Here is a 144,179-nt window from a genome sequence, read left to right as displayed (position 1 = left end):
AGCGTAAGCAACGTAAGCTGAAAACAAATGCCTTCATAATACAACTCGTCCGAGTGCTATTATTACTTACTGAGGTCTACCGATCTATACGATCTGGAAAGCATCACCAATGACGCATCACGAAGAAATGAACGGTCAATTGAAATGAATGCAAACATGCTCCACTTACTAGAAAACGTAATACAAGAAGCTCGGCATACTGTTTAAATTCCAATTTTTTAGAAAAAGCTTCCGAATTTAAATGCCCAGAGTATATATTACATTTCATGGAGAACTTATATAGAATATGCAACTAGGAAAGCATACTTGGTATTGAATATCTTGGCGAAAATTTCACACAGCCTGAGATGTAAAATATCTGCTGTACATCACGCATATTACATTGATTCTTAAATATGTCAGCGCCGTGTGGGATTCACGTATGGCTACATTATCAGATATCTCAGAACGCGTAAACCGTGCAACCCGCTTTTTTCGACAATATTCAGTAAAGCTTTTCAGGAGTGTGGCTGGGTGTTTCTTAGTAATGCTAGTAGCAGCTTACACAACTTAATCAATCCCAATTGTATCAATACAGAGCAGAGCCGCCTACTAATAGCAGTACTATAAAATTCCCAACCAAAAAATTCCATCACTGCTGAAACGTTGCGTTGAAAATTGTAGCCATTAACAAGAAAGCTTCTCAGGGTTCTGTGTGCGTTCTGAGAGTCTGATAATGTAACCATACGTGGATCCTACACTGTGCTGACATAATTAAGAATTGGTCTAATAAGTGGAAGGTACAGCAGCTCTTTTAGATCTCAGACTGTGTAAAATTTTCGCCGAGAAATTCAATATCCTGTATGCTTTGCTAGTTAAATATTCGACATGAGTTCTTCATGAAATATCCTATTTTGGTATGCACGCTCACTAATTTAGATTCGGAAGCTTTTTTCCAAAGGATTTGAATTTCAACCGTATGCCGAGCTTCTTGATATACATATTTTAGTCAATTGAGTATATTTGCATTTATTTCAATTGAGCGTCTATTTCCACATGACGCGTCAATTGGTAAAAGCTGTCTAGATAGTATACTGTAAGGCGCAAACGTTGTATTCGTTGAGTGTCGGGCTGCACATTATGCGGTTTTCTGCGTACAAGCAGATTTTGAGCGAAACTTTATGAACAAGAGTGTTGCTATGTATAAATAACAATAAAGATGCCAGAAAAGACCCCTGATGTACACTGTATGTTGCATCTTTTAAGGCGTAATGAGATTTACTAGACCGGTAGAGCTCACTGAGTAATAACAGCACTCTGACGAGCTGTATTATGGAGGTATTTGCGCTCAGATTACGTTGCTTACGCTTGAAAATGGCTGGTTTTTCGCCGTGGTAATTGTCAGGAAAGACAGCCTTGAAACATTACGCGCGATAACCATCGTATAAGGGAGTCTCGCAGGGCAGGCTGTAACGAATAATGAACTTAATGGAAGAAAGCTTCCCGCTGAAGCGGTCCCTGGGCGCCACACCGAAAAATCCACGTAGACAGCCAACATCCACTTGGCGGCCAAAAATAGGCCGGCAGTCCTCAGTTTGCCTTTCCTGTGCCTGCCGAGCTCACAGCACCGCACTAGAAAGCTTTACTTTTTCCTTTTTCACTATTTTTTTTTTCCGTTTGGTTCTCGGAAAGCAGCATGGGCATCCGCCACTTTGCGACTACATGAATCCCGTTGGTCAAGAACAAGACCCCTTTAGATTGGGAATGCACCGGCCTGATGGCAACGATGAGCGAGCACGCAGGTGTAAGGGCTTTTTACCCACACCGCGAGAGTTGAGGGTGGAGAGCAAGCTCAAGACACACATTCAGAATTCACCACCCACGTACGCTCTCAATCAAGCGGAATAGGATCTCATGCTCCACTTCGTAAATTCTTTTTGTGGTAACAAGCACCGCAATGGTCGTTAAAGACAGCACAACACTCACTGCACTAGATGCAGCAATAAGCTTTGCCGCCTTGCCTATATTCCCGTTCTCGATGACACCCACTTGACATTACTTCGACTAACGTTCAGAAAACACTGCGCAATCATCACTTCAAGCTGTACAACGTTGCCAATATAATGATAACATGACAGGAATTACTCAAAATAGGACCCTGCGTATCGAAACCGAGAACAAAGCATTCCAACTCTTACTTGCAAAGCCGAATTCAAGCTTGTAAGCTGTCGGACTCGCGCAAAACCAGAAGCTCATGAAAGGTGACCAACGTAAAGCTCAAGAAAAGTTGGTCGGGGCTACGATATGTATCTGACGGAATCGCTCTTGGCCACGCAGTACAGCTATTGCACCAACCTCGTCCAGAGCGCAATACATACCCCGGAGCACGTGCGCAAACCCTCAGGCAAACAGGCACTGAGACCAGTGACAGCCAACGCAAACAATATTCAAACAAGATTCTAAATATTGAAAATAGAAGTCAATTCACCGTCCACTGTGAACCCGTTGAAATGTGGGACTTCACTTTACAAAAAAGGACAAAAGTAAAACTACGAAAACACTAACCATCATCCCAGCAGGCTTACGCTGAACAGTTAGGATCCGCGAGAAAACAAACTAGCACTTGCCAGCGAGCGTGCATTCCGAAACGCTGCTCGCAGGTTTTAGTCTATTTTTTTTTCTGTTCGCCCCCTTTTTTGGATACTTCTCGCACTCAAGGCCGGAACATCTGTAGACTGACTAGGCAGTGATGAGGCGCTCATAAACACAGAGAAGGGGAAGAAAGACAGCGCGCTCGGAAGGAAAGACATTTGTACTCCCACTGCCGGTCTCGAGGGAGAGAGCGCTTCTCTTCTCTTACGGCCTCTCCAATGGGGTCTGTCTCGTTCAGGCCTTCGAGGTGTGCGGATGTGTCACTGCTCGCCTCCCGCGATATCGTCGCGCCTCGCTCCGTCGCGCCAGCTTCGCTGCTGCCGAGCACCTTCGCCTGCGCCCGCTACCATCCGTAGCGGCAGGCGTACGTCCTCGCTCGTCGCGCGCTCCCCAGCGCCGGCGAGTTCCTTCTACTAGGAGGTCTTCCCAGCAGTCGGCCGCGTCAGCGGCCACCCGCTACCTCTCCTAGAGGCCTAGCTCGGCGGGCCGCTTCGGCGGCCGCGGCGCACTACTCCTCGAAAAAGAATTTCCTCGGGGCCGCCGTCGTTTGCTGCGGCGCCGGCGGCCCCCCTCTACTTCATGGACAGCAGCCTGCAGAACCGCCCGCGGCTTCCTGCAGCTCCTCGGACCTGGGACACACCCTGGCCAACTCTCGCTGCACCGTGGTGACGCGAGAACCCTGCCTCCCCCATCGCCACGGACCACGTGTTGCTGTGGATCCTGGCGAGCTACCCGCCGCGCTGCTGCTGCTGCTGCTGCTGCTGCTGCTGCTGCTGCTGCTGCTGCTGCTGCTGCTGCTGCTGCTGCTGCTGCTGCTGCTGCTGCTGCTGCTGCTGCTGCTGCTGCTGCAGCAGTTCCCGGCGGCCACCCCGGTTGCCGCCCGACCTCGTCGTCGCGGTGACTCTCTGCTGACATCTTTGCGATGCCGCAGTCCTCGCTGAGCTCGTGCTTCTTGCCAAGTCAGCACGCTTGCACGTGCAAGCCACCCGCCGTCCTCGCAGCACCAGTGGTGTGCACCGAGGCGGCTCCACCTCGCCGCCATGGACCACGTGTTTCCGTGAATCGTTGCGCCTCCTCCTGCTGCTACCCGGATACTCCGATACAGCTCCCCGTGGGCTCCTTGCTCGCGGGCCTTGGCGAGCTGTCTACGGACGGTCTCCTCAGCGCCACCTGCCGCGCTGCTGCCTTGACAGCAGTCTATCGCGCTCCCCTCCTGCTGCGGCGGTTGCCCCAATCGCCGTGGCGTCCTGCTGTCACCAGCAGTCCTTCCTGTGCCTCGCAGAGGCGCAGTACCAGGCTTCGCCTGGCACACCCGTAAGCGCTGCCGCACGGGAGGCTGCGCACCGGACTACCGACCTACCGACGTTCACCGGGCTGTTTGCTTGATGCGGGCCAAGACGATCTCTCCCCCCCCCCTCCCCACGTCCCACTTCCCCATCCCCCGAACACCAAGAGTGCCGCCGCGACGTTAGGCCGGCATAACCCGTGTCCGCCCCCCCCCCCCCCCCGTGAATATCCCAAAGATACCTACTACCTACCGGCCGCGCCTCAGTGGGGTCGCCACCGCTCCACTGCTGCTCCTCCGCTACAGCCGTTCACGCGCAAGGGAAACGCACGCTCGCTTTTAGCTTCGCCCGCGTCAGTTGCAACCGGCAGGTCCTGACATTTCGCCCCTTATGGTTTATACAAAGTCCGTAATCAACATCGTACATTTATCGTGTACGAGAAATAAAATACAGTCAACAATCCGCTCATGCGCGTGCTCCTTCGTCAGTGCGGCCGTGCATGGTCGAATGAAGCTTCGGGTACACTTCAACATTTTTTACCCCTAAGTTTTGTACAAAACTAAATTACCAGGCTCTGCAATGTGCCTTTGAATGTTTTAAGGAGATGTAGCGCGACCTGACGTGAGTGCATGGTGAACTGTTGGGTGGAGATTCTGTTAACCGTTACCGTTTTTGTTAAGATCAGAAGAGGCACCGGCAAAAATTCATGGCGCGTCTCAGATTCAGAGTAAAGAACAAAAATTTACTCATATAGTAAATATTTCACTTGTCTAGCGGATTGGACTGTTCTAGCTTCGTTCAAAACATATCAGTCGGTTGAAAGACCGAAGATGTATATGTACTCTCGCGACTACATTAATCAAGGAAATGGGCATAAACAGTTAAGCAGAATCGAAAAGAGCGGCAAAAAATAAAAAAATTGTCCTTCAAAGTTACACATTGCACTACATATTCATCAATTCATCAAAATGCGACCTGCGCCTAGACAATTCAGTCTCAAAATCTTCCTGCACGGCTTGTGCACATAAAGAGTTGGCCTCTCGGTTTTCTCTGTCACTTTCCTGGTATAATTAGTCGAAAAGAAGAATTCTGAGAAATTTTTCAAATATCAAGGAAGCGGACCTAATAATATAGCTGTTATCAATTCCTTCCGGGCAACTCCGTGTTGAATTCTGAAATGCTGACTGAATCAGGATCTTAAGTACTTCGAGAACATTTGTGTGTAGTAGGTGCACGGCTGCGTTTTCGAAAAAAAAACCTTGTTCAATAGGGCAACAAGCTTTGGTTTCAGATAATGCAGTCCACTAGAATATCCTCCTCGTAGAAGAGCGTACTACATGGGGCTGCTTCTTGCGCTAGTTGATTAACTAAACTATATATCCAACTATATATAGTTGATTAACTAAACTATATATCCAACTATATATAGTTGATTAACTAAACTATATATCCAGCGACGTAAGGTAAACCGGAATATGTGACAGTAGGTAATGGGACGGCAGGAAATGCCTTCACTTCCTTCAGTCCTTCGGGTACTAATTTCGGCACAGCAGAAATGATTTTTTTTTTGCCATCGACGCCAGGTGCCTTGATTTTGCTCTCAGATGGAACGTCCGTCTATGAAGTTTTAGAATAGGGGAACCCAATGCTTGGGGTCCCGAAGAAAATGGTAGGAGATGCCATCACTTCCTTCAGTGCCTTGATTTTGCTCTCAGATGAAACGTGCGTCTTGACAATGTAGTCTTGTGCCGCTAGCTGTTACGGGCCTCACATCTAGCATATGTCATTCCCTTCCGCACATTAACCTTACTTTCCCGAAGAGAGCCTCAATGGGTCGCTATATAAGGTTTGAAATGTGTCTTCAGTGAGAGTGTCCTTCCTTAACGCTATAGAAGTTTCTTGCATACGTTCAATATAGCAGGTGAAGTCATGTAAGCCACTGCATCGCGTATCACCTGCGTGATTTATTGGCCTCTTTTTGCCACTTCCAACACAAGTGGTGTCATGAATATAAACCATTTTTGGTTGTTTTCATAACAAGCTTAATATCATATAAAAATGTATTTAAAACAACATTTATTTGCAAAATTAAAGTAATGTTTCTAATACTAGACATTTGCTAATATATTCATTATATTAGCCTTTAAAATTCAATCTTACAACGTTTACTTTGACTGTTACACTAATACTTTATATCACACAAGTATTATGCAATTTATATTACATATTTTTTGTGAAATTATTTTCCTCTTCGGTGCTACATGGATGGTTTCGCATCTAGCGCTGAAAGACGGTTTTTGCTGTTGCAGCCGAGTTGCTGTCATGTTAGCCTTGAGGAAGCTTCGATGAGATCACTGCTCATACAGTTTTTTTTTTTTAATTCCTATTCTTATACAGGCTTGGGAAAAATTCTTATTAAAATGGTCAAAAGTAGCTACCATACCGCAATGTATCTCATATGCTTGTTGCACGTTTGCTGAAAGACAATGCTTTTTATATAAAGACCCCGTTTACGTGTGTAGTACGCTTACGACATGCCGCTGCAGCATCTACCTTCTGTGATCTCTAATTTTGGTGCTGCACTCACCAGGAAACCCACGAGCGACAGCGCGAAACCAGGCAAAAGCCACCCGCCGCCACTGAAGCAGACGCGGAGCGAACAGTGAGCAGGTCGCGCCCCTTGCGGCGGCGGAGAGCGCAACTCAAGGAGAAACGTTCCCATTGTTCCCGCGGCGATTGAGAAGGCCGTAAGAAAGAGCGCGCGCTCTCCCTCGAGACCGGCCGTGGTACTACAACCTCAGTAGCTTCCCTACTTTTCCCTCAACCGAGGGAGCCGCGGACGACACTAGGCGACATAGTGCAAAAATTACTTCTAGCACCACGCACCATTGCGGTTAACTTCAGAAAAACTTTGTATTGTAAAATTAAGACTACACACCACTGGAGTTATGAAAAGTGCAGCTTATATTTTAAACACACGACATGTTTTGTTTCAGCGGAACAGAGTAACGACGTAATGTCTGTCATACGGGAATACTTAATTAAGTTTACATGCTTATGCTGTCGTTGGAGCAGTTAAATTAAAATTGAACAATCGAACTCAAGCAATGGTACATGCATCTGTTTGACAACTATGTAAAAGAACCAAGAAATAGTCCTACTGGTGCTCTTAGCAGCTTTTTGCGAGAGCAGTGGTGGTGGTGTCTATGGGGGATTATCCTTACTCTGGTCTGTCGGCAATTCCGCGACCTAAGTAATTAAATTTAAAGATCGTGTTTCGACCACAGAGGGTTCTTTTTTCACTGCTGGCCGCTCATTTCATGAATGCTCAGCGCGCACAAGACGAGAGACGTTGTCTAACAAAACGTTGTTTCCTCAGCTTGTACCGAAGTGTCTCACCCCCGTCACAAAATTCGTCAAGACCGCAGCTATCCGTGATGGTTGGTTCATACCAGATAAGTTAAGTTCCGGACACGGAACTCGTACTAGCGTTACGTCGATAAAACTGCTAGGTCACTCAGCCGCAGCAAAGGCAGGCGAAAGCAATTATAGAATCTTAGCGGCAACCTGCAGCTCCCCCGAATGATTTTTTAGACTGGTCCGTTAGACGCCCTCATTGCAGATGCTTCTTCAAATACCCGGTATCCCTGCTTTCAGCATCATTGACTGCGTAAATATTTGTATAAACTTTAATTTGGCTTCTGATCACGGGTGTAAAATCTAAGTTCACAAAGGTGGCGCTTAGGGCTAGTTCGTATTACACAGCGACCTCCGTATTCACAAACCGGCCTAACCTTTACCTTCCTGCAACTTCAAAGGCGACCTTCATAAAGGTAACGGAAAGGGGATGGTAACGCAAAGGCCAAGCCGCGTTTCAAAGACCCACCTTAGGGCAGCCTTCCGGAAGGGGCGCCTGAGCGCGGTTGTAAGCGATATGGTAGCGAGGCTAAACAAATAATAATGTTTCAATCAGCAGCATATGTTCGCGTAGCTTGTTTTTGTCCTAGAAATTGCAGTTAAATATATACAAGAGCTGCCATGTGCTTCGTGCTGCATTGTGTGAGCGTTCCTTTTTTTTGTTTTTTTTTTTGTGGTGTTTCAAAATGGGAACCAAAAAAAAAAAGATGCTCATTTACGGAGAATGAGCGTGGTGTTCTAGTAGACATTGTCAACAGTACTACAAGACAGTGTGCGCGTCGTCTGCTAGCCGGAAAACGTAGTACAAGTGGAATCGTTGTTATCATTGCGCGAACGCCATATCCTTTCTTTTTTAAAGAAGAGTTTAAGATAAAGCTCCGCGAGTATCGTTTTTATTTTATTGTCTGCATATTCCCTTGAGAATAAGTCGACAGGGGCATTCAGACGGCAAACCACGCAGCGAGATCACTGGTACGCAGATGGTACGGCATACAGCGCGGGATCACCTGTCGCAACTTGAAATGTCCCTGCACTATAGAAGCACAGGGCGATCAGCAGTCACAGTAGCGGACGGGCAGGGTTAACCGCGGTTACGCGAAACCATGCTACGGCGGACCAAACCGTGGTTCCGCGGTTATCGCAAACCGAGCTTGGCGACCTCGGTTTGCGTCGTTAACTGCGAGGCGTCTGTCGGGAGACTACTCGATCGTCGGCGCCCGAGTGCGCGAAGCGTACGAGCGTGTCTGCTTCACAATGTTATTCATTTTCCATTTCCAACTTCATCACGTTTAAAGATCGATGCATAAAACAGGCGGTGTCTACTCTACCGCCCGACGTCTTCGGTTACGGCCGACAGCGCAGCGACTGCGTACTGAAGCCTCGTCCTGCCTGCAGTATCATTTGAACGGCTTGTTGTTGAACGGAACGTAAAAAAATGTGCGGCCTTAGCTCTATCATGAAAGTACACGAGTTTGCAACGCTTTCAGCACGGGATGCAGCGAGCAGGCTGAGCTACGTTACACTTACCGAGAGCGCGGCGCACGACGGCGCCGTGCGTGACCGTCCCTAGTCATCGCTAGGCCTAAATTATTTCGCTTCGAACCCGCGGTGGTCGGCGCTTTGGAACTGATCAATGCTATCTTAAATCATCTACTTATGAAACTGCCTTATTTTTAACCTGTTCTGCCATAGTAAAAGAATGATAGGATTATGTCTGGCGACGCATTAATCGCAGAGCTAGTACAAGCAAGTCGAATGAACCGCAATGCACCGGCGGCAGCTGGCTTGAGCAGAAACTTGCTTGTATCGCGGCTATCGCTCATACCAGCAATTTGCTGCTGATCAACGATCCTCACGAGTGCTTCATATATTCGGCTCAGTATTCCAGACGCCAACAAATTTATCACGCTTTATTTCAGACATCGGCGCCAGCGATCCGCCGTGTCGTTCGCGCACGGTTTGCGGGAGGAGGGGCTACCACGGCGGTGTTTACGGCGGTCGAGCAGGTGCTGCCATCGTGGGGTGTTTGACAGCGCTGTTGTTGCCTCGTCGCACGGCACTCCGGTACTCCTGAAACCACGTTATAAATTATGATATTTGTAAATGCAGCTTCGTTCCACCGATCACCGAAGCGGTACCGTGGTATAATGGAGCTGCTGAAGGTAGGTCAGACGCTACCTTAGCGAACGCTCCCTTTCCGAGGCCGAAAGGCCGGCTAAAGGTGTAGTTTAAAGGGAAGGCTGGTTTCTGAAACGCGATAAGGAGCCGCCAAGGCGAGAACTTCGAAAGGGATGGTAAAGGTTGGTTCGTGAATACTGGGGCGAGACTATACGGCCCTGCGTGGAAAGACATGGTACCCTGTGTGTCACTGCGCCCTTCTTTCCCGGGATGCATTACTTCTCAACCTCCTGGAGACTCTTTTTGCAAATCTTACAACCACAGTTAAAACCCTTTTATAAGGTACGCGCCCTGGGGAGCAGTTTTTTATTTCCAATATGAGAGGTCCCTTATAAGCAGGGTATGCAATCCCATTTTCTAACCATACCTTACATCGACCTATGCATTCTGCGGGTAAAATTCGCAGAAAGGAAATGTATATCCTTTAGCATAAGCGTTATTATCGCTTTCATTTACATACTGCATTTCCTTGATGAACCACCACACACTGAACACACTTCTCAACTTTCTTATATTTGCGAACTGCGTTTGCACGATTGCATAAGGGCCATCGGGATGTGACATGGCACCGCAACTAGCGATTCCCAACTCCGGAAAAAGTAACACTAAACGAACTCAAGTAAAACAAAAAGCGCCACGACTTCGTGAATGTAGCCAGCTTAGTACCAAGTTGCTAGAAGTGCCAGAACTATAAAACATCACCAGCAGAAATATCACTCGGAAATTTTTGCTTGTTTGTCAAAGGGTGGCATCGGTTGTAACAAACTTGTCAATGTCGCTACTGAGACGAAAAATAAATAAAAAGCCAACAGGGCATTTCTTAGTGGAATTGAAATCATGGTTGAATAGCAACCAGAGCAGTTTGTCTTGACTAGAGCAGAACCACTTCTGTTATGTTGTTTGTTTTGGTCTTGGCTTGGATATGTCTTGCTTTCTACAGTCGCAATGGTTTGTATACGTCAGCAGCACCAGCTGATCGCTTTCTTCGTATTTTCCGGATAGATTGTTCATGTTGGAAAGGTACAGCGCAAAAAACACAAGAACTGTCGCAACTGTGTAAAAGATGAAAAGAAAAAAAAAAACTGCCGCCCTTTTTGTTGCGAACACTAAAATTTTGTTTCGACATTGGGATAAAACAACAACAGAGCTGATGGAGGCCTACTTGATCTGAAAAAGACAGTCGCAATGTCTAAGCCAGCCTTCGTTATATTAGTAGATAAGGAGCTGTCGTTTCTGGATAATTCATATATTCTTGTCCTTAGTTTTCACGGGAGATGGGAGGAAAACATCCCCCGAAAGCATATCATCCGGTGATTGTGACTTATGATATGTTTTGACCCCTTGCAATGTGCTTCGCGCAAGTGCTATAGGGTTCTTATTATCGCTTGAAAGACTTGTTTAAGAATGCGTTTCTTTCCAATAAAATTTAGCTGCAAGTCAGCGCTAGTCTATCCGTCCTTTTCTTTTCGCCTTGTGTCTTTTTGCGCTGTACCTTTCCAATAGGAACCAATACCAACTTGCCCAATTGCCTATTCTTCTTCAGATAGATTGTTGATTATACTGAAATTCAAAGTAATGGACAATTCGCAGTGTATTCTTCTAACTATCGGACACAACATCTGCGGTTTATCCCGGATTGCAAGCTCCAATCATTGGAGAACCCAACGCGCACTTCCGGTAGGCTCGCGCAGATGCTTGCATGTGCAGTCGCGCTTGTGATCCTCGCGGCAAGCCTGAGGAGCTTATCTATGTTGCATTCCCACTGCAGGTGCTTCTTTTAGTCATCTGATAGGTGACTGACTTGCTTTTGGTTTACTGAAGTTATAATTAATCATGATGACGCACGCGTGTCTCTCTCTCTCTCTCTCTCTCTCTGTCTTTTTCACTATAGCTGTAATTGAACCAGGCAATCGATGCTGCCGCACCTAATGCTAAAATGTCTGTTACAAGCTAGACTGAGTATACCAAAATTCAAGGCTAACTTGTCCTTTATAGCCGACTGTCTTCTAGATACAATGTCTGTTAAAAAAAGGTCCAATTAATAAATTTCATATGATGGCCATCCATTTGGGTGAACGGTGTTTCTTATATCCGACTGCCTGTTACATCCATGCCTTTTATAACGGGGTTCAACTTTATATATTAACATTATGTGAACGATGACGTCAACAATTATCTGCCTCTCCCATAATCGACAGTAGATGTAGCATGAAATGGTTAGGGGCTCCGGATGGGCTTTTTGCCTTCTTAAGACTATCAGTTTGGGCTTGCTGGTAATGTAAGTACATGACATAGAATTATAATCGCACATCCGGGAAGGACAGGATACACAAGAGCGCTAACTCGCAAAAATTTGTTTCGAGTCACGCAGGCATATAGCATACCGACATATTGTGGAAAACAGTCTGTAGAGCAAATTGGAAGGTGTCTTAATGATCGCCTCCCTGAACACCGCAGGAATGTGTGTGATGTGTGGGGAGGGTTCGTTGATGCGCAATGTAGAAAATTTAAAGCAAAAACTTGTCAAAATGTGGAACGTAGAGTCATTTCAAGTGCTAACCTAAGTTCTAAATCGTTCAGCTATATGCCATGCACGAGTGAACCATCGTCGCGAAAAGCAGGTCCAAAAGGATACGCGAAATCATTATGATAGATTAGCTGGTTCCTTTGTTTAGAAGCCATCAATTTTCCTCTATGCAAAATAACTGAAATATTTTTGTGGTCCCTGAACCTTTTGTCTTGTTCGCCTGTTCGAATTCACGCGAGTCCTTGCCTTTATTAGCTGCTTACTGACACGAAGTAAATAGCAAGTTAGCGCGTGTGTCGTGTCCTTCGTCTTCGCCTCGATGTGCGCTCATACTTCGATGTCACCTAAGTGAGAGGCCGCATGACCATGACGTTAAGACGCTTCCTCCTTCTCCTTGTTCCCACGTGCAAGAATGCGTAAGATGTCGAATTTTGGTGGTTGCCCATCTAAATTTGGAAGACACCATTGAGTTGGCCACAATCAGGTTAGGTTCCACACTAGTTTTGGCCCAATTTGGACGATGTCTAAATTTGGTTTCCAGAGCCATTCGCGGCGGATATCTCTAGGCGCGCCCTTCGTGTGTTGATGGCCGCCCAAACGGAATTTCGTTTTTTCCGCGCGCACTACGCGTGCGTGGCGTCCGCTTCTCTTTCTTTCTTAATTGTTTGTTTGTTTTTCATTCGTTTGTTTACGTTCTCTACCCCCCCTACACACACACACACACACACACACACACACACACACACACACACACACACACACACACACACACACACACACACACACACACACACACACACACACACACACACACACACACACACACACACACACACACACACACACACACACACACACACACACACACACACACACACACACACACACACACACACACACACACACACACACACACACACACACACACACACACACACACACACACACACACACACACACACACACACACACACACACACACTCCCTTTTCGCCTTGCGGTTATCTTCGCGGGGCGTACTGACAAGGGCTTGTTCTGCTTACGCGACTCAACTTGTTTCTTTTGTTTGTTGGTTCGCTTGGTTGTGCTCCAAGCAGCCGACCTATGTGCGCGGCCTGGTCCGCAGCACTCTAGGCTTATGGCTGAAAGTTGGCAAAAAAAGTAATAAAGTAGTGCGCAGCGCTCAGATACCAGCGGTACATGATAAAGGGCCGGAAAATTTAACGAGAACCCACTGCTCATATGGTATCCCAACAAAAAGTGGCGGGGCATACCAAGATACTTTGTTGGGCGAGTTGGTACTTATTCATTATTAATATAAACAGCGCGAACACGAAGACAAAGGACAAGATAAAAGAACGCCACAGTACAAGCGCTGACTTGTACTGTGGCTTTTTTTTTCATGTTTGTTTTTTCTGGGCTTTGGACTAAAGGGCTTAGACTTAGTTGTGAGTCAGCGCTTGTACTGTGGCTTTCTTTTATCTTGTCCTTTGTCTTCGTGTTCGTGCTGTTTATATTAATAATGAGTGGCGGGGCAGTTCAGTGTGGAGCTCCAGGCATAGCGCCGGTTTGTGTGTATGCAATGGTGCGCCGATGAAAATTAAAGCACAATGAGGGACTCACAATGAGATACCTACAAGGGGAGCCAACAGCCACTACCGACACAAATGAAAACAAGGTGTGTGTGTGTGTGTGTGTGTGTGTGTGTGTGTGTGTGTGTGTGTGTGTGTGTGTGTGTGTGTGTGTGTGTGTGTGTGTGTGTGTGTGTGTGTGTGTGTGTGTGCGTGCGTGCGTGTGTGTGCGTGCGTGCGTGTGCGTGCGTGCGTGCGTGCGTGCGTGCTTGGCGGGGGAGGGGGGTGAGCTCATCAATGCGAAATAAATAATGATGGAGCGTCATTGGTGAACTTATTGTAAAGTAGATTAAAAAAACGCATGCAAGCTGTGGAATGCGAAACAGTGAGCTCTGAATTTCACGCTAGAAGTAGAAATTAGACGAATTCTTCGGACATCAAGCGGCATTATTGAATTGGCATTACATTTTATTATTGCGGCGCAGTATGGATTCGGCGGGTTGTTGCCGTTACGGAAAATATCCTATTGCAGTTTTCCACACCTCACGCACGTCTTACGAGCATCTATTGTGCCTTCTTTAAATAAAGTCGTAATAAATGCGATCTGGAGACTGGTTGCTGTTTCGTTCACTTAGTTTTTGCTTTGTTTTTTAATGTATGATAACTGGAAAGTAATTTGAGACTGAATGGATTACATACCGGAAGTAATCGCAATTTAATGTGAATAAATTTTGGAGCCGTAATTGGCATTGTTTTTTTAATTCCTTTTGAAACGCAATTTTTTCGTGTATGCGTCAGCGGCATGTACTAATATATGCAATTAGGTACCTTTTAATATTCGCTAGGTTACGCGTGGCGAGAGTTTGTCACCGAGGCATTCTCCGTATTATTATGGCTGGGACTGGACATACAGCGCTCCAGTGCAGCGCTGACGCGATCGTCGCTGCGCCAGCCTTGCCGACTCGACTTCGTCGCTGCTCCGCTTGGACAGTGGAGACTGCTGCCGCGATGAACCGCGCTACGAAGCTAGTGGCGAGAAAGCGAGGGACTGGTGCCCGCGCGTGAGCTTTGTCTCCCTGCGCCCCATGCCCACCCCCTGTGGTGGTCGGTGGTCGAGCTTCCAAAAAGGCGGCGCAAAAAAAAAAAATATATATATATATATATATATATATATATAGAATAGGAGACTCTGCACCGCGAACCTGTATATATATATATATATATATATATATATATATATATATATATATATATATATATATGTAGGTGCGCGGTGCAGAGTCTCCTATTCTCCCCACCCTCCAGTCTGCAAAGCAGCATAAAAAAAAAAAGCCTCACCCCTGAACCCGACAGCTCTGGCCAGTGCTCGTGCCCTCCCTTAGGCGAGAGAGGGAAAAGGGCAGAATAAAAGGGAAAGGAGGAACTCACGGTGATACGCCGCGTGGTGCCAGTTTGCCGAACTAAACGCCCGTGTCCCGGAAAGCTGGACATATAACATGCATGGGAGGAATAGGACGTATACCCTGTCCCCTGGTGATGGTCAGTGGTTTCAATGTAACTTGATTGAAATAAATTCCCAAAAAACTCAACTAGTGTGCTTTCGCAATGCACACAAACCAATCCCGAAAAACGCAGCGGTTGTTTTGCACAGCTCCAGGTGCACTGCATGTTCTTGCTGCCCCATTACATGTGTTCCGACCGTGAAATATCTTGGCATTTACATGGACAGCGATTTATCCTGGAACACACATATGGCGCACCTCAGTAGGAAGCTTAGAGGCGTTGCATGCTTGCTCTATGCTCTAAGGGCCTACCTGCCGTTTGCCATAAGACGTTTAATTGCACAGTCCTTGGGATATTCTTTGCTGAGATATGGCATGTGCTGTTTCTTTAACTGTTCTGAAACATGGAAAAATAGGATAAACCGTATTCTCAAGAATATGGCTAAGAGTGTAATCTATTCAACACCCCATAAACTGCAAAGTGTATTCCTTTCTTCAGGTCTGCCATCCTTTGACACTGTTTTCAAACAAATCACTGTACTTAGATATTTCTGGAACACCGAATTTAGGTTGCCTAATGTTAAACCTATTCCACTACGGAACATTCCTAGATATTTCGTGCCTACAGTGCGAACTCATTTTGGTATGTCTGTGAGGTCATTTTATATCCCATGTATATTCAATGAGCTGCCTGATGACGTTTTCAACTTGAACACTCGCAGGCAGTTACGGTGTGCTATTGCCGAGCTTGAGCAACTCTAGTTCATGCTGTTTTCGTCCACAAAAAAAAATAATAATAATTCTGTGATTTGGTAACAGAGGTTGTTGCTGCTGCCGGACGGCGCTCTACAAGCCCAATTGCGGCTTTGGCGCGTCCGCGTCCTGTATTGTTTGATTGAAGTGAATAAAGTATTGTTATTACTATTAAAAAAAAACAGAAGTTTCAGTCTCGTCAGTAAGCTGAAAACTTCTCTTTACAATGTTTCCCTACCTGCAAACAGTCTAGAAAGCAATCAATGTGAAAAAGCGTTTCCGACAATGCTTAGTCACACACAAGTAGCGTTTTCTTCACCAAACAAATGGTTGGGGCTAAAGCGTTACTGTTTCAGAAAGCAAGAGTGCCGTGGCAGTAGAAAGACCTGCATTCTAAAATCGTTCGGCCACAAACTGCTGTAGTCCTAATCCTTTCGCTTTTCACGATAACACTAGCTCCGGCGCAGGAGCGAGGGCCAGTCAACTCACTCTCTGTGTGGGATGAAGATCAAGTTGAAAGCAGAAAGAAGTATCGATTACATTGTGTAAAGAAAAATCTTCAAAATGCATTTCAGTTTCAACGATGCAACCAATTATACTAATTCCTGTTTGATGTAGTGCTTATTCTGGACGCTCACGGAATCTTGTTAATATTACCGACGGGTTTTGCTTTCTTTTTTAGTTAAGGTGTTATGGTGCGCCTATCTATGCTGCTTCTTTGTTCCAATAGCTCAGTTAGCGTCACTTTTTAAGGCGAAAGCCTTTAATGCCTTATAATGTCGTCCACAAATGTGTCCATGTTTCGGGTGCATGTCTTATATGAGCATATGCCAATCCCCATTGAATCTACACTTAATCAATAGCAATCCGATGATATCGAAACATGATTTAGGGCATTTTCAAGATAATATCATAATTTACGACTAATAATAAAATAGCTAAGCTTATAGTTTAGGAGAGTTTAACTAACACTAACCATACATTAACTAGTACTAAGAAAGTGCAAGTCATGGTTAGTTATCACTAACCAATAGTAATGGTTAGACGTTTCGAGACGTCCATAGCCACCACATGGAGACGTCATCGGCCGTGACGTCATGACCGGATGTCATGCATTATTGGAAGTGGTAATGACGTCACATCCGGCCACGACGCCATCACTGATGATGACGTCACCAACCAGGAGATTTACGCATATAATGAGCTGACCCCACCGGGAGTTCCATCTCGGCGTCCGTGCGGCACTTTCATTTGGCGCTTCCTCGAACGCCGCACCACCGAGCATATATAAAAATAGCGCAGCAGACATCAGCGCTGTTTAAAATTGGTTCACAACAAAGTAAAGGTGCATTATCTGTCACAATTCTAGTCAATCACAGAGGGTCTCGCAGTCAATGCCTAAGCAGCGCCTTCAAGCACTTTAGTGAGCCAAAGTGCCCCTGAATTTTTTTTTCTTTACTTGTGTGACAGAGGGTGGCCAGTGAGACTGTCGGACACCAAAGTTAATTTCTTCACGTATTCGTCGCAGCAAGAAAAATAGATGACCAGCGTAGCTGGTAAGATCACATAGTCGATTTATTTATTGATACTGCAATCCGAGTGTTGGGATTTTAGCACGGTGGGAATACAAACTAAGCAGTTAACAAAACAGGCAAAAATAAACAGTAATTACAGTGCAAGTTGAAGCTCTTCTGCACAATGAGGAATAAAATCAAACATATACAATACAGCATCACTTAAATAGGCCAATCGTGTGCACATCTCACAACGACAACGCGCGCCTCTCTTGCATGATTCGGGAATATGCAGCGCTCGCCTGATGAAATTTGCTGCTGTCTTTGGATTCCTCGCCTTGTAGCAGCAGACAACGGGTGTAATTGCACGAATGTGTGGCAGCGAAGGTATAGTGCTCTAGAATATTGCGAAGGGTTGCGCTGCGCTGCCGCCATTTTTCGCTGCTTTTGAGGAATCAGGCCGCACAATTCTTGACGTTCCGTTCAGCAACATGCCGCGCAAACAATGCTACATAGGCTGGACGGGGCTCAGGAACGGGGCTGCAGTTCGCAGTTGCTGCGCCGTCGGTCGTAATCAAAGACGCCGGGCGGCACAGTAGACGCTGCCTACATTATGTGTCGGTCTTGAAACGTCATATAGTGGGCAAATGAGTACACTGTTCAAACAACCAAATAATACGCTTCGCGCACGGACGAGCACCTTCCGTCAATTCGGTCATTGAAGCAATCCGAGGTCGCCAAGCTCGGTTCGCGATAACCGCGTTTAGTGGTGTAACCATCGTATGGTCCGCCGTGTATGGACACTCTGATCCCTTAATCCGCCCCTCTGGTATCCCTCGACGAAGTCCGATAACACTTGGCATTTCCAGGCTGCAGTAAATTTATTTTCTCGACTGCAAGTGCGGCCTTTCAGCTCGACATCAGATTTGAGCCTCCTGCGTCATTGTCCCCGCATCCACCGTGCCCCCTCTGACTCTTCTACCTCTTACAGAGTCCTCCCCTCCGCGTCATTGGCTGTTTTGCGTAGCTCTTCCCAATCACTGTGCGATTAGACCGGTTCCTGGAAACCAGCAACTGTTGCAGCCATACACCGCCGCACCCAGAGGCATATCTCGATGAAAGCTGACAAGACTTGGTAATTCCAGGTTCATCATCATCATCATCATCATCATCAGCCTGATTATACCCACTGCAGGGTGAAGGCCTCTCCCATATTTCTCCACTTAACCCAGTTCTGTGCTAGCTGCATCCACTTGACCCCTGCGAACTTCTTAATCTCATCCGCCCACCTAACTTTCTGCCGCCCCCTACGCTTTCCTTCCCTTGGAATCCAGTTTGTTACCATCAGCGACCATCGGTTATCCTCTCTTCGCACTACATGTCCTGCCCATGTCCATTTCTTCTTAATTTCTTCTAGAATGTCGGTAACTTGAGTTATTTCTCTGACCCACTCTGCACGCTTTCTATCTCTTAATGTTACCCCTACTATTTTTCGTTCCATAACCCTCTGGGTTGTCCTCAACTTAAGTAGAACTCTCTTGGTTAGCCTCCACGTTTCAGCCCCATAGGTGAGTACAGGCAAGATGCAACTGTTGTATACTTTCCTCTTGAGCGATACCGGTAAGCTGCTAGTCATAACCTGCGAGTGCTTGCCAAATGCACTCCATCCCAATCGTATTCTTCTTGTTATTTTCTTTTCATGGTCCGGATCTGCGGTTACTACCTGTCCTAAGTAGACATATTTGCCTACTACTTCCAGAATTTCGCTACCTAATGTAAACTGCTTTTCCTTCCCGAGGCTCTTGAGCATTACCTTAGTCTTCTGCATATTGATTTTCAAGCCTACCTTTCTACTTTTCTTGTCTAGGTCATCAATCATTATTTGCAGTTCATTCTCCGAGTTGCTTAGCAAGGCAATGTCATCAGCAAATCGCAGATTACTAAGGTATTCTCCATCTACCCTTATCCCTAACAGCTCCTATTCCAAGTCTCTGAATACTTCCTCTAAACAAGCTGTGGATAGTACTGGGGAGATTGTGTCTCCTTGCCTAACACCTTTCTTTATGGGAATTTTGTTACTTTCTTTATGCAGAACTATGGTTGCTGTGCAGCCCCTATATATATCTTCCAGCACTTTCACGTACGGCTCGTCTACCCCCTGATTTCGCAATGCCTGCATCACAGCCGAGGTTTCAACTGAGTCCAATGTTTTTTTCGTAATCAATGAATGCTATGTATAAGGGCTGGTTATATTCCGAGCATTTTTCTATCACCTGATTAATGGTATGGATATGATCGATAGTAGAGTACCGTTTCCGAAACCCTGCTTAATCCTTTGCTTGATTGCAGTCTAACGTTGTCCTGATTCTATTAGCGATTACCTTAGTAAATACCTTATACGTAACAGACAGTAAGCTGATTGCTCTGTAATTTTTAAGGTCCTTAGAGTCCCCTTTCTTGTTAATGAGGATAATGTTTGCATTCTTCCATGGTTCCGGTACCGTCGATGACACTAGGCACTGCGTATACAGGGTGGCCAGTTTTTCTAGCACGATTTTCCCCCCGTCCTTCAGCAAATCTGTAGTTATCTAATCCTCTCCAGCTGATTTCCCCTTTATCATAGTTTCTAGTGCTTTCTTGACCTCGTCCTTCGTCACTGGTGGAACGTCTGACTCTTTTTCCCTACCGCCAATCTCATTACGGTCCTGACTACTTTGGCTACTGTAGAGATCTGTATAGAACTCCTCGGCTACTTTGACTATCTTTTCCATATTAGTGATAACGTTGCCCGCCTTGCCCCTTATCGCATACATCTGGTTTTTGCGTATGCCCAATTTCTTCTTTACCGCTTTAAGGCTTCCCCCGTTCTTTACAGCATGCTCAAATTTCTCCATGTTATACTTCCTTATATCGGCCACCTTGCGCTTATTAGCTTTGATAACTCGGCCAATTCGATCTGGTCTGTTGGATTGGAAACTATCATACTCTGGCGTTTCTTAATCAAATATTTCGTCTCCTTAGACAGCTTACCGGTATCCTCTCTAACTATCCTACCGCCTACTTCTACCGCACACTCAGTAATGATATCTCTGAAATTATTGTTCCTTGCCTCTAGGGTAATGTCGCCATCCTCAGTTAGAGCTGAAAACCTATTCTGTAGCTAGATCCTGAATTCTTCTGCCCTCCCCTCACCGCTAATTCGTTGATGGGTTTCTTTCTTACTAATCTGTTGCGTTCCTTCTTCAGATTTAGGCTAATTCGGGACCTCATCATCCTGTGGTCACTGCATTGCACTTTCCCGATTACCTCTACATCTTGCATAGTGGCGGGAGTTGAACATATTATGAAGTCGATTTCATTTTTAGTCTCTCCGTTAGGACTTTTCCATGTCCATATCCGGTTCTTCCGTTTGCTGAAGAAAGTATTCAAGGTTACAGTAAATTTATTTTGCCGATTGCGCGCACTTCACCTCACTGAGAGTGCGGCCTTTCTGCTCGAGCTGAGCCTCCTACGTCGTTGCCTCCGCATCTACCGTGCCCCCTCTGATCCTTCTCTCCCTTCGAGAGTCCTCCCAGACGCGGACCGCGGCCAGTTCTGATAAGAAGGGCAGCGCGACCCGCGTGAGCCAATATTTCTCTCCTTGCCTAGTCCCTATCGCCGCTTCGCTCGTTCTGTGGCTGTCTTTCGTCCGTCAACGCTTGGCGCGACTCACAGCACACACACAAAAAGGCGCCCGTTCGTTCTGCCGGTACTCGGTGCAAAACGCAGCGCGCACGGTTTCGTAATTGCGGTCTCCCAAACAGGCGACGCAGTTGGGAAATTTGCACAGGGAGGTTGCTGTATAAGTTTGTGTTGATAAAACAGAGTTGTGGTTAAAAGTAGTTTTAGTAAAGTGTGGAACTAAATTTACTGTTCAGTTTCTGGTTGTTACAACAGCGTAAGAGAGCCGGAAAGCTACCAAAGAACACGGTTTTTCGATTCCTGTGGCAATCATTCAGCACGAAACGACGGAGCTGGTGTGGACCCAGAGCTGTGCGGCGTACAAAGAGAACAGGACCACGCTTCATGCATACGGTTTGATTACCATTTTTACAGAGTGTGTAATTAACGGGGAAAGGAAGCAGCGCAAAGAGCGGAAAAAAAAAAAGAAAAGCAACATATGCTAGATCTAACTAGCCCGAATCACCGCTCTGAACCAGTTCGCGCTCATGTTCACATCTGATGATCTGCTTCAGTATATGGCAAGCAAGCGTGGAATGCCTATATGAAACTCCGGAAACTGAATTACACACACTGAACAGAAGAGCAGCAAAAGAATGAAACTCGCCTTCAGCCTGATGTACGCAACACTCTTCGCCTGACTACGGATTTCCCGAAGATATTACAGAGCGTTGCTGCATTGAAGTCATTAGCGCACATTGCACACGGGCTTGACGCACAGCTCGAGACTACGAGACAAACTGTCGTTCTCAAAATACTCGTCAACATTTTCAGTGGTTAAGAAACAACCTAACAGCACGCGCTGAAGATTGCGACCACTCGGTTGGCCGAGGGAGCGGAAAAGAAAACGGCAGTGGTGCTTCACAGACGGATCAGTGGGGTCGCTTGCAACCATGCCTGGCGAGGCGAAAGACGAAAGACATCGAGGCACCCACGCGCCCTCTGCTCAAAATGCGAGGGCTGGCAGCCGCGCGGAAGAGGCTCTTTTTTTTTTTCAAAGCCATTCACACACTCCAGGACTATCCAGAATTGAGGGGAAGTGGGGTGGGGAAGTCGTCGGTGCATTGCCACTAGAAGCAAAGCTCCCATGCTTGTTCGCTTGATGTTTTCTTTTTTTTTTTTACCCTCTTCCTTCAAAGCAGCATATGTTCGTGCCCTGAGCAAAGCACTTGAAACGAAGCACTCGCGTGTGCAGAGCGATGCGGCCCTCGATGGGCGGAAAGTCCTCCCGGCTTTCTTTGATTTCTTTTCAGCTTGTCTTGCAGAACCCACATGGTGCGTGTGTGTGTGCGGTGAAGTACACGAACGTAGCGGAAGGAAGGTCCAGTGACAAAGTTGGAAAGCAGACCTGTCACGGCTTCTTCCTGAAGTGAACAATCGTCGCGTGTGAGTTGCACCCGTTGCGAAATTTCTTGGACGAGCTGATGCGCTAGCGTCATTACCAGTGATTCCCATATGGCCAGGTATCCGCCGAAGGGTGTCGAACGGCATCATCTAGGGCCGCGTGGAGACGAACGAAAGAGTTCTACGGCGGGAAGCTCTGAGGACTTACCAGAAGTGTAGAGTAGACTACGCAGCAACAAGCTGGAGGAAGGGAAGGTAAAGACTGGATAACATGGAGGAGTTCTAGCGAAAGCACATCAGGGTGTTCTGAGTGCGGGTACTAGTAAAGCTTCGAAGCCGGTGTAATCATGAGTCGTAGACGACGCCTGCCTCAAATCCACCGCCGATCGCATGAAAAAGTATCAGTGTAGGTTACAGCGAAGACGGAAGCATGCTAGCTGATAATGTTAGGCTTCTGTCTTGGTTTAAAGCGGGCGAATCGTTTTGTTTTTTCTTTTTATTAATGCATGGCTGAAAATTCGCGAATTTCTTACATTTTCGTTTTATAATGAAAAAAAAAAGCGGTTGCAACCGACCTCAAACTAATCAGTGACTTTCAATCCACTGATGATCCGCGAGCACTGAAAGGCAAACAAAAAAGCGCAGCTTTTACGAGCGAGATGCTCCGTACAGAAGTTGCACTGTGTAGGCATCATTTAGCCTTGAGCACCTGAGACTGTCAAACTTTCGAGGCGAGTGTGGCTCTGGCCGAAAAAGGGGATTGGTCTTAACGTCGCAGATATCACGGCAGGGGGGACCCAAGGCTTGGGGCCCCCAAGGAAATAGCGTGCGGCGGCGCAACATGCTAGCCGAGCCGCAGTGTTATAGCAGTGTTCAACTCGTTGTGATCCGCGGGGTGCGCCTTTCTCGTCGTGAAGGAATTTCTGCGTACGCTAGCGAAAACCATGCGAGCGAGTGGATACACCCGTGGACTTCGTGGAACAAGAAAAACGGCGGTCTCGATAAAATGTTCGACTATGTGAAAACATCGGCTCGTACGACCGCGGTAACTTCGTCGAGGTGTGCCGCGTACTACAAGACCACTGCTTCGCGTTAAATTCCCCGACATCGGTGCGCGCCTTGTGAAGTGCGGTCTTAAGTTTTGCGACAGGAGAAGAAATTAAAACATATTATTACCTGAAAGCGTCTCAATGTTTTGGCAAGCGAGCCAGACCAAGAGCCACACGTGCGTGAAGGTGTCGATGACCGGCGCGCCGTTTTTAGAGGTGAGCGAATTGCGTCGTGTCTGTTCGCTTAGCTAGCGCTCTGTGACTTCCTGCGACTTACAAGTTACGCATTACAAATGTATCAAGCGTTATCGCTGCACATCGCGTTGTTGCAATCCCAGGTTGTACGGGTTTTTGCATTTCAAGCAGAGCTACGTTGCCGACACTAAATTTGCAAAACATGCTCTCTGGTTGTGCCGTTTAAGCTGCGAGCGCGTGGCAGTATTATTTTTTGCTCGACTTTCTTTCACCCAAATTAAGCAACTGCACTGATTCGCTTTAGTGTTGGAACAGCGCTTGTGCAAGCTTCCATCGGCAGCTTACCGACTACCGCCACTAGAAGTTTCGCGGCCATGCCATCTTTGGAACTGGGCAATTAAAGCGCTCGCTGTCTCCTCAAAATGTGTTCTGCATCAGTGGCAGCTAACGACGAATTTAATGAGCTGCAAATCGTGGTGCGCGCAATGGGCAGTTGGCCACTTTCGCTGTCGAGCTGTTGCACGGGTGAATGCCTGGTTACAACACCGAACAGGCAATGTTATGTCCCGGAGAACGAAAATACCACTGCAGATTCCATGCGCATAAAGAGCTACACAACGAAAAGTGGCAGTATTTAACAACTTGATAAAATTTTACGGATCACTTCCAATATACGGCGGGCACGCGCCGGTGCCACCGGCGACCTCCGACATGGCGAACGAGGCAGGACGATGCTCGCGCCATCTGGTAGTACGACCTCACTGAATACCTCCTATAGACAAGCGTCATGTTTGTAAGCGAAGGTGGCGCTGCTATCGGCAGCGACATGAGGTGTAGGCAAAAACGCAGCGTGCCTACACAGTGCCAAGCGACGCTGCCTTCGACACCAGTTAGCGCGGGCGACTATTCTTAAGCGTAAGCTTCGCTTGTGCGTAGAAATAGTTTTGTTTATGCCTGGAGAGTAGTTCAGCACTTTATCAGCCGATTACTTCTGGAATTACTTGGCGAACAGCGCTGAATTGGCTTCTCCGTGGCCTCAGCAGCGCGCGGCTACGGTGGGCGACTGTTGTGACTGAGTTAAATGTAAACAAGAAAGTGCAATTTATATCAAAAACTAACAGCCAACATTGTTCAACTCTCGTGACTACTGCTAGTGCATGCGAGGACGACGACAAATAAATAACTGGAAGTGTGTTTTTCATATGACAACTCTTAATGGGCTTTCTGATACTCCAAGCACCCCACACAAAAAAACAATATATTGCCGACAACTATCGTGAACTAGAAATCATATTTCTAGCTCAGTGTACCGGCAACTTAAGTCAGAATTTCAGTGAATAAGAACTCAATCTTTTAATTCTTTGTAGCATATTCGCCTATAGTGTGTGCTGCCAATATGTTTTATCCCGCTCGATAAAAAGACGTTTGACGTCTGTTTCATCGTACAGACGTAGTCAAGGTCATTCACAGGTTAATATATACATGAAGGCCCGTAAGAATGTTCTCATTTCGATTTTTTTTTTGTCTTTAGGAAAGGTGCACGAACGGAAAAGCAACATTCTCCACGATAGCTTGCAGCAAAATTTTTCACGATCTGTTAAGCTTTTTTTTAATATACTCTGAAACTGTTTATTCAACAGTTCGTCATCTTATCTGCTTATTTTGTACCCCTCATAGCCGATTACACTTTGAGGCATTAAATTCCATGTACCATATATAGCATACCTAAATATATCCTGCTTAATCAGAGCTACGCTGTACGCGGATATTTAATTCGTTCATTCAAAATCTTGATGACCTTCAAAAAGAAAGCGTTGAGAAATGATGCTGCGTGAATTTGCCCGGATCCTAACAATATTTACTTGCTTTCTATAGGGCCGGTGATGAAGAGTCACTCGCGAACTCGCGAAAGTGATATTAGAGAAAACTACTCCACAAGATTTTCCGCAATATCGCGCTGGAGTGAGCGCTCAAACTAGCAGCAATTACCTTCCCAGCAACTTTTTTGACCTTTTCTGTACGAACATATGCACGAGCACAGTGCGGCTTCTTAACTTGATATATTATATACAACAAAACGTGCACGAGCTGCAGGCATTTGTTATTGCGCTATTCATCGTGAGACTAAAAGCAGTCACGACATTTAAGAGTTGCAAACAAACTGATCAAATTTCAGTGCAGACGTGCAGCACATGTTAGCCGCGAAGGCAGTCCGTCGCCGAGAGGTCTACTTGTTTCGCTCAACGCTACTTCCCACCGCTCTCACACTTGTTCGACCGCAAGAAAAGTGCGAAAACAGGTGCTATTTTCCTTTTGTACCTCGTAGTGCAACCAACCACACCGCAGCATGCAGGAATATTGGGAATTATGCCCGAAAACGCAGCAAGCGCCGCACATCCAATGCAGACGACCCGAGCTTTTGCCTACACCACGAAAGTTACTGCTGTCGCCAGCACCGCCGCATCTGTACTGACGTCACGGGCTGACGCTTGTCTATATGTAAAAAAAAAATGCCGAATTTGTGCGCGCTCGGTGGCTCATCCCTATGTCCCTTTTTGCTTAACCCTCTGACCTTTTGTGATGACTCATTTTTCAATTCTTTAATCATTCATCTTTTCTGAGTGTAAATATATATATTTTATTATTATTTCGCTGGACTAATTGGTTAATCATGCTTACAAAGGTGGACCAGTGAAGACAGACTAAAATGTAGGATCAGAATTTTTCTTGGGGCCAATTGTTCCAGACTATAGCATAAGGAGATCATCAACCCCTGCTCCATGGTCCAGTTTCCCTATGCCGCATTGATTATAAACCCAGTTCCGATGTTATGTGCTCCTGTACAATGTGGCATTTGTTCAGCTTACGTACAATTTAGCCACTTATTGTTACCCCAACTTTAAAAATCCCTGCGTATCAATGGCCTGTTGGATATATGTATATGATCATCTCCATTTGATGCAAGTGGCTGGATAAGCATTTCAATACTTCATTTCCAGAAGTACTGTGGCCTGAAATTCATAGCTTGACTCGCAGTCGCGCAGTACTATTAGGAGCTCAGCTTTTGACAAATTTGTGAATCACTGTCGTGATGCACGTCACCTGGAGCTCCAAACCTATTCAGGTCACAACTCAGTGACCCATAATTTTGATCCAGTGGCGCCTCCATCACCAGCACGGTCATCGCTACTATCGCCTTAGCTGCAATGCAGTCGCTGATGGCCAACCTATCACTTGTACATAATTGGCACCCTCACCACCAAGTGTTACGACCTGGCTCGTTTCATTGAGTGAAAAACTAGGTGTACTTCAAGCTTACATCTCTGTGAATACAAAACAGTGCGTCCTCCATGTCAGCCTTGTGTGTCCTGCGTTTCTAGTAATGTGAGGGCTTGCTTCTGTACTAAGGCGCATCTTGTAACTGTTTGAAATGTGGCCATGATTAGATTAATTGGCTCGTAATGATCTTAATTTGTAGCCAGCATGACATTTTGGCAAAGGTAGCAACATGTTTAAACAGTTAATGCAGCTGCAAAGAGCTGCTAATGTTCAGCCTGCAGGGGATTATGGCCTGTTTCTTAAGCTTTTCTTGTCACTTACATTTTGCCAGCATTGCAACATTAAAAACAGCTCTACTTACGCTACGACCATCATCACAGCAATTCCCACTCTGAAGCCTACTATTATGTCACAGATTGTAATGTCCTTCCACATTCCCCTATATCCTTTACCTGCTGCTCCCTGCAATCTTGCCAGGCTGTGGCTGTGATAACAAAGTTAAACACAAGACCATTTGCACTGCGAACAATAATATTTCTTTATTTATATGCACCTTACAAGCTTTCAAGGGTGTTGACTGCGGCATTTTTAGGTATACAAAAATAGGAGTTGTAACGCGAGATTCACACTGAACACTGCAGTATTCTAAATGAGTACCGCGAAAACCGACGGAGACAAGAGAAGACAATTGTAGTAAACTTATCATGCATAGAATTTTTGTCAGGATGGCACCAGCGACCAGATTTTGAATTCATTGAACATAGCCTTTACAAGTATTGAATTGCTAGAAATTCATATCCACACGTTATATTTTGCTATCACTTTGCTTACTACCTTTAAACCTCCAAATCGAAGTATCAGAAAGACTGTAGATGACTAGCATCTGCTTGCCTTCCCATCTGGTTCCATATGTGATAGGCAACTGATGTGCTGGAGAAAGAACATCATCACATTGTAGCTGTATACTTGAATGTGCTTCCTGACATTCGAATAGAAGCCACTATCAACGCTCCACCACATGTCGACATTTTGGGCCTATAATTTGTGCATGCATGCCTAGATCATGTCAATGTTTGTACCAAGAACGACCAGATATCTCTGTTCATGTATTATGGTGCAGTGCTAAGCAACTCGGGGGATGAACTGCAAATAATGATTGATGACCTAGACAGGAAAAGTGGAAAGGTACGCTTGAAAATCAATATGCAGAAGACTAAGGTAATGTTCAACAGCCTCGGGAAGGAACAGCAGTTTACATTAAGTAGCGAAATACTGGAAGTAGTAGGCGAATATGTCTACTTAGGACAGGTAGTAACCGCAGACCCGGACCACGAAAAGGAAATAACAAGAAAAATACGATTGAGATGGAGCGCATTTGGCAAGCACTCGCAGATTATGACTAGCAGCTTACCGGTATCGCTCAAGAGGAAAGTATACAACAGTTGCATCTTACCTGTACTCACCTATGGGGCTGAAACGTGGAGGCTAACCAAGAGAGTTCTACTTAAGTTGAGGACAACCCAGAGGGCTATGGAACGAAAAATGGTAGGGGTAACATTAAGAGACAGAAAGCGTGCAGAGTGGGTCAGAGAAATAACTCAAGTTACCGACATTCTAGTAGAAATTAAGAAGAAGAAATGGACATGGGCAGGACATGTAGTGCGAAGAGAGGATAACCGATGGACGCTGAGGGTAACAAACTGGATTCCAAGGGAAGGAAAGCGTAGCAGGGGGCGGCAGAAAGTTAGGTGGGCGGATGAGATTAAGAAGTTCGCAGGGGTCAAGTGGATGCAGCTAGCACAGAACCGGGTTAAGTGGAGAAATATGGGAGAGGCCTTCGCCCTGCAGTGGGTATAATCAGGCTGATGATGATGATGATGATAAGTCAGCGGATAAATATTTATCCGGGAAACTGTTGCTAGTCTTGTAGCCATATGTTCAATTATTTACCTGTTTTGCCAATTAATATAATTTCTCCCACATGTGAAAGGTGTAGCCTTTGTCAAATATTTAGAGTTCAGAGGGTTTGCTTTTAAGCCATATATTATGAGTTGGAGAGGGTAGGACGCAAAATCTTTTTGCCTTCAGTAAGTTTGAAAATCTGGGAATGCATTACAAGCCACATAGTATGGCTCAAAAGCAGACCCCATGGGCTGTAAACTTTTAACAAAGGGTGTGCATTATGTGCAACACCTGTACATGAAAAAAAAGGTACCGCATGCTTAACCTGGCATCTCCTGCTGCTTATGCTTGGTAAATTTTGATCTTTAAATTTTTGTCGATGTTTTCAAAAATGCTACCCAATTTGATGGGCGCGGAGGGAACCACTACCAGGTCATACCCATCTCCTACATATTTTAGGCGATGCGACAGCCCATCAGTGTATGTCACGACGGTAACAAGATCCTTAAAAAAGTAAAGAGGGGCGAAAAACCAGAGATGCTGGGGGCTCCCCAAAAACAGAAAAAGAAATTTCCGTTCAATCCTGAGCAAATCTTATCTGATCACTCTATTGTTCAGTGTAGCTTTTTGTTGCCCCAGTATACTGCTATCAACAAACCAGGAAGTAGATGTTGAATTGTTGAAAGAAAGCTTGACTTGTTACAGCCTTACAATTGGCTACCTTTCTTGAAAGCTTGAAAGCGGTGGCGATCACACTCACAGAAGATTATGTAGTGAGCCTCTGGGACGACATATAGACGAAATGTAGTGAGTCTCACCAAACTCGTCAGGAAACGGTACTTTGTCACCGAGGACATAGCCAGGGATGTCGGAGTAGATGATGGCAGTAAGATGCAGAATCTCTGACCTTCACTGCCAATGAAATTAAGCAGGATAGCCTTCCGTAGGTGTGCGGCTAGTGTAGAACCACTCGACACCACAATGCAGTTCCAGAATGTCCGCTTCAATTCCGCCTACTAACAGCAGGTGGACCAGAAGACGACGTGGGCAGTGGCGGCAGCTACTAGAGATTTTCTATGCTAATGATGGATGTAATAAAGCCACGTCAAGGTTCTTTAAACAGGCACCTGTGTCCTCGAAATGTTATCTCTAAATTTAGGAAGCAACATGTACACGTAATGCAGCAACAGGTGTTCTATATTTCTCTTTCACGCGTGCGTATGTGTGCATGCATCGCCTGTACTACTCCTTCATCTTCATAACAATGATGTATTACTTCGTACACTTCACAGCTTTCCTTGAGAACTGTTTGCACACCAAAATAGTAGTAATTGGAAAAGCAAGCTCAGGCAACTGGTCATTAGAATTTCTCAGAGATAGATTTTAGCAACCTTTTACTCAACTTAACGATCTCAGTCATCATTCTTCACAATGAGGTTTTCAAGTATGAGATGATGTGCTTTCGGTATCCCATGACATTAATTATAATCAAGATGTGGCTGGATTGCAAATTGGCCGGGCAATTGTTGTTTGTGAGTTGGCAGTGAAACCTAATTTCTACCAATCAAAATAAAACTGCATTAGTATAATTCCATGATCCACTGAAACTTATCCCCGTCACTAGTCTGTTTCTTCATTCTCTGCAGTGTAATAATTTCATTACATTTATTAACCTTAAAGGCCTCTCTCGGGGTATTACATAAGGGGTGGGGTAGATAAACATCGAATATTACACTTTTCACAGATTTTCACATGATATACACATTTCAATGTCGGCTTTGAAGGATGATGGGCAGGTGATGGCAGCGACGGAATGGGATAGGTCGTTGCAGTCTGACGCGGCTCGCGGAAAAAAGGGAGAGGAAAAGGTCACGGTCCGGGCACGTGGACGAGAGATTTGGAGTGGGTGGCTGGTGCGATGGGATAGTGCCTACGTTTTTGGTTTCATACCTTTCAAGCAGTCATCTGGCTAATGTTTGTGATGGGTTGCCCGAATAGCTTGTTTGCTATATCCTATTAATGCGTTCTACCTAATGAATGCAGGAAAACCAATAGTACATGCATTGGTGTACAGCGTGTTCAATATGAAATTTGTTTTTACTTGTGCTCGTGCAACAAGGTTTATCATTTACTAAAACCTATAATTTGTGCTCTGCTGTAGATATGCCAATTACCAACAATTACTGCATTTTTTTGTGCTCTCGTATAACTCGTTTACACTACTACATGAGAGTGTTATTCTTAAGTATCGGTAAAATACGGAATTCTGCCTGCCTTTATGTCCGTGCTCAAACAATCACAACCCCATGACTGTTTTATTTTGTCCACAGTGTGGACAAAATATGGCGAACCTGTACATGCTTTCTATGTGCCAAGGGTTTTGAATGATTTGCCAACAAATGTTTTCTCTTGAAGCAGCCAGAAGAATGTGATGCCTGTTCTAAACTTGCGTGCTTTTTTTTCTTATGTTTCTTCCTATTCCCTAGTTTCACTTTGCTTTTAAATTGAGTTCGGCATATGCTCAGACTTCTCATGCTGCTGACCACTTCCACAAACCATTTATGGAGGCCTGTACATGCACCATAGCATTTCATAAACACATATTTCAGTAATTAAAAAAAAATTACGTCATATTATGAGCATTATGCGTGATCAGTGCATTATGAGTTACTGTAACTACTCTCTATACAGATGTTTTTGTTTTGTGCAAAAGCTATATAGTTACATGACTGTGAACTCATTTTTGACCCTTTAAAAGTCAGCTAATGTCGCGCAGTAATTTACTAAGTATTCTTCATTTTGATGGTGCTTCAATCTTTCAGGCAACCAGTCACACAATAAAAACAGAGAGTGCGAAAACGTTACCGTATCAACTGTCCATTACTAGTGCTCAAAGCAGAGCAGAATACCGCGACGTGAGTGAATTTTTAATGTAAAGGATGCCACTTAAGTTGGAAAGTTCATAAGGTATGTAACAGAAACCGCTCATGTAAGTTCAAGCGCTCTTCGTTTCAGTACGCTGCATATGTTGTGAACCTTCACCACTGCGATTTGCGACCACCAAAAACCGTTTGACGGCGGCTTTCCTTACGCGAGTATTTCATATCTCAAGAAGTTCGAGTTTAGTGCCTCCTTCATATTGCGTTTAATCATGCACATGCCCACTCACGAAAGCTGCCTACCGTTACTTTAGTGTGATATCCTAATCTTCAGAATTCATGCACGGCACAATTCTGTTTGCCCGCCGAGGTGGCGTAGTGGTAAGACGCCCGACTACTGTGCCGGAGTTCCCGGGTTTGAACCCGACCTCGGCGGCTGGCGTCCGTGTGCTGTGCGATGTCAGCGCACGTTAAAGATCCCCAGGTGGTCGAAATTACTTCGTAGCCCTCTACTACGGCTCCCCTTTCTCTCTTTCCACTTTCACTCCCACCTTCCTCCCTTCCCTTACGGCGCGGTTCAGGTGTCCACAGAGCAAGTGTCACAGATACTGCGCCTTTTCCTTCCTGTGAACCAACCAACCAACCAACCGACCACAATTCTGTTTATTTCTGACTCACAGACTGCATTGGCGCTTCCCTTAACCCATATTCCCTTTGCCCATAATATATAATGTGAATGGGGCATCTTGGTGTACTACTGCTTCAAGCAGAACCTACGTTTCCTTCACTGTTATACGCATCGATGCATCGCAACTACCTTGACGCGTTGCACGCATATTCGTTACCCTGCAATATGAGATGACAACAGGTTCAGACCGTTCAGGCTGCCACTACTCAGGAACAATGCCCTATAGGCTCCAGGCTCTAGGAAATGCCAGCTACGAAATCGTATGCACAGCCCACAGATTGGTGTGCATGCCCCTTTTCATGCAGAAGCCACTGCTAACAGCTGCTGGATGGCAGCACATCGCAAGAACTCATATGATTGATTATTTACATCACTTTGCTTGGCTTGCTCGGCCGTCGCTTCGGCCGCAATAGCTAACCTTCAATTCCAAATAGTAAATATATTTAACAAATATAGGCACTAAAAAACCTAAAATTATAAACAAAAAGAAATAAATGAAGATAAACACGCCTAAGCTTAAAATGATTGCAGTAATTCGTTGTTTTATGACGTCAGCTGACGTCAAGCTCCGCTCATCGACTAACTACGTAAAAAAACGGGTCCCCATTTGAACGGGATGATATTTTTGCCAATCGTGAGCGCGCAATCACGTGACACAAAGGTGACGTAGTGCTACGTCAATTCTGCGTGCCCTGTCGACGTTTTTTTCTTTTTTTGATTCTACTGGGGCACTGAGAAAAGCGCTTGGCCGTCGGAGCGCGGCTTCCAGCTGGCGGAGGGAGAGCATCTAGCCGTCCATGCTGTCCGCACTCAACAGCACGCACGCTTTCAATTCTGTATTTGTTTTTCCTATTAGTGGGGAGAGGTGAAAGGAGGGGCGGGTAAAGCTCGTCAATAAAGGGGCTTTAGGGGCGGGCAGGCTAGCCAACGTAGACAGCGTGGTTTCAAAAGAGTGACGGCTTGGAGCTGCCCTCGGTAAAGCAGTATGCACGCTTGTTTCCTTTCTTCTTTTTCCCTAGCTGTGATGTATGGGCTGGGTTGGATTGAGAGGCAGCGGAGGGAGTGCTGAAGATTTGCTGTGCCGTTTACCTGGCTCAATCAGCCGCTTTTACACCTTTTTACGCCTCAATTCTGTGCATATATATATAGAGGGGGAAATGAGGGTTCTCGTTATAATACATGAAGGAAAGAAGCCAACAGTCGGCGAGGCCAAGGAAAGCATTGGGGATTATGTTTTGTCTTTTTTTTATTTTTTACTTGGATAATCAAAGAAATGAGTAATGCAATCTGCATAGGGGAAAATAATTAAACACAAAGTAGAAGGAAAAGCAACGTGCCGATGGTGGGGACCGAACCCACGACCTCCAAATATCGCATCCGGTGCTCTTCCAACTGAGCTACATCGGCCGCTGTCCCCCCTGCTACTTTCTCGGGTATTAATGTTGTCTGTATACGAACCTTGAGAGTGTTCACCAGCGCCGCCCTCAACCATAGCGGCTGACGTGGAACGTCCTGTGTTACCGCCAGCGTCACGTAGAACGTGATCAAGAGCGAGGGCGAAAGCTGTGCTAGAACCCTTTTGCGCTACCTATGGCTTCAAGACTGCCAGACCCGAGACCCCCGTAAGCTACAAGCAGATAAATGAAGGGGAAATGAGGGTTCTCGTTATAATACATGAAGGAAAGAAGCCAACAGTCGGCGAGGCCAAGGAAAGCATTGGGGATTATGTTTTGTCTTTTTTTTTTAATTTTTACTTGGATAATCAAAGAAATGAGTAATGCATTCTGCTTAGGGGAAAGATAATTAAACACAAAGAAGAAGGAAAAGCAACGTGCCGATGTTGGGGACCGAACCCACGACCTCCGAATATCGCGTCCGGTGCTCTTCCAACTGAGCTACATCGGCCGCTGTCCCCCCTGCTACTTTCTCGGGTATTAATGTTGTCTGTATACGAACCTTGAGAGTGTTCACCAGCGCCGCCCTCAACCATAGCGGCGGACGTGGAACGTCCTGTGTTACCGCCAGCGTCACGTAGAACGTGATCAAGAGCGAGGGCGAAAGCTGTGCTAGAACCCTCTTGCGCTACCTATGGCTTCAAGACTGCCAGACCCGAGACCCCCGTAAGCTACAAGCAGATAAATGAAGGGGAAATGAGGGTTCTCGTTATAATACATGAAGGAAAGAAGCCAACAGTCGGCGAGGGCAAGGAAAGCATTGGGGTTGGGTTTTGTCTTTTTTTTAATTTTTACTTGGATAATCAAAGAAATGAGTAATGCAATCTGCTTAGGGGAAAGATAATTAAACACAAAGTAGAAGGAAAAGCAACGTGCCGATGGTGGGGACCGAACCCACGACCTCCGAATATCGCGTCCGGTGCTCTTCCAACTGAGCTACATCGGCCGCTGTCCCCCCTGCTACTTTCTCGGGTATTAATGTTGTCTCTATACGAACCTTGAGAGTGTTCACCAGCGCCGCCCTCAACCATAGCGGCGGACGTGGAACGTCCTATGTTACCTCCAGCGTCACGTAGAACGTGATCAAGAGCGAGGGCGAAAGCTGTACTAGAACCCTCTTGCGCTACCTATGGCTTCAAGACTGCCAGACCCGAGACCCCCGTAAGCTACAAGGAGATAAATGAAGGGGAAATGAGGGTTCTCGTTATAATACATGAAGGAAAGAAGCCAATAGTCGGCGAGGCCAAGGAAAGCATTGGGGATTATGTTTTGTCCTTTTTTTAATTTTTAGTTGGATAATCAAAGAAATGAGTAATGCAATCTGCTTAGGGGAAAGATAATTAAACACAAAGTAGAAGGAAAAGCAACGTGCCGATGGTGGGGACCGAACCCACGACCTCCGAATATCGCGTCCGGTGCTCTTCCAACCGAGCTACATCGGCCGCTGTCCCCCCTGCTACTTTCTCGGGTATTAATGTTGTCTGTATACGAACCTTGAGAGTGTTCACCAGCGCCGCCCTCAACCATAGCGGCGGACGTGGAACGTCCTGTGTTACCGCCAGCATCACGTAGAATGTGATCAAGAGCGAGGGCGAAAGCTGTGCTAGAACCCTCTTGCGCTACCTATGGCTTCAAGACTGCCAGACCCGAGACCCCCGTAAGCTACAAGCAGATAAATGAAGGGGAAATGAGGGTTCTCGTTATAATACATGAAGGAAAGAAGCCAACAGTCGGCGAGGCCAAGGAAAGCATTGGGGATTATGTTTTGTCTTTTTTTTATTTTTACTTGGATAATCAAAGAAATGAGTACTGCAATCTGCTTAGGGGAAAGATAATTAAACACAAAGTAGAAGGAAAAGCAACGTGCCGATGGTGGGGACCGAACCCACGCCCTCCGAATATCGCGTCCGGTGCTCTTCCAACTGAGCTACATCGGCCACTGTCCCCCCTGCTACTTTCTCGGGTATTAATGTTGTCAGTATACGAACCTTGAGAGTGTTCACCAGCGCCGCCCTCAACCATAGCGGCGGACGTGGAACGTCCTGTGTTACCGCCAGCGTCACGTAGAACGTGATCAAGAGCGAGGGCGAAAGCGGTGCTAGAACCCTCTTGCGCTACCTATGGCTTCAAGACTGCCAGACCCGAGACGCCCGTAAGCTACAAGCAGATAAATGAAGGGGAAATGAGGGTTCTCGTTATAATACATGAAGGAAAGAAGCCAACAGTCGGCGAGGCCAAGGAAAGCATTGGGGATTATGTTTTGTCCTTTTTTTAATTTTTACTTGGATAATCAAAGAAATGAGTAATGCAATCTGCTTAGGGGAAAGATAATTAAACACAAAGTAGAAGGAAAAGCAACGTGCCGATGGTGGGGACCGAACCCACGACCTCCGAATATCGCGTCCGGTGCTCTTCCAACTGAGCTACATCGGCCGCTGTCCCCCCTGCTACTTTCTCGGGTATTAATGTTGTCTGTATACGAACCTTGAGAGTGTTCACCAGCGCCGCCCTCAACCATAGCGGCGGACGTGGAACGTCCTGTGTTACCGCCAGCATCACGTAGAACGTGATCAAGAGCGAGGGCGAAATCTGTGCTAGAACCCTCTTGCGCTACCTATGGCTTCAAGACTGCCAGACCCGAGACCCCCGTAAGCTACAAGCAGATAAATGAAGGGGAAATGAGGGTTCTCGTTATAATACATGAAGGAAAGAAGCCAACAGTCGGCGAGGCCAAGGAAAGCATTGGGGATTATGTTTTGTCTTTTTTTAATTTTTACTTGGATAATCAAAGAAATGAGTAATGCATTCTGCTTAGGGGAAAGATAATTAAACACAAAGTAGGAGGAAAAGCAACGTGCCGATTTTGGGGACCGAACCCACGACCTCCGAATATCTCGTCCGGTGCTCTTCCAACTGAGCTACATCGGCCGCTGTCCCCCCTGCTACTTTCTCGGGTATTAATGTTGTCTGTATACGAACCTTGAGAGTGTTCACCAGCGCCGCCCTCAACCATAGCGGCGGACGTGGAACGTCCTGTGTTACCGCCAGCGTCACGTAGAACGTGATCAAGAGCGAGGGCGAAAGCTGTGCTAGAACCCTCTTGCGCTACCTATGGCTTCAAGACTGCCAGACCCGAGACCCCCGTAAGCTACAAGCAGATAAATGAAGGGGAAATGAGGGTTCTCGTTATAATACATGAAGGAAAGAAGCCAACAGTCGGCGAGGCCAAGGAAAGCATTGGGGATTATGTTTTGTCTTTTTTTTTAATTTTTACTTGGATAATCAAAGAAATGAGTAATGCATTCTGCTTAGGGGAAAGATAATTAAACACAAAGAAGAAGGAAAAGCAACGTGCCGATGTTGGGGACCGAACCCACGACCTCCGAATATCGCGTCCGGTGCTCTTCCAACTGAGCTACATCGGCCGCTGTCCCCCCTGCTACTTTCTCGGGTATTAATGTTGTCTGTATACGAACCTTGAGAGTGTTCACCAGCGCCGCCCTCAACCATAGCGGCGGACGTGGAACGTCCTGTGTTACCGCCAGCGTCACGTAGAACGTGATCAAGAGCGAGGGCGAAAGCTGTGCTAGAACCCTCTTGCGCTACCTATGGCTTCAAGACTGCCAGACCCGAGACCCCCGTAAGCTACAAGCAGATAAATGAAGGGGAAATGAGGGTTCTCGTTATAATACATGAAGGAAAGAAGCCAACAGTCGGCGAGGGCAAGGAAAGCATTGGGGTTGGGTTTTGTCTTTTTTTTAATTTTTACTTGGATAATCAAAGAAATGAGTAATGCAATCTGCTTAGGGGAAAGATAATTAAACACAAAGTAGAAGGAAAAGCAACGTGCCGATGGTGGGGACCGAACCCACGACCTCCGAATATCGCGTCCGGTGCTCTTCCAACTGAGCTACATCGGCCGCTGTCCCCCCTGCTACTTTCTCGGGTATTAATGTTGTCTCTATACGAACCTTGAGAGTGTTCACCAGCGCCGCCCTCAACCATAGCGGCGGACGTGGAACGTCCTATGTTACCTCCAGCGTCACGTAGAACGTGATCAAGAGCGAGGGCGAAAGCTGTACTAGAACCCTCTTGCGCTACCTATGGCTTCAAGACTGCCAGACCCGAGACCCCCGTAAGCTACAAGGAGATAAATGAAGGGGAAATGAGGGTTCTCGTTATAATACATGAAGGAAAGAAGCCAATAGTCGGCGAGGCCAAGGAAAGCATTGGGGATTATGTTTTGTCCTTTTTTTAATTTTTAGTTGGATAATCAAAGAAATGAGTAATGCAATCTGCTTAGGGGAAAGATAATTAAACACAAAGTAGAAGGAAAAGCAACGTGCCGATGGTGGGGACCGAACCCACGACCTCCGAATATCGCGTCCGGTGCTCTTCCAACCGAGCTACATCGGCCGCTTTCCCCCCTGCTACTTTCTCGGGTATTAATGTTGTCTGTATACGAACCTTGAGAGTGTTCACCAGCGCCGCCCTCAACCATAGCGGCGGACGTGGAACGTCCTGTGTTACCGCCAGCATCACGTAGAATGTGATCAAGAGCGAGGGCGAAAGCTGTGCTAGAACCCTCTTGCGCTACCTATGGCTTCAAGACTGCCAGACCCGAGACCCCCGTAAGCTACAAGCAGATAAATGAAGGGGAAATGAGGGTTCTCGTTATAATACATGAAGGAAAGAAGCCAACAGTCGGCGAGGCCAAGGAAAGCATTGGGGATTATGTTTTGTCTTTTTTTTATTTTTACTTGGATAATCAAAGAAATGAGTACTGCAATCTGCTTAGGGGAAAGATAATTAAACACAAAGTAGAAGGAAAAGCAACGTGCCGATGGTGGGGACCGAACCCACGCCCTCCGAATATCGCGTCCGGTGCTCTTCCAACTGAGCTACATCGGCCACTGTCCCCCCTGCTACTTTCTCGGGTATTAATGTTGTCAGTATACGAACCTTGAGAGTGTTCACCAGCGCCGCCCTCAACCATAGCGGCGGACGTGGAACGTCCTGTGTTACCGCCAGCGCCACGTAGAACGTGATCAAGAGCGAGGGCGAAAGCGGTGCTAGAACCCTCTTGCGCTACCTATGGCTTCAAGACTGCCAGACCCGAGACGCCCGTAAGCTACAAGCAGATAAATGAAGGGGAAATGAGGGTTCTCGTTATAATACATGAAGGAAAGAAGCCAACAGTCGGCGAGGCCAAGGAAAGCATTGGGGATTATGTTTTGTCCTTTTTTTAATTTTTACTTGGATAATCAAAGAAATGAGTAATGCAATCTGCTTAGGGGAAAGATAATTAAACACAAAGTAGAAGGAAAAGCAACGTGCCGATGGTGGGGACCGAACCCACGACCTCCGAATATCGCGTCCGGTGCTCTTCCAACTGAGCTACATCGGCCGCTGTCCCCCCTGCTACTTTCTCGGGTATTAATGTTGTCTGTATACGAACCTTGAGAGTGTTCACCAGCGCCGCCCTCAACCATAGCGGCGGACGTGGAACGTCCTGTGTTACCGCCAGCATCACGTAGAACGTGATCAAGAGCGAGGGCGAAATCTGTGCTAGAACCCTCTTGCGCTACCTATGGCTTCAAGACTGCCAGACCCGAGACCCCCGTAAGCTACAAGCAGATAAATGAAGGGGAAATGAGGGTTCTCGTTATAATACATGAAGGAAAGAAGCCAACAGTCGGCGAGGCCAAGGAAAGCATTGGGGATTATGTTTTGTCTTTTTTTTTATTTTTACTTGGATAATCAAAGAAATGAGTACTGCAATCTGCTTAGGGGAAAGATAATTAAACACAAAGTAGAAGGAAAAGCAACGTGCCGATGGTGGGGACCGAACCCACGCCCTCCGAATATCGCGTCCGGTGCTCTTCCAACTGAGCTACATCGGCCGCTGTCGTCCCTGCTACTTTCTCGGGTATCAATGTTGTCTGTATACGAACCTTGAGAGTGTTCACCAGCGCCGCCCTCAACCATAGCGGCGGACGTGGAACATCCTGTGTTACCGCCAGCATCACGTAGAATGTGATCAAGAGCGAGGGCGAAAGCTGTGCTAGAACCCTCTTGCGCTACCTATGGCTTCAAGACTGCCAGACCCGAGACCCCCGTAAGCTACAAGCAGATAAATGAAGGGGAAATGAGGGTTCTCGTTATAATACATGAAGGAAAGAAGCCAATAGCCGGCGAGGCCAAGGAAAGCATTGGGGATTATGTTTTGTCCTTTTTTTAATTTTTAGTTGGATAATCAAAGAAATGAGTAATGCAAATAACACGATCTGTCGGGCTAGTTGGTAACGATCCATATGTATCAGCAGCGCGAACACAATCAGAGGAAAAGAAGAATAAGATAGGACAGAGCGCTGAACTTGCAACTTTATTAGAGGAAACTGAAACCCGCACTTATATGCACACCGAGAAAAACCCACCAGGGGGAATTGTCACGGCGACGTGACCGTCAGGGCGCACGAGTGAACTGATAAAAACACACGTGTCCGGGACATCAAAAGATTACACGAGGAGCATCATGAAAAACACGCAGACAAACCTTTTCGTGAAATGACGCACTACGGGCATGTGTAAACAAGAAAGGAAAAACAGGGTTGGGGGCGGGCAATGACGGAAGGAAACATTGGAAAAAACAGAGAAGAGGGGCGCGTTTTATTAAAAACATGGGAAGGCGAAAAGCGGTGACAAAGGTTAGCAATACGAAGGAAGAGCGCCAACAATTAACACGGCAAAAGGAAAAAAAGTGAGGGGTGTGCTTCTAAAATCTAGGTGAGATCAAATGCCGCCAGAGAGAAAGGTGAATTCTTTTTCAGATAGTGAGATAGATGGGGTGCTTACGCAGCCTTCCTTAAGACCTGAGATGTAGGCGGCTTCAACAATTTCGCGCGTCAGTTGATTCTTATGTTTCTTCAGGATGGTTGTCTTCTTGAAACTGGGGGTGCATTTCTTTTTGCTGTCACATCCCCGACAGTGGGCGGGTAAGTTTTTTAAAAGGGCCCCGGATAAATCGTTCTTATGCTCCATTAATCTCTCATTTAAACATCTCCCTGTTTGGCCTATGTAAGCCTTACCGCATGTTAAAGGAATTGAATAAACGACGCCCTCCTCGCAGGCCGCGAGAGGGTCGCGATGCCTGGTTGTACAGCCACTAATCTTTTTCTTATTATTGACTTTGTTACACAGGCTTGAGAGGCGCAGAGGGGCTGAAAAGACTACTTCGACGCCTGATTTTTTACCAATTTTTTTCAGATTGTGTGATATTTGATGCAGGTACGGCACAACAGCAACCCTTTTGCTCCGCGGTCGGGCCTCGTTTGGAACGTCACATTCGTGCTTCATACCTTTCAGGATTATTTCTGCTACAGATGCAAGGAGAGATTGCGGGTAACCTGATTGCGTCAGCCTCAACACTTGGTTGGAAAAACTAGCCTGCAGCTTGTGTTCACAGGATTTTGTGAGTGCGTTTTTAAAGGTTGACTTTACTATGTTTCTTTTGACCAGTTTTGAATGTGCTGAGTCGTAGGGCAGAATGGGTTTTTTGGCTCTTGGTTCAAATGACCAGCACACGTGGTTCTGTCCGAAAAAAACTTTTAACTCCAAAAACCTGATGGCGTTGTGTTCTGGGAATTCATGCGTAACTTCAAGAGGGGACATAGTCCTCGAAACAACTTGGAGAACTTCATCTGCTTTTGTTTGAAATGCTTCAGGGATGCAATCTAAGAGAACCAGGAAGTCGTCAACATAGCGGAAAATTTTGAGAACGCTTGAAGACTCGAGCTGGTCCTTCAAGGATCTGTCGTGCATGGCCAAGAAAAGGTCACTCAAAATGGGGGCTATGCATGAACCTATACATATGCCTTGTTTCTGAATAAATCTGCAGCCGTCCCACTCAGTAACTGTCGATTTTAGGTAAGTGCACAATACTTCAATGAAGCCGTCCACAATTCCCCCTGGTGGGTTTTTCTCGGTGTGCATATAAGTGCGGGTTTCAGTTTCCTCTAATAAAGTTGCAAGTTCAGCGCTCTGTCCTATCTTATTCTTCTTTTCCTCTGATTGTGTTCGCGCTGCTGATACATATGAGTAATGCAATCTGCTTAGGGGAAATATAATTAAACACAAAGTAGAAGGAAAAGCAACGTGCCGATGGTGGGGACCGAACCCACGACCTCCGAATATCGCGTCCGGTGCTCTTCCAACTGAGCTACATCGGCCGCTGTCCCCACTGCTACTTTCTCGGGTATTAATGTTGTCTGTATACGAACCTTGAGAGTGTTCACCAGCGCCGCCCTCAACCATAGCGGCGGACGTGGAACGTCCTGTGTTACCGCCAGCATCACGTAGAATGTGATCAAGAGCGAGGGCGAAAGCTGTGCTAGAACCCTCTTGCGCTACCTATGGCTTCAAGACTGCCAGACCCGAGACCCCCGTAAGCTACAAGCAGATAAATGAAGGGGAAATGAGGGTTCTCGTTATAATACATGAAGGAAAGAAGCCAACAGTCGGCGAGGCCAAGGAAAGCATTGGGGATTATGTTTTGTCTTTTTTTTATTTTTAATTGGATAATCAAAGAAATGAGTACTGCGATCTGCTTAGGGGAAAGATAATTAAACACAAAGTAGTAGGAAAAGCAACGTGCCGATGGTGGGGACCGAACCCACGCCCTCCGAATATCGCGTCCGGTGCTCTTCCAACTGAGCTACATCGGCCACTGTCCCCCCTGCTACTTTCTCGGGTATTAATGTTGTCAGTATACGAACCTTGAGAGTGTTCACCAGCGCCGCCCTCAACCATAGCTTCGGACGTGGAACGTCCTGTGTTACCGCCAGCGTCACGTAGAACGTGATCAAGAGCGAGGGCGAAAGCGGTGCTAGAACCCTCTTGCGCTACCTATGGCTTCAAGACTGCCAGACCCGAGACGCTCGTAAGCTACAAGCAGATAAATGAAGGGGAAATGAGGGTTCTCGTTATAATACATGAAGGAAAGAAGCCAACAGTCGGCGAGGCCAAGGAAAGCATTGGGGATTATGTTTTGTCTTTTTTTAATTTTTACTTGGATAATCAAAGAAATGAGTAATGCATTCTGCTTAGGGGAAAGATAATTAAACACAAAGTAGGAGGAAAAGCAACGTGCCGATTTTGGGGACCGAACCCACGACCTCCGAATATCTCGTCCGGTGCTCTTCCAACTGAGCTACATCGGCCGCTGTCCCCCCTGCTACTTTCTCGGGTATTAATGTTGTCTGTATACGAACCTTGAGAGTGTTCACCAACGCCGCCCTCAACCATAGCGGCGGACGTGGAACGTCCTGTGTTACCGCCAGCGTCACGTAGAACGTGATCAAGAGCGAGGGCGAAAGCTGTGCTAGAACCCTCTTGCGCTACCTATGGCTTCAAGACTGCCAGACCCGAGACCCCCGTAAGCTACAAGCAGATAAATGAAGGGGAAATGAGGGTTCTCGTTATAATACATGAAGGAAAGAAGCCAACAGTCGGCGAGGGCAAGGAAAGCATTGGGGATTGGGTTTTGTCTTTTTTTTAATTTTTACTTGGATAATCAAAGAAATGAGTAATGCAATCTGCTTAGGGGAAAGATAATTAAACAGAAAGTAGAAGGAAAAGCAACGTGCCGATGGTGGGGACCGAACCCACGACCTCCGAATATCGCGTCCGGTGCTCTTCCAACTGAGCTACATCGGCCGCTGTCCCCCCTGCTACTTTCTCGGGTATTAATGTTGTCTGTATACGAACCTTGAGAGTGTTCACCAGCGCCGCCCTCAACCATAGCGGCGGACGTGGAACGTCCTGTGTTACCGCCAGCATCACGTAGAACGTGATCAAGAGCGAGGGCGAAAGCTGTGCTAGAACCCTATTGCGCTACCTATGGCTTCAAGACTGCCAGACCCGAGACCCCCGTAAGCTACAAGCAGATAAATGAAGGGGAAATGAGGGTTCTCGTTATAATACATGAAGGAAAGAAGCCAACAGTCGGCGAGGCCAAGGAAAGCATTGGGGATTATGTTTTGTCTTTTTTTTTATTTTTACTTGGATAATCAAAGAAATGAGTACTGCAATCTGCTTAGGGGAAAGATAATTAAAACAAAGTAGAAGGAAAAGCAACGTGCCGATGGTGGGGACCGAACCCACGCCCTCCGAATATCGCGTCCGGTGCTCTTCCAACTGAGCTACATCGGCCACTGTCCCCCCTGCTACTTTCTCGGGTATTAATGTTGTCTGTATACGAACCTTGAGAGTGTTCACCAGCGCCGCCCTCAACCATAGCGGCGGACGTGGAACGTCCTGTGTTACCGCCAGCGTCACGTAGAACGTGATCAAGAGCGAGGGCGAAAGCGGTGCTAGATCCCTCTTGCGCTACCTATGGCTTCAAGACTGCCAGACCCGAGACGCCCGTAAGCTACAAGCAGATAAATGAAGGGGAAATGAGGGTTCTCGTTATAATACATGAAGGAAAGAAGCCAACAGTCGGCGAGGCCAAGGAAAGCATTGGGGATTATGTTTTGTCTTTTTTTAATTTTTACTTGGATAATCAAAGAAATGAGTAATGCATTCTGCTTAGGGGAAAAATAATTAAACACAAAGTAGAAGGAAAAGCAACGTGCCGATGTTGGGGACCGAACCCACGACCTCCGAATATCTCGTCCGGTGCTCTTCCAACTGAGCTACATCGGCCGCTGTCCCCCCTGCTACTTTCTCGGGTATTAATGTTGTCTGTATACGAACCTTGAGAGTGTTCACCAGCGCCGCCCTCAACCATAGCGGCGGACGTGGAACGTCCTGTGTTACCGCCAGCGTCACGTAGAACGTGATCAAGAGCGAGGGCGAAAGCTGTGCTAGAACCCTCTTGCGCTACCTATGGCTTCAAGACTGCCAGACCCGAGACCCCCGTAAGCTACAAGCAGATAAATGAAGGGGAAATGAGGGTTCTCGTTATAATACATGAAGGAAAGAAGCCAACAGTCGGCGAGGGCAAGGAAAGCATTGGGGATTGGGTTTTGTCTTTTTTTTTAATTTTTACTTGGATAATCAAAGAAATGAGTAATGCAATCTGCTTAGGGGAAAGATAATTAAACACAAAGTAGAAGGAAAAGCAACGTGCCGATGGTGGGGACCGAACCCACGACCTCCGAATATCGCGTCCGGTGCTCTTCCAACTGAGCTACATCGGCCGCTGTCGTCCCTGCTACTTTCTCGAGTATTAATGTTGTCTGTATACGAACCTTGAGAGTGTTCACCAGCGCCGCCCTCAACCATAGCGGCGGACGTGGAACATCCTGTGTTACCGCAAGCGTCACGTAGAACGTGATCAAGAGCGAGGGCGAAAGCTGTGCTAGAACCCTCTTGCGCTACCTATTGCTTCAAGACTGCCAGACCCGAGACCCCCGTAAGCTACAAGCAGATAAATGAAGGGGAAATGAGGGTTCTCGTTATAATACATGAAGGAAAGAAGCCAACAGTCGGCGAGGCCAAGGAAAGCATTGGGGATTATGTTTTGTCTTTTTTTTTAATTTTTACTTGGATAATCAAAGAAATGAGTAATGCAATCTGCTTAGGGGAAAGATAATTAAACACAAAGTAGAAAGAAAAGCAACGTGCCGATGGTGGGGACCGAACCCACGATCTCCGAATATCGCGTCCGGTGCTCTTCCAACTGAGCTACATCGGCCGCTGTCCCCCCTGCTACTTTCTCGGGTATTAATGTTGTCTGTATACGAACCTTGAGAGTGTTCACCAGCGCCGCCCTCAACCATCGCGGCGGACGTGGAACGTCCTGTGTTACCGCCAGCGTCACGTAGAACGTGATCAAGAGCGAGGGCGAAAGCTGTGCTAGAATCCTCTTGCGCTACCTATGGCTTCACGACTGCCAGACCCGAGACCCCCGTAAGCTACAAGCAGATAAATGAAGGGGAAATGAGGGTTCTCGTTATAATACATGAAGGAAAGAAGCCAACAGTCGGCGAGGCCAAGGAAAGCATTGGGGATTATGTTTTGTCTTTTATTTTTAATTTTTACTTGGATAATCAAAGAAATGAGTAATGCAATCTGCTTAGGGGAAAGATAATTAAACACAAAGTAGAAGGAAAAGCAACGTGCCGATGGTGGGGACCGAACCCACGACCTCCGAATATCGCGTCCGGTGCTCTTCCAACTGAGCTACATCGGCCGCTGTCCCCCATGCTACTTTCTCGGGTATTAATGTTGTCTGTATACGAACCTTGAGAGTGTTCACCAGCGCCGCCATCAACCATAGCGGCGGACGTGGAACGTCTTGTGTTACCGCCAGCGTCACGTAGAACGTGATCAAGAGCGAGGGCGAAAGCTGTGCTAGAACCCTCTTGCACTACCTATGGCTTCAAGACTGCCAGACCAGAGACCCCCGTAAGCTACAAGCAGATAAATGAAGGGGAAATAAGGGTTCTCGTTATAATACATGAAGGAAAGAAGCCAACAGTCGGCGAGGCCAAGGAAAGCATTGGGGATTATGTTTTGTCTTTTTTTTTAATTTTTACTTGGATAATCAAAGAAATGAGTAATGCAATCTGCTTAGGGGAAAGATAATTAAACACAAAGTAGAAGGAAAAGCAACGTGCCGATGGTGGGGACCGAACCCACGACCTCCGAATATCGCGTCCGGTGCTCTTCCAACTGAGATACATCGGCCGCTGTCCCCCCTGCTACTTTCTCGGGTATTAATGTTGTCTGTATACGAACCTTGAGAGTGTTCACCAGCGCCGCCCTCAACCATAGCGGCGGACGTGGAACGTCCTGTGTTAACGCCAGCGTCACGTAGAACGTGATCAAGAGCGAGGGCGAAAGCTGTGCTAGAACCCTCTTGCGCTATCTATGGCTTCAAGACTGCCAGACCCGAGACCCCCGTAAGCTACAAGCAGATAAATGAAGGGGAAATGAGGGTTCTCGTTATAATACATGAAGGAAAGAAGCCAACAGTCGGCGAGGCCAAGGAAAACATTGGGGATTATGTTTTGTCTTTTTTTAATTTTTACTTGGATAATAAAAGAAATGAGTAATGCAATCTGCTTAGGGGAAAGATAATTAAACACAAAGTAGAAGGAAAAGCAACGTGCCGATGATGGGGACCGAACCCACGACCTCTGAATATCGCGTCCGGTGCTCTTCCAACTGAGCTACATCGGCCGCTGTCCCCCCTGCTACTTTCTCGGGTATTAATGTTGTCTGTATACGAACCTTGAGAGTGTTCACCAGCGCCGCCCTCAACCATAGTGGTGGACGTGGAACGTCCTGTGTTACCGCCAGCGTCACGTAGAACGTGATCAAGAGCGAGGGCGAAAGCTGTGCTAGAACCCTCTTGCGCTATCTATGGCTTCAAGACTGTCAGACCCGAGACCCCCGTAAGCTACAAGCAGATAAATGATGGGGAAATGAGGGTTCTCGTTATAATACATGAAGAAAAGAAGCCAACAGTCGGTGAGGCCAAGGAAAGCATTGGGGATTATGTTTTGTCTTTTATTTTTAATTTTTACTTGGATAATCAAAGCAATGAGTAATGCAATCTGCTTAGGGGAAAGATAATTAAACACAAAGTAGAAGGAAAAGCAACGTGCCGATGGTGGGGACCGAACCCACGACCTCAGAATATCGCGTCCGGTGCTCTTCCAACTGAGATACATCGGCCGCTGTCCCCCCTGCTACTTTCTCGGGTATTAATGTTGTCTGTATACGAACCTTGAGAGTGTTCACCAGCGCCGCCCTCAACCATAGCGGCGGACGTGGAACGTCTTGTGTTACCGCCAGCGTCACGTAGAACGTGATCAAGAGCGAGGGCGAAAGCTGTGCTAGAACCCTCTTGCACTAGCTGTGGCTTCAAGACTGCCAGACCAGAGACCCCCATAAGCTACAAGCAGATAAATGAAGGGGAAATGAGGGTTCTCGTTATAATACATGTAGGAAAGAAGCCAACAGTCGGCGAGGCCAAGGAAAGCATTGGGGATTATGTTTTGTCTTTTTTTTTAATTTTTACTTGGATAATCAAAGAAATGAGGAATGCAATCTGCTTAGGGGAAAGATAATTAAACACAAAGTAGAAGGAAAAGCAACGTGCCGATGGTGGGGACCGAACCCACGACCTCCGAATATCGCGTCCGGTGCTCTTCCAACTGAGATACATCGGCCGCTGTCCCCCCTGCTACTTTCTCGGGTATTAATGTTGTCTGTATACGAACCTTGAGAGTGTTCACCAGCGCCGCCCTCAACCATAGCGGCGGACGTGGAACGTCCTGTGCTACCGCCAGCGTCACGTAGAACGTGATCAAGAGCGAGGGCGAAAGCTGTGCTAGAACCCTCTTGCGCTACCTATGGCTTCAAGACTGCCAGACCCGAGACCCCCGTAAGCTACAAGCAGATAAATGAAGGGGAAATGAGGGTTCTCGTTATAATACATGAAGGAAAGAAGCCAACAGTCGGCGAGGCCAAGGAAAGCATTGGGGATTATGTTTTGTCTTTTTTTTTAATTTTTACTTGGATAATCAAAGAAACGAGTAATGCATTCTGCTTAGGGGAAAGATAATTAAACACAAAGTAGAAGGAAAAGCAACGTGCCGAAGTTGGGGACCGAACCCACGACCTCCGAATATCGCGTCCGGTGCTCTTCCAACTGAGCTACATCGGCCGCTGTCCCCCCTGCTACTTTCTCGGGTATTAGTGTTGTCTGTATACGAACCTTGAGAGTGTTCACCAGCGCCGCCCTCAACCATAGCGGCGGACGTGGAACGTCCTGTGTTACCGCCAGCGTCACGTAGAACGTGATCAAGAGCGAGGGCGAAAGCTGTGCTAGAACCCTCTTGCGCCACCTATGGCTTCAAGACTGCCAGACCCGAGACCCCCGTAAGCTACAAGCAGATAAATGAAGGGGAAATGAGGGTTCTCGTTATAATACATGAAGGAAAGAAGCCAACAGTCGGCGAGGCCAAGGAAAGCATTGGGGATTATGTTTTGTCTTTTTTTTTAATTTTTACTTGGATAATCAAAGAAACGAGTAATGCATTCTGCTTAGGGGAAAGATAATAAACACAAAGTAGAAGGAAAAGCAACGTGCCGATGTTGGGGACCGAACCCACGACCTCCGAATATCGCGTCCGGTGCTCTTCCAACTGAGCTACATCGGCCGCTGTCCCCCCTGCTACTTTCTCGGGTATTAGTGTTGTCTGTATACGAACCTTGAGAGTGTTCACCAGCGCCGCCCTCAACCATCGCGGCGGACGTGGAACGTCCTGTGTTACCGCCAGCGTCACGTAGAACGTGATCAAGAGCGAGGGCGAAAGCTGTGCTAGAACCCTCTTGCGCTACCTATTGCTTCAAGACTGCCAGACCCGAGACCCCCGTAAGCTACAAGCAGATAAATGAAGGGGAAATGAGGGTTCTCGTTATAATACATGAAGGAAAGAAGCTAACAGTCGGCGAGGCCAAGGAAAGCATTGGGGATTATGTTTTGTCTTTTTTTTTAATTTTTACTTGGATAATCAAAGAAATGAGTAATGCAATCTGCTTAGGGGAAAGATAATTAAACACAAAGTAGAAAGAAAAGCAACGTGCCGATGGTGGGGACCGAACCCACGATCTCCGAATATCGCGTCCGGTGCTCTTCCAACTGAGCTACATCGGCCGCTGTCCCCCCTGCTACTTTCTCGGGTATTAATGTTGTCTGTATACGAACCTTGAGAGTGTTCACCAGCGCCGCCCTCAACCATAGCGGCGGACGTGGAACGTCCTGTGTTACCGCCAGCGTCACGTAGAACGTGATCAAGAGCGAGGGCGAAAGCTGTGCTAGAATCCTCTTGCGCTACCTATGGTTTCAAGACTGCCAGACCCGAAACCCCCGTAAGCTACAAGCAGATAAATGAAGGGGAAATGAGGGTTCTCGTTATAATACATGAAGGAAAGAAGACAACAGTCGGCGAGGCCAAGGAAAGCATTGGGGATTATGTTTTGTCTTTTATTTTTAATTTTTACTTGGATAATCAAAGAAATGAGTAATGCAATCTGCTTAGGGGAAAGATAATTAAACACAAAGTAGAAGGAAAAGCAGCGTGCCGATGGTGGGGACCGAACCCACGACCTCCGAATATCGCGTCCGGTGCTCTTCCAACTGAGCTACATCGGCCGCGGTCCCCCCTGCTACTTTCTCGGGTATTAATGTTGTCTGTATACGAACCTTGAGAGTGTTCACCAGCGCCGCCCTCAACCATAGCGGCGGACGTGGAACGTCTTGTGTTACCGCCAGCGTCACGTAGAACGTGATCAAGAGCGAGGGCGAAAGCTGTGCTAGAACCCTCTTGCGCTACCTATGGCTTCAAGACTGCCAGACCAGAGACCCCCGTAAGCTACAAGCAGATAAATGAAGGGGAAATGAGGGTTCTCGTTATAATACATGAAGGAAAGAAGCCAACAGTCGGCGAGGCCAAGGAAAGCATTGGGGATTATGTTTTGCCTTTTTTTTAAATTTTTACTTGGATAATCAAAGAAATGAGTAATGCAATCTGCTTAGGGGAAAGATAATTAAACACAAAGTAGAAGGAAAAGCAACGTGCCGATGGTGGGGACCGAACCCACGACCTCAAAATATCGCGTCCGGTGCTCTTCCAACTGAGATACATCGGCCGCTGTCCCCCCTGCTATTTTCTCGGGTATTAATGTTGTCTGTATACGAACCTTGAGAGTGTTCACCAGCGCCGCCCTCTACCATAGCGGCGGACGTGGAACGTCCTGTGTTAACGCCAGCGTCACGTAGAACGTGATCAAGAGCGAGGGCGAAAGCTGTGCTAGAACCCTCTTCCGCTATCTCTGGCTTCAAGACTGCCAGACCCGAGACCCCCGTAAGCTACAAGCAGATAAATGAAGGGAAAGGAGGGTTCTCGTTATAATACATGAAGGAAAGAAGCCAACAGTCGGCGAGGCCAAGGAAAACATTGGGGATTATGTTTTGTCTTTTTTTAATTTTTACTTGGATAATAAAAGAAATGAGTAATGCAATCTGCTTAGGGGAAAGATAATTAAACACAAAGTAGAAGGAAAAGCAACGTGCCGTTGGTGGGGACCGAACCCACGACCTCTGAATATCGTGTCTGGTGGTCTTCCAACTTAGCTACATCGGCCGCTGCCCCCCCTGCTACTTTCTCGGGTATTAATGTTGTCTGTATACGAACCTTGAGAGTGTTCACCAGCGCCGCCCTCAACCATAGTGGCGGACGTGGAACGTCCTGTGTTACCGCCAGCGTCACGTAGAACGTGATCAAGAGCGAGGGCGAAAGCTGTGCTAGAACCCTCTTGCGCTACCTATGGCTTCAAGACTGTCAGACCCGAGACCCCCGTAAGCTACAAGCAGATAAATGATGGGGAAATGAGGGTTCTCGTTATAATACATGAAGGAAAGAAGCCATCAGTCGGCGAGGCCAAGGAAAGCATTGGGGATTATGTTTTGTCTTTTATTTTTAATTTTTACTTGGATAATCAAAGAAATGAGTTATGCAATCTGCTTAGGGGAAAGATAATTAAACACAAAGTAGAAGGAAAAGCAACGTGCCGATGGTGGGGACCGAACCCACGACCTCCGAATATCGCGTCCGGTGCTCTTCCAACTGAGCTACATCGGCCGCTGTCCCCCCTGCTACTTTCTCGGGTATTAATGTTGTCTGTATACGAACCTTGAGAGTGTTCACCAGCGCCGCCCTCAACCATAGCGGCGGACGTGGAACGTCTTGTGTTACCGCCAGCGTCACGTAGAACGTGATCAAGAGCGAGGGCGAAAGCTGTGCTAGAACCCTCTTGCGCTACCTATGGCTTCAAGACTGCCAGACCCGAGACCCCCGTAAGCTACAAGCAGATAAATGAAGGGGAAATGAGGGTTCTCGTTATAATACATGAAGGAAAGAAGCCAACAGTCGGCGAGGCCAAGGAAAGCATTGTGGATTATGTTTTGTCCTTTTTTTAATTTTTACTTGGATAATCAAAGAAATGAGTAATGCAATCTGCTTAGGGGAAAGATAATTAAACACAAAGTAGAAGGAAAAGCAACGTGCCGATGGTGGGGACCGAACCCACGACCTCTGAATATCGCGTCCGGTGCTCTTCCAACTGAGCTACATCGGCCGCTGTTCCCCCTGCTACTTTCTCGGGTATTAATGTTGTCTGTATACGAACCTTGAGAGTGTTCACCAGCGCCGCCCTCAACCATAGTGGCGGACGTGGAACGTCCTGTGTGACCGCCAGCGTCACGTAGAACGTGATCAAGAGCGAGGGCGAAAGCTGTGCTAGAACCCTCTTGCGCTACCTATGGCTTCAAGGCTGTCAGACCCGAGACCCCCGTAAGCTACAAGCAGATAAATGATGGGGAAATGAGGGTTCTCGTTATAATACATGAAGGAAAGAAGCCAACAGTCGGCGAGGCCAAGGAAAGCATTGGGGATTATGTTTTGTCTTTTTTTTTTAATTTTTACTTGGATAATCAAAGAAATGAGTAATGCAATCTGCTTAGGGGAAAGATAATTAAACACAAAGTAGAAGGAAAAGCAACGTGCCGATGGTGGGGACCGAACCCACGACCTCCGAATATCGCGTCCGGTGCTCTTCCAACTGATCTACATTGGCCGCTGTCCCCCCTGCTACTTTCTCGGGTATTAATGTTGTCTGTATACGAACCTTGAGAGTGTTCACCAGCGCCGCCCTCAACCATAGCGGCTTACGTGGAACGTCCTGTGTTACCGCCAGCGTCACGTAGAACGTGATCAAGAGCGAGGGCGAAAGCTGTGCTAGAACCCTTCATGTATTATAACGAGAACCCTCATTTCCCCTTCATTTATCTGCTTGTAGCTTACGGGGGTCTCGGGTCTGGCAGTCTTGAAGCCATAGGTAGCGCAAGAGGGTTCTAGCACAGCTTTCGCCCTCGCTCTTGATCACGTTCTACGTGACGCTGGCGGTAACACAGGACGTTCCACGTCCGCCGCTATGGTTGAGGGCGGCGCTGGTGAACACTCTCAAGGTTCGTATACAGACAACATTAATACCCGAGAAAGTAGCAGGGGGGACAGCGGCCGATGTAGCTCAGTTGGAAGAGCACCGGATGCGATATTTGGAGGTCGTGGGTTCGGTCCCCACCATCGGCACGTTGCTTTTCCTTCTACTTTGTGTTTAATTATTTTTCCCCTAAGGAGATTGCATTACTCATTTCTTTGATTATCCAAGTAAAAATTAAAACAAAGACAAAACATAATCCCCAATGCTTTCCTTGGCCTCGCCGACTGTTGGCTTCTTTCCTTCATGTATTATAACGAGAACCCTCATTTCCCCTTCATTTATCTGCTTCTAGCTTACGGGGGTCTGGGGTCTGGCAGTCTTGAAGCTTTAAGTACCGCAAGAGGGTTCTAGCACAGCTTTCGCCCTCGCTCTTGATCACGTTCTACGTGACGCTGGCGGTAACACAGGACATTCCACGTCCGCCGCTATGGTTGAGGGCGGCGCTGGTGAACACTCTCAAGGTTCGTATACAGACCACATTAATACCCGAGAAAGTAGCAGGGGGGACAGCGGCCGATGTAGCTCAGTTGGAAGAGCACCGGACGCGATATTCGGAGGTCGTGGGTTCGGTCCCCACCATCGGCACGTTGCTTTTTCTTCTACTTTGTGTTTAATTATCTTTCCCCTAAGCAGATTGCATTACTCATTTCTTTGATTATCCAAGTAAAAATTAAAAAAAAAGACAAAACATAATCCCCAATGCTTTCCTTGGCCTCGCCGACTGTTGGCTTCTTTCCTTCATGTATTATAACGAGAACCCTCATTTCCCCTTCATTTATCTGCTTGTAGCTTACGGGGGTCTCGGGTCTGGCAGTCTTGAAGCCATAGGTAGCGCAAGAGGGTTCTAGCACAGCTTTCGCCCTCGCTCTTGATCACGTTCTACGTGACGCTGGCGGTAACACAGGACCTTCCACGTCCGCCGCTATGGTTGAGGGCGGCGCTGGGGAACACTCTCAAGGTTCGTATACAGACAACATTAATACTCGAGAAAGTAGCAGGGGGGACAGCGGCCGATGTAGCTCAGTTGGAAGAGCACCGGACGCGATATTCGGAGATCGTGCGTTCGGTCCCCACCATCGGCACGCTGCTTTTCCTTCTACTTTGTGTTTAATTATCATTCCCCTAAGCAGATTACATTAGTCATTTCTTTGATTATCCAAGTAAAAATAAAAAAAAAGACAAAACATAATCCCAATGCTTTCCTTGGCCTCGCCGACTGTTGGTTTCTTTCCTTCATGTATTATAAAGAGAACCCTCATTTCCCCTTCATTTATCTGCTTGTAGCTTACGGGGGTCTCGGGTCTGGCAGTCTTGAAGCCATAGGTAGCGCACGAGGGTTCTAGAACAGGTTTCGCCCTCGCTCTTGATCACGTTCTACGTGACGCTGGCGGTAACACAGGACCTTCCACGTCCGCCGCTATGGTTGAGGGCGGCGCTGGTGAACACTCTCAAGGTTCGTATACAGACAACATTAATACCCGAGAAAGTAGCAGGGGGGACAGCGGCCGATGTAGCTCAGTTGGAAGAGCACCGGACGCGATATTCGGAGGTCGTGGGTTTGGTCCCCAACATCGGCACGTTGCTTTTCCTTCTACTTTGTGTTTAATTATCTTTCTCCTAAGCAGATTGCATTACTCATTTCTTTGATTATCCAAGTAAAAATTAAAAAAAAAGACAAAACATAATCCCCAATGCTTTCCTTGGCCTCGCCGACTGTTGGCTTCTTTCCTTCATGTATTATAACGAGAACCCTCATTTCCCTTTCTTTTATCTGCTTGTAGCTTACTGGGGTCTCGAGTCTGGCAGTCTTGAAGCCATAGGTTAGCGCAAGAGGGTTCTAGCACAGCTTTCGCCCTCGCTCTTGATCACGTTCTACGTGACGCTGGCGGTAACACAGGACGTTCCACGTCCGCCGCTATGGTGGAGGGCGGCGCTGGTGAACACTCTCAAGGTTCGTATACAGACAACATTAATACCCGAGAAAGTAGCAGGGGGGACAGCGGCCGATGTAGCTCAGTTGGAAGAGCACCGGACGCGATATTTGGAGGTCGTGGGTTCGGTCCCCACCATCGGCACGTTGCTTTTCCTTCTACTTTGTGTTTAATTATATTTCCCCTAAGCAGATTGCATTACTCATTTCTTTGATTATCCAAGTAAAAAATTAAAAAAAGACATAACATAATCCCCAATGCTTTCCTTGGCCTCGCCGACTGTTGGCTTCTTTCCTTCATGTATTATAATGAGAACCCTCATTTCCCCTTCATTTATCTGCTTGTAGCTTACGGGGGTCTCGGGTCTGGCAGTCTTGAAGCCATAGGTAGCGCAAGAGGGTTCTAGCACAGCTTTCGCCCTCGCTCTTGATCACGTTCTACGTGACGCTGGCGGTAACACAGGACGTTCCACGTCCGCCGCTATGGTTGAGGGCGGCGCTGGTGAACACTCTCAAGGTTCGATAACAGACAACATTAATACCCGAGAAAGTAGCAGGGGGGACAGCGGCCGATGTAGCTCAGTTGGAAGAGCACCGGACGCCATATTCGGAGGTCGTGGGTTCGGTCCCCACCATCGGCACGTTGCTTTTCCTTCTACTTTGTGTTTAATTATCTTTCCCCTAAGCAGATTGCATTACTCATTTCTTTGATTATCCAAGTAAAAATTTAAAAAAAAAAGACAAAACATAATCCCCAATGCTTTCCTTGGCCTCGCCGACTGTTGGCTTCTTTCCTTCATGTATTATAACGAGAACCCTCATTTACCCTTCATTTATCTGCTTTTAGCTTACGGGGGTCTCGGGTCTGGCAGTCTTGAAGCCATAGGTAGCGCAAGAGGGTTCTAGCACAGCTTTCGCCCTCGCTCTTGATCACGTTCTACGTGACGCTGGGGGTAACACAGGACGTTCCACGTCCGCCGCTATGGTTGAGGGCGGCGCTGGTGAACACTCTCAAGGTTCGTATACAGACAACATTAATACCCGAGAAAGTAGCAGGGGGGACAGCGGCCGATGTAGCTCAGTTGGAAGAGCACCGGACGCGATATTCGGAGGTCGTGGGTTCGGTCCCCACCATCGGCACGTTGCTTTTCCTTCTACTTTGTGTTTAATTATCTTTCCCCTAAGCAGATTGCATTACTCATTTCTTTGATTATCCAAGTAAAAATTAAAAAAAAAGACAAAACATAATCCCCAATGCTTTCCTTGGCCTCGCCGACTGTTGGCTTCTTTCCTTCATGTATTATAACGAGAACCCTCATTTACCCTTCATTTATCTGCTTTTAGCTTACGGGGGTCTCGGGTCTGGCAGTCTTGAAGCCATAGGTAGCGCAAGAGGGTTCTAGCACAGCTTTCGCCCTCGCTCTTGATCACGTTCTACTTGACGCTGGCGGTAACAAAGGACGTTCCACGTCCGCCGCTATGGTTGAGGGCGGCGCTGGTGAACACTCTCAAGGTTCGTATACAGACAACATTAATACCCGAGAAAGTAGCAGGGGGGACAGCGGCCGATCTAGCTCTGTTGGAAGAGCACCGGACGCGATATTCGGAGGTCGTGGGTTCGGTCCCCACCATCGGCACGTTGCTTTTCTTTCTACTTTGTGTTTAATTATATTTCCCCTAAGCAGATTGCATTACTCATTTCTTTGATTATCCAAGTAAAAATTAAAAAAAAAAGACAAAACATAATCCCCAATGCTTTTCTTGGTCTCTCCGACTGTTGGCTTCTTTCCCTCATGTATTATAACGAGAACCCTCATTTCCCCTTCATTTATCTGCTTGTAGCTTACGGGGGTCTCGGGTCTGGCAGTCTTGAAGCCATAGGTAGCGCAAGAGGGTTCTAGCACAGCTTTCGCCTTCGCTCTTGATCACGTTCTACGTGACGCTGGCGGTAACACAGGACCTTCCACGTCCGCCGCTATGGTTGAGGGCGGCGCTGGTGAACACTCTCAAGGTTCGTATACAGACCACATTAATACCCGAGAAAGTAGCAGGGGGGACAGCGGCCGATGTAGCTCAGTTGGAAGAGCACCGGACGCGATATTCGGAGGTCGTCGGTTCGGTCCCCACCATCGGCACGTTGCTTTTCTTTCTACTTTGTGTTTAATTATATTTCCCCTAAGCAGATTGCATTACTCATTTCTTTGATTATCCAAGTAAAAATTAAAAAAAAAGACAAAACATAATCCCCAATGCTTTCCTTGGCCTCGCCGACTGTTGGCTTCTTTCCTTCATGTATTATAACGAGAACCCTCATTTCCCCTTCATTTATCTGCTTGTAGCTTACGGGGGTCTCGGGTCTGGCAGTCTTGAAGCCATAGGTAGCGCACGAGGGTTCTAGCACAGCTTTCGCCCTCGCTCTTGATCACGTTCTACGTGACGCTGGCGGTAACACAGGACCTTCCACGTCCGCCGCTATGGTTGAGGGCGGCGCTGGTGAACACTCTCAAGGTTCGTATACAGACAACATTAATACCCGAGAAAGTAGCAGGGGGGACAGCGGCCGATGTAGCTCAGTTGGAAGAGCACCGGACGCGATATTCGGAGGTCGTGGGTTTGGTCCCCAACATCGGCACGTTGCTTTTCCTTCTACTTTGTGTTTAATTATCTTTCTCCTAAGCAGATTGCATTACTCATTTCTTTGATTATCCAAGTAAAAATTAAAAAAAAAGACAAAACGTAATCCCCAATGCTTTCCTTGGCCTCGCCGACTGTTGGCTTCTTTCCTTCATGTATTATAACGAGAACCCTCATTTCCCCTTCATTTATCTGCTTGTAGCTTACGGGGGTCTCGGGTCTGGCAGTCTTGAAGCCATAGGTAGCGCAAGAGGGTTCTAGCACAGCTTTCGCCCTCGCTCTTGATCACGTTCTACGTGACGCTGGCGGTAACACAGGACGTTCCACGTCCGCCGCTATGGTGGAGGGCGGCGCTGGTGAACACTCTCAGGGTTCGTATACAGACAACATTAATACCCGAGAAAGTAGCAGGGGGGACAGCGGCCGATGTAGCTCAGTTGGAAGAGCACCGGACGCGATATTCGGAGGTCGTGGGTTCGGTCCCCACCATCGGCACGTTGCTTTTCCTTCTACTTTGTGTTTAATTATATTTCCCCTAAGCAGATTGCATTACTCATTTCTTTGATTATCCAAGTAAAAAATTAAAAAAAGACAAAACATAATCCCCAATGCTTTCCTTGGCCTCGCCGACTGTTGGCTTCTTTCCTTCATGTATTATAATGAGAACCCTCATTTCCCCTTCATTTATCTGCTTGTAGCTTACGGGGGTCTCGGGTCTGGCAGTCTTGAAGCCATAGGTAGCGCAAGAGGGTTCTAGCACAGCTTTCGCCCTCGCTCTTGATCACGTTCTACGTGACGCTGGCGGTAACACAGGACGTTCCACGTCCGCCGCTATGGTTGAGGGCGGCGCTGGTGAACACTCTCAAGGTTCGTATACAGACAACATTAATACCCGAGAAAGTAGCAGGGGGGACAGCGGCCGATGTAGCTCAGTTGGAAGAGCACCGGACGCCATATTCGGAGGTCGTGGGTTCGGTCCCCACCATCGGCACGTTGCTTTTCCTTCTACTTTTTGTTTAATTATCTTTCCCCTAAGCAGATTGCATTACTCATTTCTTTGATTATGCAAGTAAAAATTAAAAAAAAAAGACAAAACATAATCCCCAATGCTTTCCTTGGCCTCGCCGACTGTTGGCTTCTTTCTTTCATGTATTATAACGAGAACCCTCATTTCCCCTTCATTTATCTGCTTGTAGCTTACGGGGGTCTCGGGTCTGGCAGTCTTGAAGCCATAGGTAGCGCAAGAGGGTTCTAGCACAGCTTTCGCCCTCGCTCTTGATCACGTTCTACGTGACGCTGGGGGTAACACAGGACGTTCCACGTCCGCCGCTATGGTTGAGGGCGGCGCTGGTGAACACTCTCAAGGTTCGTATACAGACCACATTAATACCCGAGAAAGTAGCAGGGGGGACAGCGGCCGATGTAGCTCAGTTGGAAGAGCACCGGACGCGATATTCGGAGGTCGTGGGTTCGGTCCCCACCATCGGCACGTTGCTTTTCTTTCTACTTTGTGTTTAATTATATTTCCCCTAAGCAGATTGCATTACTCATTTCTTTGATTATCCAAGTAAAAATTAAAAAAAAAGACAAAACATAATCCCCAATGCTTTCCTTGGCCTCGCCGACTGTTGGCTTCTTTCCTTCATGTATTATAACAAAAACCCTCATTTCCCCTTCATTTATCTGCTTGTAGCTTACGGGGGTCTCGGTTCTGGCAGTCTTGAAGCCATAGGTAGCGCAAGAGGGTTCTAGCAAAGCTTTCGCCCTCGCTCTTGATCACGTTCTACGTGACGCTGGCGGTAACACAGGACGTTCCACGTCCGCCGCTATGGTTGAGGGCGGCGCTGGTGAACACTCTCAAGGTTCGTATACAGGCAACATTAATACCCGAGAAAGTAGCAGGGGGGACAGCGGCCGATGTAGCTCAGTTGGAAGAGCACCGGACGCGATATTCGGAGGTCGTGGGTTCGGTCCCCACCATCGGCACGTTGCTTTTCTTTCTACTTTGTGTTTAATTATATTTCCCCTAAGCAGATTGCATTACTCATTTCTTTGATTATCCAAGTAAAAATTAAAAAAAAAGACAAAACATAATCCCCAATGCTTTCCTTGGCCTCGCCGACTGTTGGCTTCTTTCCTTCATGTATTATAACGAGAACCCTCATTTCCCCTTCATTTATCTGCTTGTAGCTTACGGGGTTCTCGGGTCTGGCAGTCTTGAAGCCATAGGTAGCGCAAGAGGGTTCTAGCACAGCTTTCGCCCTCGCTCTTGATCACGTTCTACGTGACGCTGGCGGTAACACAGGACGTTCCACGTCCGCCGCTATGGTTGAGGGCGGCGCTGGTGAACACTCTCAAGGTTCGTATACAGACAACATTAATACCCGAGAAAGTAGCAGGGGGGACAGCGGCCGATGTAGCTCAGTTGGAAGAGCACCGGACGCCATATTCGGAGGTCGTGGGTTCGGTCCCCACCATCGGCACGTTGCTTTTCCTTCTACTTTGTGTTTAATTATCTTTCCCCTAAGCAGATTGCATTACTCATTTCTTTGATTATGCAAGTAAAAATTAAAAAAAAAAAGACAAAACATAATCCCCAATGCTTTCCTTGGCCTCGCCGACTGTTGGCTTCTTTCTTTCATGTATTATAACGAGAACCCTCATTTCCCCTTCATTTATCTGCTTGTAGCTTACGGGGGTCTCGGGTCTGGCAGTCTTGAAGCCATAGGTAGCGCAAGAGGGTTCTAGCACAGCTTTCGCCCTCGCTCTTGATCACGTTCTACGTGACGCTGGGGGTAACACAGGACGTTCCACGTCCGCCGCTATGGTTGAGGGCGGCGCTGGTGAACACTCTCAAGGTTCGTATACAGACCACATTAATACCCGAGAAAGTAGCAGGGGGGACAGCGGCCGATGTAGCTCAGTTGGAAGAGCACCGGACGCGATATTCGGAGGTCGTGGGTTCGGTCCCCACCATCGGCACGTTGCTTTTCTTTCTACTTTGTGTTTAATTATATTTCCCCTAAGCAGATTGCATTACTCATTTCTTTGATTATCCAAGTAAAAATTAAAAAAAAAAGACAAAACATAATCCCCAATGCTTTCCTTGGCCTCGCCGACTGTTGGCTTCTTTCCTTCATGTATTATAACAAAAACCCTCATTTCCCCTTCATTTATCTGCTTGTAGCTTACGGGGGTCTCGGTTCTGGCAGTCTTGAAGCCATAGGTAGCGCAAGAGGGTTCTAGCACAGCTTTCGCCCTCGCTCTTGATCACGTTCTACGTGACGCTGGCGGTAACACAGGACGTTCCACGTCCGCCGCTATGGTTGAGGGCGGCGCTGGTGAACACTCTCAAGGTTCGTATACAGGCAACATTAATACCCGAGAAAGTAGCAGGGGGGACAGCGGCCGATGTAGCTCAGTTGGAAGAGCACCGGACGCGATATTCGGAGGTCGTGGGTTCTGTCCCCACCATCGGCACGTTGCTTTTCTTTCTACTTTGTGTTTAATTCTATTTCCCCTAAGCAGATTGCATTACTCATTTCTTTGATTATCCAAGTAAAAATTAAAAAAAAAGACAAAACATAATCCCCAATGCTTTCCTTGGCCTCGCCGACTGTTGGCTTCTTTCCTTCATGTATTATAACGAGAACCCTCATTTCCCCTTCATTTATCTGCTTGTAGCTTACGGGGGTCTCGGTTCTGGCAGTCTTGAAGCCTTAGGTAGCGCAAGAGGGTTCTAGCACAGCTTTCGCCCTCGCTCTTGATCACGTTCTACGTGACGCTGGCGGTAACACAGGACGTTCCACGTCCGCCGCTATGGTTGAGGGCGGCGCTGGTGAACACTCTCAAGGTTCGTATACAGGCAACATTAATACCCGAGAAAGTAGCAGGGGGGACAGCGGCCGATGTAGCTCAGTTGGAAGAGCACCGGACGCCATATTCGGAGGTCGTGGGTTCGGTCCCCACCATCGGCACGTTGCTTTTCCTTCTACTTTGTGTTTAATTATCTTTCCCCTAAGCAGATTGCATTACTCATTTCTTTGATTATGCAAGTAAAAATTAAAAAAAAAAAGACAAAACATAATCCCCAATGCTTTCCTTGGCCTCGCCGACTGTTGGCTTCTTTCCTTCATGTATTATAACGAGAACCCTCATTTCCCCTTCATTTATCTGCTTGTAGCTTACGGGGGTCTCGGGTCTGGCAGTCTTGAAGCCATAGGTAGCGCAAGAGGGTTCTAGCACAGCTTTCGCCCTCGCTCTTGATCACGTTCTACGTGACGCTGGCGGTAACACAGGACGTTCCACGTCCGCCGCTATGGTTGAGGGCGGCGCTGGTGAACACTCTCAAGGTTCGTATACAGACAACATTAATACCCGAGAAAGTAGCAGGGGGGACAGCGGCCGATGTAGCTCAGTTGGAAGAGCACCGGACGCCATATTCGGAGGTCGTGGGTTCGGTCCCCACCATCGGCACGTTGCTTTTCCTTCTACTTTGTGTTTAATTATCTTTCCCCTAAGCAGATTGCATTACTCATTTCTTTGATTATGCAAGTAAAAATTAAAAAAAAAGACAAAACATAATCCCCAATGCTTTCCTTGGCCTCGCCGACTGTTGGCTTCTTTCCTTCATGTATTATAACGAGAACCCTCATTTACCCTTCATTTATCTGCTTCTAGCTTACGGGGGTCTCGGGTCTGGCAGTCTTGAAGCCATAGGTAGCGCAAGAGGGTTCCAGCACAGCTTTCGCCCTCGCTCTTGATCACGTTCTACGTGACGCTGGCGGTAACACAGGACGTTCCACGTCCGCCGCTATGGTTGAGGGCGGCGCTAGTGAACACTCTCAAGGTTCGTATACAGACAACATTAATACCCGAGAAAGTAGCAGGGGGGACAGCGGCCGATGTAGCTCAGTTGGAAGAGCACCGGACGCGATATTCGGAGGTCGTGGGTTCGGTCCCCACCATCGGCACGTTGCTTTTCCTTCTACTTTGTGTTTAATTATATTTCCCCTAAGCAGATTGCATTACTCATTTCTTTGATTATCCAAGTAAAAATTAAAAAAAAGACAAAACATAATCCCAATGCTTTCCTTGGTCTCGCCGACTGTTGGCTTCTTTCCCTCATGTATTATAACGAGAACCCTCATTTCCCCTTCATTTATCTGCTTGTAGCTTACGGGGGTCTCGGGTCTGGCAGTCTTGAAGCCATAGGTAGCGCAAGAGGGTTCTAGCACAGCTTTCGCCCTCGCTCTTGATCACGTTCTACGTGACGCTGGCGGTAACACAGGACGTTCCACGTCCGCCGCTATGGTTGAGGGCGGCGCTGGTGAACACTCTCAAGGTTCGTATACAGACAACATTATTACCCGAGAAAGTAGCAGGGGGGACAGCGGCTGATGTAGCTCAGTTGGAAGAGCACCGGACGTGATATTCGGAGGTCGTGGGTTCGGTCCCCACCATCGGCACGTTGCTTTTCCTTCTACTTTGTGTTTAATTATATTTCCCCTAAGCAGATTGCATTACTCATTTCTTTGATTATCCAAGTAAAAATTAAAAAAATAAAGACAAAACATAATCCCCAATGCTTTCCTTGGTCTCGCCGACTGTTGGCTTCTTTCCTTCATGTATTATAACGAGAACCCTCATTTCCCCTTCATTTATCTGCTTGTAGCTTACGGGGGTCTTGGGTCTGGCAGTCTTGAAGCCATAGGTAGCGCAAAAGGGTTCTAGCACAGCTTTCGCCCTCGCTCTTGATCACGTTCTACTTGACGCTGGCGGTAACACAGGACGTTCCACGTCCGCCGCTATGGTTGAGGGCGGCGCTGGTGAACACTCTCAAGGTTCGTATACAGACAACAAAATTATACCCGAGAAAGTAGCAGGGGGGACAGCGGCCGATGTATTTCAGTTGGAAGAGCACCGGACGCGATATTCGGAGGTCGTGGGTTCGGTCCCCACCATCGGCACGTTGCTTTTCCTTCTACTTTGTGTTTAATTATATTTCCCCTAAGCAGATTGCATTACTCATTTCTTTTATTATCCAAGTAAAAATAAAAAAAAAGACAAAACATAATCCCCAATGCTTTCCTTGGCCTCGCCGACTGTTGGCTTCTTTCCTTCATGTATTATAACGAGAACCCTCATTTCCCCTTAATTTATCTGCTTGTAGCTTACGGGGGTCTCGGGTCTGGCAGTCTTGAAACCATAGGTAGCGCAAGAGGGTTCTAGCACAGCTTTCGCCCTCGCTCTTGATCACGTTCTACGTGACGCTGGCGGTAACACAGGACGTTCCACGTCCGCCGCTATGGTTGAGGGCGGCGCTGGTGAACACTCTCAAGGTTCGTATACAGACAACATTAATACCCGAGAAAGTAGCAGGGGGGACAGCGGCCGATGTAGCTCAGTTGGAAGAGCACCGGACGCGATATTCGGAGGTCGTGGGTTCGGTCCCCACCATCGGCACGTTGCTTTTCCTTCTACTTTGTGTTTAATTATCTTTCCCCTAAGCAGATTGCATTACTCATTTCTTTGATTATCCAAGTAAAAATTTAAAAAAAAAGGCAAAACAATCCCCAATGCTTTCCTTGGCCTCGCCGACTGTTGGCTTCTTTCCTTCATGTATTATAACGAGAACCCTCATTTACCCTTCATTTATCTGCTTCTAGCTTACGGGGGTCTCGGGTCTGGCAGTCTTGAAGCCATAGGTAGCGCAAGAGGGTTCTAGCACAGCTTTCGCCCTCGCTCTTGATCACGTTCTACGTGACGCTGGCGGTAACACAGGACGTTCCACGTCCGCCGCTATGGTTGAGGGCGGCGCTAGTGAACACTCTCAAGGTTCGTATACAGACAACATTAATACCCGAGAAAGTAGCAGGGGGGACAGCGGCTGATGTAGCTCAGTTGGAAGAGCACCGGACGCGATATTCGGAGGTCGTGGGTTCGGTCCCCACCATCGGCACGTTGCTTTTCCTTCTACTTTGTGTTTAATTATATTTCCCCTAAGCAGATTGCATTACTCATTTCTTTGATTATCCTTGTAAAAATTAAAAAAAAAGACAAAACATAATCCCCAATGCTTTCCTTGGTCTCGCCGACTGTTGGCTTCTTTCCCTCATGTATTATAACGAGAACCCTCATTTCCCCTTCATTTATCTGCTTGTAGCTTACGGGGGTCTCGGGTCTGGCAGTCTTGAAGCCATAGGTAGCGCAAGAGGGTTCTAGCACAGCTTTCGCCCTCGCTCTTGATCACGTTCTACGTGACGCTGGCGGTAACACAGGACGTTCCACGTCCGCCGCTATGGTTGAGGGCGGCGCTGGTGAACACTCTCAAGGTTCGTATACAGACAACATTATTACCCGAGAAAGTAGCAGGGGGGACAGCGGGTGATGTAGCTCAGTTGGAAGAGCACCGGACGTGATATTCGGAGGTCGTGGGTTCGGTCCCCACCATCGGCACGTTGCTTTTCCTTCTGCTTTGTGTTTAATTATATTTCCCCTAAGCAGATTGCATTACTCATTTCTTTGATTATCCAAGTAAAAATTAAAAAAATAAAGACAAAACATAATCCCCAATGCTTTCCTTGGTCTCGCCGACTGTTGGCTTCTTTCCTTCATGTATTATAACGAGAACCCTCATTTCCCCTTCATTTATCTGCTTGTAGCTTACGGGGGTCTTGGGTCTGGCAGTCTTGAAGCCATAGGTAGCGCAAAAGGGTTCTAGCACAGCTTTCGCCCTCGCTCTTGATCACGTTCTACTTGACGCTGGCGGTAACACAGGACGTTCCACGTCCGCCGCTATGGTTGAGGGTGGCGCTGGTGAACACTCTCAAGGTTCGTATACAGACAACATTAATACCCGAGAAAGTAGCAGGGGGGACAGCGGCTGATGTATTTCAGTTGGAAGAGCACCGGACGCGATATTCGGAGGTCGTGGGTTCGGTCCCCACCATCGGCACGTTGCTTTTCCTTCTACTTTGTGTTTAATTATATTTCCCCTAAGCAGATTGCATTACTCATTTCTTTTATTATCCAAGTAAAAATTAAAAAAAAGACAAAACATAATCCCCAATGCTTTCCTTGGCCTCGCCGACTGTTGGCTTCTTTCCTTCATGTATTATAACGAGAACCCTCATTTCCCCTTAATTTATCTGCTTGTAGCTTACGGGGGTCTCGGGTCTGGCAGTCTTGAAACCATAGGTAGCGCAAGAGGGTTCTAGCACAGCTTTCGCCCTCGCTCTTGATCACGTTCTACGTGACGCTGGCGGTAACACAGGACGTTCCACGTCCGCCGCTATGGTTGAGGGCGGCGCTGGTGAACACTCTCAAGGTTCGTATACAGACAACATTAATACCCGAGAAAGTAGCAGGGGGGACAGCGGCCGATGTAGCTCAGTTGGAAGAGCACCGGACGCGATATTCGGAGGTCGTGGGTTCGGTCCCCACCATCGGCACGTTGCTTTTCCTTCTACTTTGTGTTTAATTATCTTTCCCCTAAGCAGATTGCATTACTCATTTCTTTGATTATCCAAGTAAAAATTTAAAAAAAAAGGCAAAACAATCCCCAATGCTTTCCTTGGCCTCGCCGACTGTTGGCTTCTTTCCTTCATGTATTATAACGAGAACCCTCATTTACCCTTCATTTATCTGCTTCTAGCTTACGGGGTCTCGGGTCTGGCAGTCTTGAAGCCATAGGTAGCGCAAGAGGGTTCTAGCACAGCTTTCGCCCTCGCTCTTGATCACGTTCTACGTGACGCTGGCGGTAACACAGGACGTTCCACGTCCGCCGCTATGGTTGAGGGCGGCGCTAGTGAACACTCTCAAGGTTCGTATACAGACAACATTAATACCCGAGAAAGTAGCAGGGGGGACAGCGGCTGATGTAGCTCAGTTGGAAGAGCACCGGACGCGATATTCGGAGGTCGTGGGTTCGGTCCCCACCATCGGACGTTGCTTTTCCTTCTACTTTGTGTTTAATTATATTTCCCCTAAGCAGATTGCATTACTCATTTCTTTGATTATCCTTGTAAAAATTAAAAAAAAAAGACAAAACATAATCCCCAATGCTTTCCTTGGTCTCGCCGACTGTTGGCTTCTTTCCCTCATGTATTATAACGAGAACCCTCATTTCCCCTTCATTTATCTGCTTGTAGCTTACGGGGGTCTCGGGTCTGGCAGTCTTGAAGCCATAGGTAGCGCAAGAGGGTTCTAGCACAGCTTTCTCCCTCGCTCTTGATCACGTTCTACGTGACGCTGGCGGTAACACAGGACGTTCCACGTCCGCCGCTATGGTTGAGGGCGGCGCTGGTGAACACTCTCAAGGTTCGTATACAGACAACATTATTACCCGAGAAAGTAGCAGGGGGGACAGCGGGTGATGTAGCTCAGTTGGAAGAGCACCGGACGCGATATTCGGAGGTCGTGGGTTCGGTCCCCACCATCGGCACGTTGCTTTTCCGTCTACTTTGTGTTTAATTATATTTCCCCTAAGCAGATTGCATTACTCATTTCTTTGATTATCCAAGTAAAAATTAAAAAAATAAAGACAAAACATAATCCCCAATGCTTTCCTTGGCCTCGCCGACTGTTGGCTTCTTTCCTTCATATATATATATATATATATATATATATATATATATATATATATATATTGTGACGTATCCGTAAGCTAAGTAACATCGTGTATAATTTCACGGCTTAAAATCATCAACGTTTGCGCGCAAGCTGCTCTCATGCAGTTAAAGGTATTCGCTTTTTGCCACTACAAAACTGCATGTTTGTGGGCGCGCGCGTGTGCAAATAACTCATGCGCAGGTACTCAATATATTTGCGGCCCCGCATAAAGTCGGTACTCTTGCACGTTTCCATTGTAGTGAGGAAGCAAACTCACGATCCCTGCGGCACGCTGCGAAGAAGCAGACTCACGACTCGAAGTCCCTGCGTCGTTTCGAATACTAGTTCTAACCCCGCCAGACCACCGGAAGAAAAAGAACGAAAGCAAAAGACTGCGAACGCACAAAATCTGCGCGCATTCATTCCCCCTGGGGAGGAATATTCTGTTTTTCTGCTGCGCATAGTCATGTCAGCACTGCTTGGAGCCATGGGGGAGGGGAGAAGACTGTGTTGAAGGAGGAGCCATGGCGTGGACAAAACGGCTCTGACAAAACGGACAAAACGAACAGCCGCGAGCGCTTCCTCTTACAAGGAAAAAAAAACGCGAGATACGCGAACGTTACGTGTAGGCTACGTCACCCATATGTCACGTGATTGCGCATCGACGATCTGCAAAAACTTTCTCCCCATTTGAACCTTCCGCGCCTTGCGCCGCCTGGTCCCCATGGCAACCATAGGAGGCAACTCGCTAAGCCTAGCAGCTCGGTAAATCTGGAAGCAGCAAGAAAATATAGTTCGTTCTTTCGCTAAAAGTTGGTGGTGCGGGCATCATGAGACATAGCATAAGCTTCGTTGACCTTTCGTTTTCCATGAACGCGTGACAGCATGGAGCGGGGACGACGAATGTGTGCCGAGGCGAGCGGCCGCCACTTGGCCGAACGCCGCCATGTTTGCCATAATCCAAGCGACCCAACGGCGGCTTGGGGCGAACGCTATTTTCAAAAAATAGGGGCCGCCCCTGGCGTTAACCCGAGACCCCAAGCGCGCCTTACGTTCTGCGCATGCGCATTTCGACGCCCCAAGCTCTTTGGGGGAAGCTTGGGGACTCCTATTCTAAACTTCTTGTCTTTAATGTCCTTAAGCGTTACTGCGCTGCTCCAGACCAGCGCGCGTACAATCGGAAGCACGCCACCCACGTCCCTCTTGGCACGGCAGAAGTCTCTTTCAGCGCTCGGCGATATCAAAAATCCGGTTCAGCGCGCGGCACGCCTCTCTTCGTGCGTGTGTGTCGTTGCACGAAGGCAGAGAAGGCTCAGACAGTCTGGACAGAAGAAGGGCTGAGAGGCCGAGTGGCACACACCGAGAGATTGGTGGAACAGAACAAAAAAGAAAAGAAACGCAAACACTGGAAGAAATTAACAGAAGATCAGCGCCACACTGAGGTCGTTTCTTTTTCCGCGCGGCCTGCGCATTGCGCCAAGGGTGGAGGTCGGTGTTTCTCGAGACCGCAAGCACTGCTCGGTGCATCTTCGCTGACCACGTACGATGTAGCCGTCGCTCTTTTCTGTTCGTTCGCTCAGCTGAAAGGAGAACCGCGTCTTGCGAGGGACGTCCCTTCCTCTTCTCGAAGAATAGCGCGGTCCCCCGTTTTGTTCTTGCCTCTTTCACTGTACGCCCTGTGTGTGAGTGCACGCGCGACGCGAGCGTCGCTTCCAACCGATCGCTGCTCAAGGTAAGGGCCCACTTAGGTTACCTTTGTTTTTGTCTCTGTTTAATAAAGTTTATTCACTCACTCACTCACTCACTGCCCAAGGTTTGATCTCTCGGTTGGACCACGATCGCCGCGTCCTTCGCGCCTGCTGCCAGCAAAAGACGGCGCGCATCTCGAAGCAGTGTGGAATTTGGAGGCTAATGCGGTTCTTGCTCTGCGGCAAGCCGCCGCCAGCAGCGATGGCTGCGCCTGTATTCCAAAACAGCTCTTCCAGTGGACCACGACATTGGCATCAGAGCTATTCATGTTTCGCTTCCGGTTTTGCCTACATTTGATTCAGGAAGGTTGGGGGGAAGCCTAAAAGTCTTTCTTTTTCTTATTTTTTTTTTACTATGGTGGGGGTCACCGCGTAAGCACCACTCTACTGCACACGGTCGTTCTTATCCTTTTTATACTTGCACGTATAACGAAATCACAGGTATAAGGAACCCAAGCTGGAGGTTGTTCCGCGACGCCAGCGCTCGGTTTCTAGCGGAACGAAGAGGAACTAGAAAACCAACCGCATCCCCTCGCGCTGCGCACGGCTGTCTGTGGAATCTGCGTACCACGGGCAGCCGCACGTGCTTGCGGAACGGGAGAAGGAGAGTGAGCACGAGAGGGGGGGGGGGATGGTCGCGCGTCTTCGCGCGCAAAGCCGGCGCGCTTTGCCAGTAGAGTTTCTTATTTTTGCTTTTTTCTGTGCCCCCATAGGGGAGAAAACCTGGGCCAGGGGGCGCTGCGCCACTCTGTGCGTCAGCGCCCTCCATGGAGACCCCGTCAAAACCTCCGCGCAGTGCGGCCGCGTCGTCTGCTCCCCGCCGCATAGAAAACCATGCTGTCGTCTGCTCCGTGCTGCCTTCCAGCACGTGTTTGCGCGCGCGCGCTCGGTTGTTTCTCTCCTCCTCCGACCGCATTCTGGCCGCCGTCGCGCTCCAACAAAGGGGGAAGAAAAAAAAAAACTGGAATGAAAAAGTGACGGCGCGCTTTTTCGCAAAACTCGTGAAAGTGTTTTTCTCTCTTTTCTCTTTCGTGTTGAAACGATGGTTGTCGGTTATTTTTCTAGGTATCTCGTACCGCTCGTATCTCGCACCTCTGTTTGTAACTGGCGGTGCCGCAGCAGCCATCGCGGAACCAAGTCGGCCTCAAGAAACAGATATATGTCATTAATGCCATCACTCGGCGCTCATAAAGGGAAAACACATACGTTAATCGTTCTATCCTCATAAGCGATCCTGCTTCGGAAGCTCAAAACTGCGCATTCGCTCGAGGAGATAGGTGAACTAGGGATTGTGCAGCGTAGCTGTGGAATTAAGATGACAAAGGTTTGGAGAGATCTCCCCGCCTGCATGAAAAGTCGTCAGGTATTTCCTCGCTCTTCGACTCGCGGAGGGAGGAAACTGCCGAAAAAATGACATGCCTCGGCTTCTCGTCCGTGATCCAGGTCGTTAAGAAAGCTCTAATCGTTAAAGGTAGCTAAGTCATTGATTTCGGATGGCAGCGCCACAGCAGCGAACTCCCCCTGACCGCTGTCAGCAGGAACCAAAGCGTAAGGCGGCATGCTTTGTGCCTTTGTAGGGAACGCGTCCTAAACGTGCCGAAAGCAGGCACCACGGCGCCGGCAGCATCGCCTAAAACGTCTGTTCCCAAAGAGTTGAATAGGCGCCTTTCAAGTGAGCAGTCACAAATGGGAAGGAAGCTCCCCAACCAGCGCCCGGAGCACTCGTCGCTGTGTACACGCTTATCAATTCTCAACGAGAAGGCTGGACCCTTCATTCTCTGAACAACATGGAAGAGACATTTAGAGGTACCGCCTTCCTTCAAAATACCTGTCGCTTGCCTCTGCCTTCGAGTACCGAATTCGCGTTCATGTTTTTTGTTTGTCTGAGCCTGCCAATAAGTGCTCTTTGAAAACAATGTCCGCGGTGATCGATTAATCATAATTTCTCACTTTAGAAAGCACCGATAAAAAGCCTGCCTCCAGCCAGCCTCTATGTCAGCCGGGGCACAGAAAAAAGCAAAAATAAGAAACACCACTGGCAAAGAGCGCCGGCTTTGCCCGCACAGACGCACGACCATCCCCCCTCGTCCTCACGCTCCTTCTCCCGCTCTACGTGCACGTGCGGCTGCCTGTAGCACGCGCTACCGAGCGAGCGGGCTGCGCAGACTCCGCGCGCAGCGCGGGCGCGGTACGCGTAGGTTTTGTAGTTCCTCTCCACTCCGCTGGAAACCGAGCGCTGGCGTCGCGGAGCAAACTCCAGCTTTGGTTCCCTATAGCAGGAGGCATGTTTTTTTATCGGTGCTTTCGAAAACGAGAAATTATGATTAGTTGATCGCCGCAGACATTGTTTATAAAGAGCGCTTGTTGGCAGGCTCAGACATAAAAAAAAAGAACATGAAAGCGAATTCGCAACTCGAAGGCGTGAGGCAAGCGACATGTATTTTGAAGGACTTGAGGCGGCACCGCTTGATGTCTCTGTCCATGTTGTTCAGAGAATGAAGGGTCCAGCCTTCTCGTTGAGGATAACCGATACGCTTCCCTACTGAAAAAATTGTATGTGAGCTGTACAAGAAAGTGTGAGAGGGAATGAGAATGTATAAGAATATGTGAGTTCTTGGTAGATTAAACGTGGATTTATGAGAGCACGTAGAGCCACTGTGCAGGAACGCATGAGATTGTACAAGTTCTTGTGAGTTTGAATGAGCCCATGAGCGAGCTCACAGAAGCACGCACAGCCACTGTGCAAGATTGAATGAGAATGAGCTGGTCACGTATTAGTGCGAGCTTGTAGAAGCACATGGAGCCAGTGCGTGAACAGATGCTCTAAGAGAGCATGCAAACTACGTGGCCATGTACATGCTTGCATGCTAAAAAATTAGTCGTTGAGACTGTGTAGGTCCTTCCAATATGAAAGAGGTCAAAGTTAGAGCTTTCATATAATGATTACTTCATGATTATTTGCGACAGGTACACTTTTTCATATTTCACAATTTTGGTCTTGGCTTGCAGCACATTTTCAACATTAGTAGAAAAGTGCTTGCTTCCATTCATTATGCAGAAATCTTTATATGACAACATGCACGCTGAGCAACAACTACTCGACATATCAAGCTTACTGTAAAACAATGACAAAAGCGAGATACTTCAACTAGATCTAATAGCATCATTTGCTTCTCTTTCAACCATTCGTTTCTGAAAGTTGGACGCAGCCATAGATGCACGACAAAGGCTGTGTGCACAACATTGATGTGTTGCCTGCCAAGCAGATGACGGTCAAACTGGCGATCAAAATCTCCCTTACATTGTGTTTTGCATATGAATGGAGACAACTCACTATAACTGCACACTATTACCACCATTAGGCATCACAAGTTTGTATGAAGAACTGGCTTGTAGTTTCATCTGTAGAAGGAAAAGTAAATGTGATAGCAGAAATGTGAAAGCCAACTCCAGTACTAAACTTCACGAGCTCATATTCACTTGTAAAGACCACAGAAAGACAATTCTCAAACGACTGAACAGCACTAACAGATGGGATGGGAGAGAAGATGTCAACAATTCTGCTTCTTTATCTCCCTTACTATCTTAGAGCACTGTTCACTCAATCGACTCATTATAACCAACCAGCCTGACTCTCTTTTTCAGCACAAGGATAGGCTGAGCAAAACAGCTCCTACAGCCTTTTGAGTTTTGACTTGCACATCTACACCTATATACACCATTTTTAAGTTTCCTGAGACTATAGCAAAAATTTGCTGAACTGCACTACTCTGAATTGAAGCATTCTGCTGCGTAATGACACTTGCAAATGTTGTCCGTCTCAATGTCAAATGAAAAGAAAAAAAAGAAAGGATTGAATCGGTGATCTTAGACTAATGAAGAGATACACAAATACTAGTACTTTATGAGAGGCGATACCAACAGTATGTGTTGCATCTTGAAGCTATGCACACTATACACATATATGCTCAATCATCATATTGCAAGGAAATGTATTTTATTTGGCATATTTTTCAGTGTAACTGTAGGCTGCGTCACGCGAGAGGCATTGAGGAAAGCTGCACATGCAACTCCACGAATATATGTTGTGCAGTTTCCACCAGCAGTGCATAATCATTATGCTGCATGGAAAGAGCAGCTTGATTGCTTTAGCTTCTTTACTGTATGCTGTAGGCCACAGAGATAAGTTGAAATATTTGTATGGTCAGTTTCTTAATTGAAGTAAAGAGCGTGCAAACACCCCACACTGCCTTCACTTGAAGCTTGACCGGTAAGCTATTTTTGCATATCGCATATCTTTCCTGATTGAGAGTTCAGGCTTTCACCCCACTGTCCTTGCTTTTGCTATAAGCTACAGGCATTCAAAAATTTCGTCACCATTTACGAGTTAAACACTGAAGTAGTGAGGCACATATCACACAAGAAATTATCGCTCTCAGGTGACCAGTTCGAGCTGACAGCCATAGATGTGGCGCCCATAAAGGAACAGCGGGCGAGCCGAATTGGGCTCGCCCACTGTTTTTTATGAGCGAGCACAATTAATTCAGCATCTTCTGTTTCCAAACAAATCACTTGATCTGTAAAACGCCGTATAGTCTTTCAATATTAACAAACAAACAATTGCCACTGTAACTGTTTATGAACAGGAGTTTTCGCAAGGAACTTGGCAATGAATTTGGGCCAAAGCTCCGATTCGCCGAACCACAGACCGCGGTCAACCTAACGTCCATGACAAGCAAAGCACGCAGTTTGTCCAGCATCGCGAGAAAAGAAGCGAAACTCACGGTGGTCTTTCGCTAGCACTGCTAATTTTTGAATGTACAAACTACAGGCGCGTATACACGACAAACATGCAGCGTTAGCGCGTAGACGCCCGACATCGTGCTTGCCACTGTTCGGCGAGCAGCAGACTTCCGAAACCGAAACAAGTCGAAACCAGACGAGGCAGCCGAAGCGGATCGAAGTGCTAGCCGTAGCCATTATGAGTTGGTGGCGTCGCGCCTTTTTCTCTTGTGTGTTGTTGGGGGCCTTGCTGCTGGCGGCTCTTTATTTCGAGATATACGAGGCACAGAGCGCAACAAAATAGCTCGTGCGATGTGCAGAAGCGTGGTAAGGTTGTGTGCATACCTGTGCAAAAAGTGTGCTCGCGTGCCCGACAGGTAGTGCGTTTCCTTTGTGCGCTCTCACTGCAAACACTACGCTGACGAAGGGACTATTGGAGGGCGGCCACCACTCGGCATACATTTGACATCTCGGAGGTAAGTTAATTTCCATCTTCCCTGTACATTCTCCTAAAAACTTTGCGCAGAACTGATGATGCATGCCAACACAGCGCTAGTTCGTAAACATCAAGAGGCGCATGTCATAACATACGGTAGTTTGCTTTTGACGAGGGAAGGGTGAATGCGTTTGCAGTGTCTAGGAAAAGAGACAGTTAGTGCCAGGGGCTGCGCGCTCAGAATAGAATATGCCGTACAAATCATCACTCGTAAGACCATTGCGGGGTGCACGATGCTGACGCCTACTGCAATTCAGCCTTCGGCAAGAATTTAGAATGGGCCAGTTCCAAGTGCCTCGACCCGGGCCTTATGTTGCGCTGCAGTTGAAGATCCGGCGCTTGTGCAGTTGCAACTACACGGATTGAATAAGTGGTAAAACCTACCTGCGTTACAACAGGGCTAGATCATTATTCTTATGTTCCATAAATATTGCGGATGACGAGATATGGAGCCGGCGAACATGCGACGGCAGTATGATTCAGCAGCAACCGTACTTAAACTCCATTGTCGAGCCTTGGGTAGCAGAAGGGGAAAAAAAAAAGTTTTGAGCTATTTTGAATTTTTTCGCCTGTATTGGGCTTGATATTTTCTTTTTCATACTTTGGTCGTGACTGAAGTAGTCCCCAAAAACTACTAAGCGCATATAAATGACAGACACCAAACTCAGACCTTCAGTCCAGAAATGTCAGTAAGGTGTAAAGGTAATTATGCATTCAACAGTACCAATAGTATTGATTTTCTTGTTTAATTATTTACAAATGAAGCGAAAAAAAATCTTAGTGCTGAGATGCCCCATTTTCATCTTCTCTAATATGAAATGTGAATCAAAATGTGCAGTTTTTTCGTACTCAGTATACCACTGATTCATCACAGATGTGAGAATATGAAATTCATGCAAGTTTCAAAATGAAGAGTGCATGCAGAATTCCAAGCAAAGCAAGCCTTTGCTTAAAGTATCATTCAGTTGTGGTGTTTTTGTTTAAATTTATGCATGTTTTGTAGAAGCAACGGTAGATGTTGATATGGAATTAGTGTTGTGTCTGGATCTAGATTATGAATGGCTGCCACATTTATGCATTGCTTGGTTGCCACATGCACTTCCAGACATAGTTTGAACAGTCACATCACATTCTGCATTTGGCTTCTTTTTACTTTTTTGCGTGGAACTGTTTCCACTTTAGAGTGTGTAGCCTTTCACAATTCATAATTGATCGGGTGAGCATGTTTTGGCATGATAAAAGGTTTGGAAGTTCGAGAGCATTGGCCCTTCATGATGCACAAGGGGCAGACTGCTTACTGCACAGGTACCACTATCTTCCTAGATTCCTAGATATCATTCATATTTCTATACAGAATACATGTTTTCAGAAATCCATATTTCTTGTCTGACTCTGCACATTTTTCAGTTGACATAATGGGAGCTAGGGACGAACTTTTTCCTTTCTTGGTGCACTGCTCCTATTTCATTTAAAGAGCCGCCACATTTTCTGTAACCTGATTTGGGGTTCAAACACTGCATGTTCATAGGGTGGTCAGGGAGCAAACTTGGTGGCCCTGTGAAGGCCATGAACAATATGCTGATGAGAGGCTGCCTTTAGACTGACTGGCTTGCATTTCTCGGTGTGTTTTGTATGTGCGAGGGTTCCATAAGCTGCCACATATATTGCTTTGATTTGATGTTGAGGTGACTGGCATGATTAAAAAGTAAATGTGATGATCGAAGTCTTCAGATCATTCAGAACATGCTGGGATTGTACTCCTGGCTTAAGTTGCAGACATTGTTTGCTGGTTATACCTTTGAGAGGAAATCTAGTAGATAAAGCTATGGGCAGAGTGCTTGCTTAGTATTCCAACCTAACCACCCAAACGTCACTGTTTACTGGAAACAGATTGTTCAAGCTTCCAGCCTTCCACTTGTTTACTCGTACATTGCAGTGAAGTGCATTTACGCCTTGGCACATGGCAGGCTCAGGGGCTCGTTCATCGCCACTGTACTAGGTTAGACCTCCAGTTGACTCGAAATGCCTTTTGCCATTGCCATGAAATAGTGTTTAAAAGAAGGTTCGATGACAGAAATACTGTTTGCTCTCTTAGTAGGTAAAGAAGAGTTAGCATAACATTTCTTTCGAGTTACATTACCTGGCATCTCTAGATGCGCGTTGTGCCTGCTATGGGCACTGAATTCTTGGTGTGAGATCAGAGGTTCCTGCAGAATCGCAGACTTTTATAATGCTACTTAAATTATGAGCAGATCGAGGTGATAGATGACAAGACTTTACTAATGGTCAATTCCAATCACAGGGTTTAGTGACTTACAGAACATTATTTTCTGCTCTTTTTGGAGTAACTGTATTCCAAATGCAGATCCGGAACACAGGTCCCATCTTCCCAATGCAGATGGGGAGCGATTGCTGAGCCAAGATCGGTCCCTGGAGCAGTGGATTGCTCTTCCGAAATCAACAGAACCGGCTAGAAGTTTGCTTGAGTATTTGTTCAGCTGCACCTTCTATTTCCAGTAGCATGCTCTGCTGTGCTGACTGTGCCCTCTGTGCTCCATAATAGATGATTATTACTTGCCACTGCTATGAATGCAAATTGCTGTCATGAACTAGTACTTACTCTTGAGGACAGCAAGTCTAAGAGTAGCAGTATTATGCAATAATCTTTTTTAAAGACCTCAGCTTGGAGTGTGACTAGAAGATTTTGTGCGGAAATCATCTTTATGTGCTATTCATGATCTTAAAGCCATTCCTGAACTCTGAAACAGTGAAAATGGTGAACTGCGACTTCCTTTTATTTGAGAATAGTGCCAAAGAAATTTTACCCTGCTTGCCCGCACTCGGCTATACGAAAGAATGGCATAAACTGTTGATGTCAATGCCGTCCCAAGAAGCAGCGGGAAAAATGCAGACCTATTACAGGTTTAAAAACAGCTGCCACGTGTAGACGAAGCACGGGCTAGCACACAGAATAACAGGCAATTCTTCTGTCAGTTCATGGGCACCACCTACTTGCGCTGGCATGAGTTCCAAACGCAATGGGGACACAATCTGTACTGGATGCAGGTGCTCTTTTGCGGAGCAGGCAGACCACTTCACTTCTGGGATTGTAATTCACTGTATATGCAGAGGAAAAGCAGGTGAACGTGTCTCTGCTGGCATATGTCGCATTGCCTGCTGTCATCCTTTTTACTTTCAATATGTGCTAATGACAGGAATGCTCATAGCACAAGTAGAGTGAAGACACTGATCTGTGCCATTATGGAAATGCCGAGATGTTAGCATGGGCAAACATCTCTTTGCATCACCGCGAAGCTTGCTAAGGCTCAGTTCAATGTACGAGCAAGCTAATACAATGCGAGCATATGTCAGAGAGCTCTTTAGCTATGGGCCTACACAACTGCTGCCATACCTTTAATGAGAACTCTTGACTAAAAAGGCAACATTTTACAAAGAGCAAAGTAAATGATAATGACTTTTTTTTTTCATTTAACAAAGCTGGTGGTCACAGTGAAGAACTCATGCCACGATTGTTAATATGCCTCTACTGCCCCATTTGTAAAGCAAGCATATTGAAATTCTCGAATGAGCATGGTTACAGTCGTGAGCAGCTCTGTTAGATGTATGTCCATAAGGGTGGCATATTGTTTCATTCTTCAAAAGAATTCTAAACAATAGGTGGTTTGGAACTTAAAGGAGAAAGAACAGAGAAGCTGGCTGTAGAGGCAGAAATACTGCAAATGGTGGGTGGTGGACAGGTGCCAAGCTGTCGGGATCTTCACTTTGCAAGGAGCCTCATGCTACTCATTAGCCGCAGCTTGGCCCTACCCAGCTTATATAAGCTTGGCTTGTACAAAACATGCCTGCAAATGTAACCCTCTTCAAGGCTGCCTGCACCCTACTGTGGTGGTTTCAGTGTTTAGGGCATTTGACTAGTGAGCTGGGTGACGCGGGCTCGGTCTGAGCCGGGGTGGTTACATTTCGGTGGTAGCAAAACGCTAAGTCCCCATGTGCTGTACAGTGTCAGTGCACATTGAAGAAGTGCAGATAGTCAAAATTATCCAGAGCTACCTACTATTGCTGACCCTCATTGTCTAAGTTTCTTTGGCATGTTGAACCCTGTCATCAAATCAAGGTTGCCTACTGTTAGCGTTAGTAGATGACCTTCGTAATGCCACAAAGTCTGCCCCTCACCACTCTCCGAAATTTTGTTGTTTGCAACTCAACTCAGGTTACTTACAGTTTGATGACCCCTTTTTCTGAAACACTAGCAGTTGACGAATTCACTCCCATGCAGTGAACTCTGAGAAAAGTGCTGATTTAGTCATAAACATTTTTTTTTCATGAGAATTTGGTCAGTCATATGACCATTGAAAAGTCATCTGTTGATATGTTCATGTAACAAGCTAGGTAGCTTTATAGATGGCTTGGATATGATATCAGAAGTGCTATGATGGTGAGCTATGCTTAGTGTCTGCAATACCTTCATGATGAATGTGGTGAATGCAGATGACATTTTGCTCCACTTTTATTTCACCAGTGGGTGCCTGGTGAGTTGTCAGTGCAAGCTATTGAGCTTCACTTTCTTCATGCAGTTTACAGAGCTGTGGAATCCTGATAATAGCAGAAGTATTATATTTATGGTTCACTAACTACTGTTTTTTTTTTAATATAAAATAAGTAAATGCGCAGTCAGCAACCCTGGAGTGCAGCGTGCTATTCACCTGGACACCATAGATATTTTAATCATGCCATACCCCTTTGTTACTTTCAGTTTTCAGTTCTACAAGTCTTGATCACGGTAGCACATCACTATACTCGGGGATAACTGTGGCTATGCAGCTGAAGTTAGGCAGAAAGGTAGAGGCAACATACCTCTTTCCCCTTGCCATGTAGAGTGGGTTACTTCAGCCCTAGTGACCTTGCATTAACTCTCTAACTTCCTCCCTTCACTTCAGCCCAGTACACTCCTAGCCCAAATAGTGAGCAAACCACTCTTCACGGCAAGGGGACAGAAACTTTTCTCCTTTTCTTTCGTACCTAGACTCGGCTGCATAGCCCCAAAACATTGCCTCCATGTACAGCAAGATTCAATGCCACATTTCTTCTCAGTGTCAGAGCACCCTCTGCTTGCTCTGTACCGCCCTTGCAGCAGCCCAGTGTTTTGTTTACCACAGAAAATCATGTCTGTGCAAGCTGTGTTGGCATGGAGAGCTGCATATCTGAGCCAACTTTCATGCTTTATGATGAGGCTCTCATTGATTGGCTTTAAGTTCCATGAAACGTGGTCATGTGTGTTGATTAGTGTCACATGAAGTAAAATTTCACTGACTAAAATACAATCATAAGGATGTAATTTGGGTGAGTTGGTAAGGTGTCATCTTGAAAGTAGCAGCACGAAAAAACAAGGACGTGAAAAGAAGCAAGCAGATGCTAACTCGCAACTAATGTTTATTGATGCAAATAAGAAATATATAATACCAAGCAACACTGCAAACCGCTCAGTCACCAATAAGCAGACAGCAAAACATGAATCACTAAAACTTCCGAACGGTTCCATTTGAGTAGATATAGGTAGAGGTCAACTTGGCTGTGCATTGTAAGAATGCACTGGTTGCTTTCAGTTTCTTTCTGCTGTGCACATTCTGGCTGTCATCCATTGCAAATCAGCTGAGAAATCATTGAAGCTAGACATATTTTACAACTAGGTAATGAATGTGTTAGTGAGCCATCCATCATGTTACCATGCAGTGAGTTGGGTTATCTAGATAGGGAACTGTTCTTAAATTTTAGTGATTCATGTCTTGCTTTTTGCTTATCAGTGATTGAGTGGTTTGCGTTGTTGCTCGTCTTCTCTATATATTTCATGTGTGCTTCAATAAACATTAGTTGTAAGCTAGTGCCCGTATTGTCTCCTTTCATACCCTTGTTTTTTCTTGCTGCTTCTTTCAAGATAAAATGCAATCTTTGCTACTTCGGTCATAAAATGAATTTTAATGAAGTTCCACATCTCTTAGAAAAGTAGTTTTGTAGTTGCAAGCATGTATTAGGCCCTGCAGTACCAATTAAGGTGGTCGCTCGATGTAAAGCATAAAGAAAGGGAGGGCTTGTCTAATCTCGAACCTAGTGGGAACTGGTGGATTATGGATAGGCTGTTAAAATGCACTTGCAGTTAAGGTCAAGTAAATGCTTTTTTATTTGTAACTAGGAGCACTGTGATGCCTGACTTGCTTTTTTGCCAGGCTGGCGACGAGATGGAGTGAAAGGAGTTATTTAATTTCACTGTTGGTATGTCTCGGGTGATGTCAACATTGTTTCTTCTCTGGCATTGTAGGCAATCGCCCTTCAACTAATTGAATCCCAAAGTGAAATTTTGAATTAAAAAAATAATAATTTAAGATTATTTAGGAGGCAGAGGCAAATTTTATGCAGTGACCTGCACCAGCATGTCGTGCATCATTTCAAGAAAAAAAAAACAGTATTGTGGTGTTCCTACTCTGTGCCTTTATTTCTTGCTCACAAAGCCTCTGCATGTACGTGTTGCACCATATTACGTTTTCACTAATTTCTTGGGTCATGGTACTTTTCACCTTGCAGCAAGTTCCATGTGGCTTCGTAAGCAATGGCTCCTTCAAGCTCTATACCCTTTGCCGGAATTGTGCTGTGCTGTGGTGGGCAAGAAGCAGGACATTGATGTAAGTACTGAAGACTTCTTTCAGTATGTGTAGTTTTTTATTTGCCTAACCCACTACTGCATTTGTGACCCCTCATGTTTATTTTGACATTTAGGTTTATTCAGTGTTTTCTTTGCTTGCTGCCATTGCTTATTGGCTATGACATTTGGCTGTTGAGTTTGAGAATGCGGAGTGGAATGGTGCCTGTGGACTGTTGATATAGGCAAAATGCAAATTTGCCTGCCCACATTTGGTGCCACTTGAAGAACTTTTGTGGAAGAGGGCTTTGGAAATTAACCCAGAGCCCTCCTTCTTGATGTCTCTCATAGCTCATGTTCAGCTTTAGAGTAATAAAAGGACATTGAGGACAAGCTGAAGCTGTCTTTTATTATAAATTACTGCATTCTATCCACTAAAGTGCTACTTACTGAAAATGCGAGCTTACTTTAAGATAGGAAAAGCCAGAAGTTTTGAAACAGATGTCATTACCAGCTGATTTCATAAGTTCTACATGATGCATCCATACTTTATTGGGCACAGGCCCCAGAGGCTGGGCTGGTAAGCCATTCCCTTCAATATGATGATCATGGTGTGTGGTTTACACAGGCCTTTGATATCATTGAGTATGCTTGGTTTTCAGGAACTATTTCAAGGAGCTTTGGAACTCCTGAAATTATTTGCTGCTTAAAATTCTCAAAAGAATTGCATGGTTTTTCTCTAAAAGCAAGCCTACATGAAAACTAAAAGTGCACTTCAGAGGGAACAATCGAAGAGAGCATGAGCCTATATAATATAAACCCAAAGTGACAGCCTGGCATGCGTCCAGACCATGGTTACAGGTGGCTCTCTTTTTCGCAGTTGCCACCTCTCTTGTCCCTATTTAATTTTTCTTTTTTTCAGCATGTTTGTCTTTGTTTTCCTAAATTTCACACATTTATGCAAAACTACTGTGAATAAATTTTTCTCAAATTGGAACTCCTTGAAGACCTTTCTGGAGGGTTATTTTTCTGGTCTTCCTGTCTTCGACTAGACCTGTTGATGGCTGCTTTCTTATAAATCAGCTCTGACAAATTTCCTCTCTAAAAGGCCCCCCTGCACTTTTTTGGTAGCTAAACTGAGTGCGAATATAATTTGTATGTAAAGTGAAAAGAGAAAACAGGGGAGTGTTATTGATAATACTATGCCATATGTAATCATAGACCATGAATGAAGTATGGGGTTTTTCTGGCAGAATATTTCTGCAATGCTTCTCTGCTCAGCGCAAACCCCTTCACTGTGGCGGCCAAACCTGTTTTGGGGGCAGAAATAGGTGGCTGTCAGGAGACATTTCTTGTGACAATGACCACATCCATTACTTGCTCCACTCAGTAACAAAATTCATAACCCCCCCCCCCCCGCCCACTTCCGCCCTTCTGGTTTTAAATAGTGAAGGCATGCTTCTCGTCAGATTCGTGCGTTACATGAGGTTTGATACAGAAATATTCAGCATTGCACCCAACTTCTGCCCCAAAGGGAATTGGGAGGATATTTTTGCATGTCTTCAGTGCACAATCATGTGATACATCAGTGACATAGCCTATGTGTTACGTACACATATCTTGTGGAGTTTGTATTCTTTTTTTCCTTGAGAGAGAAGCGCTGCTCAGTCAAAAAGCATGATGCAAGGGAATTTAGAGTGAGTGCCGATTCTGTGCATTTGCTATCTTTTGCTTAGCTTTCATTCTTTTTCTTCCGGTGGTTTAGTGGCGTTGGTGGTATTCGAGCAATGCAAGGACGCGGAGTCAAGAGTCTGCTTCTTCACAGTGCGCTGCAGGGATTGTGCATTTGTTTTCCTCATTGTAATGAAAACATGCAAGGCTAGTGCATGAGTTACTTGCACACATGCACGCCACACACATGCTGTTTTGCAGTGGCAGAAAAGAAATAACTGTCAAGACTGAGAGCATCTTGTAAGGGCACATAAACGTTGGTGTTTGAAGTTAAGTAGTAAATTCATAAAAGATGTGGCTTAGCTTATGAACCAACAATTTTCCGGCACTATCGTTTCACGCAACGGGTTTAACTTAAGGTACAAGGGTGGCCGATCGAGCCCTGTGCTCTAACGTGCTGCGCACAGAAGCAATCAAATCTTGAGCGCTCCCTATACTGCTGCTCAGGTCAAAGCAACCCAAACCTCATTGAAACAAAAGTGACGTGGCTATGTCACTCCTGCATGTCCTGCATGGGCTTTTTTTTTCATTCTACTGGGAGAGAGTGAGAAAAGGGTTGCCTGGTCTGTGCGGGAAGGACGCAAGGGTGCTGGGATGTTGGTCCTTTAAAATGAGTGGCGGGTGGGAAGGGGGAGTGGAGGTAATGGGAGGGGAGTCTAGCTGTCCTGCGAGCTAAACGCACAGCAGTATGCATGCTTTCTTTTTTTTATTTAGCAGTGCGGAAAAAATGAATGAATCGATGGGGGGGGGGGGGGGGGAGGGCAGGCTGGCCAACGCAGGCAGCACGGTTTCAAGTGAGTGATGGCTTGGAGCTGCCTCGGCAAAGCACAGAGCAGTGTGCATGCTTGCTTTTTTTTTTGTAGCACCGAAGGTTTGACTGCTTCTGTGTCCGCACATGGGCTGGTTTTGTACCTTGAGGCCCCCCATGTGATACAAGCCTGAGTCGCTTTGGGGCGTTAAACCCCATAAAGCAAACCTTATGTGAAACATCTTGTATAATTCTATTGCTTAATCCAAACGTCAAAGTTTACGTGCCCTTTAGAAGATGCTCTGTCTTGACAGAATTACTTTTTTTTGCGCCACTACAAAACTGCATGTGTATGGGCACGTATGGGCATGCGTGTGTGCAAATAACTCTCACTCTGGTACTCAATATATATGCAGCCCCGCACACGGCAAGTACTCTTGCACATTTTTTTTAGACTGCAGAAAGCAAACGCACCATCCCGGTGACATGCTGCGAAAAAACAGACTCACGACTCCAGAATCCCGCATCGCATTGCATACCAGCCGTTCCGCCAAACTATCGGAAGAAACAGAACGAAAACAAAAAATTTCAAACGCACAGAATCGGTGCGCACTACACTCCCGCGCATCGCGTCTTTTGACTAAGCAGCATGCCTCTGTAAAAAAAAAAATCTAGGAGATATGTGTATGTGACATATAGGCTACATCACCCATGTATCACGTGACTGCGCACCCAAGATCTGCAAAAATATTCTCCCACAAGGATTTTGCTATATAATATAGGTGACGCATTGAGTTTTGCAAAGGGTCCAAGTAGGTCATTGTGCTCCTACTTTCTCCCTGGCCAATTCAAGGGGTGAGAGGCACCTAAGAGCACAATTACCTACTATAATCTATATGATCTCGAATGGGCCAGGTGCAGCAGACAGCTTGTGAGATTGAGTATAGTGACAGGAAATCTTGACTTCATAAGAATATATTGACTTCAACTCCACGTAGCCCTGAATGCCTGCTTTTCATTTATTAGCAGTTATGTGACCTTGAGGGCTCATAGACTGGCACTCAACTTGTAAACACTTGACATCTTATCATTTGTTCTCTCTGTGGGCTTTGTTCTGCGTGTTTACAAGCTTTTTACTGAAGTGGATACAGTGAGTATGCACAGATCTGTTCTCTGAAGCATTGGCTGAGTGACAGCCCAGGTCAAACCTGGTTAACTTAGAACTTCTAGCACATTATTTTTTCTGGGTATGGCTTTAGTATTCCTCCTGACATCCCAGCTTCTGACACCAAGTAGGCATAATCATGGTCTATCACTAACTCCAGTGCTGTAGTTGATCATCACATACTTCTGTGGTGCTGCACATTTTAAGTTGTCGCTGTATATGAGCAGTGTTTCAGAACCTACTAAGTGCTGAGCTACAGTACAAATTTGAGGACTAATAGCAAGTTTGCTCTGCTTGGTGGCTTCCACAGACAAGGACACACTTGTGGGGAAGGCATGTTGCGTACATACCTGCAGGCAACCCTTCCGACTTTTTAGAAGACTTCAGATGTTTGACCAAACTTTCTGATTGCACGATCACTGCCCTAAATCTTCCGATAAGGGGCTTCTGCCTGCAAAGAATGGCTTTTTGTGGAACCAGCACCGAGGAATCAGCAGCCGCATTATAATTTCGAGCATCTCCATCAGAGGCCACACTAGCACCATCGGCATCATTGGCTAAGCAGGAAATCAATCAAAACAGACTTTAGCCGAGCAAGAGTAGGTGTCGCTGGCTGCGAAAACAGTTGGTGTACTGCGCTTCTTGTAGGCAGTGGTGCACAGCTAATGCAGCCACAGTAGATATAGATGCTGTGCTGGCTTTGCTTTCGATCTCAGCTAAGGGCAGCCACTCAGTGTACTTGAGGTTAAAGGCTTTGCCCAAATGTCATGTTATCTGATCCTTCTTATTGAGCTCAGCCTCATGCCTTATATTACTAAGCTGCTCTATGCTCAGCAATGGCGTGATTGCTCTTTTTTCGGAACCAACGCAGCCAACGACGGTCACGGATAAAATTACGTGTAAATGGGCTAGTTATGGTTTTGCATTAAAAAATTTAAACAGCGCTCCGATGGTACCGAGAGAAAACTGGTGGTGGGCATGCAGATCAGTTTTGCGTTGGCTATAGAGACGTAGTGAGAATATTTGGTGGCGGCCTGCAGATATCTCGACGGACGCACACCTTTAGACATGCATTGCATGCTTGCTACTGCATGTTTTTATGCTTAGGATGTTTAGATTAGGACGCATCAGACACTGCCTGAAAGTAGCAGCCGCCTCCCCCTTTTGTACACAAATGCTGCCTCCTCCCCCCCCCCACCCCCATTTTTGCAGTCTTCCCATTTTTGGTCTTAGCAAGTACGTGTTGAAAATCAGTATGCAGAAGACTAAGGTAATGTTCAACAGCCTCGGGAAGGAACAGCAGTTTACATTAGGTAGCGAAATACTGGAAGTAGTAGGCAAATATGTCTACTTAGGACAGGTAGTAACCGCAGATCCGGACCACGAAAAGGAAATAACAAGAAGAATAAGATTGGGATGGAGCGCATTTGGCAAGCACTCGCAGATTATGACTAGCAGCTTACCGGTATCGCTCAAGAGGAAAGTATACAACAGTTGCATCTTGCCTGTACTCACCTATGGGGCTGAAATGTGGAGGCTAACCAAGAGAGTTCTACTTAAGTTGAGGACAACCCAGAGGACTATGGAACGAAAAATGGTAGGGGTAACATTAAGAGATAGAAAGCGTGCAGAGTGGGTCAGAGAAATAACTCAAGTTACCGACATTCTAGTAGAAATCAAGAAGAAATGGACATGGGCAGGACATGTAGTGCGAAGAGAGGATAACCGATGGTCGCTGAGGGTAACAAACTGGATTCCAAGGGAAGGAAAGCGTAGCAGGGGGCGGCAGAAAGTTAAGTGGGCGGATGAGATTAAGAAGTTCGCAGGGGTCAAGTGGATGCAGCTAGCACAGAACTGGGTTAAGTGGAGAAATATGGGAGAGGCCTTCGCCCTGCAGTGGATATAATCAGGCTGATGATGATGATGATGAAGAAGTACGTGTAAAGGAAGCTGGGGCCACTAGTAGCGCGATTGAGCCTTGTGAATGTCAACATCTGTGCTACAGGCATCAATGGCTTGCTTGTCACATCAGGGTACTATGTACTCTACGGACACACGGTGCTGTCAAAGCGGTTGGTTCACTTGTTCTGTGGAGACATATTCACGGTAGGCAGAAGGCATGGCTTTTCAAGTGCAGTGACCATTGTGGCTCCAAGCTTTGTTTGGAAACTGAAATCAGTGAGTTGAATTTGTTGGTTTGGGTGTATATGTAGCGAAGAAGCACGCATATTTTCTTCCCTCTCCCCTGAGCCCTGCAAGCTTAAAGATCAAGTGTAGCAGCAACTTCAAATCAAATCTTAATAAACAAATTTGGTCACTAAATTTCACAGCATTTCTCAATGCATATGTCATGTTCTACATGAACAATATCACAGCAGCAGCAACATTTTGCCTAACATTAAGCGTTTTCAGCTGTTTTTCACAGCTGCCTTTTCATGCAGCCCGGGAAACGTTCTGTTAGCCTGTGAATATTGAGTTTGCTTCTGAATGTTCAGAGGACTTGACATTAGGACATGAGTGTTTTGCGTGTGGAATAGTTAATTCAAATTTTACCCTTGTGGCCAAATTCAAAAACATGTCTCCACTCGACGCTACCTCAGCTCTATAAAGTGCAGAAAACAGTCTTTTCTCTACTTAAGGTTCAGTTCAGATTCTTGAATGCTTTTGAGCATTTCTTCCGACTTACCCTTCAGAAATATTTCTCCACTCCAGACAGCACAAGTGGCATACGGGGCAAGACTAATGGCGAATTCGAGCGGGAGAGCAGGCGCCCTCGAGAGCACTTCGAAAGTGCTCTCAGACAAATGGGTGCCCTCCAGTGGTAGAGCAGGAGTAGAATCACTGGCTTCCAATGGTAGAGGAGGTCTTTTCCTTTGCTGAGAGCACCTGAATGCACTCCCGGCTGCTCCCTCATTTAAAGCGAGTGTAGAGGAAGTCACATGACATAAAGCGGTGTATCCGCACCATCTTTTTTCTTTTCTCAAGTCGGTGACGCTCTAAATGGTGGCTGCAAAGCATTGCTCAGGTTTGAGAGTCACTGCTGGCATCGAAAGGGCCAAAGGAGGCAGATCGCCGCGCTGTGAGAACAAAGGCATGCAAAGCAGTTCTACATGGAGTGTTTGCTTCTCCTCGGGTTGCAACTGCTGCTACTGCGGGTAGGCGGAGAATGCTGGGGAGGGAAGTGCGGTTACAATGGTCGTGGCGTACTGCTCTCGACACGCAGAGAGCGTTCCCGTGGGAGGAAAATTACACCCTCGCTCGGCGTGCTCCAGTACTTCTCTGTACTGCTCGGCACCTCTGCTCTCGTCCCCCCAACCGAATGGGCAATAAGGCCAAAATTTGGCCCGGAAAGTGCATGCCACTACGTGTAACATGCTCATTTTCTAATGCCAAGTCCTTGTGAACAGCATCCACAAGCTGCCTCAAGAGTCACAGGCTAGTAGGCTGTGGCGGCCGCTTTTCGATGGAGACTAAAAGCAAGGCGCCCATGTGCGGTGCGACATCAGTGCACGTTAAAGAACTCCAGGTGGTTGAAATTTCTGCAGTCCTCCACTACAGCATTTCTCATAGCCTGAGTCGCTTTTGGACGTTAAAAAAAAAGTCACAGCCTAGTAAAATATGTTTTGCAGACTGCATGAACAAGGCAGCTGTGAAAAATGGCTGAAAACAATTCACATCTATCAACATTCACTGCCAGTGACATATAGCTGATGTAGAACAGGATTTAGGCATTGAGAACTGCTCGAACTGCTGTGAACTCTAGTGACCTAGTTGCATATTTGCCCTCTGAGTGCTCAGCGGCGAGCGTTGAGCACATGTGAGGTTCAAAGAAGCATGTTATAGCGCATGCACCCAAGCCAACAAATTTATCTTTCCAGAAGCAAATGCCGCTTCTGTTTCCAAGCAAGCTAGGAGCTTTAATTTTAAGCGCACTTGAAAAGCCATGCCTTCCACCAACTGCAAATATCTCTCCACAGCTAAAAAGACAGAATTGACCCCCCCCCCCCCTTCAGCACTGCATCTAGACATACAAGTATATTTGAGGCAGTCAGAAAGCCATTGATGTGTGCAGCACAGGTGTTCCATGGCACAACTGCACCTCCGGTACCTCGCTGTCTTCCTATTTACAATATGACATTCCCCACGATTGCACCACTGTCCGCAGTGGTTCACAGAAACCACTGCACATGTTTCATTTGCTGTTAGCCATCAAATGCTTTCTGCAACTTGGCACTCGGCGTGCTCTGAAATGTTGCTAAGGTATCTGGTGATGACTTGAAATGTGTTTACACCACAGTAGCGTAATGCGATGATCAACTACAGCATTGAAATCTGCAACTGACGATAGTTATCCATGCTAAACGTCAGCCGCAGAAACTTAGGAGGCTTTTCTTGGTCGTACTTGAAACGATGTTTCAGTATTTTCGCGTCAGATTGAGGTTCTCGGAGCCAATGCTTCAGAGAGTGGGTCTGTGAATCCTTATTGTATCCACTTTCATGAAAGGCTTGGTATGCAGTAGAACGAAGTCTGCACAGTGTGTGAAAGCTGCGATGCCCCATGTTTGCAAGTGGAATTCTAGGTGTCCCCGTAGTAGTGTCATTGCCACTTATAGATGCTCTGTTTTCTCATGCACTCGAGGAGCAATTCAAGTGGAGCTTCATTTCAAAAAAAAAAAAAAAAGGGCCTCGAGGACCGCTTGGAGTAAAGGTGTTAGTCAAGGCATGTTTGTGAATATCAGTTAACCTGATCCCTATGCACTGTTTCCACTGCCTCGGGTGGTTAGGGTATTTCTCGACCTTATTGGAAGGAAGGCTGAGGGGCTGTCATGAATCCTAACCAAGCTTTTAGTAAACTTGGGGAGAGTTGTGCCACTTCTACATGGCATTCTCGATTACCATTGAAAGATTCCATCATCTCACTAAGCTCTTGTACCCCGCTATTGCCATTGATAATTCGCTGCTGGGCTCAAGTAATACTCGTGCACTTTTGAAGATGTGTTATCAACTGTTTTTGTACAAGTTGCAATGATGATATACTTTCCGTACTGTTCTGTGTGCAATTTTGTTTTTCTTCTATGACCATATATGTAGAATTGCATAATCTTTCATTTCAGGTTTGGTTTTATTCCTAGCTCTGTGTGCTAAGCCATATCTAGAATGCACACTTCTATTTCTCAAAGTCCAGTCTCCAGTTCTGGACTGCTCTGTTCACTCTAGTTATTGTAGCTTTCCATGAAGCAGTGCTCAGATGTCTTTGATTGATAGGATATGGTTCAAAGACCCTTGAAATATCTGTTCGACTAAGGTATTAGATTTTGTGATGGACTGATGCTGAACGCCTGTATTCTTGTGTCAGTTCGTCATATTTCTGTAGTTCAGAATCGAAACTTTTGAATTCTTATCAATTAAAAATAGAGCACCTAATTACTCCTTTCTCAGAATGTTTTGTAAAGACAGCTGAATTTTCGGATTTTGGAATATAGTCCTGCTTTTTTTTTTGCATTTTGCAGATGTCGCACAGCGAAAACCTGTATCCAAGCTCGAATCCAACAGGCCAAGAGCAGCTGAAGGAGGAAACCTGCATCCAAGCTCGAACCTGGTGGACCGAAAGCAGATGTTTTGTGACCACAGTGTATCAGCCAATAAAGCCAATCCAGGTGACCACATGTATCTTTTGGAAGCTTGCATTCTTTGCACTTGAGACTCATCTCATGGAGAGCATCATTTCTGCAAAACATTTTGTGTCATAACTGTAGCAGAAACTGATTGAGGCCTTGCACAAGGCATAAAGCTGGCATATTAGTATTATGCACAACACAAACATGAGGTGTGATGTAGGAGCCTTGCAACCATGCAGATTATCACCATAGGATGGTAGCATTCCCATGCTGAATGTCTCATCATCTGAGATCTGACTAATGTCTTGTACCTTCAGAGTGCACTCATTCCTTGCACTAAAGGCCCCAATATAGTCCGACGTTTTCGACGCGACTGGCTAAGTCTACGACGTTAGCCACGGCGCGTCGGCTACGACAGGCGCGTCAAAAAACTGCCGCTTCTACAGTCTGGCGCGGCTGGCGTGCCCGATGCCGCGGCGCGCATGCGCACAAGACACCCTCGAGGGCTGGTACGTTTTCGGGGTTCATTTTCGAGCAGACGACAGGGCACCTACAGGGACCTGGCTGCAGCCTATCAAGGCACTAATTACTGTTGTGATCAAGGCAATGACGCGATGTGTTTACTGCGAATGTTCAAATGGCACAAGGCATTTACAGCCAGCCGTGGAGACGTCCAGCCCAGCAACGGCCTGAGCCCGCGCCGCCGCCGGCTACAGACGGAACGATGATTGTATACGTGTGTGTTTTACTGAAAACTAATCAAAATTTAAGTATATGTACGATTACAGAGGAGTTAGAGATTACACAGTAATGAGGATCACTTTCTCGGCTGGCCGCAGTTCCTGTAGAATTCCATAAATTTCGCGAATTCCCTGGTTGTTGAACCACTGACGTTCCGTGAGGCCAAATCGAGTACGGCCTTCGAATCCGGCATGTACCGGTCACAACTCTATGCGAAGCCGCTTCCGCAGTTTTTGGTATTCTTCCTATGAATGTACTGCAGATAAGTGAAACAACACCATCGTTACACCACCTAGAGCAATGCATTAAAACGAGCATGGCACACGCACCGCAGCGAAGAACTCACAGCTGTGCCTAGCCGCACTACTGACAGTTTGCATCGCAGGCATTTTTCTTTGCTCTGAACGTCTCTATAGTCAATCCGCTTGGTATCATAGATGCAGGGCCGCCCTCGAATTCCTTCTAGCAGCTTTTCCGCAACGGTGTCTGAAATGCGCACGTGGTTATAGCACGGTCTCTGTCTACATGCAAGCCGCCATCTTCACTGCGCGTGAGAAATGCTGGAATGTGTGGCCGACGCGGCTGACGCGGTCGGCGAGAAATAGGCGAGATTCTATTTGCGCGTCGGCGACGTTGGGCCGCGTCTGCTCACGCTCGCTACGTCCATCACGCCGTGCCGTTGGACTATAGACCTCGGTTTTTCGCTGACGTAATGTCGCGGATGCCGACGTGCGCGCGCGCGTGTTACGTCGGACTATATTGGGGCCTTGAGTGCCCACATCCATGCACTCTGAAGGTTGATAGCTATGCACAAATTTTGCCGCTCACACACGGGTACAAAAGTCGTCACAATGTGCACGCCTTCGCGCCGTGAGCACGTTGCACGTTCTCCCACCGTGCACACATTGCGCGTCTTCTCATTGCACATCCTCGTTCGTACATCCTCGTTCGTACATCCTCGTTCGCACATTCTCGCGCTGTGCGGGTCGATAACCACGCACAGATAACCACGCAGAGCCTCGCACAATACTTTCAGTAGGGTTGTACACAGGGACGAGTGCCCCGGGCGCTGGTTGGGGAGCTTCCTCCTATTCCACTCTTTGGGGACAGACGTTTTAGGCGATGCTACCGCCGCCGTGGTGTTTGTTTTCGGCACGTTTGGGATCCGTTCCCTGCGAAGTCACAAAGCATGCCGCCTTACTCTTTGGTTCCTGCCGACAGCGGCCAGGGGAAGTTCGCTGCTGCGGCGCTGCCATCCGAAATCAATGACCTATCTACCTTTAACGATAAGGGGTTTCTTGAGGACCTGGGTCACTGACGAGAAGCCGAGGCATGCCATTTTTGCGGCAGTTTCCACTCTCTACGAGACGAACAGCGCGGAAATGCCTGACGACTTTCTATGCAGGCGGGGACATCTCTCCACGAAAACATCTGTCTTCTTAATTCCACAGCTAACCTGTGCAATTCCTAGTTCAGTTACCTCCTCTAGCGATTTCGCAGTTTCGAGCTCCCGAAGCAGGATCGCGTATGAGGATAGAACGATTGACGCGTGTGTTTTTTCTTTATAGGCGCCAAGTTTCAAGTTTATTTCATACATACATACAAAAAAGTCGATACAGTAGAAGTTGTACAGAAGAAGGTCCTGTAGTACAAGCCTGTCGGGGGGACCTCCCAGAACAAAGCAAGTGAGGTAGAATTGTAAAAAAAAACAAAAACTGGAAGCAGTGTAACAAGTAATTAGTATAAACGTACAACCATCAAAACAACGCTTAGAATTACATCAATGAGAATAAAGACGATAAATATACAGATCATTAACTTCAGTGCATAGAACAGACAAAATAGCACATTCGAAAAGTGAACTATATAATGGTTGAAGAAAATTAACTATGTAGCATGTTTATTAAATATTGTTTCATGCGGAAATGGAATTAGTGAACAGTATGCGATGCTTTAATTTCTGGAGGTAAAGAATTCCAGTAGGATATAACGGCAAACAAGGTAGTAAATTTTCCGTAAATAGTCCCGACTTGTGGCAAAAGATTATTGCCATGTTTAAACCTGGTAGGATTAGTATTTAAAAGCTGGTTGGTAATGTACTCAATATGAGCATGAGGATTTATTAGTTTATACATAATCATGGACAATTTTAGGCTCAATAATTGTTGAAGTGGAAGTATGTTCAAACTGTGGTACAGTGGCAGAGTGTGATTGGAATGAACTGAATGACATGAGCCTGATGGCTTGATTCATGAGGTGTTCAAGTCTTTCAATAAGCGTGTAATATGTATTTCCCTAGCAAGAGAAACAGTAGTTAAGGAGACTATGGATGTAGGCATAATATAACGAACGTATTATGTGAGGTTGAAAATATTCCCGGGTTTTTATTATGATGTGAATGCCGAACGAACCTTTATGCATGAGCGATTGAACATGGTGATGGAACTTTAAGTGCTTGTCAAGAATTACGCCCAGAATCTTAGAAGTTTCTGAGATAGGCAGCGCATGGTTATCAATCGTTATTCTAGGAAGAACATTTATGAAAGCGAAAGGAGAGTGAAATAGCACGAAAGTTATTTTGGGGGGGATTTATTTGTAACTTGCTATTTTTGCACCACGCGGTAATGTTATTAAGATCTGTGTTAAGCATATGCTGAAATGTGGCGGTGGATCTGTGAGAAGCATAAATGGTTGTATCGTCCGCATATAACATGCAATTTGTATGATTTAGTGCAACGGGCAGATTATTAATGACCATTAAAAAGAGTAAAAGGTCAAGTATCGATCCTTGCGGAAAACCTTTGTTTACAGCCTGAATGGTAGAAAAACTATTATTTACAAGAACTACGTGAGATCGATTGCTTAAATAACTGCGGATAAAATCGAGGGGTGGGCCGGAGATTCCAAATTATTCTAGTTTATGATCAAGAATGTGATGGTAAATTGAGTCGAAAGCTTTTAAGAGATCAATAAAAATGGCTCCAATAATTAAACCATTGTCAATGGCTCGCTTCACACTTTCAATAATATTTATGAGTGCTAATTGGGTAGAATAGCCTGGTCGGAATCCAAATTGTTAAGGAGCTAAATCTTTAAATGTACTTAGGTAATTCATTAGCCGTGTGTAAAAAAGCTTCTCGATGACATTGCTGAAAAAAGGAAGGGTGCAAATGGGATGGTAATTGTTGATACAAGTTCGATCGCCTTTTTTGAAGATGGGATTATTTTACCAACCTTAAGGCAGTCTGGAAAAGCACCTTGCTTTAAATATCTTGTTTATTAAAATTGCCAGAATTGCGCATATATCTTCAGAGATAAGCTTAACTCTAGAGGGATGAATATAGTCTAACCCTGCACCGGTTGACTGAGTGATTTAATGACTTAGTGGATTTCTTCTGCAGATGTAGGACGCAAGTAAAACGTGTGGGAGCAACGTGACAAGGAGGGTAAAGTGGTTACGGTCTGTGAATTCTGGGAAAAGCTGAAGTGCTGCTTGAAAGCATTGGCAATTTTGCTGGGATTGTTATAGGTGGTGTTTTCTTATGTTATTTTTGTTATGCATGCTTCGCGATTTTTATTGTTGAGAAATTTGTTTATTAAGTTGCCAGTTGCGCCTACAGTCGTTTCCGTTTTTTAAAATGCAATCTTGATAGTAGTTACGCTTTGCAAGTTTCAGCACTGAGGAAAGTACTTTAGAATATTCTCCACAGTCTAAATCTCAAAGCAGTATTAAAAGGCTGTGTTTTCAGCTTTCTACGCAGATTATTGTTCTTGTTAATAGAGCGGACCAGGGCAATGGTAATCCATGGATTTCGTGGTGTTCGAAACCACCGCACGGTAAGGATATGCTTGATGCATTGATCAATGCAGGTGGCAATTTTTGTCGAAAACTGCTCAAACGCCTTATTTGGGCATTCCTCCTCAATCTGAGAGCTCCAATCTATTTTACGAATTAAACCGGTAAATTCTTCGTAGGTAAATGATGCTTTAGTATGGTTATTTACGGCCTTCTTTTTCAACTCTAGAGATAAAAAAATGTGGTTGTGATCTGTAATTGTATACTCTATTACTCCTGCTGTGCAATCAGCATCCGTATTAGTCAATATGTGATCAATTAGTGTATTCGAACTAATAAAATCAGAACGAGTAGGAGAAAGAATTAGAGGAAAATCGCCAAAATTCAGCATACATTGCACATATTAAGAACAGCATGAACTGCTAGAGTCTAGAATATTAGTGACCGCATTAGTGACGAATATCTGTTTCTTGAGGCCGACTCGGTTTCGCAATGGCTGCTGCAGCACCGCCAGTTACAAACAGAGGTGAGAGATACGAGTGGTACGAGTTCTCCCCCCCCCCCCCAAAAAAAAAATAATAAAGCCCACAACCATCCTGTCACCCTTTCCACACCAGCTTAACGAAAAAAAAACGCACCGTCATTCTTTTCATTGTAGATCTTTTTCTTTTTTTTTCTGCCCTCTTTGTTGGAGCGCGACGGCGGCCAGAATGCGCCCGGAGGAGGAGAGAAACAACCGAGCGCGCGCGCAAACAAGTGCTGGAAAGCAGCTCGGAGCAGACGACAACATGCGTTTCCATGCGGCGGAGAGCAGATGTAGTCTAGGTGGCTTTGGGCAGATGACGCGGCCGCGCTGCGCGGAGGTTTTGACGGAGTCTCCATGGAGAGCGCTGACGATGGATGGATGGATGGATGGATGGAATATAGGAGCGTCCCCTTTGAAACGGGGGGGGGGGGGGGGTAGCAGTGGCTATCATGGTCATTTTTCTCCCTATATCTTAATTATTGTTTTGGATTTGTTAACTATACCACCATTCTATTTATTAATTTTTGGTTCTACATTATTAACATTATGTCACTTCTCTCCTTTTAAGCCACCAATCTTCCAGTCGTTTTTTGCTAGCTTTCACCGCCGGTTTATTCACCCGACCACTGGTATCTCTAAACCCCAGAGCTTCAGGAACAGTGATTGCGCCTGCATCAACTTCCGGATGGATACCATTACATTCGAGTAAAATATGGTCAATTGTTTCCCTGGAGTTACCACATATAGCACATGGGTCATCTTCATTGTTAAATTTCTTTTTGCAGCTGCGTGTTCTAAGGCACCCTGATTTAGCTTCAAAAAGTAGGGCATGCACTGCCTCTTGAGTTATCAAAGAAATCTTCCTTCCTGATCTGCATTTTCCACTTTCGGTATAATTCCACACTCTGTTTCTTTTCCATCGAATTTATCCAATTTTTACCTCATGGGTTTTTCACCTGTTGCTTAACGCTCTTTATTTCTCTATCCTTGTGACTAGCATACTTACTAGTTAGTTTCCTAGTTCTTTTCCTCCATTGTGAGTCAACGCTTTTTAGGTATAGGTATTTAAATGCTTAGGTGCCCGTCTGTTACTGTCCTATTTTCCTCAGGCGTTCCTCATATAATATTGCCACCTAGCGTTGCCAGGTGGCAACGACAATATTTTACTCTGAGCTTCCCGCACTTCGAAAGATGCCCAGCCCATATCTCCCTGTAACATCGCATTTGTGATTTTGCCGTGGGCACCTAGTGCTAATCTTCCGACGGCTCTCTGATTTATTTCTAATGTCGACTGTACCTCTGATTTTAAGCACAAAATCGCATTTCCGAAAGTAAGTCCGGGCACCATAATTCCTTTCCAAGTACCCCTCAAAACCTCATACCTGTTGTATCCCCACTTTGCCTTATGCTTCATTATCCCGGCATTCCTTCGCCCTTTGGCCTTAAGTGATTGCTCATGCTTTCTAATGTATACCAATCCTTCGTTTACCCATACCACGAGATACAGTAAAATACCGCTTCAACGAACGTCACTTCAACGAACTATTCAGTTGTACGAACTTTTTTCAAATCCCCCTCCAAATCGCCATTGAACCCAATGCAAACGCCCTTCAGTTTAACGAAATTCAGTGCAGTGCGCATTTCAGTTTTACGAACGTATTCCGCGGCGCCACGTACGTCTCAAAGGTCACACTGATCACTTCAACGAGTATAACACGCCCCTTTTTGCTGCATATTTTTATTCCGAGAACGGCGCGGCCATGCTTTAACAAAATAGGCTACCTAGATAGGCTCGTAGCCAGCACAAGCCATAGCTGGCTTGAACATTTTGTTGGCTCCACAGCTATTAGCAGCCAAAGCCATAGCCGCAGATACAGCCTCAGCTCTACTAGCCCTACTGTGAATAGGCTGCGCGTGCTTCGTACTAACAATGAGTGCCAAAAGAAAACGCTTGTCTCTTGACGAAAAACAAGAAGTTTTACGTCGACTGGACTCCGGGAAGCGTCAAGTCGACGTTGCGAAAGCTTTTGAAATTCCAGCGTCATCGCTGTCTACCATCAAGAGCCAGCGCCAAGCGATCGCGGCCGCATCGGAAAGTGCGCAGCTCGGTCCCGCGCGCAAACGACTGTGCGCTGGGTATTTTAGCAAAGTCGATGACGCTGTCGCCACATGGCTCAAGCATTTAAGATCCAGGAACATTCCAGTTTCTGGACCCATGATACAAGAGAAGGCCGTGGAATTCGCGGCGCTTTTCAGTGTTACCGGCTTTGAAGCAAGCAGTGGATGGCTGCATCGCTTTCGGGCGCGCTACGGAATCGGTTAGAAGCAAGTCTCCGGTGAAGCAAGGAGCGCCGACACCGCTGCTGCAAGCACGCGGCGTGAAGAAAAATTGCGCGACGTCATCAGCGCCTACAGCCCGGACGACGTATACAACGCCGACGAGACTGGTGTATTTTACCAGCTGCTTCCGGACAAAACCATGTGCTTCAAAGACGACGCGTGCAAAGATGGCAAACACTCAAAAGTGAGAATTACAGCATTGTTTTGCTGCAACGCATCGGGCACCCACAAGATGAAGCCCTTAATCATCGATCGATACGCCCGCCCAAGGTGCTTTAAAGGGCTTGCATCGCTTCCTTGTGATTACGCCCATAATTCAAAGGCCTGGATGTCGCGCGACCTGTTTACGAAGTGGATAGTGGGCGTGAACAATGAAATGGCCAAAACGAATCGCATGATTTTGTTAATTTTGGATAATTGCTCGGCCCACTTAGTCGACACTCGTCTCAGCAACATCCGAGTTGAGTTTCTCCCGCCCAACTGCACATCAATCTTGGAGCCTCTTGATCTTGGCATTATCAAAAATGTGAAGGTGCACTACAGGCGTCGGCTTGTGCAGCGCATTCTGATAAATCTCAGAATGCAGAAGCCTGAGCCAATTAATGTGCGACAAACAGCTGAAATGCTCACAGGTGCTTGGTGGACTGTGAAGCCAACAACGATTGTGAACTGCTGGCAGAAAGCAGGTTTAAACGCTGCAAACTGGGCTGCTGTTGATGCCAGTCCTGAAGAGTAAGAAAATGACAGCGATGAAGGGAGCACTGAACCTGGTGGCTGGAAGGAATTGTCAGAAAGACTGGGTACTGACAGCCTTTTGCCTTTTGAGGACTATGCCTGCTGTGACTCCCAGGTTGAGACATGTGCCACGCTGACTACGGAAGACGTCGTAGGAAGCGCACTACCTCAGGAACAAGAGGAGGAGGAGTAAGAAGAATCTACCGAAAGAGCACCAACTGAAGAAAAAATTTCAGCTAAATAAGCATTGGTGTGCTTGGAGAAACTGAAGACCTTTGCTGCCCAGCAGACTGTTGTGCCGGAGAAAGTTCACGAGGGCTTGGACATAGTGGCCCAGTTCACAACCGCTGCAGTCTTAAGTGGACAAGTGCAGAAAAAGATTACTGCATTCTTCACAAGGACCTAAGTAGTGAATATCAACTTGCAAATAAATGGGTTGATATCATTTGAACACCCTGTTCTTCCTTTAGCGCAAGATAACAAGCTCCGACATACTTATTTCAGTTTAGTGAACTTTCACTTCAACAAAGTTTTTCCCGGGGACCCTCGAAGTTTGTTCAACTGAAGTTTCACTGTATTTATATTTTGCTACTCTAGGTATTTCAAGGCCTTGTATTTTAAGACCCTGATCAGTTGAGCCGCTGAAAATCATCAGACCCGACTGAACGGCGCTGAAACTGAAGCCTAGAGCGTCCCCTTCGTCTCCGCAATACTTAACCAGAGTTTGCAATTCTTGCAGGCTCTCAGCTAGCAGTACAATATCATCTGCATACATCAAACCGGGGAGGCGCTGCTCTACCGCCTTTCCACCTAATCTAGTATATGACAGGTTAAAACCTAAATTACTTTCTTGTATCCTCCGTTCCAGGTTTATCATATAAAACATGAACAGCAGCAGTGATAGAGGACAGCCTTGTCTTAATCCTTTGAATACTCTGACATCTTCCGTACTTATTATCCCTTAATTCCCATGTAATTTCTACTTCGTTATCCCGGTATATTTCCTGTAGGAACTCCGTTATCTCAAAACCGATACCTTCTTCTTTTAATATGTTCCACAGGAGTTCCCTGTTAACGTTGTCGTACGCCCCCTTTATGTGCAGGAAGGCCAAATACAAAAGTCAATTTTCCCCTCTATCGATATTTCGATGCACTGGGTAAGCACGAACAGGCTATCATCTAAGAGGCTACCATTTCTAAAGCCGTTCTGAAGTTCTCCGAGTATCGTGTTACTTTCTACTCATGCTTCCACCTTTAATTTCACCGCCTGCATGGCCAACCTGTACATAACAGATGTTATGGTAATCGGCCTGTAGGATTTTATGTGCATCCTTTCTCTTTTCCCTTTATAAATCAAATTCATTTTACTCAGCCGCCAGCTATCCGGAATTCGCTTATTCGTTATGATTGCTCCAAAACATTTAACAACGTTTCCTTACTTCTTGGACCAAGTTCATTAATCAGCTTGATTGAAATTGCATCTATTCCTGTAAATGTGTTTTTAGGAATATTTATTTTGCCTTTTTCCAGTTTAGATTGGTCAGTTCTAATCTGCTTTGTATTCTGCTATCTTGTGTTGCTTCCTGATTTGCGGAGATTACCCTATCGTCGCTCTTAAATGACTCGGCTATAACTGATGTAGATCACTGCGTTGTCTCCATTTAAACAATTTCCCTCGTTATCTTGAATCCCAACCAGCTTTTTTTTATTCTTTTTACCTAGCCAGCTTATATGGTTCCATAATTTTCTTGCTCCGCCTCTAGAGGCATCGTGTACGTCAGCCATCCAGCGTTCGGTGGACTGCTTTATTTTACTTTGGACGAGGGCCTGTACATCAAGTTTCTTTTGCCGAAATGATTCCAATTTTTGGTCGATTTTCTCCTGAGATACTTGTGCTTTCTTTGGCTTTCGGTGTTTCCTTCAAGCAGCCCGTCGTTCTTCAATGGCTTCCCTGATTTCCATATTCCACCAGTTTCGTGGCTTTCTCTTTCCATTCCACCGGTTTGCTACTTTAACCTCCTGAATTTTCCTCCTTATGAGTAGTTCTACCTGTTCATAATACCAGACTTCCATGGAGCTTTTCTCTATTGCTTCCTCTATGTCTGCTGCTATCTGAGCTATTTGATCGTCGTTTGATTTTGCGTTTACGTTTTGTGTAAGTTCCATTTCTCTTTTCATCAAGGGCCCCATCTGCAGACTAATACGTTTATGATCACCCCGACTGCACTCCTTTTCTTTTCTTCGTCTATTTCCATTTTTGTGACCTCGCTGTAAATTCCCTGCAACATTAGACAGTAGTCAATGGTCGTCTGCCTGTTGCGGAATTCCCACGTGATTAGGCCTTCATATTTTGTTTCTCTATTTACTATAACTAGATCGTGTCGCTCACAGAAATCTAGCATTAGCTTCCCGTTACAATCCGTGTATCCATCCAGATCGTCGGTGTGGCCGTTCATGTCCCCCAGCAGAATAATATCGGCCCCGTCTCCAAACTGGCTTATATCGTCACTGAGACATTCGACAAGATTCTTGTATTCTTGCCTGCATTGGTGTCCTGTTCCTAAATAAACTACCCCTAGCCAAGTTCTTATGCCGGCAATTGTTCCTGATACCCATATGTTCTTTACAAGATGATTTTATTTTTTGCCAATTTGTTCCCTGGAATATCAACATACCTACTCCTCCACCCTTTTTTTTCGTTCTCGTTCTATTGCACCCTTCCCAGACGTAGCTTTCTATAAACAGCGGATCTTCTAGATCCCTGAGATGAGTTTCGCGTAGAGCGTACACACCAATTTTGTCATTCTTCAACTGCTATTCTATCTCTAGCCATTTCGCTCTTTTTCTGCCTCCTTGCATGTTGATGCAGCTGATCCTAGTGTTAAATTTTTTTACTTTTTTTTCTCGACCTTCTCCCTGCTATTTTGGGGGGCTCAGCCTAAGTTATTACGGTTTCTTCTGCTTCACTTCTAACTACCTCTGTGCATGGAGTACTCACGGACCTCCTAATATATATATATATATATATATATATATATATATATATATATATATATATATATATATGTATAAGATGAGGTAGGGGCGCACAAACGAAAACAAAGGTTTATTTCCGACGTTTCGGCCGGGGCCCGGCCTTCGTCAAGGAATGCGCAGAGCAGCCTATGCTTTCCGCTTAAATACATGCGCTATCGAAGGACATGTGACAAGTAGTGACACTGTAATGACAATAGAATAAAATGCGCGTAAAACCACAATTAATACATTGTCAAAGAGGCTATATCATTTCATAATGGCGCGTGTGGCGCTCATGCAGTACATTTTCGGCGTGGCATGCAGATACATAACAATTCGACACACATTGTCCGCTCACATGCGCACAAGGTAATGATTAATGCGTATTGCATCTTTTAAGATATTACCAGGAATCATACATAAGATATGTAATCATCTTTTGCACACAAAATAAATGCAAAATCCAACACACGAGGAGCAGTCGCTAGTGAAACATACAGAGAAAGATATTTTATATGCTGACATGTAGAAAGTTCAATTAAAGTTTACTGGAGCACTCTTTTGTATCAAAAGCAAATACATGTAAAAACGTAAACATAGCATGTCATGCACCTTCACTTCAATACTAATCACGCGTCTTGGGAAAAAAAGATATTTTCCCTAGGTTTTCATTGAGACCAGAAGTAACTGCATTGAATTTGTAGATTAAAAAGGATTCTCGGACCTCTCTTTAATGATGAGATATAAATCCAGATTCCAGTATTGTGGCTGTAATGTTGTCAAAAGAATGGCCCGAAATCGCGACATGTTTGGAAAGCGGAAGGTTAGGCAAGCTTTTAGCATGTGATCTGTGGTTGTTGAATCGTAACCGGAACGGCAGTTCCGTCTGTCCAATGTATTGGAGTCCGCACACAGAACACTGGAGCAGATAAATGACATTGCTACTGTCGCAAGTGAAATTACCCTTTATTTTACAGTAAAAGTCTGATGCTGTGCTTTTTACTACTGTAGTAGTGGTCATGTGATCGCACACCTTACAACGTGGCTTTTGGCAAGGGCGGCAGCCAGTTGAAAGAGGGTTAGTCATTTTAGATGAAGTTAGCAAGTCGTGCAAATTTCGCGACCTTCGGTATGCGACACGAGGTGGTTGTGGGAAGATTTGGGTCAGGCGAGTGCTCTGCATAAGAATATTGTGATGTTTTCGGAGAATGCCGTTAACATTTGGTGCTGACGCGCAATGGGTTAGCACTAAAGTGGGGTTCGGTGATTGTCGAGTACGTTCATGTGAGCTAAGAAGATCTTTGCGGTCCATTACATCGGCGCGTTTTATTGCGTCGTCAATAATTTGCGTTGGATACCTTTGTCTTGTTAGGGCCTCACGCAGTTTCCCGCAGTTGTCAACGAAGTCGGAATCTTTTGAACAAATTTTTTTAAAACGAAGTGCTTGGCTGTATGGTATACTTGTCTTACAGTGCCTTGCATGGCTGCTCTGGAAATGGAGGTATTGATGCCTGTCAGTCGGTTTCCTATAAAGTTTAGTTACAAGTTTAGTGCCAGACAAGGACACTGTTACGTCCAAAAAATTTATCGACGATGCCGAATATGATTCTGTAAAAGAAATGGATGGGTGCACGCTGTTGAATCCTGCTATAAAGGACATAAGTTCTGATTCACCGTGGTGCCAGATGAAAAAAATATCATCTATGTAGCGCTTGTAATAAAAGGGTTTTAAGCTACATCTACCAATGAATTTGTCCTCAAGTAGTCCCATGAAAATGTTGGCGTAATTTGGGCCTATCTTGGTTCCCATCGAGGTACCGCTCACCTGTACAAAATGATCCCCATTGAATTCGAAATTATTAAACTGTAGAATGAGCTTGAGCAGGACTGCCAGAGTGGAGGAGTCGACCGGTTTTGTAAATGATAAATCGTCGTATGCGTCGAGCACCGCACGGATGCCATCTACATGGGGAATATTAGTGTACAAAGAAGCTACATCCATCGTCACCAGTAGGGAGTCATGAGGAACGTCAAGGTCGATAATATCTGTTAAGAAGTGGTTGGTGTCTTTTAGGTATGACGAAAATGTGGGCGGAATGATGTTGATTATGCTGTCGACATAGCGGGACAAAGGCTCAGTAACCGTTCCAATGCCTGACACTATTGGACGGCCGGGGTTTCCAGGCTTGTGAATCTTGGGTAAGAGATAAAATCTCCCTGCGATTGGGCTGAGGGGTACTAACGAGTGGCTTGCCTTTTCGAATAGTTTTCCGTCTTTGACAAGTTCAGCTATGCTGTCTATTACAATTTCTTTATATCTACAGGTAGGATCAGCGTCCAAACGTTTATAAAACGTGGTATCATTAAGTTGCCTTTCTGCTTCAGCGATATAATCACTTTTATTCATGACTACCACTGCTCCACCTTTATCTGCGGGCTTGATAACAATATCATGCCGGTTCTGCAGTGAATCAATATACAATATCAATCAATATCAATCTTATACATATTTCTGGATCCTGGAAGACTTTTATGAAATATATATATATATATATATATATATATATATATATATATATATATATATATATATATATATATATATATATATCAGGGAAAAGCTTCAAAACAGATTTAGCGATAGATAAACAAAGACTTCGCCGGAGCACTTGCGACAACTTGCTAGTACAAAACATTTATTTACATTATGTTAATGCTGACTGTCTGCAGGGCGCGTCATCTCTGCTCGGCACCCGAGTCGCACCTAGCTCCCTGCGCTTTGTTTTCGCCAAGTTGCCAGTCGTCGTCCTCCCTTCTCTCCGGGTCGTGCTTGCAGCTGCCTGTGTCCGTTGTTTCTTCAAGACCCGCTCGATTTCTGGAACACGCACGCCCGTTCCGGAGATCCGCCGCCGCTCCGAGGCGTGGACTGCGGCCAGCGACGCCATCACCCCAGGTGGTGATGGAGGTGACGTTTATTAATTAATTAGAGTTTTGGAACCACAGTGTGGCTCCGCTACATGGTCGGCGTGCCTAGTCCAGCTCGCTCTTTGCCGTCCTCGAGTCGTCGGCCTCTGCGCTGCCTTACGCTGGGGTGGCGCGTTCGCCCTATGGTCACAAAACTGGACACACCACGCACAAACATGAGCCATCTCTGTGTGCATTCTCGGAGCCAGTTTCGGGGAATCCGTTCGCTACAGATATGCCACTAGAGAAAAAAAAGTGAAAAAAAAGTCTCTATAATGAACTTCGAAAATGTGCAGTGACTTACGCCGCGTACAAAAGGAACATACAAGAGGAGAACGGCGGAGGAAGTGTTCAAACCACGAGAAAGGCATCGACATCAGCCGAACTATACCCACTGCAGGGCGAATGCCTCTCACATAATTCTCCAACTAAACCGATCCTTTCTAGCAGCATCCACTTGACCCCTGCAGACGTCCTACTCCTAACCTTATCCTCCAACCTAATTTTCTGCCGCGCGTTGCTACGCTTTCTTTCCCTTGGAATCTAATTGGTTACCCTTAGCGAAGATGTCCGACCCATGCCCATTTTCTTCTTGATTTCGACTAGAATGCCATTCACTTTGCACGCTGCCTATTTCAAAATGTTACGCCATCCACATTTCGTACTATACCTTTCTGCGTTGTCATCAACTAAAGTAGTCAGAACCTTTTTCGTGACCCTCAAGTTACAGCCCTATTGATGAATACCGATAGGATGCAACCGTTTTAATCTTTCCTCGTGAGCGATGCCACTGCTAGCGATGATCTGCAAGTAATTACCAAATGGGATGCATCCCCATTATATTCCCCTCGTTAGTTACCATTAATGACCCGGATCTGCGGGTACTACCTATTCCCAAAGTAGGCATATTGTCACGTAGTGGTGACGAGGTCGACGACACAAATGAAGGGGCGATGATTGCACTAAAGAAACTCTTTATTTGGGCTGACTTGCGCCCGCAAAAGAACTAAGCAACTCGGCGGCGGCGATAGAAACAAACGCGCTCGTCGATCGTCGAACAAAGAATGCTCGTCACACTCAGTTTCAGTTTAGTCGTTCAGTCGTGTCCGACTCTTCGTGAGCCTATGGACCATGTCACGCCACGCTTTCCGGTCTCTCACTATTTTCATAACATCACATAATTTCATCTGCAGTGCCTCGAGGATGCCATCTAACCAACGCGTTCGCTGCCTACCCCTTCTCCGGCGACCCTCAACCTTTCCCAACATCAAATCTTTCTCCAGCGACTCCTCTCTTCTCATCAGATGACCAAAGTAGCTGAGCTTTAACTTTAAAATTTGACCCTCCAATGAGCAGTCAGGGTTTATGGTCGACAATATCGACTGATTTGATCTTCTGGCAGTCCAAGCAACTCTCAAGAGTCTTCGCCAGCACCACAATTCAAACGCCTCAATTCTTCGGCGGTCAGCCTTTTTCACAGTCCAACTCTCGCATCCATACATCACAACTGGAAAGACCATAGCACGAGTTATACGGATCTTGGTTGGCAGACTAATGTCCTCGTCACACTAGGCAACGCTCAATTTAATGGCTGCACAGAACAATCTAGATAACGTCGCAAACAGCTACCAGCACGGGCTGGAACATTGTGGAAAGACACATGAGTGGCCAGAACCTTCGAGACAGATCTCCGTGCGCTTTGCGCTGCAACAAAACTGATAAAGGTGTGACTCGCGACATCGAGCAGTTACAAAGATTACGGAACTGATACGCGGTCCAGAATCAGAGTGATAAGCCTGTATGCCGGCGGCTGTTAAAAAACAACAAATACTGTTTTGAAGGTTTCGCGGCATTACTCCCCCTTAAAAAAACATCGCCTCGATGTTCCAAAACAAAGAAACTTACACATAAACACTGCAAAGTTTAAACACCACAGATTCTTTAACGCGCGTAATATGTCTTCAGCCGTACAACATGTACAATTTCTGGGCGTGATCGTCGCCGTTGTGATGCTGATGTTACGTCGGGAATGACTTCATAGTCCAGTGGTCCGACGCGGCGAAGGATTTTGTATGGCCGAAAGTATCGACGCAACAACTTTTCACTTAATCCGCGACGGTGAATTAGTGTCCAAACCCACACTTGGTCTCCTGGATTGTACTCTGCGTGGCGTTGTCGTAAATTGTATCGTCGGCTGTCGGTGCGCTGTTGGTCTTTAATACGCAGCCGTGCGAGTCGTCGGGCTTCCTCTGCACTCTGCAGGTAGGCGGCGACGTCAAGGTTGTCTTCGCTGGTTACGTGCGGCAGCATTGCGTCGAGCGTCGTCGTGGGCTCCCTGCCGTACACAAGCTTAAACGGGGTCGCTCTGGTCGTCTCCTGGACTGCCGTGCTATACGCGAAGATCACGTACGGCAAGATGGCGTCCCTGGTCTTGTGTTCAACGTCGACGTACCTAGCGATCATGTCCGCGATCGCTTTGTTCAGGCGCTCCGTAAGGCCATTGGTCTGGGGATGGTACGCAGTTGTTCGTCGATGGCTTGTGTGACTGTATTCCAGGATGGCTTGCGTCACCTCTGCCGTAAACGCCGTTCCCCTGTCTGTGATGAGCACTTCTGGGGCGCCGTGTCGCACGAGAATTAGTTCGACAAAAAATTTGGCGACTTCTGCGGCGGTACCATTTGGTATTGCTCTTGCTTCGGCGTAACGGGTAAGGTAGTCAGTGGCCACGATGATCCACTTGTTACCCATAGACGAAGATGAAAAGGGGCCGAGGAGATCCATCCCAATTTGTTGAAAGGGCAGGATTGGGGGCGAAATCGGGTTTAGTAGTCCTGGTGGTCTGATCGGCGGCGTCTTGCGTCGTTGGCACTCACGACAAGTCTTCACGTAGTGGGCAACTTCGGCAGGCAGTCGCGGCCAGTAATACTTCTCCTGGATTCGAGGCAACGTGCGCGCAAATCAGAGGTGGCCTGCTGTGGGCTCATCGTGCAACGCGTGCAGAATTTCTTGCCGAAGGGTTTTAGGCACTACGAGAAGCTGCGCGGTATTGTTAGGTGCGAAATTCTTCTTCACGAGGAGGCCATTGCTTAACGTGAAGGATGATAAATGTCGCCTGAACACACCAGGAGGGGAAGCGGTCTTTCCTTCCAAGTAATCGGCCAGCGCTTTGAGCTAAGGGTCTGATCACTGTTGTTCTGCGAAACTGCTGGCGCTTACCGGTCCCAAAAATGCGTCGTCGTCATCGTCCTTCGGGGGACCATCGACCGGTGCGCGGGATAAGCAGTCTGCGTCGGAATACTTCCGGCCCGACTTATAGACTACAGTCATGTCAAATTCTTGAAGTCGTAGGCTCCATCTGGCAAGGCGGCCGGAAGGATCTTTCAAATTACCCAGCCAGCAGAGCGCGTGATGGTCGCTTACCACCTTGAGTGGTCGGCCGTATAGGTATGGACGAAACTTAGAAGTGGCCCAGATGATTGCAAGGCACTCCTTCTCGGTCGTAGAGTAATTGACTTCGGCTTTTGTGAGGGATCTGCTAGCGTAGGCGATTACTTTCTCCTGCCGGCACTCTTCTGGACAAGAACGGCTCCTAGGCCCACATTACTCGCGTCGGTGGGAATTTCGGTCTCGGCGTTTTCATCAAAGTGGCCAAGTACAGGAGGGAATTGCAGGCGGCGCTTAAGTTCGTCGAAGGCTTCTCCTTGCGGCGCTTCCCATTTATAAGGTACGTCAGCCTTTGTAATCTGTGTCAACGGTTTGGCGATCCGCGAAAAGTTTCTAACAAATCGTCGATAATAAGCGCTCAGCCCAAGGAATCGGCCCACAGCTTTTTTGTCGGCAGGCGGTGGGAATTTTGCGATTGCAGCTGTTTTCTCCGGGTCTGGGCGAATACCGTCCTTGCTAACGATGTGACCTAGGAACCGGAGTTCTTCGTAGGCGAAGTGACACTTCTCTTCTTTTAGCGTTAGTCCCGATGACTTGATGGCTTCCAGCACTGTCTGTAGTCGTTTTAGGTGGTCTTCAAAGTTTGACGAGAAGGGAACAACGTCGTCCAAATATACCAAACAAATTTGCCACTTCTAGCCTGCCAGGTCTGTGTCCATTACTCGTTGATACGTGGCTGGTGCGGAGCAGAGGCCAAATGGCATCACCTTGAACTCATAAAGGCCGTCCGGTGTGACGAATGCGGTCATCTCGCGATCTCTTTCGTCGACCTCAATTTGCCAATATCCGCTCTTCAGGTCCATCGATGAGAAGTACCTTGCATTGCAGAGCCGGTCGAGAGTGTCGTCGATGCGGGGAAGCGGGTAGACATCCTTCTTCGTTATGCTATTCAAGCGGTGGTAATCAACGCAGAAGCGAAGTGTGCTGTCTTTCTTCTTGACCAAAACGACTGGTGCCGCCCAGGGGCTGTTCGATGGCTGGATTACGTCATCACGCAGCATTTCCTCAACTTGATGGCGAATGGCCTGCCGTTCTCGCGGCGATCCACGATAAGGGCTTTGGCGCAGGGGTCGGTCGTATTCGTCCGTTATAATGCGGTGCTTGTCCAGTGGTGTTTGTCGTACCTTCGATTATGACGAGAAGCACTCCCTGTAGTTACGGAGAAGACTGCGAATCTGGTTTTTCCTGCTGTGTGTCAATGCTGTGTTGATGTCAAATGTGGGCTGACGGAATTGGTCCGGTGCGTCTTCCAGTGGTTGGTCATGGAGGGCGAATACGTCTTTGAGGTCCGCTAATTCGTCGAGAAAAGCGATGGTCGTGCCCTTGTTGAGATGCCGGTATTCTTCAGTGAAGTTTGTTACCAGCACCTGAGCTTGTCCTCTCTGGAATTTCGCGATGCCTCTTGCGATGCCGATACCTCGTTTCAAGAGCAATTGGATATTTCCTTCGACGATGCCTTCAGCGGTTTCGATGTCTGTGCTACCTACGCTGACGGCGACGCTTGATCGGGGCGGCACGGTCAATTCTCCGTCGAGGACGTTTAGGGCGACGTGTTGCGTCGAAGTCGTCGTAGCAGGTATGGCTTTATCTGTAGAGAGTTTGATGAGCTTGGATCGGAGGTCGATGATAGCACTATTTTCATTTAGGAAGTCCATGCCTAAAATCACGTCGCAGGAGCACTGCTGCAAGACCACAAAGCTGGTGGGGTAAGTACGCCCATTTACGGTTATTCTTGCAGTGCATCGTCCCGATGGAGTACTCAGGTTGCCACCTGCGGTGCGAATCAGCGGGCCATCCCATGCGGTGGTAACTTTTCTGAGCTGAGAGGCTAACGATCCACTAATGACTGAATAGTCAGCTCCGGTGTCTACTAGGGCAGTGACCCTGCGACCGTTGATATCAACTTCAAGGTCACTTGTTCGCGTCCTCGCATTGCACGTGGGCCTTGGCGCCCGATCTCGGCTCCGTTGTTTCTTCAGATCACGGCCAGGGCATACTGTTGTAACTTCGCTGGACGGCGGTGTCGGCTAGCACTCTGGTCATGTCGTCGAAGTCGTCGTGTGGAGCGGCGATAAAATGGTTGCGTCGTTGTTAGTGGTCGTCGGCGGCCGAGGATCTTCGTATTTTCGCCGTTGAGCAACCTCACCTCCAAAGGTTACTGCCTTTAGTTTCCCCTACGGGGGCTAGGAAACCGTCCTTGCACGTAACCGCGGCCCGGTGACGCAAATCGGGTATTGTACGGTGATGGGGAGTGTGACAGACGCCTTGGCGACGAGTGCTCTCTGCTGTGCAGGAAGTCATTATTTCCTGTGGTCGCTCGCCAGGACGGGGTCGTGGAGCGTCGACAGCGAAACCACGAGGCCGATCCGCCTGTACGGGCAGTGACGGAGGATGTGTCCTGCCTCACCAAATGGAAACAGAGCGGTCGGTTGTTAGATGTCCTCCAGGCGCCGCACTTCCTGGGGCTTGTTGGTCGTTGGTAGGCTTGGCGGGCGGGGGCCAAGGGGCGGTTTTCGGGAACAGGACGGTAGCAGCGAGGGCTCGGAAAGTCATCACGTCGGGGCGGAGGGCGACGTAATGCACCGGCGTAGTTCATCGCTGTTGCCTCGTGTGCTGGAATAGTCGCAGCCGTCGCTTGAGGAACGCACAACGCCTGCTGGACTTCTTCACGGACGACGTCCGCAAGCGTCGCCACCTGCGGTTGTTGCGATGATGGCATCAGTCGGCGGAGCTCCTCTCGCACGATCTCCCGGATGATGTCCCGAAGGTTCTCTCCGCTTGTAGAAGCGCTGGGGTAGTGGATTGAGCAATCCGGCTGAAGTGGTTGCTCGTAGTGGCGCATCCGGGTGTCCAACGTTTTCTCGATGGTCGATGCATCACTTTGAAATTCTTCCACAGTTTTCGGCGGGTTCCGGACAAGCCCCGCATAAAGCGACTCTTTAACTCCTCGCATTAGGAATTTCACTCTCTCACCTTCGGTCATGTTAGGGTCATCGCGACGAAACAGGCGTTTCATCTCCTCTACGTAGACCAAGACGGGCTCGTTTGGTAGTTGAATTCTTGATTGGAGGAGGGCCTGAGCTCTTTCTTTTCGGACAGAACTTGTAAAAGGCATCAAGAACTGTGCTCTGAATATCTCCCAATCCTTGAAAGACGTCTCGTGATTTTCAAATCACATTCGGGCATGTCCTTGAAGAACAAAGTAGACCTGCCTGAGTTTCGCAGCGTCGTTCCAGCCGTTGAATTCTGCCACACGGTCGAAGAGGTCCATCCAGTCTCCAGCATCTTCGTCCGGTCGTCCGTGGAAGCAGGGAGGCTCACGGGGTTGGACGAAAACAACCGGTGCTCTAGTAGGCTTGGCCATTGTCAGCGTCGATGCCTTAATGGGGTCAGGTAGCAGACCGTGTTCGGGTTGTTGGCCTTGAAGTCGGCGGCTGGCTCGGTGACCTGTAGGCTGGTCTTCCAGGGCGACAGGAACACGGCTTAGGTCTTCGCTTGAAGGATCAAAGGCAGCACCTCCACCAGATGTCACGTAGTGGTGACGAGGTCGACGACACAAATGAAGGGGCGATGATTGCACTAAAGAAACTCTTTATTTGGGCTGACTTGCGCCCGCAAAAGAACTAAGCAACTCGGCGGCGGCGATAGAAACAAACGCGCTCGTCGATCGTCGAACAAAGAATGCTCATCACACTCAGTTTCAGTTTAGTCGTTCAGTCGTGTCCGACTCTTCGTGACCCTATGGACCATGTCACGCCACGCTTTCCGGTCTCTCACTATTTTCCTAACATCACATAACTTCATCTGCAGTGCCTCGAGGATGCCATCTAACCAACGCGTTCGCTGCCTACCCCTTCTCCGGCGACCCTCAACCTTTCCCAACATCAAATCTTTCTCCAGCGACTCCTCTCTTCTCATCAGATGACCAAAGTAGCTGAGCTTTAACTTTAAAATTTGACCCTCCAATGAGCAGTCAGGGTTTATGGTCGACAATATCGACTGATTTGATCTTCTGGCAGTCCAAGGAACTATCGGCGGCGATAGAAACAAACGCGCTGGTCGATTGTCGAACAAAGAATGCTCGTCACACTCGGCAACGCTCAATTTAAAGGCTGCACAGAACAATCTAGATAACGTCGCAAACAGCTACCAGCACGGGCTGGAACGTTGTGGAAAGACACCCGAGTGGCCGGAACCTTCGAGACAGATCTCGGTGCGCTTTGCGCTACAACAAAACTGATAAAGGTGTGACTCGCGACATCGAGCAGTAACAAAGATTACGGAACTGATACGCGGTCCAGAATCAGAGTGATAAGCCTGTAAGCCGGCGGCTGTTAAAAAACAACAAATACTGTTTTGAAGGTTTCGCGGCAATATTCCCTACCCACTGTACTGAAAATTACAATAGGCAGTGAAAAAGACACTACTTACCAAAACAGCAGTAGCAGCAAAAACGCCGGATATGGGCATAAACGCCACTTGGTGTAGAGAGAGGAAGTGAAGTGAGAGACAGTGGTACGCATCGTGCCTGCTCTGCCAAGGCTCGTTTGGTGGCCCCGAGAGGAACCGTTAAAAAAGCTGGCAAAGCAGCTTTGAGACCCATAAGGCCTCGAAGTGTTGTAGATGACGATGACTCGACGACTGGACACTTCACATGGAGTAGCACCTTGCGATAACCTCCATCAATCGAAGGAAGTGGTCATGGCAGCTCCGTCTGCCATTTAGAGACATATATTATGCTGAGGCATGCAAAAGGAAAGAAACATAAAGAGCCTCTGCCCGTGCCACAAAGTATAACGGGCTAGACAGCCACCAAAACAACCCGAGGTAGGACTCTGTAAGCGCTGGGGTCAGCTTGCGGCCGCTTCTTAACAGACGGACTTTGGCCTTCTGCCAACAGCTCTCAATGTCCTGAGTGTGGGCACCGGGGACGGGATTCACAAAAAGCTGTGAGTGATTGACGGTGTTGTGAGTCCAGTTTATGTGTTAACACCATTGCTGTCCTGCAGCCCCGGTACATCCTGGTACGCCGCCCACTCATCACTGACTATTGTGGTTCCCGGTCAAACGTTGTCGGCAATGATCTTTCTCAGAGTTGCAGCGTCTCGTCGGTAGACTACACAGGCGAAGTTCTCTGGTGGCCACCCAGATCGTCCCGAAGATCCACGGTCCACGGTCGACAACACCGTCATAGTTGTTCTGGCGGTGTAGTGGCACATTGTCGCCTGCCAAAAGCCGGTCACGATCGTACTTGGCGTTCGCCCCTCATGAGGCATTCACCTACTTGTACTTCTTCCTCCGGTCCACCCATTGGGGGCTGCTCCGCGAGATCCGCGCCGCAAATGTCGCCGATGTAATTCGTCCAATCCGTGCACGTCTGCTTTGAAATCTTCTCGTTCTGCATCTCTCTGGCGAGGGACATGAATAGATCTTTAGACATGCAGTACGTCAAATAAAGTATAGTTGACCGCGGCAGCTTTACGTTAGGACGGCCTAGGCGGTCCTTACGGGCAAAAAAACTGGCCAAATTTCCTCCGGCGGCTTGTAGGCCAGTCGATCCTTGCAAACCAGCGATGTCGTGAGGTTCCGACAGTTGCTTGCCCCACATGTTGCATCGGAACTGTGCACGTCTTCCTTTCGCCGAAGCGCGATAGTAAGTCACCATTTCGCCACTGCAGTTCGGCTTGGTGCCGTTAAAGCCAAGGTGGCCGCTAATTCCCCTGTACTCCGACGTAGCCGGACGGCCTGCCGATGTAGAGGAGGGATGTGGTCGCACAGTAGACGACTGAGGTGCGAGTCGGAAACGTCCCACAAATTCTTCTTGCAACGCTCGTCCTCCATGATCCGGCCCATCTCATTGAACTTTGGGTGCCAGCGAACCGACGATAACCTGGATTGGTGCAGGGAACACAAACGCTTCGCAAGGTCTCGCACGAAAATGGCACTTCCAAAAAGTGAAGTGACTATGTATATACATCAATGGTAATATATATATATATATATATATATATTGCCACCTAGCAGTGCGAGGTGGCGCATGACTGAGGTGTGAAAGGAGGACGAAGTTAAAAAGGACGAAAAAGTGTCGCTTGCACGTATGCGCCTGTGCTGCTGTGTTGTTGTGTCTGGGCTACCCCCTGCTATCATTGGTGTCCTTAGTCACCGTGTACGTGACATTCTGGTGGAGGTGCGGGGTAAAGCGATCGCCTATGCAAGAGTCTCCATCTACAAGACATCGCGCAAGCCCTGTGCCATTGGACACCCCAGTGCATCGCGCCAGTCGACGGCTCCAGGGACTGTCTCCGGAGCTTCAGCCATTAGCAGCCGCCATGACATCCAGTGCTTCTGCTCAGCACGTAACGGGCGTCGCACCGGCCTGTAACTACACCTTGCAGGCCCCTCGGGTACCAGTCTTTCCATGGGGACCTCTTTGAGGATGTGGAGGACTGGTTCCTTCAGTTTGAATGTGTCGCTGCTTTCAACCAGTGGGACGATGCTGCCGAACTAAGGAACGTCTACTTCAGCCTTGAGGACGGCGCTCGTATCTGTTTCGAAAACCGAGAGCAAGTATTAACTTCGTGGCGGGAATTCCGTCGTCAACTGCTCGAGGCTTACACTAGCGCGGATCGTCGCGAGCATGCAGAACGTGCCATTCACTCTCGCATCCAAAGGCCAAATGAGAGTGTCCAAGCGTACGTCGAGAACATGACGCGCCTCTTCAGGCGAGCTGATCCCGCCATGTCCGAAGACAAAAAGGTCAGGCACTTGATGCAGGGTTTGAAAGAGCAGCTGTTCGCAGGCCTTGTGCGAAACCCACCGTCGACTGTAAACGGATTCCTTGCGGAGGCCACCGGAATGGAAAAGGTGCTACAACAACGTGCCTTGGCTTATGACCGACCTTTTCATACAAGCACAATTGCGGAATCATTTGCATCTTCCGAGCGGCATCCCGATGCATTGCGCGAACTGATTCGCAGCGTCGTGCGTGAAGAACTAAGCAAGTTCTGGAGCCCTCTGCAGCAATCGCCAACTTCCGTTTCTGCTATAGTGTGGGAGGAGGTGCGGCAGGCACTCAAGAGCCCTCTTTCGCTTGTAGTTCCGAGCCCGTCATTGCTGTCGGGGACCGACAATCGTCCCACATATGCGGAAGTTCTGCAGAGTCAGGCTCCACCTTCACCGCCGCCCATTATCGCGTCACCTACAGTTCCGCAGCCCTCGGTGCCGCCAGTGCAGAACTTCGACAATCATCCGCTGCCCCGACGCAAAGCCGACATTTGGAGCATGCCTGACCGCCGTCCGCTTTGCTTCCACTGCGGTGAACCAGGACATCTCTACCGGGATTGTCCGTATCGACGCCTCGGTCTTCACGGCTTCCGCATCGACTCGCCAACTCCCCGGAGTTATTGAAGAGTACCTGGCGGAGCAGCGTTCTTCATCTCGTTCGCAGCGTCAGCCCCGCTCCCCTTCACCAAGGCGCTCCTCCTCGTTCACCCACGGTTCCTCGCGAGAGGACCAAGGCCGCTCGTCTAGCCCTCATCGGGAAAACTGAAAACAGCGTCCTTCGGGGGCGAGGCCGCTGGTAGTCGCTGCGTTGAAGACCTCCCGTCGTCGCCGCTTCGATCCGATCGCGAGCTGCTGGTACCGTCACCTAGGGAAGCAAAAAACGTTTCTCTGGACATTCCGGTTATTTTAGACGGTCGCACTACGGTCAATGCATTAGTGGACACCGGTGCCGATTATTCAATTTTGAGTGATCGCATGGCGACTGTTTTGAGGAAGGTGTTCACTGCTTGGCCAGGTGTGTACCTTCGAACCGCCGCCGGTCATATAGTTACTCCAAAGGGGATGTGCACGGCTCGCATTCAGATTAACGGACGTACGTTCGTCGTTAGTTGCGTTGTTTTAAGTGACTACTCCCGTGACCTTATCCTCGGCATTGACTTTCTGCGGCATTACGGAACAGTCATCGACCTGCGAAATAGACTCATCACATTTTCGGTGGGATAATCTACCGAACAAGATAGTAGCAATCGTTGCAATGCCGCACTTCGTGTTTCCGCCGAGAGCGTCTCGCTGCCGCCGCGAAGCAGTGCTCTTGTGGAAGTTACCTGTGACGAATTCCGTACCGGTGATGCTGTAGCGGAGGTGACCCATTCACTCCTGCTTGCTCAAGGCATTTGCGCTCCCCGAAGTTTATTGTCGTTTCACAATGGCCGGGCTGCACTCCTTGTCACAAAAGTTTCTAATGAGCACCGGCACTTGTTCTAGGGGACTGCTATCGCTTTTGCTGACCATGTTGCGCACGATCCGGTCTGTTTTGCATCCACGGCAGTAGAAACTAACAAGCCATCTCTTGACAACATCGACATTAACTGTCACTTGTCAAAGGAGAAACGACGGGCCTTAGAGCAACTGCTGCTGGACTTCAAGCCCTGCTTTGCTTCATCCTCGAAGGTTCGTCAAACGCCCATCAGACAACATCGCATCATTACTTATGACTACGCTCGCCCAATACGACAGCAGCCTTATCGTGTGTCTGCCAAAGAACGAGAAGTGATCCAGACGCAGGTTCAGGAGATGCTGGATGATGGTGTTGTGCAGCCTTCACAAAGTCCGTGGTTTTCACCAGTAGTCCTGGTCAAAAAGAAAGACGGCACTCTTCGATTTTGCGTCGACTATCGGAAATTGAATAATGTCACAAAAAGAGATGTATACCCGTTGCCGCGCATCGATGATTCACTGGACTGATTGCGACGTACGTGCGAAGTATTTTTCATCTATTGATTTAAAAAGCGGCTATTGGCAAATCGAAGTAGATAAATGAGACCGAGAAAGAACTGCATTTGTCACTCCAGATGGCCTATATGAATTCAAAATACTCCCATTTGGATTGTGCTCTGCCCCAGCTACATTCCAAAAGATGATGGACACCGTCCTCACTGGCCTCAAGTGGCAGATCTGTCTTGTGTACTTGGACGACATAGTTGTTTTTTCCAAAACATTTGACCAACACCTCGAACGCCTTCGAGCTGTCCTGAAAGCCCTCCGTTCGGCTGATCTCACGCTGAAGCCCCAGAAATGCCACTTCGGGTATACAGAACTCAAGTTCCTCGGCCATGTTGTAAGCGCTGATGGGGTGCGCCCGGATCCCGATAAGACTGTTGCCGTCACACGATTTCCCGTTCCAGCTAATAAGAAGGCTGTTCAGCGCTTCCTCGGCCTGTGCACATATTATCGACGTTTCATTGCGGACTTTTCTCAGATCGCAGAACCTCTGACGCGCCTTACAAGGAAGGACACCTCCTTTGTATGGAACTCTGAGCAGCAGATGGCCTCTTTGCTTCCTGAGCGCCTTGAAACATCCCCTGTTCTGGCGCACTTCGTTGAAGCGGCTGACACTGAGGTGCACACTGACGACATTAGTATCGGTCTTGGCGCGGTCCTTGTTCAGCATCAAGATGGGTTTGAGCGAGAGAGAGTGCGGCTAGCCTATGCTAGCCGCACTCTCTCTTGTGCCGAAATGAACTACTCCACCTCAGAAAAGGAATGCCTGGCGGTCGTATGGGCTACTATGAAGTTTCGCCCCTATCTTTACGGCCGGCCATTTAAAGTCGTCACGGACTATCATTGTTTGTGCTGGCTGGCAAATCTGCAAAACCCATCTGGACGACTTGCACGCTGGAGTTTACGGCTTCAGGAGTTTGACATAACTATTGTTTACAAGTCCGGCCGCAAACACGAAGACGTCGACACGCTGTCACGAGCACCCGTTGACACTGGCGATACTACGGCCGATGACGGTAGCGGTTTTCTAGGAGCCCTCAGCGCACCTGAGCTCAGGGATCGACAAAGAGCTGATCCAGACATCCTTCAACTCATCGATTATCTGGAAGGGCGTGTTACGACCCTGCCTCGATACCTATCTCGGCACCTTGGTTTCTTCTGTATACGGCAAGGCGTCTTGTATGTAAGAAACTCCCAGGGCCAAGACAGAACTTACCTTCTGGTAGTGCCATGCGAGCTCCGTGAGGATATTCTTGCTTGCCATGATGAACCGACGTCTGGTCATTTGGGTTGCTCACGGACTCTTGCTCGAGTGCGCAACATGTATTACTGGCCAGGGCTCTCCGCAGCTGTGAAACGCTATGTACGAAGCTGTCGCGAATGCCAGCGCCGTAAAAAACCGCCCCAGAAGCCTGCCGGATTTCTCGAGCCCGTTAAAGCACCCCGCATTCCGTTCGACCAAATTGGAATGGATCTCCTTGGCCCTTTTCCTTTGTCGCAGGCGGGAAACAAATGGATAGTAGTCGCTACTGACCACTTGACTCGCTACGCTGAGACAAAGGCAATCCCTCATGCCACAGCTTCCGAAGTAGGAGAGTTTTTCATGAACACCATAGTCTTGCGGCATGGCGCCCCTTCCTACGTCATTACCGACAGAGGGACAGCTTTCACTTCACAGCTGCTCGACCGCATATTTGAGCTGAGTTGCACGACCCATCGCAAGACCACAGCGTACCATCCACAAACCGATGGCCTTACAGAAAGACTGAATAAGACGATTGCGGATATGTTGGCAATGTACGTCGATGTGCAGCACAAGACCTGGGACGAGGTGCTGCCGTACGTCCCAACTGCGTATAATACAGCCTTACAAGAGACAACACGCTTTACACCATTTCGACCTGTTTACGGACGCGATGTTCAGAGCATGCTCGATTCCATGCTCCCGTGCCCAGATGATGACCAACTATCCTCAGATGCCCAGCAATATGCCATCCGCGCTGAGGAAGCCCGCCAGCTCACCCGTGTGCACATTGGGCAGCAGCAGACCACTGACGCACACCGTTACAACCTCCGGCACCGCCAGGTTGACTACAAGCCTGGAGACCAAGTCTGGGTATGGACACCAGTTCGCCATCGAGGCTTATCAGAGAAACTCCTTTCCCGCTACTTCGGGCCGTACAAAGTGTTGCGCCGTGTGAGTGACCTCAGTTATGAAGTTATCCCAGACGGTGCCACACAACCAAAAGTGTCGAAAGCACAGCTCGGACATTGTGCTCATTGTGCGACTGAAGCCGTACTACCACCGATAGCGTATGGCCACCCGCTGTGACCACTCTCTTGCTTTTCACACCGTTTTTACCGGCCTTTCTCATTTTTTTCGGAAGGAGGGGGTAATGCCACCTAGCGTTGCCAGGTGGCGCATGACTGAGGTGTGAAAGGAGGACGAAGTTAAAAAGGACGAAAAAGTGTCGCTTGCAGGTTTGCGTCTGTGCTGCTTTGTTGTTGTGCCTGGGCTACACCCTGCTATCATTGGTATTCTTAGCCACCGTGTACGTGACAATATATATATATATATATATATATATATATATATATATATATATATATATATATATATATATATATATATCAGTCAGTCTGTTCAGTCGTTCAGTCGTGTCTGACTCTTCGTGACCCTATGGACGATGTCACGCCATGCTTTCCGGTCTCTCACTATCTTCCCAACATCACATAACTTCATCTGCAGTGCCTCGAGGATGCCATCTAACCATCGCGTTCACTGCCTACCCCTTCTCCGGCGACCCTCAACCTTTCCCAACATCAAATCGTTCTCCAGCGACTCCTCTCTTCTCATCAGATGACCAAAGTAGCTGAGCTTTAACTTTAAAATTTGACCCTCCAATGAGCAGTCAGGGTTTGTGGTCGACAATATCGACTGATTTGATCTTCTGGCAGTCCAAGAAACTCTCAAGAGTCTTCGCCAGCACCACAATTGAAACGCGTCAATTCTTCGGCGGTCAGCCTTTTTCACAGTCCAACTCTCGCATCCATACATCACAACTGGAAAGACCATAGCACGATTTATACGGATCTTGGTTGGCAGGGTAATGTCTCTGCTCTTTACTAGGCGGTGAAGGCTAGCCATAGCTCTCTTTCCCAGAAGCAGGCGTCTCCTAATTTCATGGCTGCAGTCTCCTTCCGGGTAATCTTGGAGCCCAAGAAGAGAAAATCTGTCGCAGCTTCCACTTCTTGTCCATTGATGCTCCAGGACTTGATAGGACAAGATGCCATGATCTTTGTCTTTTTAATGTTCAGTTTAAGCCCAAACTTCTCACTCTTTTTTGTACGCGCATCAGAAGTCTCTTGAGTTCCACTTCACTTTCTGCCATTAAAGTGGTATCATCCGCATATCTAAGGTTGTTGATACGTTTTCCAGCAATCTTCACTCCAGCTGAAGACTCGTCCAGGCCGGCCTTCCTCATGATGCACTCTGCATATAGGTTAAATAGGCAGGGCGACAGTATGCAGCCTTGCGTCACTCCTTTCTCGATCGGAAACCAATCAGTAAGACCATGCCCAGTTCTGACTGTGGCCTCTTGCCTTTCACACAGGTTCCTGAGGAGACAGATGAGGTGAATTGGAACTCCCATCTCTTGGAGAGGTTGCCACAATCTGCTGTGAGCTACGCAGTCAAACGCTTTCGCATAATCAATAAAGCAGAAGTAGTTGGGTTTCTAGAACTCTCTTGCTTTTTCCATGATCCAGCGAAGGTTACCAATTTGGTCTCTAGTTCCTCTGCCCTTGCGAAACCCAGCTTGCACGTCCGGAAGCTCCCGATCCACATACTGCTGCTGCCTACCTTGGAGGAGTTTCGACATCACCTTGCTAGCATGCGAAATAAGCGCGATCGTGCGGTAGTTGGAACAATCTTTGGCACTGCCTTTCTTTGGAATGGGATGTAAACTGACCTCCTCCAATCATGTGGCCACTGCAGGGTTGTCCAAATCTTCTGACATAATGTATGCAGAATGTTAGCAGCGTCATGGTTGAGGTTTTGAAGCAAGTCAGCTGGAATGCCATCAAATCCGCTAGCTTTGTTCTTAGCAAGGCTGGCTAAGGCCCATTCAACTTCACTCTTCAGGATGCCCGGCTCGAGATCAGTAATCACAACCGTCTTATGTTGGGTTTGCACATTCGGGTCCTTCTTGTACAGTTCTTCTTTGTATTCTTGCCACCTCTTCTTTATCTCTGAGGCTTCAGTGAGGTCCTTGCCTTGTTTGTCCTTTATCACGTCCAGCTTAGCACAGAAGCTTCCTTTGATATCTTTGATTGTCTTATACAGAGCTCTTGTGTTCCTTAATTGGCTGTTGTCCTCAACTGCTCGGCACTGTATGTTCAGGAAGGCATTCTTACCTCTCCTTGCTATTTTCTGGAAATCCGCATTGAGAACCTTGTATCTTTCTCTTTCCCCCATACCTTTTGCCATCCTCCTTTCCTCAGCTATTTGTAAAGCCTCTTCAGATAACCAGTTTGCTTTCTTGCATTTCTTTTGCTTTGGAACTACCTTAGTAGCAACTTCTTGTATTATATCACGAACATCAATCCACATGTCTTCGGGCTCTGTGTCTTCTAGATCTAATTCTTGAAATCGATTCCTCACTTCCACAGCATATTTTAATGGAATTGACCCAGATCATACCTGAAAGGCCTTCTAGTTTTCTGCGTTTTCCTCAATCGAAGCTTAATTTTGGCAACAAGAAGCTGATGATCGGTGCCACAATTGGCCCCAGGCCTTGTTTTTACTGCTTGTATAGCGCTTCTCCATCTCTGCCGGCAAAGCATATAATCGATCTGATTCCTGTACAGACCGTCCGGTGAAGTCCATGTGTACAGGCACCTCTTGTGCTGTTGAAAATGAGCATTCGCTATGGTCAGGTTGTTTTCTTGACAAAACTCTACTAGCCTCTGCACAGCTTCATTTGGCTCGCCAAGACCGAACTTGCCTATAATTCCGGATATTCACTCCCGACCTTAGCATTCCAGTCTCCTACGAGAACAACGACGTCTGATGATGGGGTGCGGTCTAAAAGGCATTGTAGGTCCGCATAAAATCTCTCAACGTGAGTTTCTTCAGCAGCAGTGGTCGGTGCATAGATTTGAATAACTGTTATGTTGAAAGGGTGACCTTGGATCCGAAGTGAAATCATTCGGTCGTTTTTGGGGTTGTACCCTAGCACTGCTTTGCCCGTTCTTCTGTTTACTATGAGAGCGACCCCATTCATTCTCTTGGATTCGTGCCCACAAAAAAAGACATAATGGTCGCCGGAGTTAAATTCCCCCATTCCGGTCCACTTGAGCTCGCTGATACCCACGATATCAATGTTCAATCTGTCCATTTCTCGCTTGACGACATCCAGTTTACCTTGCGTCATCGATCTTACATTCCATGTTGCTATGTGATATGTCTCCTTGCAACATCGGACTTTCCGGTCGCTTCCCGACACATCCACAACTCAGCGTCTTTTTGGCTTTAGCCCAGCCGCTTCATTCGTCCTGGAGCTACTAGGAATCGCCCTTTGTTCATCCCCAGTAACATGTGGGACGCCTTCCAACCTGGGGGGCTCATCTTCCGGCGCCATATCATTAATGGTATTGTGACTGGCCATAGCGTTTTCTTGGCAGGAAATACTGGAGTGGGTTGCCATTACCTTCTCCAGTGAATCACATTTGTCAGAACTCTACCGTGACCTGTCTATCTTGGGTGGCCCTACACAGCGGAGCTCACGACTTCATCGAGTTTCGCAAGCCCCTCCGCCACAACAAGGCAGTGATCCATGAAGGGGATACATATATATATATATATATATATATATATATATATATATATATATATATATATGTGTGTGTGTAGATATTGCCACCTGGTGTCCTCATGTTCTTGCTGCGCCTGGAAGAAGAGGACACTGAAGTGGACTCGCGTGCTGTGCGCCGAAATTTGCCTGCTGGGACAGCCTCGTCCCGTCGTCTGTCACGTCTAGCCCTGTTGTCCGTGACATATTTTGGTGTCGGCGCAGGGTATCGATCCCAGTAAATGCCCCGCACTCCTCCGCATACCCAGGATTCAGGCCTTGTGCCAATTGACACGCCTGTTCACCGCGCTAGCCGGAAGAACCTAGGCCTACCACCTGAGCACGGGCCGGTTGAATTCACCACCGCAGCCGCCCCTCGACCTGTAATGCAAACTCCAACGTATTACACTTTCCAGAACCCATGACTGCCTAAGGCTTTCCACGGCTGTCAGACGGAAGACGTCGAAGACTGATTCACCCAGTTTGAATGCGTCGCCGCATTTAATCAGTGGGACGACGCCGCAAAGCTCAAGAACGTCTTCTTCAGCGTGGAAGATGGCGCTCGTACTTGATACGAGAATCGCGGATTCACTCTAACATCGTGACGCGAGTCTGTCGCTGCATCCTGGACACCTACACCAGCCCGAATCGCCGAGAACGAGCGGAAAGGGCTTTACGCTCTCGCATACAGATGCCGAACGAGACCATAACCATGTACGTGGAGGACATGACTAGGCTGTTCCGACGATCTGACCCGGCCATGCCCGAAGAGAAAAAAGTACGCCATCTCATGCAGGCGTTAAGGAACAACTGTTCGCTGGGCTCGTGCGCAATCCGCCGAACACAGTTGCCAAGTTTCTTTTGGAGGCAGTCACGATGGAAAGGATGCTCTAGCAGCGGTCTACGACCTACGACAGGCCGGTACTCGCCGCTTCGCTCACGGAGCCGCATTCGGCCTTCGGGGCTAGTCCGGATCTTCGCGACATCATCCGCTCCATTTTGCGTGAAGAGCTTCAGACGCTCTTCGGTGCTCCCCAGCCGACGGTCGGCTCTATCGCTAGTATTGTCCGAGAAGAGCTCCAACAAGCATTTCGGCCTTCGGTACCATCTGCTAACCCGCCATACTTTTCCATCGAGTCCTGTCGGCCAACCTATGCGGACATCCTGCGACGTCCCCCAACTGATTTCACACAATTACCGCCATCCGACCAAGTCTCGCTGTATTCGACAACCGCAGATCACCCCACCGAAAGGCAGACCTGTGGCGTGCCCCAAATCGGCAGCGCCTGTGCTTCCACTGCGGAGAGCCTGGCCACCTGTATCGACAGTGCCCATATCGACAACTGGGACTGAAGGGTTTCCCCATCGACATGCATAGCCCTCCTTTAGGCCAACGACCCCGTGATATTGAGGACTACGTAGCCCAGCAGCGCATGGCGCAACCTTCTAAACGACAGTCACGATCTCCGTCTCCACGCCGACTATCCTCGCAGCCCAGCTCCTCATGGATGGCGCAGCGACGGCCGTCTAGTCCGAGCCGGGAAAACTAAAGACAGTGACCTCAGGGGGCGAGGCCGCTTCAAATCGACGCGACGAAGACCCCCCGACAACGCCTCCTGTGAGCGACCGCGACTTGGCGGCCCCTACGACAGTTCGTACACGTGAAGATAGACTCGCTGGATATACCCGTGGTCCTCGATGGCTATAAGGTTAGCGCATTGGTAGACACTGGTGCTGATTTTTCGATTTTAAGCGGGAAGCTATCGGCGCTTTAAAAAAAAAAAGTGATGACGCCATGGTCTGGCACGCAGATTCGAACCGCTGGCGGGCATGTCGTAACTCCGAGCGGTCAGTGCACAGAGAGAGTCCAAATTCGCAACTCCACGTTTGTTGTCAGCTGCCTTGTAATATCTGACTGCTCCCGCGACTGTATCCTTGGTGTCGATTTTCTTCGCGAGTATGGGGCCATTATCGATCTCCGGAAGCGTACCGTGACCTTTTCGACCGAGAAAGCGGATGATACTGACACCGCAGACCGCCAAAGCCACGCCCCTCTTCGAATTTCCGCCGAGATCGTTTCTATTCCGCCACGTTCCAGTGTTTTTGTGACTGTTAACTGCGATGAACTGCGTGACGGAACGGCGGTCGCTGAGGGCAACCAGTCCCTTTTGCTCACCCACGGCATCACCTCGGCGCGGAGTCTCATCCATCTCCGTAACGGCCGATCTGAGCTCCTGGTGACTAACTTCACGAACGAGCCCCGCCATCTTTTCCGCGCTACCACAATCGCATTCGCCGACGCCTTAGCGGACGTTTCTGAATGTTTTACGTTCGGAGAAGTTGAAAATGTGCACCCATCCCTTGATCGTCTGGATATTAGTAGAGATCTCCGGAAACACAGCAGCACGACCTACGTTCTCTCCTTCTAAAATACAGTGCTTGTTTCGCGACATCATCGAAAATTCGGCAGACGCCTCTTGTGAAGCACCGTTTAATTACTCCCGACGATGCCCGCCCTATATACCAGCAGCCGTACCGCATCTCAACGACAGAACGTGAAGCGATTCACACACAGGTTCAGGAGATGCTTCGTGATGGTGTCATCCAACCCTCCAACAGTCCATGGTCGTCCCCTGTCGTGCTTGAGAAAAAAAGGATAGCACCCTTCGCTTCTGTGTTGATTATGGAAAGTTGAACGACATCACAAAAAAAGACGTCTACTCGCTGCCCCTTATCGACGATTCGCTCGACAAGCTTCGTCGCGCCCAGTACTTCTCCTCCATTGACTTGAAGAGCGGGTACTGGCAGATTGAGGTCGATGAGCGAAACCGCGAAAAAACAGCTTTTGTTAACCCAGATGGACTGTATGAATTTAAAGTGCTGCCATTCGGCCTATGTTCAGCGCCGGCTACTTTTAAGCGCATAATGGACACCGTTCTCGCCGGCCTCAAATGGCAAATCTGTTAAGTTTATATCGATGAGGTTGTCGTGTTCTCTGAAACCTTTGGAGAACATCTCGAACGCCTTCGAGCAGTATTAGATGCCCTCCGGTCAGCTGACTTGACGCTCAAGCCCGAGAAGTGCAACTTTGGCTACAAAGAGTTGAAGTTTCTTGGTCATCTTCTCAGTGCCGCGGGCGTTAGGCCAGACCCCGACAAACCTGCCGCTGTCGCCAAATTTCCCGTTCCTACCACGAAGAGGAGTTTAAAACGTTTCCTGGGTTTGTGTGCGTACTACCGCCGCTTCATCGCCGATTTTCCAAGATAGCCGCACCCCTCACCCGCCTCACGCGGGATGATATACAGTTCGTGTGGGCCGCCGAGCAAAAGGAGGCTTTTGCGGAGCTACGCAGACGACTGCAAACTACCTCTGTTCTTGCGCACTTTGATGAAGACGCTGCCACCGAAGTCCACGCCGACGCCAGCAACATCGGCGTTGGCGCTGTACTCGTTCAGCACCGAGCTGGCGTGGAAAGGGTCATTGCGTATGCCAGCCGCACGCTCTCCCGCGCTGAAGCAAATTACTCCACTACGTAAAAGGAATGCCTCGCAGTTGGGTGGGCAACTATGAAATTTAGGCCTTACCTCTATGGCCGCGCGTTTAAAGTCGTTACTGACCACCATTCTTTGTGCTGGCTGGCCAATCTCCGTGATCTATCGGGGCGCCTAGCACGATGGAGCCTTCGCCTTCAAAAATTTGATTACTCCATTGTGTACAAATCTGGTCAGAAGCACAAAGATGCTGACGCGCTCTCGCGGGCACCCGTCGGATTTGTCGATAACGTGACGGATGACAGAGGTTTTCTTGGACTACTGAATGCCTCAGACATAATGACCCGACAGCGAGCTGACCCAGACCTTCGACCTGTCATTGACCATCTGGAGGCTCGCGCTGCTGACGTCCCCCGCCAGTTTAGAAGGCACCTGTCTGCATTCTGTCTTCGGAATGGCGTTTTATTCAAGAAAAACTTCAGCACTGTTTATCGAGCGCGCCTCCTTGTCGTGCCGGCCGACCATCGCGACATCCTTTTTGCTTGCCACTATGAGCCCACCTCCGGCCACTTGGGTATTGCACGCACACTCGCTCGAGTTCGTCAAGCCTATTATTGGCCTAAACTTTCTGACGCCATCCATCGCTACGTCAGTGGCTGCCGCGAGTATCACCGTCGAAAGGTACCTCCTCTCAAACCCGCGGGTTTGCTCCAACCTATTATTCCACCTCGGACGCCGTTTGACCAAGTCGGCATCGACCTACTGTGCCCATTTCCGCTGTCTTCGATGGGTAACAAATGGATTATAGTCGCGACCGACTATCTCACACGTTATGCGGAAACCAAGGCAGTGCAGCGGGGCACATGAATTGAGATCGCTCAATTCTTTATGCAGCAAATTGTGTTGCGTAATGGCGCACCGTCCCTAGTCGTAACCGATCGAGGCACCGCGTTTACTGCACAGCTTATCCACAATGTGCTCGAGCTTAGTCATACCAGCCACTGAAAAACTACTGCATATCACCCGCAGACGAATGGCCTCACGGAGAGACTCGACCAAACCATCGCCGACATGATCGCAATGTACATATAGACTCGCAGCACAAAAACTGGGATGAAATTCTCCCCTACATTACATGCCTACAACACGGCCACCCAGGAGACGACGCGTTTTACACCATTTCGCCTAGTCTACGGACGTGACGTTCAGACGATGTTAGATGCTATGCTTCCGAGCTGCACAGATGATCATCCACTCATGCCAAACGCAGAACAGTTTGCTCAGTGCGCTGAGGAAGCACGTCAACTTGCCCGTATTCACATTCAGCAACAGCAGGGCACGGTGCACAGCGCTACAACCTCCGTCATCGACACGTCGCCTACCATCCCGGAGAGAAAGTTTGGGTGTGGACCCTGGTGCGTCGGCCCGGCTTGTGTGATAAACTGATTTCCCGTTACTTAAACATTAAAAAAATGAGACATAAATGTACCATCCCCAACGCTTTCCTTGGCCTCGCCGACTGTTGGCTTCTTTCCTTCATGTATTATAACGAGCACCCTCATTTCCCCTTGATTGATCTGCTTGTAGCTTACGGCGGTCTCGGTTCTGGCAGTCTTGAGGCCATAGGTAGTGTAAGAGGGTTCTAGCACCGCTTTTTCCCTCGCTCTTGATCACGTTCTGCGTGACGTTGGCGGTAACAAAGGACGTTCTACGTGCGCCGCTATTGCTGAGGGCGGCGCTGGTGAACACTCTCAAGGATCGTATACAGACAACATAAATACCCAAGCAAGTAGCAGGGGGGGACAGCGGCCGATGTAGCTGAGTTGGAAGAGCACCGGACGCGATATTCGGAGGTCGTGGGCTCGGTTCCCACCATCGGCACGTTGTTTTTTCTTCTACTTTGTGTTTAATTATCTTTCCCCTAAACAGATTACATTACTAATTTCTGTGACTATCTAAGCAAACATTAAAAAAAAGACATAAAAGTACCATCCCCAACGCTTTCCTTGGCCTCGCCGACTGTTGGCTTCTTTCCTTCACACACACATATACATATATATATATATATACATACAGAGGCAGCGGTGGCGTAGCGGTAGAACATCCGCCTCGCATGCAAGAGGACCGGGGTTCAAATCCCGGTGCCGCGCAATTCTCCACCGGATGAAAAAAAAAAAAAAAAATCCGCGTGTCGATGGAATTGCATATACAGGTTTGGGGTGCGACCTGGTGCCGGTGAACACCTCCGGCAACGCACTCCCTCACCAGAACAGGAGTTGGCCACCCTGGTGCAGTAATTGGCCACAACCTCCTATGATAAGCTCCATAAAACCCCGGCCCTCAGTCACCAGCGGCTGCGGAACAACTGACCACGGCGGCGGTCAGACCTGTGACCTGTGGGTGCTAAGAAAGCCTGGCTCCGCTGGACAGGCCGCCATTGGAAACTGACCCTGGCAACGTTTAATGCTAGAACTCTAGCTAGTGAAGCTAGTTTAGCAGTGCTGTTAGAGGAACTAGAGGGCATGAAATGGGATGTCATAGGGCTTAGTGAGGTTAGGAGGCCGAATGAGGCATATACTGTACTGAAGGATGGGCATGTACTGTGTTATCGAGGTTTACCAGAAAGGCGACAACTAGGAGTAGGTTTCCTTGTCAATAAGTATATAGCGGGTAATATAGTTGAATTCTATAGTATTAATGAGAGGGTTGCAGGCATCGTAATTAGACTTAATAAGCGGTATAAACTGAAGGTTGTACAGGCCTATGCACCTACATGTAGTTATGATGACCAGGCAGTTGAAAGCTTCTATGAAGATGTAGAATCGGCAATGCGAAAAGTAAAGACGCAGTATACTGTACTAATGGGCGACTTCAATGCCAAGGTAGGGAAAAAACAGGCAGGAGACAAGGCAGTAGGTGACTATGGCATTAGTTCTAGGAATAGCAGAGGGGAGTTACTAGTTGAGTTTGCAGAGCGCAATAACTTACGAATCATGAATACCTTCTTCAGCAAACGGAAGAACCGAAAATGGACATGGAAAAGTCCTAACGGAGAGACTAAAAATGAAATCGACTTCATAATGTGTTCAACCCCCGCCATTGTGCAGGATGTAGAGGTAATCGGGAAAGTTCGATGTAGTGACCACAGGATGGTGAGGTCCCGATTTAACCTAAATCTGAAGAAGGAACGCAATAGATTAGTAAGAAAGAAACCCATCAACGAATTAGCGGTGAGGGGGAGGGCAGAAGAGTTCAGGATCTCGCTACAGAATAGGTATTCAGCTCTAACTGAGGATGGCGACATTACCCTAGAGGCAAGGAACAATAATTTCAGAGATATCATTACTGAGTGCGCGGTAAAAGTAGGCGGTAGGATAGTTAGAGAGGATACCGGTAAGCTGTCTAAGGAGACGAAAGATTTGATTAAGAAACGGCAGAGTATGAAAGCTTCCAATCCAACAGACCAGATCGAATTGGCCGAGATATCAAAGCTAATCAATAAGCGCAAGGTGGCCGATATAAGGAAGTATAACATGGAGAAAATTGAGCATGCTGTAAAGAACGGGGGAAGCCTTAAAGCGGTAAAGAAGAAATTGGGCATAGGCAAAAACCAGATGTATGCGATAAGGGACAAGGCGGGCAACGTCATCACTAATATGGACAAGATAGTCAAAGTAGCCGAGGAGTTCTATACAGATCTCTACAGTAGCCAAAGTAGTCAGGACCGAAATGAGATTGGCGGTAGGGAAAAACAGTCAGACGTTCCACCAGTGACGAAGGACGAGGTCAAGAAAGCACTAGAAACTATGAAAAGGGGGACATCAGCTGGAGAGGATCAGATAACTACAGATTTGCTGAAGGACGGGGGGGATATCGTGCTAGAAAAACTGGCCACCCTGTATACGCAGTGCCTGGTGTCATCGACGGTACCGGAAGCATGGAAGAATGCAAACATTATCCTCATTCACAAGAAAGGGGACTCTAAGGACCTTAAAAATTACAGACCAATCAGCTTACTGTCTGTTACGTATAAGGTATTTACTAAGGTAATCGCTAATAGAATCAGAACAACCTTAGAATGCAATCAAGCAAAGGATCAAGCAGGGTTTCGGAAACGGTTCTCTACTATCGATCATATCCATACCATCAATCAGGTGATAGAAAAATGCTCGGAATATAACCAGCCCTTATACATAGCATTCATTGATTACGAAAAAGCATTTGACTCAGTTGAAACATCGGCGGTGATGCAGGCATTGCGAAATCAGGGGGTAGACGAGCCATACGTGAAAGTGCTGGAAGATATATATAGTGGCTGCACAGCAACCATAGTTCTACATAAAGAAAGCAACAAAATTCCCATAAAGAAAGGTGTTAGGCAAGGAGACACAATCTCCCCAGTACTATTCACAGCTTGTTTAGAGGAAGTATTCAGAGACTTGGAATGGGAGCAGTTAGGGATAAGGGTAGATGGAGAATACCTCAGTAATCTGCGATTTGCTGATGACATTGCCTTGCTAAGCAACTCGGGAGATGAACTGCAAATAATGATTGATGACCTAGACAGGAAAAGTAGAAAGGTAGGCTTGAAAATCAATATGCAGAAGACTAAGGTAATGTTCAACAGCCTCGGGAAGGAACAGGAGTTTACATTAGGTAGCGAAATACTGGAAGTAGTAGACGAATATATCTACTTAGGACAGGTAGTAACCGCAGATCCGGATCATGAAAAGGAAATAACAAGAAGAATAAGATTGGGATGGAGCGCATTTGGCAAGCACTCGCAGATTATGACTAGCAGCTTACCGGTATCGCTCAAGAGGAAAGTATACAACAGTTGCATCTTGCCTGTACTCACCTATGGGGCTGAAACGTGGAGGCTAACCAAGAGAGTTCTACTTAAGTTGAGGACAACCCAGAGGGCTATGGAACGAAAAATGGTAGGGGTAACATTAAGAGATAGAAAGCGTGCAGAGTGGGTCAGAGAAATAACTCAAGTTAACGACATTCTAGTGGAAATTAAGAAGAAGAAATGGACATGGGCAGGACATGTAGTGCGACGAGAGGATAACCGATGGTCGCTGAGGGTAACAAACTGGATTCCAAGGGAAGGAAAGCGTAGCAGGGGGCGGCAGAAAGTTAGGTGGGCGGATGAGATTAAGAAGTTCGCAGGGGTCAAGTGGATGCAGCTAGCACAAAACCGGGTTAAGTGGAGAGATATGGGAGAGGCCTTCGCCCTGCAGTGGGTATAATAAGGCTGATGATGATGATATATACATATATAATTTGTAAACAACTGCAGTGGCCGCTCGCGCGCAGGCATTTGTGGACAATGCTCGGACACTTGCGCGCGAGCGACGCGAACTCGTTGACCGTCTGCACTTTGTAAATAATGTACAAAGCTCCCCCTGTCCTTTCTTCCTATCGCTCCCCTCTCTACTTCCTCTCGCTATCCTCTCCCTATCCCATTTTCCTTCCCGCCGGCCGCAGCTCAAGTGCTTCAGTTTTTTTAGATAGCAGTTGCCGCGGCCGGCAATACTCTTTTCCTTCTTTTTGATTATTGTAAAAAATATAAATCAACCACTACCACCACCACCACTCGAGTCGCAAAATTGCCGTGTGTAAGGGGTCGGTGATATGAGCGGCGCCATTAGGACCGTTCGCTCTTTTTGGGTCATTTGTTCAACGCCCAGTGGCGGCCGTATCCCATTTACCTCGGGCAGGAGTCGGGAAGGGGCGCACGACGAAAACGGAGGAAGAGGGGAAAAGCAGTGCCTTCCTCCGAGGACTTTGCGGTCGCGCTCGAAGACGCGGGGGCAGGCAGTTTGTTCTCGCCGCCGCTTCGCGCGGTGGGCTCTTTTTTTTCTTTTTTTTAAAGCGCGTTGCGTACTGTTTACACTGCTACCCCGTAGTACGCCGACTGCACCCATCGCGATGAGGCAGCGAAGCTTTTGAACGAGCACGTCTTTTGGAAGGGCGGCATAGCGTTCAAAGAACAAACGATGCCAAGCTGAATGGCGTAAGGCCCTCGTCCTTGACGGGGCGCCCATAGGAGTGACAATTAGTAGATAGCAGAACGCTGAATGAGTTTCGGTGACGACTCCTGCCCTAGACACCAACAATGGTGCATAGGCGGCGGCGCTGAACGGACATCTGGGCGAGTGTGTAACAGTGACGGATAAGTTGAGGAATGTGAGGACGCGGTTGGGCTCTTCTGTTGTGGTCAGCAATAGTGCCGACTCGGACGCCGATAATTGCCCTGTAAAAGAAGCTGTCAAGTGCGCAAGCTGTGGTCGACGTGCTTGCGCACCTGATGTGCTTTACTATGGTTTCTTTTTCTTTCCAAGGAGAGAGTTTGCGTAACACTGCGGAAGCATGGTGCGCGGCATGTGATCGAGGTTCATTCTCAAATTCTTTTTGTTGTGAAAAGAATTTGTTGTTCCTTTTGTTATTGTTGAAGTGGTTATTTTATTGTATATACAAGGGAAAGGAAAAGAGGTTTGCCAGCCCCGGTATCTGCTATCTGATATCTGAAGCACCAAAACTGGGGCGGCGGAAATAAAGGGATAGCGTGGAAGGGGTAGAGGAAATCAAAGAGGTGAGCTTTAGGGAGAAAGAAAAGGGTATACATAGTTTGTTTTAGGTAACCAATTATGTGTGAAATTGCTGTGATTGGATAATGAAAAATGTTGGCCGGGCTCCGAAGGTGGCAAAAGCGGGCTCACGGCCTGCAAAATGGTTCTGAGCTAGATCTTGATCTCTCGACTCTTCGGCCATGCCGGAGAGTGTAGCCAGTTCCATGTTCTTGTCCTTATTGTCTCCTCTGTTGTAAATATGTACAATCCTGCATAAAGTTTTCAGTTCCTTTTTCCCCTCAAGTAAAATTGTTGTTGCCAGTTATCGTTGACTCTACCGTGTCTATCGACGACAAAGTGTTGGAGCGGAAGAACGCTAGTCACAGAGAGGAAAGAGCCTTAAAACCACTCCGTTCTTACATACGCTTGCGGCATGGAGGAAGGAAAGAGTGTAGTTTAGGAGAGGCCACTCTGATGAACTCACTGCGCCTCGAGATGATTGCTGCGCCATAGAAACGTGACTTTCGGCGAACTTGCGCGTTACAGGTCGGAGAGCGAGGACGTCGCTCCTTTTCCGACCCTCCAAGCCACGTTGATGCGCGTCACGTGACACCGGGCGTCCGGAGAGGCTCAGGGAGAGTTTCCCGTAGAAATCAGATGAGCTATTCGATTGTCTCCACGATCAAACGAGGTTGCATCAGGATGCCTGCGTGTCTCTGGTAGGCAGGTGCCGCTGAATTATCTCTTGGCTAAAGAGTTTCACCCTTGCAAGCACCCATATAGTAATCGAAAGAATTCGGTGCTCCATTCGTTGCTCTGTGCAACATGTAATGCTTAGAAATCTGACCGCATGTTTTTATTGTTTCATTGAAAACGAAAGTGCAAAATGGAAGAAATGATTTTGGCTAGCCCCCAAATCAGCATTCGATGAGCAAATTAGAAAAAAAACATTAAAAAATAACCAATGCGAAACCCCTGAAAACTAAAGAACGATTACTGAGACTTGACAATGCCGCAGGTACTTATATTACGCAGAAGACTTTTGAAAAGCTTTAGCTATTTAGATATTTAGATGAGGCGGTTTTGCCACTTTTCTCCACGATGAAGGAACGGATGACAGATTTACACCGATCGCTCTGTCCACGCGGTGCGGTTGGTGACACCAGCATGGAAAACTCCATTACAGCACGGCAGAAAAAGCGATGTACGGAATTCCAATACACATGCATGCTTTCCTCTTGGTCAGGAATGCAGGGATTGTAGCAGGCCTACTTTTCTCTTCAATGAAAGAACGTTTTTTCTTTTTTTTGTAACGATATTCATTGTCCTTTTAATTGTACTTTCAAGCCCTGTGCCACAAAATTAAGTTAGGATGGGGGAAGGTAACAGGTGCCAGTCAGTCGCTCCCCCACTTGTTTCGGAACAGGATAGCGTGTTATGAATGTAAGATCTGTCAGAACGTACACGAATAAGTAAACAAAAAAATGTAACGTTTAAGAATATTACGAGCCTCGATTGAGCAGCGGCAGAGAGTGCAAGGAAACAGAGTGGAAAGAAAAAAAAGAAACGTGTAGAGAGGGAGGAAAAAATAATGAATGAACGAAAAAAAATTGCAAAGACAAAGTCGCAAATCTAAGCGCAAGACATATAGTGAATACGCAACTAAAACGCTCCATTCCTATTTATTACTCTCTCTGTGTTGTACTGGTGCTCATGCATGCTATCGTAGGCAGGGAAATACATGACAGCTTAAATAAAATTGATGTAATGATCAACTGCTGACACCTACTAGCGCAAACGAACAGGGACGAGAAAGATGTAGACAACACGAGCGCTAACTTTCAACTGAACGTTTATTGACACAGTTGCACATTAACTACAACCTGCATCATGACGTCACCCGACATAAACGCCGACATCACGTGGCCGCGAAAAATGGTTGGCCATCAAAGAAACATGCTGTGCTGACACAAGATTCATCCGATTTTTTAATCAGATTGGCCTCGGTTACTTCCCTGACATCTTTGTTCATATGCTTGGCTAATATCTTGCAGGCGTTAAAGAACGGTTTGCACCCTTTTTCATTCTTTTCCGCACAATCATGACATTGCATAGAGAGATTACCATCCCTGTAGTTCCCTACATTCGTCGTGTGCTCCAATAATCCCTCACTGACACACCGGCCTGTTTGGCGGATGTACCTCGATCCGCAGGATATACACCACCCCGGACGAACAAGCTACAAAGTGGTCTCGATGTTTAATTGTGCATTGCTGTAGAAAAGGGTTGGTCATTTTGATAAGTTTTCACAGCTTCTTGGGCGCCGATAGCACCACTCTGATGTTGCTGCGTTTCGCTATCTTTTTTAGGCGATGCGAGGAGTTATGCAAATAGCGAATTACCACTGCTCTTTTTCCATTTCCTTCGCTCGGTCTATCTATTTTCTTTGTTTTTTTTTCTTCATATACAGATACAATGAGGCTGGTCAGATATCCCGCTGACACGAGACGCGTTACTTGCCTTTGAAAACTATAGCTCTTTGAATGACAACAGGATTTCACTATAACACCGATGAGGGCCCCCTTAAGGGATCAAGCGGGCAAGCCCGAATTGGGCTTGCTCCTGCTTTTTCCATCTCAGCATTATATAGGCGTGGAAAGGGCTAACTGAGTACATATTCCCACATCTAGCCCTCAAGGGTCCCGCTTGGCGAATTGTAGGGCCGATGCAAAAAAAAATTTGGGCTTTGTGTAGAAAAAGCCTGGGCGAATCTAATTGGGGCTGCCCACTCAAAAGTGCAATAGGTCCCGCATGGGCTGCGGCGCGGCTAAATACGAGTAATCCTGCGCATTGCCTACATGGGACCCGTGAGGGGTTCTCGAGGGAACGTCAAACGGAAATGTAGGCTTCCTGCAGAAAATTCCTGGGCTGCCCTAATTGGGGCTGCCCACCAAAAACCTAGATAATTTCCGCATGGCCTGTAGCGGGGCAGGAAAGTGCTCCTTCTGGCTTCTGCCGCATCGGTCTCTTGCGAGTCACTTTAGGGCACATCCGATGCAAATGTGAGCCTACAGCGAATAGTATGGGCTAGCCCAAATAGGGGTGCCCACTCAAAAGCTGAACAGGTACCGCATGGTTTGTATCCGGGCTAAAAAGCGGGCATGCCTCAACGCTGCCCATACGAGTATTTCTGAAGTTATTGCGGGTGATGGGGCCGGCGTTCTGGAGCATAGGCTTCACCGCAGTCGAACCATGAGGAGCCGAGATGAAGGAGCAGAAGCAGCCAGGGAGGAGAGGCAAAGAAGAGCTTTTTTTACAACTTTTACATGGTGAGATATTTACAAGTCAAGAGAGGAAAACGGAGCTCTCTCTGGAGGCAATTTCCGCCGCTTAAATATGGCTGGTTGTCCCCACTTCCCTAGATTGGGAAACAAAGTTTAATCAGTGCAGTCCAATCACTGGGCACAAGAGATCACTGAAGGTGTTGCCCACTGCCGAGGGTGGTGCTCCAACCTCCTCTCACATTTTTCGGTGGCGAGGGCAAAGTTCTTCGATGTTGATGACGATCTTGTGCTGGTGGTGGATATTCTGCACCAAGCCAAAACATCCCGCGAAGTTGCCCGCTCGCAGCGGTCATTTCCCCCCAGTAATTTCAAGGAGCTCGGTCACCTGCTTGCCTCGAGAATTCGGCGAGCGGGATCAATGCTGCTCGGCGACGCGTCTCTTGCCCATTAAGCACAAGAAATGGTGCCCTGTTGTCGCCGCCGTGGCGCCAAGGGGATTAAGGCTCGAAAAGCAACTCGTCTCTATCCCGAAGGAGGGGGGGCGGGAAGGGTTTGTCGCCGCAGCCCGAAACAAAGGTCACTCCGTCGCCGTCGCCACCACCTCGCTCCCCTTGACGGGAGTCGCTTGCCGGCGTCCAGGTTTCTCGCTGTTGCCGCCGTGGGTGCCAAGGAGGTTCATGCCCGAAAGGGAGCCCGTCTCCATCCCGAAGGGTGAGAAGGGTTGGCCATCCCAGCCGGAAACAAAACGTGCACTCGGCTGCTGTCGCCGCTGCTTTCCTGCTTTTGGCGGCGGTCGCTCGCCGGCGTTCGCTAAGTACGCCTCCATTTTCACTTCTGGAGCCTGCGCATACCTCGGCCGGAACCCCGGTCACAAAACGGGCAAATACAACATATATTCGTACTCCATGCGATAAAAAGTAAGATAAACCCAATTGAGGCTGCCCGTGAAAGGCCGCAGTGGGCCCCAAATTGGCTGTAGGCGGGCTTACCGCTCTGAAACGCCTTCACCCTAGTTTTCAAGCACCATTTTATTTATGTAATTCATCTTATACCGGCCGCTAATTGCATCTTCTGGATTTTTCAGATAACTATTTTATGCATATCCATGCCACGAATAGAGACTTTTTAATTTTACTGTAAAAACTACGTTAATTATGCAGTATTACCAGAAAATATGCAGCAGTAACTGTTCCGCTTTACGACTATGTACCGAACTACCTCAAAAGTTTTCCTGCGCCATTATTATTTACATAAACACCACCGATATAAATATTCAGACCAACATTTTGGGTGTGATGTGGGCCAGCCCCCATTATTGTAGTGTTGGGAATAAATTTCCCTTATGTTACTGAGTGTCGAATACAAGGTAAACAAATAGTGCTCAATGTTTCACACCTAACTGAAGGATCTTGGAGCCCCGAAAATGCCAGATTCAAACTATGAGCGCAGCACGTGGGCGACCTCGAAACGGGCTGGTCTCCGCAAAGCCGGCGCTTGTACATTTCAGGTATCGGAGGGATTAATCGACTTAAAATTAAAACCTTGATCAATGGGGCTGCACTGCATTCATAAACTTAGGACCCATTAATAATTCTGGTATGCTGCCCACGTTCGGCTATCTGGGCTGAAAGCGGGAAGCCCTATTTGGGCTGCCCACACGGATACAGATTGGAACCAATCGTGGCAAAATTGAGCAGCCCACGCGGGGCCCCTCTGGGTAGATATTGCAAATCCCGCATGGGGCCCGTATGGGCTGCCCTCACGGGCCCCCCCGTCATAGCCCATTTTGTGCTACCTGGGTTCCTAAATTTTGGTATTTTGATGGTGCTCAAGTGTCGGGTTAGGGATATGGCGGGCTCCTATTAATAGCTCGGTAACTTGAGATAGAAACAAGTTAAACTAAGTGGAGTTGTTTATTTTCTTTACAGAAGTTTCCTCATGCAATAAAGATTGACAAAGTTGTTACCGTAGATGACTATGAAACGGGAGGTCAGAAGTTCGATTCCTTTATATAGACTCAGAGTAAATTTTTTTCCTGACTTTTTTTTTAAATATCTACTGTCTCTTATTTGCCGTAGATTGCTTTTATTTTTTAACACAGCTTATTTTACCCAGCAATCACTGCCATGAAATACTGGGCAGTATTTATACTCGGCCCATAATCCCGACTGGAGAGGAGCTTGTTTTTGTATGGTCGAATTTATGCAACGGAATTAAAAATGCTACTTAACAATTACGAGATTAAACCAAGTAGAATAAAAAAAGAAGTAACTGTAAGAAGAATTTTGCGTGGAAGAAAAAGATTGAAGGATTAAACAAAGGAACAGTATAATGACACCAGAAGCGAGTGAGAACGAGAGGGCCGAGCCTGCGGAAGGTGTCACACCCTGTATCGCTATAGTGTAACATAGCATTTGAGCGACCGTCTGCCCACAGCCGTCTTGCGAGCGAAGCGGCGCCGTCTGTCGGCCGACTGTTTCCGTCGGCGCAGTGCTACATAGACGCAAACATCACGAAGACGCAGTGTTGGCTGACCGAATCGTCTCGTGCTAATGTAACAGGCCCTTTCGCAAAATCCAAGCGTGCTGATCGAGAGTATCAGCCTCGCTAAAAGAGGAAGGTATTTCAAACCAGTCTCCTTATTCCAGATTTCTTGAGAAGGGTATTGCTAAAAAGTACCTGCATGCCGCTCTTGACAAATCCTGCCTACATAAAATGACAATTGCGTGGATCAAACATTGCTTAGTGCAGGATTTTCCTGTGAGGTGGTCACCTCTGTTTTAGAGGCCCTTGCCAATGATTCTAGTGGTTAGAAGGGCACCGCCGCAGTGAAGAAGCGCAAGGTACAAGAGCCGTTGCGATTCCGTATTACCATCAAGTCTCAAACCTCTTAAAAGACATGGCTCAAAAAGGCAACGTCCTGGTAGTCTTTACTGCCAAAAAAAACTAAAACAAACTGGCTAGCATGTGCAATATGGTGCAGGAAAAGCGTATGCAGGAATGTAGCATCAGCGCATAGGCAGGTTCATACCGTGGGAGAGTGTCGTCGTTTACCGGATACCCCTGTCCTGTGCCAAAGGTAGGACAAATTGGATGGCACAGAAGCGTTACACTTCAGGAGCACAACGCAGAAGTAGATGGATTGGCGGGGGAGGGGGGGGGCAAGTGGTCGTCCATTGTTGCCACTGCCGTGGTTTTGTTTCACAGAGCCAAGGCATGTGCCTTGCTTCCGTGAAACGACAGTCTTGAAGAAGTTTGCGTCCAAAATCAGCAGAAAAGTATACGAAGCATACTTCATTAAGATGGAATTCGCCTCTTACTTTAGCAACTAAAACCTCGGTCACCTTATTCAATAACTTAAGAAGTTTAACTATCCTGATAGAAAGCTTTCGCACACACGCTAGCGTGCCAGTGTTCTTACTTTGTCAAGATGAGCTTCACTGTAAAGGTGGACCACGTTTATGTCGGTTTTCAACAGCTTCTTATCAAAAGAATGGTTTTCACTGCTTGGTACGCCACGATATAAAGCGAAAAGACGATGCTGGTTCCATAGTGTAAAAATATTAAAGTAATGGTTTTCACTGCTTGCTACGCCACGATATAAAGCGAAAAGACGATGCTGGTTCCATGGTGTAAAAATATCAAAAGAATGGTTTTCACTGCTTGGTACGCCACGATATAAAGCGAAAAGACGATGCTGGTTCCATGGTGTAAAAATATCAAAAGAATGGTTTTCCCTGCTTGGTACGCCACGATATAAAGCGAAAAGACGATGCTGGTTCCATGGTGTAAAAATATCAAAAGAATGGCTTTCGCTGCTTGGTACGCCACGATATAAAGCGAAAAGATGATGCTGGTTCCAAGGTGTAAAAATATAAAAAAATGGTTTATCACTGCTTGGTACACCACGATATAAAGCGAAAAGATTATGCTGGTTCCATGGTGCAAAAATATCAAAAGAATGGTTTTCACTGCTTGGTACGCCACGATATAAAGCGAAAAGACGATGCTGGTTCCATGGTGTAAAAATATCAAAAGAATGGTTTTCACTGCTTGGTACGCCACGATATAAAGCGAAAAGACGATGCTGGTTCCATGGGGTAAAAATATCAAAAGAATGGTTTTCACTGCTTGGTACGCCACGATATAAAGCGAAAAGATAATGCTAGTTCCATGGTGTAAAAATATCAAAACAATGGTTTTCACTGCTTGGTACGCCACGATATAAAGCGAAAAGACGATCCTGGTTACATGGTGTAAAAATATCAAAAGAATGGTTTTCACTGCTTGGTACGCCACGATATAAAGCGAAAAGACGATGCTGGTTCCATGGTGTAAAAATATCAAAAGAATGGTTTTCACTGCTTGGTACGCCACGATATAAAGCGAAAAGATAATGCTGGTTCCAGGGTTTAAAAATATCAAAAGAATGGTTTTCACTGCTTGGTACGCCACGATATAAAGCGAAAAGATGATGCTGGTTCCATGGTGTAAAAATAGAGCAGCCGCTAAAGTGGAATTTTTTACAGACGCAAAACAGGGTTTATATTCGAGGAAAGCTACACGACATCACTCACTTTACACTCGGCGATAGAGTTCTGCCCTGGTAATATTAGATATAGCCAAAGCTTGATAGTTTAGAATACAGCAATTTATTGCAAAAATTTCCTATTCTTCAGTTTGCCCATTACTTACTAGCATGGATATCTGCGTTCCTTCAAAACCCAGACTTTTTCTGCGCATTAAAGGCGTCCATTCTGACAAGCAATCCAGGGGAGTTCCTCAAGGGGCAGCCCTCTCACCTGCGCTTTTCAATTCCAGTTAATCATGAAGTCCGAACTTATCTATACGCAGATGATATCGCGATTTTGCGGCTGCATCAGATATCCGATCCCTTTCGGACAGCTTGCAGTAGTAACTTAACTGTACTGACGATCGGTTGTGTGGCTTGAGACTCACGTTAAATGTGAATAACAGCGCCGTCTTTGTTTTCAGTAAAAAAATCCTGCGAGTCGGTATTTAATACATCAGGAAAAAATAATTCCTCAGCTTTTGTCTCTAGGTGTTAGTTAAGATGCCGGACTGCTGCGCGGGAGGAGGGTGCCCCGAAGCTGCTAGTCTGCCTTTGTGTGTGTGTGTGTGTGTGTGTGTCGGGGCTCGTCGGAGCTGTCTCGGTCCGAGCTGTCTCGCAAGAAACAAAAAAGAAAAGAAAAAGAAAGGATAAGGAACGATGCTGGGCCCGCAGCAAAGAGCGAGACCTAGCAAGGTGTATTGTCGGGTCGGGGAAAGGTGCCGGCGCAGACCCATTGATGTGTTGAAGGGCTTAAGAGCCGGGGCGCCCCTTTGGAGAGGCCGCCAAGATCGCTGGGGTCATTTGTTAAGCGTGTCTCGGCGAAAAGGTTTCTGTCGGATCGTACATACGGAGCTTGCCGAGAGAAAGTGGTAGCGACAGAGACGGGTGCCGGCTTCGGACCTAAATGTCTGTACCCTCTATTAGGCGCCACTCTGACGCCGTGTGTCGCTTTGCGCCTATGGCAGAGTTGTCCTGAGCGGCGGCATCAAGGGTTCGCCGAAAAGTGGGCGTATGACTTCGGTAGTTCAGCCCGCCTGTGGCAGACAGGCGTACGCGCGGAAGCGGTCATTTTTTTTTATTGCCCGCTTAGCTCACCACCGGCAGGACCCAGGCGTCATCTCTGTATATCATGGGCAAAGGTGGCGGCTGTTTTTTCTTTGTTTGTTTGTTTGTTCACCGCCCCTGCATTTATGGAGTGTCTGAATGCGATATTGACAGGGCGCGGGGGGGGGGGGCAGTGGTGTAAAACATTGTTGAAGGCACGCGATACTGGCGAGGCAACCTCCTCGCAGGTGCCGACTCCATTGGTGAGTTTGAAAGTTAATTAACCTTTTTCCTTGGTTTCGTGAAGTTGCGTTTCTTATTCGCTATGCCTGTGCATATTGCCGCGAAACATTCAAAACAGTATTTGTTGTTTTTTAACTGCCGCCGGCATACAGGCTTATCACTCTGATTCTGGACCTCGTATCAGTTCCGTAAACTTTGTTACTGCTCGATGTCGCGAGTCACACCTTGATCAGTTTTGCGCAAGACGCACCGAGATCTGTCTCGAAGGTTCCGGCCACTCGGGTGTCTGTCCACAATGTTCCAGCCCGTGCTGGTAGCTGTTTGCGACGTTATCTAGATTGTTCTGTGCAGCCTTTAAATTGACCGTTGCCGAGTGTGACGAGCATTCTTTGTTCGACGATCGACGAGCACGTTTGTTTCTATCGCCGCCGCCGAGTTGCTTAGTTCTTTTGCGGGCGCAAGTCAGCCCAAATAAAGAGTTTCTTTAGTGCAATTATCGACCCCTTCATTTGTGTCGTCGATCTCGTAACCACTACGTGACATCTGGTGGAGGTGCTGCCTTTGATCCTTCAAGCGAAGACCCAAGCCATGTTCCTGACGCCCTAGAAGACCAGCCTACAGGTCACCGAGCCAGCCGCCGACTTCAAGCCCTACAACCCGAACACGGTCTGCTGCCTGACCCCATTCGATCTCGGAAGGCATCGACGCTGACAATGGCCCAGCCTACAGCACCGGTGGTTTTCGTCCAACCCCGTGACCCCCCCACCCCCCCGCTTCCATGGACTACCGGATGAAGATGCGGGAGATTGGATGGACCTTTTCGACCGTGTGGCAGATTTCAACGGCTGGAACGACGCTGCGAAACTCAGGCAGGTCTACTTTGTTCCTCAAGGACATGCCCGAATTTGGTTTGGAAATCACGAGACTTCTTTCAAGGATTGGGAGACATTCAAAGCACAGTTCTTGACGGCCTTTACAAGTTCTGTCCGAAAAGAAAGAGCTCAGGCCCTCCTCCAATCAAGAATTCAACTACCCAACGAGCCCGTCCTGGTCTACGTAGAGGAGATGAAACGCCTGTTTCGCCGCGCCGACCCTAACATGACCGAAGGTAAGAGAGTGAAATTCCTAATGCGAGGAGTTAAAGAGTCGCTTTTTGCGGGGCTTGTCCGGAACCCGCCGAAAACTGTGGAAGAATTTGAAAGTGAAGCATCGACCATCGAGAAGACGTTGGACACCCGGATGCGCCACTTCGAGCAACCACTTCAACCAGACAACTCATGCCACTACCCCAGCGCATCTGCAAGTGGAGAGAACCTTCGGGACATAATTCTGCCATCATCGCAACAACCCCAGGTGGCGACGCTCGCGGACGTCGTCCGTGAAGAAGTTCAGCAGGCGCTGGGCGTTCCTCAAGCGACGGCTGCGACAGTTCCAACTCAAGAGGCAACAGCAATGAACTACGCTGGTGCATTACGTCGCCCTGCGCCTCGACGTGATGACTTTCCGAGCCCTCGCCGCTACCGTCCGTTCCTGAAAGCCGCCCCTTGGCCCCCGCCCGCCAAGCCTACCAACGACCCCCAAGGCCCAGGAAGTGCGACGCCTGGAGGACTGCAAACAACCGGCCATTATGCTTCCACTGCGGTGAGTCCGGCCACATTCTGCGACACTGCCAGTACCGACGAATCGGTCTTCGCGGATTTGCAGTCGACGCTCCACGACCACGCCCAGGTGAACGACCACAAGAAATTGACAACTATCTGCGTAGCGGTGAGATTGTGCCACCAAGCCGTCGGTTCAGATCTCCATCGCCGTACAGGGCCCGCTTTGCGTCACCAGGCCGTACCTATGATGAGAGTATGCGCGGAAGGTCCCCAAGCCCGCGCAGGGGAAACTGAACAGAGCAACCTTTGGAGGTGAGGTTGTTTAACGGCGAAAAGACGAACATCCTCCGCCGCCGACGACCACTAACGACGACGCAGCCATTTCACCGCCGCTCCACACGATGCCATCGACGACATCACGACCATACTGCAAGCAGACCACGCCGCCCAGCGCAGTAACTACGGTATGCCCCAGCCATGACCTGAAGAAACGACGGAGCCGAGATCGGACACTAATGCCCACGTGCAATGCGAGGACGCGAACAAGTGACCTTGAAGTTGATATCGACGGTCGCAGAGTCACTGGCCTAGTAGACACCGGAGCTGACTATTCAGTCATCAGCGGACTGTTAGCCTCTCAGCTCAGAAAAGTTACCACCGCTTGGGATGGCCCGCTGGTTCGCACCGCAGGTGGCAACCTGATTACTCCATCGGGACGATGCACTGCAAGAATAACCGTAAATGGGCTACTTACCCCACCAGCTTTGTGGTCTTGCAGCAGTGCTCCCGCGACGGGATTTTAGGCATGGACTTCCTAAATGAACATAGGGCTATCATCGACCTGCGATCCAAGCTCACCAAGCTCTCTGCAGACAAAGCCATTCCTGCTACGACGACGTCGATGCAACACATCGCTCTAAACGTCCCCGATGAAGAATTGACCGCCCGCCCCGATCAAGCATCGCAGTCTGCGTAGGTAGCGCAAACATCGAAACCGCTGAAGGCATCGTCGAAGGAAATATCCAATTGCTCTTAGAACGAGGTGTCGGCATCGGAAGAGGCATCGCGAAATTCCGGAGAGGTCAAG

General features: G+C 47.3%; 1 long non-coding RNA gene, 6 other non-coding genes and 1 pseudogene across 8 annotated transcripts; 7 read left to right on the top strand and 1 right to left on the bottom strand.

Moving 5' to 3' along the window:
• Positions 1-55,466: 55,466 nt before the first annotated feature.
• On the top strand, positions 55,467-55,539 carry TRNAW-CCA (transfer RNA tryptophan (anticodon CCA)). The gene has a single exon. It is a non-coding gene; the product is annotated as a tRNA-Trp (tRNA).
• A 2,911-nt stretch (positions 55,540-58,450) lies between these two features.
• TRNAW-CCA (transfer RNA tryptophan (anticodon CCA)) lies at positions 58,451-58,523 on the top strand. The gene has a single exon. It is a non-coding gene; the product is annotated as a tRNA-Trp (tRNA).
• A 1,419-nt stretch (positions 58,524-59,942) lies between these two features.
• TRNAW-CCA (transfer RNA tryptophan (anticodon CCA)) lies at positions 59,943-60,015 on the top strand. The gene has a single exon. It is a non-coding gene; the product is annotated as a tRNA-Trp (tRNA).
• A 1,421-nt stretch (positions 60,016-61,436) lies between these two features.
• On the top strand, positions 61,437-61,509 carry TRNAW-CCA (transfer RNA tryptophan (anticodon CCA)). The gene has a single exon. It is a non-coding gene; the product is annotated as a tRNA-Trp (tRNA).
• A 426-nt stretch (positions 61,510-61,935) lies between these two features.
• On the top strand, positions 61,936-62,008 carry TRNAW-CCA (transfer RNA tryptophan (anticodon CCA)). The gene has a single exon. It is a non-coding gene; the product is annotated as a tRNA-Trp (tRNA).
• A 919-nt stretch (positions 62,009-62,927) lies between these two features.
• Positions 62,928-63,000, top strand: TRNAS-UGA (transfer RNA serine (anticodon UGA)). The gene has a single exon. It is a non-coding gene; the product is annotated as a tRNA-Ser (tRNA).
• A 10,819-nt stretch (positions 63,001-73,819) lies between these two features.
• LOC146182761 (uncharacterized) lies at positions 73,820-90,035 on the top strand. 2 transcript variants are annotated; one of them, XR_014708661.1, is made up of 4 exons: positions 73,820-74,150; positions 76,536-76,656; positions 80,768-80,865; positions 89,977-90,035. It is a non-coding gene; the product is annotated as an uncharacterized LOC146182761 (long non-coding RNA). The 2 variants fall into 2 exon arrangements; XR_014708662.1 differs by having other exon boundaries at positions 74,102-74,150; positions 76,516-76,656.
• An 11,827-nt stretch (positions 90,036-101,862) lies between these two features.
• Positions 101,863-104,182, bottom strand: LOC146182760 (uncharacterized; annotated as a pseudogene).
• Positions 104,183-144,179: the final 39,997 nt, after the last annotated feature.

The sequence above is a fragment of the Amblyomma maculatum genome, chromosome 7, assembly GCF_055883805.1.
Source record: "Amblyomma maculatum isolate TAMU_Amacu chromosome 7, ASM5588380v1, whole genome shotgun sequence".
Lineage (NCBI taxonomy): Eukaryota > Metazoa > Arthropoda > Arachnida > Ixodida > Ixodidae > Amblyomma > Amblyomma maculatum.
This window is presented reverse-complemented; position numbering and strand designations above follow the sequence as displayed.